The sequence below is a fragment of the Corvus hawaiiensis genome, chromosome 10, assembly GCF_020740725.1.
Source record: "Corvus hawaiiensis isolate bCorHaw1 chromosome 10, bCorHaw1.pri.cur, whole genome shotgun sequence".
Classification (NCBI taxonomy): domain Eukaryota; kingdom Metazoa; phylum Chordata; class Aves; order Passeriformes; family Corvidae; genus Corvus; species Corvus hawaiiensis.
In genome coordinates, this window is record NC_063222.1 from 14,723,389 (window position 1) to 14,867,567 (window position 144,179).

At 39.6% G+C, this 144,179-nt stretch overlaps 2 protein-coding genes across 12 annotated transcripts; both read right to left on the reverse strand.

The window, feature by feature from the left end:
- Positions 1-14,118: 14,118 nt before the first annotated feature.
- On the reverse strand, positions 14,119-39,276 carry PLSCR1 (phospholipid scramblase 1). 7 transcript variants are annotated; one of them, XM_048314531.1, is made up of 10 exons: positions 25,406-25,499; positions 23,550-23,699; positions 22,840-22,871; positions 21,973-22,053; positions 20,289-20,446; positions 19,224-19,266; positions 17,931-18,151; positions 16,972-17,133; positions 15,767-15,928; positions 14,119-14,573 (listed from the first exon to the last, which is right to left on the reverse strand). In XM_048314531.1, the coding sequence occupies exons 3-10, from the start codon at positions 22,844-22,846 to the stop codon at positions 14,544-14,546; spliced, it is 864 nt and encodes a 287-aa protein (XP_048170488.1). In that variant the 5' UTR covers positions 22,847-22,871; positions 23,550-23,699; positions 25,406-25,499; the 3' UTR covers positions 14,119-14,543. The 7 variants fall into 7 exon arrangements, with proteins under 7 accessions (XP_048170488.1, XP_048170492.1, XP_048170490.1 ...); XM_048314535.1 differs by lacking the exon at positions 25,406-25,499 and adding an exon at positions 21,383-21,550 and having other exon boundaries at positions 21,985-22,053; positions 23,550-24,964; XM_048314533.1 differs by lacking the exon at positions 23,550-23,699 and having other exon boundaries at positions 25,406-25,530.
- PLSCR5 (phospholipid scramblase family member 5) lies at positions 36,952-111,272 on the reverse strand. Of its 5 annotated transcripts, none has more exons than XM_048314538.1 (14): positions 111,190-111,267; positions 61,197-61,383; positions 59,916-60,013; positions 56,188-57,913; positions 54,117-54,301; positions 51,294-51,361; positions 49,903-51,074; positions 47,199-47,350; positions 43,119-43,161; positions 42,063-42,283; positions 41,021-41,182; positions 40,218-40,379; positions 39,252-39,330; positions 36,952-39,173 (listed from the first exon to the last, which is right to left on the reverse strand). In XM_048314538.1, exons 7-13 carry the CDS (start codon positions 49,913-49,915, stop codon positions 39,292-39,294), a joined length of 792 nt encoding a protein of 263 aa, XP_048170495.1. In that variant the 5' UTR covers positions 49,916-51,074; positions 51,294-51,361; positions 54,117-54,301; positions 56,188-57,913; positions 59,916-60,013; positions 61,197-61,383; positions 111,190-111,267; the 3' UTR covers positions 36,952-39,173; positions 39,252-39,291. The 5 variants fall into 5 exon arrangements, with proteins under 5 accessions (XP_048170495.1, XP_048170494.1, XP_048170498.1 ...); XM_048314537.1 differs by having other exon boundaries at positions 49,903-50,121; positions 50,884-51,074; positions 54,117-57,913; XM_048314541.1 differs by having other exon boundaries at positions 40,260-40,379; positions 54,117-57,913.
- Positions 111,273-144,179: the final 32,907 nt, after the last annotated feature.

The window sequence follows — 144,179 nt, forward strand, 5'->3', positions numbered from 1 at the left end:
CCCAAAACAGCTTCTGGCAGCATTTCTGGAGCACTGGATTCAAGAGAGAAAAGAAAGGAGATGGTCTGGCCATAATTTTGCTGCTGCAAAGTCCCCTTGCACAGAGCCCTTCAGGTCCCACTTTTCAGCCAGCAGTGTGCAAAAGAGCAGCCCCAGGAAAGGTGAGGGAAAGCTAAGAACCACGGATTTTTCTTAATTTAGAGGTTGGTCAAAATTTTATATGGCTTTTCAATACCCAACTATTTTGCCTCTTAACAAAAAAAACTTTTACAGGGAAAAAAGGTGGCAGCCAATAAAAACAAGGAGAGTAAAAATAGCATATTTAAGTAAGCAGTTAAATACAGTTACCAGGAAAGCTGAGGTTGTGAGCAGTGTCCCTGCCACAAGCAAGGAAGCAAGAAAATCTCATGACTGAATCAGTAGGGGAGTGTGCTTTCAAACACAGAAACATTTAGAGCTTTACACCTTTGAGGGTTTTTTCCTCATCCTCTTCTCCCATCTTACATTGCGTGTGCACATAGTTTTACTTGGTAAAAGGGGATGTGAAGGGATGTTATGTTCAGATCACTTCTAGAAAACTTTCTCTGCAGAGCAGGCATCACAACTGTTAACCCACACTTGTGTACTCAATCACTTCACTCAGTGGCTGGTAGGGCAAGGGTGAGAGCAAAACAGAGTCAGACCTTTAACACTAAAATGGCCACAAGTTACTGGAAGAAAGAAAAAGTTTTAGGTTGCAGGCTGTGTACTGTGAAAGGGAAATACATCTAGTCTGAATGGCTCTTCTCAACTGCATTTTTTAGTCCAGTGAGCAAAAGCACACATCCTTTTTTTTTTAAGGCTGGGAGCTTGACTGTTCTCAGCTTACACAGAAAGGGGCACGGGGGAAGCAAACTTTGAATAGCAAAAAGCATAGTTTTGATGAATGTTATCCACTCTGTGTTCAAGACAACTCACCTGTCTACTGTTCATGGAAAGACTGGGATAAATTGAGAACTTCCAACAGAACCTCAAGAGAAGTCTTTCCAAAAGATTTTGAAATTTAATTTTTTTTAGCACATCACTCAACAGAAGCCAGGAGGATGGCTACAAATTCAGAGGCTGCAATTTGTGCTCATTTAGTTTGGATGCTCAAGAAGATGAAGTCTCTAACTAAAATAATTCTGATGACTTGTCAAGGTTGGCAAAACCTGACATTGGCAGTACATTTGGTCCTGTAGTCTGGGCTTTAGGAGGGTAGCGTCAGAGGTGATTTGGCTGCTTCACATCCAGATAATCCAAAGCCTTTAGTGTTCAAGGCAACATGCAAATTGATTCTGTATTAGGGATGTGATGGAAAGAGATTTCTTCCTATTCAAAGAAAACTAAACAAACTTACTTTGTATATTGGAAGAAGGCAGCAACATCCCCAGGGCAGAGAGAAAATTGTGATGGATAAATAGCAGGAGTCACAGGTAGCCCTGCAGTGCCCCACCACTCTGAATGGCTGTTCATTAAATTCCAGGCAGAATTAAGAAAGTGGCCAAAACGGCACATAAACTAAACATCACATGCTGATGAGCCTGGGTCCCTGTCTTCTCCTACTTTTCCCTCTTCCTCAGTCTTTCTTCACTCCATCAAGAGGATATGTGTAGGATATAATGCTGTAGCCAAAATCTCTTTTGTAGGGTTTAGAAGATTGAAAATTACAGTACTCAACCTAACAGTATCCTCAGGTAAACTGTGCAGGCAGCCTCTGTTCCAGGATACCTAAAGGAGGAGGGACACTTGGTAGGCACAGAGCACACATCCCCAGGAGGCTCCTACTAAATGGCCAGGAAAAAGCCAAACTGTTGTCCTAGCAAAGAAAAGGGGTAGACAAAAGTTCCCTTTCCTTGTATTCCTGTACCAATGTAAGGCTATACTTGCCTTTGAGACACACATTAACAATGTTCTTTGACATAGGTAGAATGAAATAAGGAAAAACCTATAGCTCCTATATCTAGCTCTGGCAGGCCGCTATCTAGCAGATTATCACTTCTGCAAAACCCTTACATAAAGGAAAGTCTTATTACTGTGGCTGTTCTATTGTGCTTACATTTTGCCTGCTACAATTTAGAATGTAGCTGAAAATATGGCTGCAGAACTCACTGTGGCTCAGCTATAATACTCGCCACACGTAGGGGGAATACTGATTATTACCTAAATTCAGGTTCCTAGAGTGGGATTTGTACATGTGATTCAGGGGAAAAAAAGGTCAGTAATACTACTCTTGTTACTCTGCTTGGAAAAGCTATGTAAACATTTGTGTTGAGCTACTAAATTCTTCCTAACCAGAGATATTTGATATAAATTACAAACAAAAAAATTACCTTTACATCAGTTATTGTCATATTATTTCCCTTTCATGTATCCTCGTTTTCAAGATGCTTCTTGACAGAAGTTTTTCCAAGAAAAAAGTATTTAGTAAGCATCTTTCCTCAGCAGGAATATTAAGTAATCCTAATAGATTATTATTAATTAGATTTTATTATTGATATCACTTTGGTAAATATGGTATTGTTTGATTTCAGAGAAGGGTCAGACACATTGTGCACAGTATTGTGGTGACAGCCTGCTAAAGCCTACTGAGTACCACCTGGGCTAGCAGGGGGCTAGCAATCTGAATGATGATGCTGAGACTGTTATTAAATATTTACTGAGCCATCAGGACTCCTCAAATCACTATATAAAGCTATTGTGAGGTATTATTATTGCCACAGGCTATTCATATTACACAGTTTAAAGGATCACCCACCAACCTCCCCAGCTTTCCAGTCTAAAGAATAGAAATCATTTGCTTCCAAAACAAAATATAAACTTTAAATTGGATCCTGCTCAAATTAGCTACCAAAGCCAGAGAGAACACTATGACACAATTTCCAAAGACTAACAAAGACAATATAAAGGCAGAAAACAAATCCTCTCTAAATCACAGATATTTAAGAAAATTCATACACTGCTAAAGTCAGGCTTCTGCAAAATCTCAGTGGCAGCCTCTTTCTGTTCTTGATATCTCATGTGTCTTTTTCCAAATCACTATCAGAGAGAATGAAGATTCTTGTTGTTTTATTAAGAGCAGGCCATTTAATCCTGCTTTTCATATCTTCCTTCTGCTGTTCATGAGCAGCCCATATTGCTGTTTATCAATATACATTTGGTCTGCTGAGTTATAACAAACAATTCTCTAGTCCTCAAACATAATTCTAGCTTTTTATTCCCCCTGTGCTCTAGGACTGTAATTGAGACAGCTGATGATGTTGCTGAATATAAACTTCCATAAACAGACGCTGTGAATTGGAACTCAACTGCACGTAGGCCATCCACACACTTTTTCCACTCTGACTCTTTCTCCCTGCATCTGGTTGGGGAAGATGTTTTGGCTGTGTCTCCACTGTAGCTTATTCCATGTCACACCAATGACCGAGTGGAGTGAGGAGAAAGCTTCTGGTTAAATGTCCATGGTTTTCAGTAAGCACACCAAGAGTCTCAGCTGAGATGCACTCTTTTTCTCTTCTGAAAGGCATCAGCACTCTCCAGTTGACCTTCAAAGCCTTGGAGCTCTGTTTGTGGAGCCTGTCCTCTTCACCTCTTCAAAGACAGGGAACCTACTGCAGCAATCAAAACTTTACTGGTTGTGTTTGCTTTTCATATGGTGCAGACAGAGGATATCAGGCAGGAATTTGCTTTACAATCAGTGTTTATATCATTTACTCTTGTTCTTTTCATCCCAGAGAAAGCCTAACCTTTTTCCCATGGAATTTCTGTTAAGTGAGTCACAGAAGTCAACTGCTGCCCAGGCACTCACAGGAAAGAAGGATTTACATTTTATGTGTGTTTTTAGGAACACTCTCCTGTCACACCATTCATCTCCATGACTAAATTAGGTCATTCTTTTGCTTTTTCCCTCTTTGTATTGTAGAGGAAAACAGACGTGATTTATCAGTCTGTCATTATGGAGGAGGCTTTGTTCTGAATTTGTCCATTCACTTCTAACTCCATGCAAACTTCAGCCTGTGATTCCCATCATTTTGGGGCTCCATAACCAGAGAGCATGACTGGGCAAAGACTTTGATACTTTGGTGATTAAATATTTATAAAACACCTAATTTAGATGGTGGGTGGATGACAGCAAGGAAGCAACACTTCTCTGTGACTTGGTTGCACCATAGCCCACTGGAAAATATTTGGCAGTAAGCAAGGATTCGGAAAGCAGGTACGAACAAATACGCTTTGCTTCTCCATGTGTGCTGTGCCTGATGTGCCTGTTCATGACAGGTTCCTGAGGAACAGTAGATGTCACTGTCCATGGGACCTACAGCCCCTCTGCACAACACCCAGGTCCCCCTGTGCTGCCCCGGTCGTGCCCTATAGCAGTGCTATAGGGGACCCTGTGCCTTTCCAGTGGTGATAGAGGAACAGAGTACTACTCTTAAGGAGATGATTCCTGTGAACACTTTCCAGGCTTCTACAGATTTTAAATTTATAGAATAAATTCTTCATCTTGCACCAAAACTCATTTGGGAGTTACATATATAAACTTTTAAACCAAAGTAATCTTTTGCACCTGTAATCTGCTCTGTTATTAGCATGGAAGTGATAGGAGTTGGAAGAAACTCAATTATTGCTCCATAGTCACAGAAATTTCCAACAAACATGGCACTGTCTAACTAAATCTAATATAATCATTAATTCAAGTATCATTATTTAGAAAATTACATCATCTATAAAAACTTCAAACACAAAATCACTAGATTAACAGGAGCACCTTCATTGTTCTACCTGGCTGCTTTTTTTTTTTTCTTTTGGGAGAAAAAAATTATAGTTCTTATATTTTAATATGAGAAGGGACACTTGATCAGGTGTTCTAACCAGAATGTCACTTGTCGCTGATTTCTCTCACATACACTCATATTACAGCCAAAAAAGAACATGTGTTAGATTAAAACATTTTGGTCCTCAGCAGAGTAAACTGTCGATGCCATGCTGACAGCCTGTTAACAGCCATCAGCTCTTAGTAGAATTGCTGTGGGAGTTTGTAGGAAGGCATTTGCAAATGCTTTATCAATACAGATTTACCTCAGCATCAAAAGGACAGACAGCATCACTTGTTGCAGCCTGGGTGGAAATGCCTTATTCTTCCTCCTAGCTGAAAAAAAAGCACCTGAATCATTATGAATTGCAGGGAGACAGCTCAGGAGCTATCTGGGGTGGAAGGCAGCAGTCTCAGGGAAGGAATGAAGCTTCAGGAATTGCAACAGTTTTCCAATTTTTACCTGTAATGAGGCAGCACACCTCCAAGGAAAGCTTTCATCATGCTCTTTTTCCAGTCACTCCAGACTGCAGCTTGATTATGCTGAGATTTCAAGCTCTGATATTTTTAACATCCTTCTCTTGCTTTTTCCCTTTGTCAGCAGGTATATTTACATTTTTAAAGAGTCAAATTCTAATAATAAATGTAGATTAGTGAAAAATCCCCCAGTCTGTACCTAGATAGAAATACTGCTATGGCTGGATCTGAGCTGGGATGCAGAGATTTGTCAGGGGTGTTAGGTGCCCTCTGGACCAGGTAGCTCATCGCCTTTGACTTTGCCCAGTTTGGCTCAAAGGATTTTGAAGTCAAACATGTTTTGTAGATGTTTCTGAAAAGATAAAAACTTCACTTGTGCATGCTTCTCCCTGCAAATTTGGTTAGAGTTTATCTGATAGTGAGAGCTTTTGCTAAATTTCACCACATAATTACTGAAGTGCAAATCCCCAGGAAACACAATTTGCTGTAAAGATTTCATATTTTCAGCTTAAGAGGCACTGATTAGTTGGTATTTTACTCTGGCATCACATCGCAGTAGCTTCCTTAGAGCATGCATAACCACTGATTTTTTAAATTTATTTTTCTTTCCTTTTCACTAATATGCAATTTTGCACAAATATTTCCTTCAGCTAGGCATATTGCTAAAAAGTTGAACACCATAAATGGAGCACAAACAATGTACAAAAATTCAGTTGATTTATTCAATAGATTTTGCCTTCCTCTGTCTTGCTCTCTTCTCTACCACTACCACATTAACTAATTCTCTGGTCCTTTTTTCCCCCTTCTTTTTTATTTTTTTCCTGTGTTCTGCAACACATAGGTAAGTTCTTGTTCATTTCAATGGCTGGCTTTCATTCTTGGTGCATTTCAATATTAGCTTACCACCTCTAATAGCCCTCCCAAAGTTTGTTCAGTGGAAAGGACAGGGCACAGTGAGCCCTTGTCTGTGTTGAACAACTTTGCTTGTATTTCTTTTCTGTCCCAATCTGGCACCAACCAGAATACAGGCATAAACAGTGTCGGCAAGCTCAGCCTCAATCTGCTGAAAGACCTGTATTTTCCACGAGCCACAAATTCTGCTCTCAGGAAAAGGAGACAATAAAGCAGTGTGCCTCAGTCCCCTTGTACAGCCATATGCAATGGGATCAAAAAAAAAGTTTTATACCAGTTAAAAAGCAAGACTGGCTGCAGGAATACAGGATTTAGGTGCTAATGTGTAGGTCTTTGGCAAACGTACACACCCTTGCAGTATTAGGATTCATTCTGTTCAAATTCCCCAGGGCAAGTATTGCTCCATGTAGTAATGCGTGGCTGGAGAGAGCCACAGTGAGACCAGGAGACTGAACTTGAGCTGAAATATTGTCTGAGCTTGGGAGAGATCATAAAGAACTGAAGGAACAACTTACAGCATGTAAAGACTGCTGAAGGGAGCTCCTCAATGATGTACATGACAGCTCCATTGTACAGCAGGGTATAACTAAACAGAAAGCAGACCAGCACAAAGAAATGTTTGTGCAAGGTCAGATACCTTGGGAGGTTGTGCTGTTCAAATTCTGCCAAAAAAAGTCCCCACATTCAGGGGGAACTGTACACTTACACAAGAGGGTCTAGACTTCAGAGCAGGGATGTGCAGCTAGGACCTCAATTAGAAAATACTATTGTACTGGTGGTCATACATAATACAGCAAAATGCTGCTGTAAACCACAAAGTCAAGGCAGCCCCAAGTCTTCAGTATCTTCAGGGTCAAAACATATGACTGGGTCATTTAAATTAGCAAGTTACCTTTTGTTTATACTTCTCTTCTTATGAATAGCTTTAATTATAGCCTTCAGCAGAAACCTCAGTTAGCCTGGGAGTTTCCACGCAGCTTTTGCTGCCCACAGCCGGCTCCTGGGGCTCCTGCCAGCTCACTGAATCACCATGGTGCCAGCACTGACTCCCAGCTCCACAGGCGGTGCCATGTTAGCACTGCAGTGTTTGAGCACTTACGTTTGAAATACACCTTTGTCCATGCTCCTTGAGGTTGCGATGTGGAGCTGCATGGGAATTTTCCTGTAGCTGAACATCTCCATGTCACTCCCTCTCTGCAGCACATGAATCAAGGAACTGGAGGCTCCTAACCAGTGGTACCTGCGCTGCACTAGCCCACTGCCCCATTTTTTTTGGCATGCATTTGCCCTCAGGGACGGAGGGTGGTTGCGCATCAGGGGCGGGGACAGCAGGAGCTGCGAGGTCCCGGTGCACACAGCTCTGTGCTTGCCGCTCTGCCTCCCACCAGTGTCTGTTTGCTCCTTGGAAAAGGCCAGCGACACAGGAGAGATATCGACCGCCTCAGATGCTACCAGCTGCCCTGGTTCAATAACTAGGTCAGCTAAAGGTTAAACCAGCTGAGGCATACGCAGCAACTTTAAATTCAACAACAACAAAAAAACCACAACAACAAACAAACAACAAACACCCCCCCCCCCCAAAAAAAAAAAAACAACCAAACAAAAAACCAAAAAAAAACCAAAACAAAAACACCAAAAACCCCCAACCAAGCCTGGGGGGAAGCCTGGAGCAGATTCCCAGGCCGGCCTGGCGCAGTTCTCCTGCCCCTCACCCTGTCCTCCACTGCCCTGCAATGCTGGCAGTCCATGTCACAGCCACTCACACTGAAGCCATCTCACGTCTAGGGGGCTAAATGCACCTTAGACATAAATCAGTGACATTAAAACAGCAATTAAATAAACCTGTTTGCTTTGATGTACCTTATTGTGATATATTAATAACTTTTTGCATTATGTAGTAAATTCTGTCAGAAATCATAGTCCAGTTCCAAATTATACCATTTACCAAGCCTAATGGAACTTTAAGGACATTACACAGTATTTTGTCTAAGTATTTTAAATCAATCATGGTTTAACATGCACATGCACATTTTTTAATTTTCCTAGTGGTGTGTAATTGCATTTGAAACTTAGGCTTTTGCCACTTTGGTGGGAAAGACACATCTAGCTTTCCACACTCATGTAGGGAATAATACATACTTTGGAGATAGTGTAATCTGAAATTCCTCCACTGAAAAAATCAGAATGACATCTAAGGAAACTGCCTGTGGATCTTAGAGCCAGGTTTAAGCAGTGAAAAGATAATTTCTGTGCTAATACTGCCACCCATCGAGAAATAGGAGGCACAGCCATTGTATGTCCCTGTTTTCATCTCTTCTTCCTCTTTGGTACGCTGTAATGCTTTCATGTATATTTTCTCCTCACTGTTGTCTTTAATAATATAATGTTACCAGGTAAAAATTGTAAATAAACTAAATGAAAGTGGTAGGTCAAATATAGCTATAAACCAGAACAAAATCAGTAATGTATAGAATTCTCCCTGTGAATGGTGACAGGGAGCTACTAAACCCCCAGCGCATAAACATAGCATGTATAAATACATATCATGAAAGCACATGCAGAGCCCTGATCCAACCCAACAGAATTCTCCACCAGCTGGGCTCTTCCCTCCACCAGCTGGGCTCTTCCCTCCACCCCGGGAGAGCTGCACTTTTCCTTTGTTAGAAAGGGAATCTCCATCTGACCTCTTGCTATTTTCTCTGGGGTTCTTATACCTATTTTATCACCTACCTCACTAATGTTAAGATCAAACCACATGATTGCTTTTTGCTTGTCATGGCTTCTTCATCTTGTGGTGGTGGTTTTCCCCTCCATGCAACCCATAGCTGTTTCCGTGCCCTGGTTGTGAGAGGTTCCCTTATCTTCAAGTTTCTCTGGTTTCACAACTTCTTCCCTGAATGATGCTTTTACCTTTACCATTTCCTCTCACAAATTATCGACATCCATATCATACAATGGCCATTAGCAGTGAAACACTTGAACCACGAAATTTTATAATAAACTCCCTTGAACAAATATTTGATTTTCTTTATTATCCCTCGCATTTCCCAAGAGTTACCCCTGCACCTACAGTAAATGGAGTTAAATTTAGTTCAGGAAAAACGGCTGTTTTCTCCTTTCCTGACCCACCTTTTGCTGTGCAGTCCTGCTCCCACTGCCAGCTTTTGGTCAAAGTTATTCTTTGTTAGTGAAACTAACATGAGGTGCATGAGGGATGTAAGAGCTGTCCTTGGGTCAACAAAAAGACCCAAGGAAACCTTTTTATGAACTTTGTAAATATGAACTAAATGTATTTAAAAGGCCAGTGGTTATACAATGTACTTTAAAGCAATGCTCCATCTCTTTTCCAAATAGCAAGCGCAGTCTCTAATTAGCAAAAAGCCAATCTTGCTTATGACAAAAGGAGTAAACTACTTTTTTTCTTTTTTTTTTTTACACTTATAACTTCGTTTTCTGGAAAGTGGAATTAATTATGCTTTTGTATTAAGAAACATCATATAAATTATGGTTTTGTGTGCTATATAGACCCTAGGGTTATATTAAGTGATTGCATCTCCTGTACAGCTAGAGATGAAAAACTTACCAGGATGGCACAGATGGAAAGGTCATTAACAGAACTCAAGAAATCCATCTGAAAATCTCACTCTGTAAAGGTTTTATGTAACAGCTCAATCTCACTGAGATGCTATTGAATAACAGGCATGCTGGAAATCTTCTAATGCTTTACAAAGCCTGGATTTATGGAGAGGGGGTTACATCATTGTATTGCTTATTGTCTGAAGGATGAAGAGTGGAGAGTTCTAGACTCTGGTGATTCATTAAATATGGATGCTGTTATGGATTCTTTCAAAATGAAAAAAGACAGCTCAAAGAACGATTTTTTTCTGCATTTAACACAGCTTCAGAAATGAGCAAGTCTCCCAAAGTTCTTGAAAAATTTAAGGACTAACCATTTTTCAATTAAATAGCATTAGAAAAAACATGAGATTACAAAGGCAATAAGACATTGTTTGGTTAACTAAAGAGTTACTCCTTGACAGCTTCAGTTAGGACTTCCCATGCAATATTTTTACCTTCATGAGAGAGTGTGAACTGTTTCACAAGACAAAAGTTTATGAGCTGTGTAACCAGTATCAGAGTTATCCGTTACCCAACTGATGGAAAGTTCCTCCAGTCCAATGCTCTCTCTGTTGTTTATGATCTGAGGTTGTAGAACTTCTTTCCAGTTCTTACCACAGTTCTGGCAAATCTAAGATGCTTAGCTGCCACTTCTTACTCCTTAGCTGCATTCACGTATTCTCTTGGGTTATCTAAATTTTCACCTTATTTACTAATTTTGCTAAATATGTGGTAAAGGAATAAACTGCAGCAACTTGACCACTAAACTTGAACAGCACAAAATCAAAAAATCTAAATGGGCAATAGCACAACTTACACAACTTCACTGCTGGGTTTCAGTGTATTTGAGAAACCTGTGTGTAAGCACAGATATCTTTGCTTTGATTAAGCGTCACACAATTGTTACTGCTTGCAACTGAAATACTCCTTGAGATATAAGAGTTGCAACATTGTTTTCCTACGCATCTTGATGTAAAGTTGATCATTCTTAACCATTTACATTCTCCCATTCTTCCCTTACTGCTCTACAGAGATGTACATTAATTTTTCTATGTAATTTTGTATGCAAAGTTATTGGAAGAATGGGGCTTCCAGGACTTAGGGTGAATGCCTAAGAACAATATTTGAACAAAAAAATTTTAATTACTTGGAGGAATGAAAACAAAGTCTCCTGGTGTCAGAAACTGAAATATTGCATTTTATGACAAACATTTTCTTAAAAGACTTTTAAAACTGTATTACAAAAGCTGCAGAGAAGACTACCACACCCTGAATGGGGCCCTGAGGCCTGACACTGCTTGCTAATGAAGATAAGATAAAGTAGCAACTCGGGGCTGGGGACATTCACTGAGCACTTAACACCTCCAAGGTGGAGACCACAGCCCCAGGGCTATCAGCTGCCAGGCTCGAACAGACCCTCGCACCAAGGGGAGGGAGGAGAGGCTTTGGGTATCTTGGAAAAGCCTCTGGTCAGAGGGGCAGTGACTGCCCATCCTCCACTGCGCAGGGGAGCCCAGCTGAGGGGCCCTCACTGGGGGGGGAAGCTTATCCACAGCAGAAGGGGGTGACATGGCCCATCACAGGGGCCGCCCTCAAAGGGGTCCCCAGACCCTGCACCAGAACACCAGAGATGATGCAGCAGACCCTCAGTGTTGCAAGGGACAGTGTCAAGCCAGCCCCTGCAAGGGAGACACGTGGGCATTACCACCTGGCCCGAAGTGTGCATTAATCCACGAGATTCTGCACTCTTTGGCGTGTGCTGTGGTGGCGTGTGGCGGTGCACGGCGTGTGGCAGCATGTGGCAGCGTGGCCACGGTGGCGACGGGGGACCCTCACCACCAGCAGACCAGATGGAGGGGAGCAACGAGACGTCATTGGGACCCTCAGATGGGTGATGTGCTTCCATCTAACCCCTGGCACCTCTCCCTGTTCCCCCACCCCCCACACACACTTCTTTTTTCCATTTCTTTCTCTCTTTCTTTTCTCTTCCCTTCTCTTTGCCTCTCTACTATTAAATAAAATACATCCATTTTTTGGCATCCACATCTAACCTCGTTTGGTTTTAATCTCGTTTCTGGGGATATTTTGAACCTTCTAAGTTCTTTCCGGTTTATGCTCAGAGACTGAGCTTGCTTTGCTTTTCTGGGTTTAAACCGTATCGTAACACCTGGTTATGTCCTTTTAGCCCAACCTCCTAATACCTCACTTACATTTGGGTACACTCCCCAGTTTATCGTCAGCGGATGAATTCATGATACAAGATCCCTTTCACCAAAGGCAAAGGTATCCCTGTTTTGTCTACTTGCAAAATATTATTCCATCCATTCCTCAAACAGCCACAGACCTCACTCTAATGCAAACTGTAAATTTAAATTCTATGCAGCACCTTCCATGGAGGTAAATAGGTATTTTCAAATACCTCCCAAACAATGTTTATGGAATATTTGAGTAACTGTGAAGTGCAGTTATCTAATGTGCTTGAGCCTGGGACTTCAGAGCTAGAGGCAGAACTGAAGCTGTGTGTCATCTCTTGCAGGAAAAATAATGATGATGGACTTAGCCTCATGAATCCCTAGAGGACAGGTCTGGTTTCTAATACATGTAGCTTCTACTCCTAAATCAAGTAATCAGAAACTTTTAGCAGATTTTAGCAAGATTGGATTTCTGATATCTCATTAATAGCTGGTCAATAAAGCACAAAATATTTTCAAAATAATATTAAATTAATTCCCTAAAAGTAGTGTTGATGAATCAAAAATGCACCATATACAGTCCATATACAAGGAACGTTAGCAGCAGAAGCTAATTTAACAAGGAATAATATACAATTAAAAGACTTTCAGAACAGTCTGGACTGTTGTCCCAAGTTTGCACAATTCTTCAAACACCAAAGAGTATCCAGGTACACAGCAGTAATGGCATTTCTCTTTTCTTCTGCTTTTTGACTGGCCAGGAACAACCAACAAATTGAAAATACTGAACTAAAGGACTCTTAAGCAGGACTAGAATGCAACTGAAAATATTGGCAAGGACTTCTTCCCAAACCTGGATCCCAAGAACCATTCTGTGCATGTGCTTGTGTGCTGGGGTAAGCAATTGCAACTTATCCATTACTTAGACATTTAAATAAAATATCTATATAAAGCTATAAATGCTAAAAAATTGACCTGCCATTTCATGTGTCTGCTTTTGAAATGAAACTGTTCCGTTTACTCAGAACACTTGTTCTGTTTACTCTATGCCCTCAAAACAACAGACAGACTCACAATCTGTGAAAACCATGGACTAAATGAGAAGCACAGAGGACTGGAGAAATGGAAAAGTAACTAACCAGTTTTTCCTTGCCTCAGGTCACACTCATGCACAAAGCAATTACCAAAGGATTATTAAATAGAAGCAGGCACAGACAGTTGTATTTCCTGTCACCTCTACACTTCTGTTGGTGAACATACAAGCCTTAAGTTTCAAAATAGCCCAAATAAGGAAATTAGATCACACTTAGGAGGAATCATATTTGACAATATATTCATCACTAGACATGGCAGGTTAACCTTGGCTGGGTGCCAGGTGCCCACCAAGCTGCTCTATCCCTCCCCTTCCCAGATGGACAGAGGAGATACAGTATTATGAGATGGAAAACCACTTGTAGGTTGAGATAATGCAGTTTACTAAAATGAAAGCAAAAGTTTGGGTGTGCACAAAGAGTGAAAAAAAGAAAAATTTTATTCTCTACTTCCCATCACCAGGTGATGTCCAGCCATTTCCCGGGAAGCAGGGCTTCAGCATGGAAGTGATTGCTTGGGAAGCCAAACACCGTAAAAAATGAATGCATCACCTTCCTCCTCCTTTTCTTATCTTTTATATCCGAGCTGATGTCATATGGTATGGAATGTCCCTTTGGTCAATTTGTGTCGGCTCTTTGGTCAATTTGTGTCGGCTGGCTTGGTTGTGTCCCCTCCCAGGACCTTGCCCACCCCCAGCCTACTCAAGGCAGGAGGGAATGCTACAGAGACAGCACTGCTCAGCTGCAGCCAAAACACTGCTGAGTTATCAACACCTTTCCAGCTCCCAGTGCAAAGCACAGCTCTGTGAGGGCTGCTGCGGGGAAATGAACTCCAGCTCAGACAAACCCAATACACCAGAGTAATACAATTTTACAGTGATTTCAGATGGTTCTGCTCAAATGCATTACTTTGCACTGAATGTATATATTTGATGTATTTGATAGGAAGATGGAAACAACAGAATGTGAACACCAAGGCAAAACTACCAAAGAAGAATACCCAGGAAAACATCAGTATCTCTTTATTATGCTTAGGTTATTACTAATATTGAATATAGAAGTAGTCCTCTTTTTTAGGAATCAAAGTATTATTATAGTAGCTACAAATAACTACTACCATTAGTTACTTTAAAATTACAGAGTTCTTGGGGAAAAAAAGGTTGCTATATATTTCTCTAAATCACACTATTGATTTATACAGATAAAGAGTCCTTATTTGAATACTACAAATTATTTCACCAGATTAAAAAAATCTAAAAAAGACCATAAAGCTTTTAGCTTATAGAAATGTAACTATAACATGCACATTTCTCTTATTCTTACTGGAGCTCTGCAATTCATTGGAAAGTTGGGAGATCCATGTTCTTCTTCCTTCTATATAGAACCTCTAGATTTCATGACCAAACTCCTGCTCACTGATGCTTAATTATAATGCTCAAAAAACATGAAGTCCTAAGGAGATAAAAAAAAAGCAAACAAAACAAATAATTCTTAAATGTGGTTCTTAGTTCAGAGATCCCCTGGCTGCACTGCAAGATGTACACCTTCCTCTAAGAAACCTCAGAGGGTGAGAAGAAGGTACAGGCACATTTGCCATGCCCTCACCACCTGGATCTCTCAGAATGGGACACCCACAGAGACAGAAAGATGGTGAAAGACCAACATGGAAACTTTTAATTTATTACTAGCCAAAGCTGTGCTTCCTTTACTGAGGATTTCTGCCCTTTGTTCAATCTGACTCATTCCCTCTCATTTTACCTCAGACTGGAGTCCATCACAATAATGATTATTTTTAGTTTACAGGCGGGAGCTCCATTTCTGTGCCTGAAAGCCTGGGTTGCTCACACTTGCTAATGCTGCACTTGATACACTTGGTAGCACAGGAACACACACGCAGCTAAACAAAACCTTGTCCAGGCACAGGGCTGTCAGAGGCTGGTAAGACCTTTCCAAACTCAAGGTGCTTCACATGCCCCTTTCCTGCCCCTCTGCAGCCCAGCAAGCACAGAAGCAGAGCATGTTTTGAAAAGGTACCTTGATGCAGAATTGCACAGATAGGTGGAAACAGTGTTGCACACTGCTGTTAAAGAGGAAAGTGAGCTGCACTGCACTGCTGACAGCCTGAGTGCCGCTGAGAAGTGCTCTGACAAGTTCTTAGCCTCCACAGTAGTCCCTCCATTTGGAAATTACTGCTCTGAGAGCATTGATCCTGCTCACTCAGTGCTTCTCATGCTTCCAAGGACAGCCGGGAGGCAGTGGCTGCAGCATTCAGCTGTCCACCAGTCCAGCGGGCTGCTTAGGCTTTGGATGGGTCTCTTGACTATTGCTGAGCTGTATTTTTCTGGTTTCACATCCATAAACTTGCTTTCATCTGCTAATGAGTCTGTAAGAGGTCTTCCCTTTTCCCTTTTTCAGTCCCACCAAATATGAAACTTCTTAAATACAATTAGCGCTTTATATAGTCTAGAATAAGCTTACTGTCTAAAATAATTCTGTGTTGCCTTTTGTGGTCATTTTTACACACAGAAGTTCACAAGCTGTCACCCACTTGAAGGAACTCAAAACCGACTCCTTTACCAGCACAATTTAAACACATAGATGAAGAAGTTAGTTTATATTCATGTATTAGTGGATAAGTGACTTACAATAAGGAAGCAAGCACCAATCATGACAGCTTTCATTTTCACATCAAGGTCCATTGGGAATGAGATTCCAAAGTTATCTGTGTCTGTAAACATTTCCTGCACAAGCCCAGTCCACTGCTTAGAAATCTTCCCAACAGTACAAGTCTCATCCACAGACTTCACCTATAGGTTAACATAAAATTTTTAAAAAGCATCATCAAACCTGGCATTCATAATATTCCCAAATCCATTAAAAAGCTTCAGACTGTTATTTGAATTAATACAGTTATTGACTGCAAGGGTTTGTACCAAAAGGCAATCAGACTATCAGAAAGTCAGTCTTAAGTATTAGAGCCATGAACTTGATTCTGAACTGACTGGGAAGTTCAATTCCTTGATGGTGCTGGGATACAGCACCCACATGCACACAGTCTGCTGAAAGTGCTGTCTTTTGGGCAAGAGAGTGAATTAGTTTCTCCTGCCATGTATCAGGAGCTGCTCAAGTGAAAATTAAACAAATTACATTCTTCTGGTCAAAAGCAGAGATTAGCCCTGTGGCAACTTATGTTTTCTAAAGTTAGATCCAGTCTTCCGGGTCATGTGAAAGACTAGTTTCCAAAATAAATGATACAAATTTGCTGTAGTAACTATTTGCAACATCATTTTAAACATTAAATTGTAGCCTAGGATATCTTCTACATAATGTCCACAAAAACACTGTTGCATTAACCAATATTATTTTAAAAGGAAAGTTGTAACTCTTCAGTCATTCAACTCGGTATTTCCGGTCTAAATTATGTTAATTTACTAGTTCATCTAATGATTGTTAAATGATTAAAGAACTGGCTGTAGGAAGTCATTTTAATAAATACCTGATATAGCTGACTATATTTTTCTTAGAGCCTGGCGTAACAGATTCAAAAAGATTTTGCTGCTAAATATTTTAATTGATTTAAATTAACAGGGAATTATTCTCAGTGATCACTGAGGAGTGGCTTTAACACATCATTTCTGGAAGTTTGTCTGGTTTATCTAGAGTAATTTAGGTATCTAGAGAAGTGATTTGATTACACCAGCATTAAAAGATGATGTAGCAATTACCTAATATACTTAACATTACTTAATATATACTATAGTTCAGCTGACAGGTAGTAAGTCAAGAAACAAGCTAATATCAAACTACTATCTGAAAACAGATACATGCAAACAATTTTTACATTGCCTACCTCAAAATTAACATCCTCACAACACCTGCACACAACACATGGGCCAGTAATTTTCAGTATATCCATTCTTTTCTCATCTTGAATGGTAAACTTTGGCAGGCAGACATGCCAGTTCTGGACAACATAACCAATTGTTTTTCCTGGAGGTGCCTGGACTTCCAGCTTCACGGGAAAAAGAAAATCTTCAAGTGAATGTTCATTCTTCCATATGCTTTTGAAACAAAACCCACACCATACAAATGAAACACAGTTTATTTTTCTGCAACAGTTTGGCCTTTCAGTGCATTTTTCTGTGAGTGTTTTCAGAAGACTACACTCAGATTGCAGACCTCTTATTCAACTTTTGCCTTCAAGAAAACAGTAAGAGACTCCTCAGGCTGTGGAGCACACAAACTATGCATCTACAATATAAAGCTCAAAATTCAGTGAAAGAAAGGCAGTGAGCATCCCAAAAGCATTCAGTGAAGGCATTATGGAGTGCTGCTACTGCAAATGCCTCAGCAGGAGCTATGAGCAGTCTCAGAAGTTGCATCATTCCAGAATTAGGTTAATATGAAAAAAACCTCATGATCTCCTGTGTTGAATGTCACTATAGCTTTCAGAGCTGTAAAATGAAAACTCTAGCTGTTATTTTATGAAAACCGTTGCCTTACTCTTCCATACCAAGTCCATCTCCAGTGCAGATTTCAGCACCAGCCACAAGCTCTCTCACAGGCTGTTCAATCAGCTTTTTCATTACTGCAGTCAGAATTGGCCAGTGAGTCCAAGTGTTGCAGCACACTTGCTTCTTCCTAGACCAAGGACCTCATCCACAAATCCCACAGATCTCTCTTCCCACACCTTACTGGAAAAACTTGACTCGCTTCACCTCACCTCCTGATTCAAGACAACCCCACCTTAAAACTGCACAGGAGGTCCCTGTCCCACGAGAAGGAAGGCAGTGAGAGGCAGCAACTCACCTCCTGTAAACAGCAGGGGCAGCAGCACATGGAACAGCGGAGAGGTCTCTGCAGCATTATCACCTCGTGGCCCAGGTTGTCTGTAATCCGGATGGTGAAGGGCCGTGATGGCCCACAGCAATTCCTGGTAAGGCAGTCTGTGTCCTCTGCTGCAAAGTACACCCTTTGCCCCAGTGCATTCTTGAGTTCATATTTGTTGTTTACTTCAAGGCCAGTCACAACTGAAAAACAGGAAAAAACCTTCTAAATTCCTAGGAGTGTTTGATCAGACACTCCCTGCTAACTCTGCAGCTGTCCTTTGGGAAGACAAGCCTTGCTCAAAGTCTGTCAGAGGCAGCTGCTGGCAAGGGGAAATGACAGGAAAGGACTCTCAAGCAGTGAAGACTGATGGAGAAGTTCAGAGAGAAGAATCCATGACGAACAAGGACATGCAGAAAGAGCACAGAGATTCCCATTAGTCCCCAGTGTGCTGCCTGAGCAAGCACCACCATTACCAATAACACAGCAGGGAACATTCTCAGGGAAGAACTGAATGGATGTTAAAGAGAGTTGTGAATTTGGGGGTGAAGACAGAAAAGGGCACAAATACATTCAGAATAAGAAAGCCATGAAAAACCTTCTCAGGCAAGATTTACAGCAGCACACATCAAAAGCAACAACAGCCAGGACAGAAATTTTAATTGGTTTCTATAACAAATGAAAGCGCTCTTTTAAATTTTAGAAAGAACTGAAAAGAAAAATGCAGCAGCAACATTAGGGGTCAGCTGGGATGTATGGTCCATTTTATTTCTTCTATTTGAAAGACACTGATAATATAAACTTGGATATTCTTAAAGCACAGGATGAGGGGAGCAGAAGAAAAGCTATTCAGTGTGCTAAAACAGCAGGATTGCCTGTAAACGGGATCAAAGCCACGTGCCAGTCCATGGAATTAGGTGGGATATGACAGGACAGAAAATAAGAACTTTAATAAGGAAGAGAGGAGAGTAGGAATCATAGTTAACAGGTAACATTGGAAATGTGTGACTTCATCCATAATTAGCTACGTATCAACTATAGCACCTATAACCAAGATTATTCAGTTGCATTGCTGTGTATCTTTTGGGATATAGAACCCATTGAAAATCTTCCCTTCTATTTTCTCCTTCCTCTCTTCCATGACTTCTGCAGGAATTGAGACAGGTAACAGAGGAAAGAAGGACAAAGGTGGTGACCACCTTAAAAACACAGCATCAAAGAAAGTCTAAACTTTATTGTTCTTGGGATTATTAGACTTAAATACTTTGTACTTACTCTCAAGAAGTTCAAGTTGCTGATGAATTAAAACCTGGTCAATCTGCTCATGGTTGAAGAATTAAACAGAATAAACAGTTAACAAGTCGCAAGACAAAATGTACTTTTAAGAACTGCTGCTGTTTCATTTTAGGATAAAAATGTATTGATCAATACACTGTCCAGAGGCAGATTATCTACCAGTTAAGCTATGAAAATAGCTCACTCCCCTCCTGTCCTCTGCCAGTTTAGCAGAAGAGTGTTCCAGAGCACTGGAGCTGATGGGGGGAGCTGAACCCAAACTGGTCTGGTTACAAGTGCACAGGGCTAATGTTCACATGTTCCTTTCAGGACTCAGAGCCTGACAGAGCTCTGACATCATGTCCCAGAGCCTCCATACAGACAAAAGCACGAAATGGAGACATTTTAGAGCAGAAGCTCAGTTACTTCTCAGCTCTGAGGGAAATTCAGGGGGAAATCAGCCTCTCCTCACCAGTACTTCTTTTTTTCTTTTGCCTTTTTTTTTTTTCCAGCAGTTTGAAAAACTGGAAGCAATACATCAGTATTAATCTTTCCAGTGCTGAGATGAACCGTATTTTATGGTACAAAGACATATTCAGTAATATGGAAACAATTCTTATTTTGCTATTAGCATTCTCTATGCTGTAAAAGTCTTACTTGCACCTCTACTAACAATATTGAGGTGTAAAGAAAGCATCATGTGGAAAATTAAGTGCCTCTAATGTACTACAGTTGACAATATTATAGGTATTTATTCTACACACCTTGACAAATGGCATTACATCTCACAAACAGTACTTTCAGAAATGGGAAGGATGTATGATAGCCCTGTGTCCCTCATCCTTTAGCATCCTATTTGGCAGGAAAGTACTCATGAACAAGTGCTACACCTGTAACAGATATCTCTGCATTCAGATGTTACAAAAGGCTTCACTCAGCAGCCCACAAGCAGCAACCCTTGCAGCTGCAACACAGCCAGATGCTTTATTTAGCTATTTCATGGATGCAGGCTGCTTCCCAGAGCAGAATACCTGATCTCTGGGGAAGGAGGAAGGGTGCAGGTACCTGTGTGAGGTATTCCAAGCCAGGAGGGCAGTTGGGAATAGAAGGAGGAATAGGCATCCAAAATGCCCTGTCCATGGTGGGCTGATTCTGGACAGGTGGAACAACAAATCCACCTGGGACTCCCATGGGCTGTGCCTGGAATCCATAGTTCCCTGCACCTGTGACATTTAGTACGGTAAGAGAGATATAGTTATGAAAGTTAGATATTGGAAAAGAATTGTCCCACAAATCTTCAAAAGAGTAATTTATTCACTGTTTGAACTATGGACATCCTTATCCCTTATATATTTCAGTTACGAATACAATAACTTTCAGGAAGGGAGTTACACTGCCATGAGAGGTTCTGATGCCTCAGACAAAACCAAACCAAATAAATAAATAAATGCATCATTCTTGAATACAGAAGAAATTTCATTCACACAAGAGAGTCAATTCAAAAAACAGAAATAAATAAATAAAGTATATTTCTAACTAGAGAAGACAGAATACTTTAAATTACATGAAAAGCATTGGCATTTACACAAGCTGTCAGTTGAGTAAATGAGGAATTTTAAGATAAAGTTTTCCTGGAATTATACCTTCTACTTTTGTGAAAGGAAATGTCCTTTTAGCAAAAGTCATCTATAGTTTTCAAACCAGATGACTTGTGGACCTACAGACCATACCAGCTCAGCACCAAATTTCACATCACATTACAACAAATGGACCACTGCACATGAAAGATCAGGCTGTAACCATAAACAGGCCTGTACCTCAGGTCCTGTAAACAGCTGTGGCTTAAAACTCATAGGTGGCCACATCGCCCACCCCAGAGAAGAATCCACCCTTTGGGAATTCAAAATCACTTTTATGTCTGAGCACGGGCTTTGCACTCAATCTACCTACTGCTATTGTGTGCAAGTGCATGCACATACAATTACTCAAAGTAACAATGCTCCTGCAACCTCCATGGCACAAGCAATGAGTGCTCATTGCCCACTTTACTTACAAGTTTGCAAGTTTACTTTACAAACCTCAGAGTGCCTTGTGCCAAGATGCACAGGCCTTAACTTATGAACAGCGCAGTAACTTAGGCCAAACATTTTGCTTTTTACCTCTGACTTATGCTTTGAGCCTGATTTTTAGATATTTATTGTGATTTGGATCTTCAGAAAGCAGTCACTGCCAGAATGAGAGATGCTGTTCAGGAGTGCTGCACTTTGAAGTGGAGCAGGAAATGAGACAGGACAGAGCAAGTGAGGGAAAATGTAAGGTATGACCACCTGCAAAGTAAAGCAACAGAGCATGAAACAGGAAGAGAATACACACAGAACTGCAAGAGGAAAACAATTCTTTCTTCAGTTCTGGATTTCTAAAGAAAAATAAAGTGAAATACTGAAATAACATGATAATTAAAAAATCTGATCATCCGTAAAAACCTGCCACACATTACTTGCAATCAGTAACACCTCCTAGCAAACTCCCCACAGTGACCACCAAGGAACACCTGATATTTTTAACTCCTACCACTATTGGTACTGCTCAACATGGAGCACCCAAAAGGAAAGAAATTACTTTTCAGCAAAACAGACATTAAAAGGAACTCTATAGAATTAATAGCAGAAAAGTAAATCAGAGATGATCCCCCTTGTACCACATATTCCCTGTGCTTATTTCCTAATGGTGTCACAGATCTGTAACCTACCTTCCCACCTACCTTGGTATGTCCCAGGGACCTGCTGTGGGGAGCCATAGGGCATTCCAGGTGCTGTGGCAGGTTGAGGTCCTGGAAGAATGGGACATACACACTGAGTATGGATCATTTCCTCCTACCCTGCGTGGAAGATCCCCAGCACTGCCTCCTTTTCCAGAGTATACACAGAACGAAACTAGAGAGCTGTTTTCTGTACAGCAAAAATATACATCAAGATCGTATTTATGAACAATGTATGTATTAAACATCAGTAAAACTTAATGGAGTTCTGGTCCTTAAAGCACAGAAAAAAGGCAGGTACTGCACAAGATGTCATGAAGAGGTCACAGAATCATTCAGCTTAGAAAGGACATCCTGAGATCATCTAGTCCAAGCCCTGCTCTAACAGGGTCAGTTCACTCTGCCTGGACCAAAGACGTCTTTGTTCATTGCTATGTAGGAAGAGGCTTGAATTCAAAGCATTGCCAGGAACTGACAGTCTGCCCTCCAGAACATGGCAACGAGCCATTCCCCTCTGTGTAAAACCTTTTCTCCCAACTTCTTTGACTAATGCCACACCAGCAGATGGAGAGGGTTATGGATTTAAAAACATTTACCAGCTTCAGTTTGTAAGCAGAAATAACATGAATTTCAAGGTTACTAATTTAATTTTTTTACTGAACTTCAGAAATCAAGATCTGAAAATGTAAGCTCTATGTTTTGTAAAATATTCAATTTTAAAATGTAAATAATTTCAGCTTAAAACATTCATACATATTTCATATAATTAGAAGGTACGCTAATAGCTAAGCTAATATTGCTTGAATATGCTGTCTTTGATGTTAGCAAAAGTTGACATTTTGGTTATATTTCACTCACCTTGCATTGTCGTAAATCTGCTTGTAGTTTTTCTGCAAAAGAACATTTTTATCTCATGATTTTTTAAATATATAATTTCACACAAGAGCTATTCAGTTCTCTATTATTGATAAAAGATATTTACCTCTCTAAACTGTAGGGGAAAGCTAAATTACAAATACAAGGTAAAATAACCTTAAATATCTCAGCTTCCATCTAGGCTACGTCTCCACCACCACATAAGTCTGAATTTTCTATGCCTGCATTCGTGCTTTAAGTATCCTGAAATCATCCTCAACTCAGAGGAAAGCATTGGGATGTGCAAGATTCCACTGCACAGCCATTCGGAAACATCCTGTAATTCAGATTAACAGTTTACTGCAGTAATTTAAGGGCAGCTGGTTCAATGTATTGATGTTGACCACAAAACCTGCTCGGGTAAACCCTGGAGCAGCCATGTAGCCATGCTACCACCTACTCAGTTCTTTAAGCTATTCCACTTCTCTAGTGCTACTATTAAATATCACATATCCAGTTTTTGCCTTCACAGGATAACAAAGGGTGGTTGCTGAAAGGAATTAAAAAAAAAAAAAAAAAAAGAAAGAAAACAAACCCCAAACAACACAGCCCACAAAAAAAAAATAAAAAAAAAAAAAGGAACCCCCACCCCCCCCAAAAAAAAACCCCAAAAAACAACCACCCACCACAAAACCAAAAAAACCCCAACTTACTGATACCAGCATAAACCTTGAGAGTTATTTCTTTCTCTGGGGTAAGGAGTGAAGCAAGACAACAGCAACAGATCCAAAACAGTCAGGAGATCCAAGAGTGAAAGTGTAAAAAAGAATGGTGTAGGCTCTCCTTTTTAAGAGTATTGAAAGCTTTAAAATAAAAAATAAACCTAGTTGTTCTTTAAAAATAATCCAGTTCAAGTTAAATTACCAATAGATTTTGTCTTTTATGATTCTTCTAACTACTTCAGTTCAGTGAAGATGGTTATTCAAAACTGGGAAGGGAAATGAAACTGAAAGCAATCCCTTCCTGTTTTTCACTCTTTGAGTAAAAGCAGGTCTCACAGGGTGATGTCTATGTTTCTGGGCTGTCATGGAACTAACTCACTCTCCAAATCCTACAGAACATCCTCTTTAAGAGCAGCTGGTTCAGTTGCTCTTAAACATTCCTTTTTTAATATACATTTTCTTCTGCTTTACTAACTCTACTAATAAAATCACCATCCTTTTTCATATACTTTAATTGGATTCTGGCCATAGGGTAGTATGTAGAATGTAGTAGGATAAAATGTAGTCCCTGTATGCAGGAATTACCACAAACTATAGAAGAATAAAAAATGTTAATTGAACTAGCAAAAGATCAGCTTATACTGTGAGATGTTCCAGCTACGTGAACTTCAGCAAAATACTGAGAATTACAACTAAGCCCTTTAATAAAGGGAGAGTAGAGACAGAACGATATGATTTATTTAAAAGAAAGGCTTTGTAGTAGTCCAGAATCTTCCATTGTCCCTAGAACCACACATACAAGCCTGTACAGTCTAGGATTTAGAAAGGGTTGATACGCTCTATAATAAAAAAGCAATAAAGATTTTACAAAGTTCAGCCCTCATTTCATCCCTAGATAGTTCCTTTTTTTATGAATGTCCATGTTTCTTTTCAGTCACTTTCTCATTTTCAGAACTACGTAACACAGCTACATGTCCCTCACCCTGATGCATGTCACTAGATATCCTGCAAGTAAGTCAAACATGTCATAATTATGTTAACTATAGAGCTTCTGCTTTTTATCAGAAAAACAGAATACTAGCGTGACAAGTAAGTTTCATTTTTTATCCATCTCACTAAAGTGCCAAGAGCATATTAATGTAAGCCCCCCAGCACAAACATGCTTAGTGCCATATAAACAACAAGCCAGGCCCTTTCCAAGACATTGTAATATTAAAAAAACAAGAAACCAAATAGCCAGGAGGCATGCATTATTTCCCCTTTGTGGCTTTTTCTTTTTTGACATTGCATTATATTAGACTATTCAGCCACTGGATTTTAACCTTGACTGCTGGAGAAACAGTATGCTTAAAGATCAACTAGTTGATCTAATTAAACAGTTTATTATTGTCTAATGTTAACAAAACATTATTCAGAGAAGGAATTTTTTTTTTTTTTTTTTTTTTTTTTTTTTTTTTTTTTTTTTTTTTTTTTTTTTTTTGTTCTGATGTAGTAGGGTACCCCGTCCCCTTATACTGCCTTTTCTCCTGAGACCTGGGAGCGCCAGCACCTGGCAGCCGCACAGCCAGGTCACACGCAGAGTATCAGCCTCGCTCAGACGAGGGGACATCAGCGCTAATGCCGCTCTGCTCTGCTGGGGACAGGACCGCGGCGGGGCTCTCCCGGGACAGCCCGGCCATCAGCACCTCCCCTTAATCCACTCTCTGCAAGCGAGTTATTTCTCTAAAGAGATATATTCTAACTTAACCCGCACTCCCCACCCGGAAAACGTGGGGCTTCTGCTCGTCAGGCCCCTACCACAGCCCTGCCGGTCATTAGGCACCCCTGTGAGGAAAACGCCGGGATACCTGACAGCACCGCCTGGAAGGAATCCTGGTCGTTAAGGACGCTTAAAGCCCCAGCAGCCGCATGTGCCGTTCCCAAGCCGCGGCTCCGCTGTCCGCCGTGCCCCCACCGTACCCGTGCCCCGCCGTGCCCGTGCCCCCGCCGTACCCGTGCCCCACCGTACCCGTACCCGTGCCCCCGCCGTGCCCGTGCCCGTGCCCGTGCCCCCGCCCCCGCCGTACCCGTGCCCCACCGTACCCGTACCCGTGCCCCGCCGTGCCCGTGCCCCACCGTACCCGTACCCGTGCCCCGCCGTGCCCGTGCCCCGCCGTGCCCGTGCCCCGCCGTGCCCGTGCCCCGCCGTTCCCGTGCCCCCGCCGTGCCCGTGCCCCCGCCCCCGCCGTGCCCGTGCCCCGCCGTGCCCGTGCCCCGCCGTGCCCGTGCCCCCGCCGTGCCCGTGCCCCGCCGTGCCCGTGCCCCCGCCGTGCCCTTCGGGAACACCCAGCGCTGCGGGGCGCGGAGCGAGAGCAGGGCGGGGCTGCGGGCAGGAAAACTGCTGCTGCCAGCCCTGCCGAGAAACACCGGCATTTCCAAAGCTTTGCTCTTCGTGACATTTACCTTTTCCATTTCATCCATGCCCATTCAGTCCTTTTTAAATTAATTAATTAATTAATTAATTTCTGCTTTTTAGTTACAGGCCATCAGGTTACACTCAGGTGATAACGCCAAGTTCTATGTCCACCCTGAAAGGAGAATAAATGTATTTGGAACAATTTTACCTTGCTTGTAAGGCAGGACGTCAGGGGAAATAATATATTTACATGGACTCCGTAGTTACAGGAACAAGAAAATACAATACTGAATTGTTTGGGAAACAAAAGACTTGGAGCCAGTTGGCTCACTCCCTGATTAACAGCTCTCATGAACAGATCTTCTGCACCCTCTTCTGTACATTCACATACATCAGACTCGAGCTGCTGGTGTCCACGTATGCCTCTTCAAAGGAAACTGTATTTCATGTAAATCACACAAATCTGATCACAGTAACTGGGTGCATGCACGAAAACCAAGACTGGGGACTCAATCTGAATCCTTAACAAAAGAGGACAAATTAAGCGCAGGTCACCTTGTAGCTTTACATACTTTGTAGTCTTTGTCTTCTACCTCCCAAAATAAGCTCTCCATTTCAATACTGAATTTTCCATAAACAAAACCAAACCAGAAAAACGCCAAACTATTATTCTAGCCCTGCACTGGATTTCACCTGAACACCAGATAGGACAGGGATTTGGGGATTTTATTTTGCTTGTTTCCTCAGGTACAGAAGAATCTAATCTAAAGCTGACTAGCATTTTCCCAGACATCTGCACTGAATCCACTAAGAGGATTAGTAACAGACACCAAGAAACAGGTTTTAAACATCTCTTAAGAAACAGGTATAGAATTTTTTGACATGGTTGGGAAATTAGAAATACATGGCAGTTTTTGATACCACCCTTCTTTTTTAAAGCAATACAGCATAGTTATATTTAGCTTGGTTCAGACTCATACACTGAAATTCAAATTGTATTGCCCAGAAAACATGACTTTTTGACATAGGGACGCATGTTAGTTCTTAGATGAGAATATCATTGTCCTATCAAAGAGAACAAAGATAGCAGCATATCTCTTCCTTTCAGGCATCTATCAGTAGAAAAAAAAAACCTCAATTCACCTGCAGTGGTAGAAAAAAAAGATGCTGTGATTCACAAAATACTAAGTAATTTATCAGTCTTGCCCATATCAAATAATGTTCCAGTTCTTTTCTTGTCCAGCTAGGATCACTGATGTTGTAACTGACAGTCAGTGCTTTTCTGTTAGATCAGGGGGTTGAAATGGTCAATACCTTTTTATTTTCTCCAGTGAGCAGATTTAACCAGCAGGGGAATGCCTAAAACATTTAGAAAAGAAGTTGGAATTGTTTCAAGAGAAATAAGAAAATGATCATGCTCCTAGAATTTATTCTTTTAAGCCCATTTACCTGAAAAGAAACATTAATTGTAGATTCTTGACCCCATTTTCTAGGTATGTTGCTTATGGTCTGTATATTCAGAACATTACTTTCCACTGCTTTAACTTCTCATGCTCCTGACATTGACTCCTCATCTGATCCTGTGGTGCCCAATACCAGAAGTGGGACCAGTTCCTCCACCAGCTTCTCACACAGAGGTGTCCAGTAACCTGGAGCTGACAAAAGCAGCTCTCATCTTCCTTGCTAACATCACCTAACCAGCTCCTTTTCCCTCAGTGCTCAGGCAGTACATCTGTGTGAGGGGACATGGGAGGAAGTTCACTCAGGGCTGTACATGAGAGCAAACAGCCTTTGTGCACCTCAAACTCTGTTTAACCGCATTTAACCTCAGGAACGGCACTGTTTGCACTACTAAAGGAAATAAAAGTGGTTACTGGGGGGGTTGCTTTCTGTGCCTGTGGACACAATCCCACAAAAGACTCTCTTCTCCAGTGTTTGTGATCTGGAAAGCAAACCTGGAACAGCAAGCAGACATGGGAGATGCAGAGAAAGATAAGCTGAGAGTAGTTGTTGTCTTAATAGAAAAGACATAGGATGTGAGGTTTGAGGCACAAACTTGAGGGGGCTACCAGGAAATAAATTAAAAGAAAGAACAAAAGAAAAAGGAGGAACAGAGAAAGAAAGAAGGAACAAAGGAAAAGAAGACTCCTCCTGTGGCAGGGCAGGAAAAACTCCTCAGCTGCACCAGCTGGAACCCCAGCCATGGGGTACAGGTTTTTATCTGGTGTTTCCCATCCTTCACTTGTGCACATTTTGGGAAAAACTTTAATTGTAACAAATAGTGTTCAAGTCTTGGGAATTCCTTTAGCTGACAGTACTTAGTCCTGTATTGATGTGTGCAAGTGGTTATCCTAGCCTTAAAGACTGTGGGCCTCAGCAATGCTGCTGAGGTGATTTAAATACACAGAAGATTCAGCAGAACATTTAGCATGTATGTATGAGTTTGGGGAAAGGTAACGAGTCTGAAGTAGTTACATAGATTTAAACTCATCTGTTCTCTAGCTGCAGTGCATGCACTAGGCAGAGAGATCCCTCATGCCCTATGCTGCAAATAAAAGTGATTCCACTTTCTAATACTGAAATTACAGCATTTGTTTTACTCCGGACTTTTGATGACAAAGTGATAATTACCTGATACAATTTTAACAATATTTAGAACTTGCTTGGAGAGTTGAGATTCTAAAAGACTGCCCCCAACCTAACTATTCAAATTTAAGGAATCTTATCCAGAATAATTTCCTTTTTTTTGCATTTATACTACGTCATACCCAAACTAGTAGTGGTTTTGAAAGCAGATAGGCAAATAACCTAATGTTCCAATATGCAAAATCTACATTTTAATACAGCATGATGAGTCTAGTATGAGCCCACCACCAGTGTGACAGACATAATGTACATGCAGTAAAAGGCAGTTTAAATCCAAACATTTTAAAAAGTAGATAAATTGCTATTCTTAGTATTAGCATTATTTCTTTGATGTGGAATTAGGGCAAATGGATTCCATCCTGCTAGCATTTGACAGGCACCCTGAGCCTCAGTGTAGCTCTCATTTTGTTGTGGTAGTTAGGCCTTCACTAATTTAATAAAATATGTATTCATGAAGCCAGAAGAAGCAGCTAACACATCATCTCTGTATTAAAGATTTGTAATTTTGTAATTGTAAAATTGTAAATTGTAAACAGTACTGTTCACATATTTGATTTCATTTAACAATATCAAATCAGTCATCAAGCCTGCAGTCTAACAAATGAGGTTTAGGTTCTCCTTTGAGAGGGAAACCAGGTGAACATGGGTTTAGTGTTGTAATGTCCTAGCTAATTCAGCATCCAGATAGCAGCAGTGGACAGTTAAGAGTTCCAAACCACATAAAGTAGCATTCCTTATATTTTTACATATCCTGAGGAGCAACATGTCCCTCTGGGCTGTCACTAACAATCATGATAATCACTTACAGAAGAAAAGCAATTCATGCAGAGAGCTGTCAGCCATCACCATCAGTCTTTCCTCAAGAACACAAGGGGAAAAAACTGAACAACAATGGAAGCCATACCCCACATTTGGTTTTGCTACTAAATGTCTTTGTGCCAAAGGAGTTTCTTTCTCAGACTGAGGAGGCTAAATAAAGTTTTACGGCTGCCAGTCATACAAGGTTTTGAATGTCAGCACTGTAGATGAACTGCCATAAGCCACTTTGCAGTCAGAAAATGGGATATTGGGAGGAAAAGAACAAGTTGACATAAAGAAACAGCCCATTACAGTTTCCAGAATTTAGGATTAACAGTGGTACCAACAGTTTAAAATGCAGCTTGTGCAAATCCTGTTTTCTGCTAAAGGGATATTGCTACTCCAAATAGATACTTACAGGGAATATTTTCCTAGGCATGACTTGTTCCTAAAACGTATAAATAATACCGGCATAATTAATGAAATACACCAAAAAATCAAGTCAGGACAATTCCACCCCAGCCAGATATCCAGCTCTGTATGTCAAGGCTGGCACTCTGAATTCCCAGGCTGCTCAGTTATCTGTGTTTGGGTTTTTTGGGGGGGGAAGGAGGGGTTTGAAGGTTTTTGCAAAGCCAAGTTTTTTCATTTAAGCACTGTTGCAGGTGACACTGAATCATACAGCAGCAGTGATGTGCTAGTGGTCCTTGAACTCTCCCTGCCTCCCTTTCTCCAGTGCCTCTTCTCACAAGCACATTCCGTGTGTGGGTGGGGTTCACTGGCCAAACTTCTCTAGAGCCAATATTGCTGCACCACTGTAGACCTGGAATCATATGAAGCAGTTATATCAGGACACCACGGGCCTCGAGGTGACATTCGCCTTTGAAAACGTACATAAAACAAGGAAGCATGGAAGCAGCAGCCCTTTGCCGTGGTGCACAGGGTACCTCTGACTCCAGGGCAGGAGTCCCCCTCTGCTCCCTTTGCCCACTGTCTGTAGCCCCTCCTCACCAGACACACCTCTCTGAGCACAGCAAAGAATGTAACGCAGCACCCAGGCCCACACCTGCTTTCATTTAGGGTATCGTAATCTTTTGGACACTAGCATTGCATTTGAATTCAGCAGCATGAAAAAATGCCTCTTAAACTTATGTTCTTGATTAGGCACCCTTGGTTTGTCTGGGAGCCGCTGATAAAGGAGAAGCTGGGTTTCATTGTGCTGTGATATACACTGGCACTTCTTTAATCAACATTAGGACAAATAGAGCAATACCGATACACAGAACCAGGCTGAGGAGAGGATGTTATTAAAACCAATGAAGTCCAAGTTAATGCATTTCATAACAGACTCGTCTGATAAAAATGTACTGGGACCTTGAGGCTTCCGTTAATTAAGAAGATAATTAAAAAGTTGTAAATGTAGAAGGACTACTAGATCTGCAAGAGTTTATAAGGTGAATTTATAGCTCAATTAAGAGTGAAAACTGAGGAAGCCCAACACCAGGCACTGCTTCTCACAAAGACAGCTGGGGGATCTGGGGAGGTTTGGAAGTTGGAGAGGAGAAAACATTGGAAAAGGAAAGTATTTTCATCAGATATAAACCCTGTTCTCTATTAAGACCTAGTCACCAATGTCAGGTACTGTAAACTCTTACCTAATACTGATCACCTGGGATGTGGAATAATCACATATGAAGAAATTGCTCATCAAAGCAATGGCCTCACGCTCAGGCCAGGGCCATTTCCCAGAAATCCTTAGCACAGCTTTCAGGAGGTTCACATTTAGTCCTATTATTTCCTAAATCAAGTTTTACAGATTTGTTACTCCCAGCCCAGAAGGTTTTTCTCCCTGGTTGCTGTATCATGTGGTATTATAAATTGTATTTCCCATCTGAGTCAATTTTTTAGCGTAATTGAGCTGCTGGTTGTTACTGATAAGGTTGTTACAGATGCCCTCTCCTCTCTTCCCCTCTCCCCTTAACCATGTCTCTGCTGGCACAGCAGCAGTAGGATGCATCCACGCTGCCTGTGCTGATGGGAACTCCCGGCCAGGCTGCAGTTTCCCTTCCAGCTGTGACAGGTTTGCCATGTGCTGCCAGAGGACACCGTCCCATGGACACACTCCGGGAGCCAGCCCTGCTCAGATACTCCTGCACTGCTGCAGGACCAAGTTTTGTGACCATGGCCCCCTGATCCTGAGAGGTCCAACACCCTGCACTTGCAGCTTCTCCAAGTTGGATGGGATAAGGTGGCTGACAACGTCTATGCAGGGATGCTCCGCAAGTTTCTGGAACCAGTATGTTCCTGAAGCAGGTTTTCAAAATTGAAGTAAAAGTCTTTTTCACACTGGTATTTACAATTATTCTATGTGATTCTCTTTCAGTGATCTTTCCCAGAATTTCAGGGCATGTGATTTCTGCCCAATTAGATCTATATTAGCATTATTCAGTTTTCTATGGCTTCAGAACACATGTTTTACAACATTTCTAGTTATTCTCTGTGAACTAATAATATAAAATACTTGCTGTTAAAGTTGCCTACAATTACACTGGACTCATCTGACAGGAGGCCTTATGACCAGATCCAAAACCTAAGGTTTGTTTTATCAGGCTTTCAATGAAGCCCTGGGGTTTTAGTGCTTCACTGAGGTGCTGGAACTCTAAACCCTACTACATCAGCCAAGACTGCACTTAAGATGACATTGCTTCATAAAAGAGACACTGAACAAAACTATTTACAAAATTTAATATCTGGGGATGGTATGGGAAGAGAGAGGAATCTGACACTTTTAGAATTTTTTTTTTTACTACATCTGCAATGATATATGTGCTTCAGGAAAGACTTCTACATCTTTTTTTTTGTAATTGTTTGAGATTAAAAAGTTCACCAAGAAAGCTAACACATATTTGTAGTAATAAATATATATGGGGCTAAGTACATCAATGCTGCATGAGGCATTTTGCATCTCTGCAGATTTTCTTACACTTTTTTTTCTCTCAATCATCTCTTATCAGTGATATTCCTGAAGTACAAGAAAAAAGAACATTAAAGCTTGAACAGATCAGCAATGCAGTAAAGAATTATGACTTCACCAAGCAGGTGCTTATTTTGTAGCAAAGATCCATTGCTCTTTTCCACTGAGAATATATTTTTAAAGACCATATTAGACTTCACATCTGATTGAAAACATTCATTTACTCTTAGAAATATCTTATTCTCCCCGTGTCCTCCTCCATCCCATGCTAATTTTGTTCCTATACTCTTTCCTTAGCTCATGTTACCCTGACTTTGCAGGGATTTGTTTCCATCAGACTCTTCCCAAGCTCCATAACCATTTATCCCTTCCCTTTTGACAGGGGCAAGGGTCTGACCCAGCATGTGACAGTTCAACTAAAACCTCATGTTCAATGATACCACTCAAACACAGTACTGGCAAGAGAGAACTGCAGAAGACCACAGTAGTTGAAATAAACCATTTTATGGGACTGTTTCAAATGAGCATGTCAGTCAGGTCATGCATGTATCTTTTTTATGCCCCAGCCGTATAACCACACTTCTCTAAGACAACAGCAGGTTGTATGGAAGTCCAAAGCATAAACTTATTGGAGGAGGTAAGTTCATCTGTTGAAAAAACACAAACCATGAACAAAACACCTGGTCCCACTGGTTCCAATCACTGCAGCTAAAAGCAGTTTCACCTTACTGAAGTTTTTGTGACTCACATGCACGTGCTTTATTTAGGTGCTACACCTGCTGGCACAGATGATCTTGGCGTATCAATTGGTGTTTCTGTGTTCTTACTAAGCAAAGTATTTGCCAAAGGCATGCTGCCTGTTTGCACAAGGGCTTCTCTCTACAGTCCTGCCTAGATTTAGTGTCCCATCCTTATTTTATTGCCCTGAAACTTTCACATCATCTCACTCACTGTTTGCAGTTATTGAGCAAAGCACAAAGTAAACGCAACCAACCATTAGCCTGGTCCAAAATTCACCCAAGAGTCCACAAGCAAACCATAAATGACTAAGAGAAGACTTATGAAGCAATACTGGATCTTGACACGTGGACTGTGATATTTCCTTTAGGGCTTTGGGTAACATGTTCTAGTGAAAAGTGTCCCTGTCCATGGTAGGGAGGTGGAACTAAGTGATATTTAAGGTCTCTTCCAATCCAGACCATTCTGTGATCTGAAAAGGTGAAAAGGTGGGGGGGGAGGGGGGGGGGGAGGAGGCAGAAAGAGAAAATGCCCAGGGTCATTTCTAGATAGAAACAGGTATTTCTCAATAGAGCAATGTCTGCAACAGAAGCTTGCAGGACTTTTTGTGATTTTGTTGTTGTTTTGTATGGGTTTTTCTAATACAAAACATCACCAATGGAAATAGAGCACTTACCTAATGCGACTGGAACAGAGAAAAACAAGTCCTTCAAATGAGTACCTTAAAGTGCAAAAGCACATCAAGTTAATCAGTCCTGATGAAATAACTTTCAGGTAATTTTCCCTTCAATACTCACCCAGATGTCAGAATAAAAACATTTTTACACATACTATGAATGGCCTACAGAAACTTAAACATGGAAAATTTGTCACGTGAGCTTCTGTGTTTTCCAGTCTAACATATCTAAAGTGCAACTTCCCTTGTAGGGGACGGAGAAGAGCACTAATCTGTCAGCATTTACTCTGACTTTAGATAAACAAGCAGCAGAATTATTAAGGTTGCTCAAGTAAGTGGGGATTTTCCTCCCAATTACAATTTTATGTGAGAACTTGTATGTCTTATCAACTTCTTTTACTACACAGTTTTTCAAGGATTAAACCTGCAAGGTGCTGGGCTGTTTAGAAATAAGAGCCCACGAAGTGCTCACTTAGCTTTAAGCACTTCTGCAGTCTGCATGCTTATCTGCTTGCCAATATCCAGATTTAAGGATATTCTGGCCAGAGACCACAGAATAAGAAATACACAAAACTGAACCTGCACCCTCAGAAAGCACTGAAGTTAGATCTATGTAAGATTGCTTCACTTATTTATTCCTCATGAAGCATGATACTAAATGAAGGATAGATTTACTCCATGTAACACAGCAAATAAACTTATGCCAAAATCAAGACTGACAAAGCAGCTTTGTGAGTAGCTGTGCTGCAGTTTTGTACCCAGTTGCAGGACTCCACACTGGAAACAGAGCCCACCAACATGGACCTCAGTGTGTGTCTCCATGGTCTATGAGACCTGATGTTGGGTGTATTGTCTACTCCCCTGTACATTAATACAGTAAACTTTCAGGTAGGTCTGCCAGGTATGAGCACAAGAGGTCAGGCCTCTGAGTCCTACTGCAATGCTGTAGTAACTATGTTTACGCTTCCTTTCCAGAAGAAAATTAAAGTGAGAAGAGAGGTGAGAAGTCTCTGTACTGTTTTTGCAAAGAGAGACCGGGATAAGACCTAATTGCGAACTGAGATCAATTTTCAACATTGATCTTTTGTGCTTTTGCAAGAATACTAAGAAATACATAAGAAAGCAGAAAGCTGTAACTGTCCTGGGTTGTCTCATTCGAAAAGTAATTATTATTACCTTCAAGATTATTTTGTTCACTTCACTTCAGAGGACTGAAGTAGTAAAATGCTGACAAATCATGGATAAGATGTTGTCTTGTGGCAAGGACTAAGAGAATTCTTGAATTATGATTTCACGTTAAGTAAGCTATTCCTAAGTGAGATGAAGATTAGAAAAAGATCTAGGATTTTAGAAAAAAAAAAACACATAGCCCACAAAGAAACCCAAATCTCCTTTCAGAGTATATGGGGTAATTTTCCCTAACGAGCTGAAGTGGTTTCTGCCTCCTAAGGGAGACATTTTAAGTCAAGAAAAAAGCACATCAAAACACCTAAAGTTGATCTTTGAATTAAACTAGGATTTATGATTCTAACATAGAACATACCATTCTAATTGAAAAGAAACCAATACAACTAAGATGAGCATCAGGAGGAGGAAATTTCATCTTTTTTTTTCTAAACAGTTTCACTCAGACAACTCTATTAGAAAATGTGCATTTTGGATCATTTCCTAATCCTAAAACAAATAACCAAATTGACACAAAAAGAGTTTTTCAATACACACAGCAAAGTCTACAAAGAGAAATACCCTTTTTCATTCACCAAATTATCAGACAACCAAACAATCTCAGAACTTACAGAGACTGTGTCTTCACTCTTACAGGAAGTGTCTGATCTTCCCACAGACAAACCAGCTCCTCCCCACATGCTGGTGTCACCTGGGTTTGTGGCACTACAGGGGATTTCCATCTCTCTGCCCCAGTACAGCACATAGTGATAGACCATCATTACATGACCTTTTTCCCACAGAAACCTACATTTCTATGGACACCAGTACACAGCAATCTCCTTTACACATGGCACTTTATGTTTCTGCAGAAGGTGAGAAGTGTCCTGGAGCTGGGGCTACTCCTTTGTCCACCTGCAGAAGCTGGAGAGATGCTTCAGGTGCAAAAAGTAGGCTGGGTGACGACCAGAGGAGCTCACTTTGTGGTAGATTGTATTCTGCCCATGCTCTGACCGGATCTCATGAAACAACCAGTAATTCAGCTGTGAATATAGGCAATAAACATAACCCAGTATCATATGGCAGAGGTTTAATATCAGACACAGAAAATAAAGTCCTTCAGTTAAGAGTAGAATTTAATTAGAGGTTAAAGGTATGTTGAACTTTAATCAGCGTCCTGGGTATAGCTTATGATGTGTGCAAAGGTAAATATAATGAGCTGTTGCTGCCATCTACTGAACACAAGGAGTGTGAACTACACAGATTTACAGTTTGGCTACTGATCAAAAATATTTGCTTGGCCGCATTAAGTAAAATTTCTGTTTCATTAGAGCAATCATGTTTCTTTCTAGATGATATCCAGGACATGAATTTGCTTCAGAAAATACCTGTAACCCTTTGGGGGATTCTGAATTCTTCTTTGGAGAGCCACTCCTAGCCCACGGGGGAACCGTGAAAGGTGGGCATATATAGCTCCCATAACATGAAACACATTGCTATTAACAAGAAAGGGTTAAATTAGAGCTGCAGGTTGTTAAGATCTTAGAACACACTGGCTCTTCTATAGCAATATCATCCAGAACTCCATAAACTCTGCTGAGAATGGATACTTGCCCTTGTGTGGCAGCTGTGGTTTAGATGAAGAACCTCCCAGCTGGAAAAGTGCTGGCACTGGTCTTGGGGTGACTTTATGATGTGTATCCCCTATCGCTGCTCCCTGCCCAGAAATTAATTTCCAAATTTGCCCAAACCAGCACAGCACTGAATTTCTACCAGGATGCTGAAGGGTGGAACAGAGGTAAGCACGCTGCCGAGGGAGTTCTAAGCAGCAAGAGTCATCCCAGCTCCACTCCTTGTTTTATCCAAGGGATAACCCTGTTCTTGTATATCCCAGAAGCTGCCTCTCAGTGTAAACAGAGGCATTCAAACATACTCATATACATACACATTTTACAGCAAAAAACCTTGTATTAACACACAAAACAGCAACAAAGACACTAAGTGTGAGGAATCCAGTATTATCATCTGGCTGCAATTCATTAAAAAAATATATGCACATATTGCTTACCTACAAGGTATATACATAGACACTCACAGCCAAATTCAGCCCTGCAGGTAAATAAAACCTTATTTTGTGTTGACTTCAATGAGGTCGGACGCATTTGCTTCAGAAATGTCTTTGGCTTTTAAAGGGCCACAAGAAGACTGGAAATTGCAGAAGAGAAGTGGGAGATAGGTGGGGATCCTGCTGATCTTACAGGCACTGAATACAGTCAAGCATTCAGACACACACAGCTCAGCAACAGTGCACAAGAGCCAAGATAATGGGCTACAATAACAGTGACTGCTGTCTAAGATGGCAAAGGGATTTAAAGAGAAAAAAAAAAAAGTCTGGTTCTTTTACTGAGTCTACAGTCAGGAGTGCAGGAGCTGAGTTTAACAGAACGACACCAGTGTGAGATCAGCGAGAATAGCAAAAAGTATCCTGTATTCCTCTGCAAATTCCTGAATTTCCACACGAGGGAGCTTCTTGCCCACGAAGCTCACAGGGTGCTTCCTCCTGGGAAAGGTGGCAGTAGTGGCTCTCTGTGAGCTCCCAACTCGTGCAGCCTGATTGCACTGCTGCGAGTCACAGCGAGAGCCAGTAGTGAAATGGTTAACAGATAATGATGATTGTCAGAGCTTGTTAACCACAATTATTTTCAAGACATATGTAAATCTGTATAAATACCTAAGTGTGGTATATAATCTAAAACATACTGTTTAAATCTACAAGCATTCCTGAGTTAATTTCACTATGGGAACGTTAGTTGCAACTTCCTGACTTCACTGTGTTTGAATTCATATCCACGAACATTAATTTAAAATTAGTCTAAATATTTGTTGAGAATTAATCACCTGATAAATTTAGCTCTTTTTCATTTTTATGAATTATTCATTATCTCCTCTCTTTCCGTTGATGTGTTGGTTGTTTGCAAGAACTGAATTACTGGTTGAAAGTAAAAAAAAAAAAAAAAAATCTCCAGCATTTTTAGTGATTTGAAAAATGTTCCCCTTAGAAACTTGACTGGCAACTATGAGAGCAATTTGGTTTGCCACCAATATTTTATGGTACTGGTTTGCTTCTTGAAGGACCTGCTGAAGTTTTTGAGAGGCATAAGCAAGTTCATAGAGCAAACACTTTGCAAAAACAGCAAAAAAAACTGGTTTTGTCCTGCATATATACAGTTCCTACGAAGGAAGTTTGTATTAGCGAAAGCCTGTTTGTGGGAATGTTTGGGAACAGTATGATGACGTGTGACTGCAGGAATGAACAGCTGTGTAAAACTGCTGAACTACAAAAAGCTCCTTCTGCGCAGTCATCATAGAAAATACTTGAGCTTGCCAAAGGAAAAGAGTAATTCTGTTCTAGGATGGCCATTAGCAAGTCTGAATGAAAAATTATCAGCCACCAGATATTACAAAGAGTAAAAAACCTTTCAAGGAAAGCCTTGAGTAGATGGCAGCAAAGATCCTTAACACTGCATAGTACAAAGGGAAGTGATTTGTGAGCCCCTAGCATACAGAGGACAATTTCTCAAACTTTATCTATGGCCTGCCTTTAGTGGAAATAGTGGAATACCAGATTTTCTGAATAAAGCTTACCTTCCCAAGTCTAGGGCTGGAAGCTGAATTTCTGGCTGCCACTCATTAAAACAATCTTTGTCACAAAATTAATTTACTAGCAAATGTAACTTCCCTTCTTCCACTCAGTGAAACAGGTAACATCTTGATCTTCCCATTGGGTATGTCTTTATATTTGCTACTTTCAGTATCAGTTTGCTACTGTTAATTAAATAACAAATCAGAAAATTACTTCTAAAATTATAAAAAAGCAAAACCCCCAAAACACACCCTCATGTGGTTAGTAGCTGGTACCAGCACTTGCAAAACATCAAAGGCTTCTCTAAACATAGACTTTCATCAGTGATGCCGCAAGCCTTCATCTAATCTTTCATGATTTCCCATGCAGGAACATCAAAAGAGAAAGAATAGCACTGTTCCAAAGCAATGGTGCTCTGTGTGAAAATTATGTGTTAAGCTACAGCACATATAAAATGTAAGTGGGAAATTATTATTTACATGAGACATATTTTAATAAACATAATCATTAGCTCCCTGTCTTTTCCTATAAGGAACAAGGATTTTTGCAGTTCAAAATCATGTCCAAAGCTCAAGTGATTTCTGGAAGAAAATGAAAAAGAATTAGAAATGTGTAAGTCTTCAAAGCAAGAAGATCAATTTATGTTCATTTTTACCTACTGAAACACATTCTGCATATTTCATTGTTTCTGTCATCTTGTTATAATCCATCCAAAGAGTTTTCAAAGAACATTAAGTCCTACAAATAAACAAACTGTGAATTAGATATGGAAGGCACAAAAATGCAACAATTACTATCAAAAGTCTTACTTGTAGGCTTTTGTTACATTAAGTAATTATATTAGTCAATCACTTTTTATCACTGCCTCTGAGAAACAGGAGTTTTGGAGGGGACAATCCAAAAATCTTAACTGTCATTTCTATTCTACTAAAAGCAAAATTTCTGAATTGTTGATGGAATTTTGAAGCAAACACTTTCCAGTGAATAATTTAAACAGTATTGTAATTTTGGTTTACATTCTCTGATGTAAGTATCACAGATTATTTTGAAACCACTTCATGTTAACACAGTTACATTGGCAAAAGAACTACACAGCAAATATCAATTTCTAATTCTAGAAAACATGCAACTTAACTTAACCCCTAGCACTGACTATTCTCCTTCTCATATAATTCTTACGATTACCTTCATGAGAGAATTTTTGTAGGAATTTTTATATGACCTGAAGGTCTTACATGCAATACTCAACAGAACTATTGAATTGGTTTGAAATTACCATTAGAAACAACATAACTTTTCTTTTGGTTCATACACTTGTTCAAACGTGATAAGGGGTTTGGGGGAGTTTGGAAGGTTTGACAAATATGTTGAGGTTTGATCCTGACATACAAAATACTGAACTGCATGTGTAATATTACCTAAACTGTTTAATAAACAAAAATTTAAACACTTTTTTTAAAATCAAAAACATAAAAATGAGAAGTTTTTCAGTTAATTTATCTTTTAGATATTGGGTTTGGCTTTCCACTGCACTTGCATTTTGTAGCTCTCAGCTGACAGCAAGAGCCCCTTTGGCCCTGGTCTGCAGGTCTCTATGGGTCTGCCTCTCCACCTTGCACACTTACAATGAGGAAACAAGCACCAATCATTACTGCCTTGATCCTCACATCAAGATCTACAGGAACCTGGATCCCAAAGTTGGCAGTGTTGGTAAAGATGTTGTTGACAAATCCAGACCAATACTTGGAAATTTTGCCAATCGTTGTCATCTCATTGAGAGCTTTTACCTGCACAAAGAAAAAACAGGAACAGACATAGATGTAAACAAATCAAGTGCACACTGATGACATCTCCACAGAATTAATGACTCTGTCCTGACACGCAGAGTATGCTATAGTTGTCAGGTTCTCCTTTTATTCTTATTGCTGCAATGTTCTATTAGTGTCAAAACCCTTTACGAGTGGCACACAAGAAAGGGTCTCAAGTTTGGAAACATCAGCATCTTTAGAGCTGACAAAAAGTGGGAGAAAGCAATTGTGAAAGTTTATGCCAGTTTTGTCTTTCTTTCACAGTGCTGTGGGTTTTTTCCTGTCTCATGTTTTTTATACTCTCCTAGCCACACTGCTGTGGACCACTGTCCCCTCAGGGGACAGATATCCTCTCCATTATGCAGAGAGAGGATAGCCACTTGCACTGTTTTTCAGAGTATACTGAAATTTCAGACAGTATGCACTGGAGTCTTCTGATTTGGATAATGAGTTGATAAACCCAAAAATTCCTTTATGATTCTTGACTAAGGCAAAGCACTTTGTTCACATCAGAAACTCTGTTCAGGGTTTCTTCAAGTATCTCCCACTCTCCCTCTCATCTGAGAAATTTATTCCAAGTAGTAAAACCTTTAAATTGTTAACACTTGTACAAAACATACCTCAAAGTCAACATCATCAAAACAGCCACAGGTTGCACATGGGCCAATTACTTTTAGTACATCTTCTTTACTTTGATTCTGTATAGTAAACTTTGGCAGAAAAGGGTCCCAGTTCTGTACAACGTACCCAGCTATTGTACCTGGTGGGGACTGAACTTCTAACTAGCAAACAAAAGAAAACAACAACAAAAAATGTGTTTAGCTGACTTTATATTAACTTATTTTTCCATGATAGAGTATTGTTTATATAATGACAAAATATTTCTTTACCAAATACAGTAACATACCATGTTACCAAACATGGAACTGGATATTGCAAAACTGTCTAATGGTGTTTTTAAATATAGTGGACAATATGAAGCTCAAAAGCCGCACCAGAAGCCAAAATCTTACATACGATATAAGACTATAAAATCTCTAAACTGGGAAAAAAACTGTTACTGTATTCAGAGAGTATCCTATAAGCTTTTTTAAGTAGCTGTACTACCAAAGGACCTTCTCTTTAAAAATCCTGATGCAGTGCTAGGAAGGTAAGTGGATGAGCTAACCTGTAAAACGTTTTTGTAACACAAGAAAGATATCTGAGTGAAGGAGAGTCAAAAAACACGGAGGGTAAGACCTGATGCTATATGGGATCTGCATTTTTCACTCCAAGCAGCTTACATCCGTGTTCTGCAATTTCCCAGAGATACATGGCCCTGAAGAGGCAGATCCACAGAGTGAAGCCTCAGCTTCCTTAGAGAGCGGCTTCCCAGCCACACCCACTCACCCCAGTGGCCTCCAGGGAGTTTCCATCCTTCACCCTCCTGGAGCCCAGTGCATGATCTCTCTCTGTGTCAGGGCAGGCAGTGTTTTGGGTGTTAGACTGGAGAGACATCATCAGACACCAAAGCTTTGTGTGGGATGTCAGCAAAGCCAGGTCCCATGGAAGGGAGGAGGTACACTGGGAACAGAACTAATTTATGAACTGAACTCCTTCCTGCCACCCTCGAGGAGCTGCACAGCGAGATGCTGGGACAAAAGGCATTTGGGATTTCCTCACCTCCTGCAGGAAGCAGGGGAACCAGCAGCTGTTGCACCTCAAGGGTCTGATGACTCGGATCACCTCCCGTCCCGTGTTATCCGCAATCCTTATGGTGAAAGACCTTATAGGCGAGCACAGCTGGCGGTCAAAGCAGCCGTTCTCTTCTACTGCAAAGTAAACTCTTTGTCCCAAATGGTTTTTTATCTCATATTTGCTGGAGGTCTCTGTGCCGAGTATGGCTAATAAAGCAAAACAAGTAGAACATTAACTTATATAATGTTTTTTACTACCTTAGTATAATGTTAGTGGATATATACACATATGAGCATTTATTCTAAATGTCTATGAGAAAGATTGTTTAAAAAATTGTTTTGAAGTAGCAACACAAAGAAAATATACAAGTATAAGGAAATAATAGTGCAAGGTCTTTATCTTGAAGGAATTAATTCACACTTTGATTTGCTGTACACTAAAGTACATATCACAAAAGAGAATTCAGCTCCTGAGTTTTTGTTTGGGGCTTTTCTTACTTCATCATCTGTGAAAAGTAACATCCTGAGACTGACCCACTTCAATGAGAAAGCTTTCACCCAGCAGATCATTTGAGAATCAGGCCAAAACCATTTTGAATGGGAGAAATACATTTGACAATGTTTAACTGGCAGAACTTAATAACTGTTCAGTACTTTGCAATTCTGAGAAACTAAGTAATTAGAAAACCTTTTGCTTCATTTTCTGTTTTCTGACCTTCCTCTCTCTATTTGCTTTGTTTCTCATAGTATGTTAGTTATTGTTAAAGGCAAAAAATTTTTCCATGGATTGTAAAGATGAGAGGGAGTTGTCTGAGGGAGAGAATTTAAGACTGTTGTAGAGATTACTCACCCCGCAGTGGTTTGCTGTAGAACTGGCAAACAATAAAGTGAGTCTTCCCCACACTATCACTACAGAACAGCCTGACACAAGGGCAGCAGGAGGGTTCACAGTGACTTCAGTGAGCTGGGGGCAAGACTTGGATGCCTTTTGGAGACACCCATGTACCAGCACTGTTAAAGGGTGACAAGGATTGCATCATACCTTCCAGAAGCTCCACTTGCTGATGAATAATTATCTGGTCCAGCTGTTTAAAAAAAAAAATAAACAAGATGGTGGGTCTTGGATAGGTCTGGGGCTGCCAGGGGTCATCTGTCTATTTTTATTGCTCACCTTCCTGTTATTAAGATTTCTTTCCTTCCAGAGGTGCACAGGCTGGGTGCCTGAAGGCTTGCTCAAGTCACACTTCAAACTTCTCTCTGAAATTATGGCTGAGGAATGTGACATTACTGTGCTGTGGCCATGTAATTCACCCACATGTTTAATGAAAAATAATCTTCACTGGGGGAATAAGAAGACAACAGCAACAGAAAGCTGTGTGCAAGCAGCAGAATTCACTTCTTGCTCCTGTTGCTCCTCTTTGGCAGAGGGGAAGCCCCTTACCCCAGATACAAGGTTGGTGCTGGGCACCATGGCAGTGCAGGAGTGAGTGAGCCTTGGCTCAAGCTCAAAATGTACAGTGGCCACATCCCAAAGGGCCCTGCTGGAGCAGCCCAGCAAGGCAGTAAGGGGATGCCAACGACAGCACACACCAGCTTTAACACTCTGATCTCAGGAACAAGACCCCTTCACCCTAAATCTGGCAAATGGTCATGCCAGGGTACCAGAATGAGCAAAGCAAGAGCAAAACCTTCAGGTGGCTGAAACTATCTTCTCCCATGAGCTGGTTAAAAATGCAGGAGAAAAACTGCTTGCCATGATACCCAGCTTTGCTGTGCTTATCATCCCTCTGACATTATTCTTTCTTGGAGAACAGTTGTTAGCATTATAAAACCAGCAAGACTTAATTTCAGACTACCTTTCAGTTTTATGTGACTTTTTATGCTTGTTTTATGTGACAGTTTTAGGCTTTACCAATCTCTTTTCCTGATGGGCAAATGCCTGGCACAGGGTGTGGCCATTACTCACAGCTGCAGACACAAAGCACACAGCGACCTTCTGAGACCAGCATGTCACAGCTCTCCAGTGCCTAGATATTTTAAAATTGATAAATCTCGCCTGGTATGTATTCAAACTGTTGCAGCCATTTGTCACTTCTAGTCAGCTCCTGCAGCTAGTTCAGGCTGCAAAGAAAAGCTGGTAAAAAGAGGAACTTCTTCATCCCTTTCATTAATCTCTGAAATGTGTATGCCAGTAATTGAAATAATAATAAATATTTAGATGTAAAAATATTCTCCCAAAACTCTTTGCTGTTTGTTGTTGGGGTCTCGTGAGAGAGCTCTTGGAGCTCATGGGGAGGGCTCTGCTGATGGAAAGAGAATAAAAGTTAAAGATGGTAGGGCTATTTTAATATTTTAGTATTGATTTTAATATGGATTTCTTTGCCTCATGTAGACTTTCACAGAGGAAAGAAAATTAATGGGCCCGAATTGTTAAAAGCTTTGAGTGATTTTGGTCTGTGTCTTGGTTTGCTGTGCACAATATGTAAACAATGTAGAGACAACACAGCAGTACCACTTGTTATCCTTGTTTTGCCTTTCACTGGTTTCTGCAAGGCAGTTATTCTGATGCATTTTTACTGGGGCATTTGTGGATTGAGGGAATTCTGCACTTGGATTTGAAAGCACCCAAAGCCCTTTGGTTTAACAAGGGTCTGGTCCTCTTGAGCTCAGATATGTTAAAATTCCTTATACACAGCTAATTCTCAGTATTCAGTTCTGTTGGCATCAAATTTATATCTGATCAGTCTAACCAATTCTAAATGCAGAAGTTTTTTACAAAAGTGGTTAAACCTGAATGGTGGCACAACATGCAGCTGAGCTACTCAGACAATTCTTCTCCAAGGTTTCACCTGTCTATTCTTGCTGTGGGAAAAGGTTCCTTCAATTTTTGTTATGGATGTTGAACAATTCTTTGAGTTATGGCTGTCATCTAGAAGATAATAATGAGGTTTAGGTAACTTTTTTCATAGAAAGTTATTTAAAGAGTGATAGACAGAAAACATGGCTTGTTTTCTGCCCTTCTCTGGTGCACCTCAAGCAGCTGACTGGAATCATTCCTTCACCTGAACTGACTCTGGGTGTGGGTCTGCAGAGTGAAATATTTCTACCTAGCCTTTACCTACAGCAAACATATTTTCCTTTCCTCTTATCCAATCCCTGGGTTTCTATTTAGAGTAAAATTGTAGGGATGTCTCTGAGACTGACTAAACTTGGATCCTTATTTCAAACATATCATGGTCTTATTGAGAAATATAATCAGCTTTCTCAAATCTATCCAGTTATCTTGCCCACTCCTGCTGGAGAACGTAATTTCTATTTGTTATTCTGTATTTATTCACAACCATTCTCTATATAATCTTTCTTCCAGTAATGTCATTCTATAAATTAAATATATCTCTTTCCCACAGTTTACTCTCCTAGGCACTCAGCCATGGTTTCCTCTCCAATTGTATTGTTTTTAGTCTACAGATGAAACAGATGGAGTCCTGTTTTAAAGGAGGTTCTCTATTCCCCATACCCTTCCAGTAGCACCTCTCTGTGCCTGTTCCAGTTTGGACCCACCTTCCTCCATTACACACAGCACTAGAATGACGCACAATCTTCCAGAAGTCTTCCCAGTGGCATAAATAATTCCAAGCTCTGCTAGAAACATCTTCACTTGAGCATTTAATTACATGAAAATCTCTTAGTCCATGAGGATAAATCCCAAGGGATTACCCCAGCAGCTGTGAATCCCACATACATTCTGCAGGCAGCCCTCTCCCTGCTGGTGGGATCTCCTTTATGTTCCCACCTATCCTGTAGGGGCCTGTTTCATTAGTCACACAGCCAGTGTGGCTTCAGCATCACACACCAAAACGTTCTGCAATGCACAGAAACTCGAGCTGTGGGTACACGCCAACAATCAGCACTGCACACATGCCTCCCGCTTTTCAGAGCAGAGAAAATTGAGAATAATTAGCAAGGCTGCAGCACAGGCCAAGAACAAGCATGAATGAGGTCTTCAGTTCCACTTACAGCTCTGAGAGTGACCTGCTCTTTTGTCTTAATGTCAGATGCAAAGCTTCCATAAAATGCAGTGATAGTATTTGCTTGCCCACATAGTCTGCGTAAATCTGAGGTGTAATTCACGTTCATACAGGAGCCTGAATACGTAACCTGCCAAGTACTTACTATCACAATCACTTTTAGACTAAAAAATGTAGCTTCCACAGTCTGTAAGCGAACGCTCATGTAATTGACAACACCTATAATTTTGTGTTTGAGCATCTTGAAATGAAAATCATCACTCCACATGAAAGACTGTTTCTGAACAGTCTCCCCATTTCATTAGGTATCTAGGTAACTTAGCTCCAAATATAAAATACGCTCCATTTCTGCTTCTGTACAAAACTACCAGAAATAGTTTATGCCTAAAATACCCATCTTGAGTGAAGTAAACATTGCCCAGCATCACCAAAATGCAAACACAGCAGAGATGTATCAGAACCATGATCTGACTACGCTGGGGGCCTGATTCTGTCCCCACCCATACCAGGCAGAATGTGCGACACCTTACTCAGCATGCAAGAGTGGCACAATCCAGCCACATGTGAAATGCAAACCTCAGTCAGTGTCAAAGCAACAGCAGCGAGTGACCCCCTGCTAAAAATGTTCAGGGAAAGATGAAACTTCTGGAGCAGAGTTGCAGACAATCAGTGCTCTGAGCTCCAGGAGCTGAGAGGTTTCACAGAGCAAAAGGAACAGCCACATCTTTAGCAGTAGGCTGGAGATGACTTAAGAGTTCATTTTTCTTCCCCACCTATGACCTACTTCTCTGCTTCCATTTCCAAGCACCTTCCTCTCTCAGGCATTAGCACTTTCTTCCCCACACAGAGTTAACTCAAGTTTGTAGCCACTTGGACTTAGGTTAATCTAATTTCTATAAAGTGAATGGTAGCAATGAAGAAAAAGCTTGTTTCTCTTATGTTCCTTATTTCATAGTAATATCAAACAACAAAAAAGCCTCCCCACCTCAAACTACCCCTCCCCCAAGGAGAAAAACCCAAACCTCATCCTCCAGGGTATCAAAGCAATGTAAAAGGAAAACATAACAATTCTAACATTCAGAAAAGTTCAGGACCTGGTTCAGGTACTCCAGACCAGGTGGCAAGTTATGAGTGTGTGACGTTTGCTTCCAGAGACTTGTTGGTTCAACAGGCATATTCTGTTGAGGAATGTCAGAAGAACCAGGCAGGTAATCCTTCAAGATTGGCTTGGCTTGTCCCTGAGATTCTGCAGAAGAAAAAAACAGAAAAAACACCAGAAATATCAGGACAAAAGAGCAGCAAGCTTCTTGGATCAAAGCTGGAATAACATCATTCTTCATGTGACTGTATCAGTACTTCGGTTCAGGTCAGGAGTGAGGACCCAAAAGGAATCTCCTGATGGTCCCACACGTGGAGCACGCTGATTATAAAGCTGCCTTAGAATACGCAAAGAGGAATCACCGCAGATGAAGCTAAATGAGGAGATGTGGTCTTGGAGGGCACCTGATCTGCTCTGACAGCTGGTGAGCACAGAGCCTGTGTGACAAGGCTGGAGCTGGCCTGGACTCACACACAGGGTGGCCAGAAGCCCCTCAGCACAGGTTGCCCAGCCCTGCTCCCTGTGACCTGCCCTGTGTGCCCTGAGCTGCTGAGGGCTGGCTCACAGCAAGATGCTTTCCAGCATCCTGAGGGCACCCATAATTTCTCTAATTAGAGATAACTTTTCCAGGGAGCTCAGATTCCCCAAGATGGATGTTACAACCCTGATATCAAAGTCTACACAGCCTCTTATAGTGGCTTATTATTATCTTAGTGAATAGACCAGATATCATTGCGCTGTGTTTTCTGGTTTGCTGTCACAAACAAGTCCTTTAGCATACAGTGATGGTAATCAGCACCCTGGCCGGTGCTGTGAAGGTAACAAGAGCATTTACTACCACAGGCACCTGTACATCCACACCCCTCCACAGGCACAGGCACTGTCTCCCAGAGCACAGTGACCACCTTAACCATCGGTTTTCCAAAAAACTCCTACTGGTTTTTCCAGGCACATTGTTCCTCAGCCTTCAGCAACACTGGTTCTGCAGGAACAAGGAGGAGCAAACTGAAGCTCTCCCCATATAAATGGCAAATCCTTGTACTGAGCTGAGCCCCTGTGATTCAGCAGGAAAGCAGTCCCCAAACTGATTGTTTTTATCTCATGTGTGACAATACTTAGGCACAATGGGGTTTGAGGTCCAGAAGGAATTTTGGCTCTAAGTCTGACTCTCTCTTTTACTGTTGTGGGTTTAAATGAGATCTTTTAGTATTATTTGAACTCACTGTGAAAGATTCATCACTCAATCACATTTTCATCTTAATTTGTCTTTGCAGCCACTGCTTTCTTTCAAAGTCTGAGACCACAGGAAGAAGCAACCCCTTTGAATTTGTTGCTGGCTTTTAAAAATGTATAACTGGGTAATAAATATTTTATCTGCTCTTCTGCATCATTTTACCTCACAGGGTTCTGTTCCTGCCGTAACTCTTGTTGTTACATGAAATGCCACGAAGTAGCCAAGTGTTAGCATTATTCTTGAATAATAAAGAGAAAAAAAGACAACAAATTGCAGTTCTACCTGTCAAATTTTAAGCTATACAAAAATCAAACAGTAAATACATTAAATATTAATGACAATTTGAGCTAGTCTGACACTTTGTCTATTTTTGTGGATGATTCCCATTTCATTACTAGTATGGAAAATCTTAAAAGTTACCATATGATACAGTGAGTATTCTGTACAAACATAATTTGTAGAGTTACATGTTCCTAAAAGAGGTGTACTGTCTCGTTTCTTCACACTAAAACCCATATTCCATACCATTACTATTTAACTGTTTCTCCTAACTGATATACATCAAAAATAGGCAAAACTAGATTTCTTTTATATGGCTAAAGCTAAGCAAAATTTTTTTTAAAACCCCTATATTGTCAGAGTACAAAAATGCTCTAACACCTGCTTGCTCCTGTGTACCTTTTAGTGCTCTAAATGCAGAATTCCTTGAGTATTTTGAGGGCAAAAAAGAGGGATAAACATTTGGCAAACCTAGACAGACATTGCTGAAACTGCCTGGGCCAACACCTGCCTCTGCACATGCCAACAGAATGACCTCTGTGGAGTTGCACTCATGTCAAAAAGCTAGTTGTATCCTTCTGCTCAGTTTAAGTATTTGAAAACCTGGACAAAATTAACTGGCTGATTAGATTACATGTTGCATGCTTGCCTATAGCTCTGAGTACTCAACTGGCTACTGCTAAAGTCAGTACATGACAAAGATGCACCCAGACAGGACTAATCTGATTGAATTCAGTTATTCTTCAAGTATTATTTTTCATATGCGGTTATCAGGTCTCTGGCCAGTTTCGAATGTGAAAAGCATTTGCTGATGTAGTATTTTCAAAGTGGAATAGGGAAGAAGTGTCCAAAAATAGTGGTACCCTTGGCTCAGTATCCACCCTTCCCAGGCATTCTGTAGAGACAGGTTTAAACACAAAGATACAAGCATTAAATTTTCTGACTGAATGCAGAGGCTAACATTTTATAACATATTTTCTTCAAATATTCATCCTAGTATAGATTTTAGTCTCCTTAGGAGCCTCTTGGATGCTGAAAAATTAAAGGGAGACAAAACTACTGTGCTTTGACTGATGTGGTTTTAGCCTGAAACACTCATTCCAGCCAACTGCTGATTGCTGGAAATGCACAAGACTCTAGTTTTCTGTAAACATGATCTAAAAACACAGACTAGAGATGCACTTACCTTGAGAGGCCATGAAGCTTCCTGAGTTACTTCTTCAAAGGAAGCCAGGTTAAAAGAAAAGGCTTTTCTTGTTGCAGCAAATAAAAAAAGCGCACAGCATGCACAGAACTTCAGAAGGTGTCTGTCTACTCGCGATCAGCTCCCAGAGCACGGGAGGTGCGGCGCGGTCCTCACGGCGCGGAGCGCTGCACTGGCTGAGCCGGGCCACAGGGGGAGAGGCTGCCGCAGACCCGGGCAACGCCGATCCAGGGCCAGAGTGTGCACCAATGGAAAGAGGGAAAAGAGTTTTGCCAGCGCGGAGAGACAAAGCTGAAATGTACCCACTGGCTAAATGAACTCATTAAACCTAAAATCCTGCTTTATAAGGTATGTATTTATTCTGGGAGTACAAAGGTTCTGTCTTTTCAGTTCAGTGTTTGAGTTGCCACTTCTTCAGGGTATCCAGTAAAGACAGAGGAGCTAATGGAGATGTGGATGGCCCGTCCCTAGAAGTGTTTAAAGCCAGGGTGGATGGAGCACCTGGTCTAGGAAAAGGTGTCCCTGTCCAAGTCAGGGGGGTTGGAAATAGATCATCTTTAAGGCCCCTTCCAACCCAGGCCGCTCTATGACTCTATGATTTCCCTACTGCTGACCCCAAACAACATTTTCTGTGCACAAAGCAGAAAAAGCTGCCTTGGATTTCTCACTGTATTCCATCCATGTAACATCAGGCAAGGGATGTCCTCCAAGGGATGTCATGCCTATACCTAACCCCAGAAAATCATCCTGTACATTCCCCCACCACTATGCCCCCCCAACACTCACATCCACGCAGGGTTCTGCTGAACCACGAGAGGTGTTTGAACTGGATTTGGAGAATTAAAACAGTCTGGCAGTGCTTTGCTCTAGACAAGCACTGTCCAAAACCATGACACATATAATTATCCCCATTGCACTGGGAAGAAAAGACAAGGAGAAGGAGGGAGAGTAACCTTGACTTACCAGCTCATATTCCCGCCTTGAGTGCCCAAGTTGCTGCGGAGATCATCAGGCAGATGTGATCTGCAGGCAGCTGTGATGCATGGCTGCAAGAATGGCAAAGCCTATGCACAGAGCCCAGCAGAGCAGAAGGAGGTGCTGGGCACCATTTTCTGTCCTCTCTGCTACTGCAAGTTCCACTGGTTTGAATCTGTCTGCAGAAGCATGGTGGAGCAGATTAAATTCCAGAATTTACAGCTCAGGAAGATGCTGATGAGGATTCTCAGAAGGAAGAATACAGAAAACCCATCCCAAAAAACCGCCCAAATTATATGGAAACTGATTTTCAGAGACTATAGTAGCAAATGCAAGAGCTTCAGCTCTACTTATGGATTTGGCTATGTGAAATTTCCCAGGACTTTATCATTGCCTACCTGAGAACTCCTTGGGTGCAGTGGCAAGCACAGGCCAACCTAGGAGCCAGACCCTGCTGTGCTCACACCTGGAAACAACCAGAGAAGTGAGAGAGGCAAAAATTTTGGTAACTGAACAATGGGTACTGAACAAACCCCTCTGGATTAGGAGGAAGTTTGACATAACTGGAAATAACAATTAAGAATGACCACAAGTTTTTGCTTCCTTTCTCCCTGTCAAGGATGGGCTTCTTTGGAGCACAGGTTATAACCCCAAGAGCAGGCACAAAGCCTAAAAAAAGAAGAAAAAATACAGGGAAAGCTCTGGATAAATATAATAAACCTATCTTTAAAAATTACAGATGAAAGTTCAGATGAGATGGCACTCGTTTACCTCTGAAAATGAATAAAGGCTTATTTTACCTCCCAGAAAATTAAAGGGGAAAAAAAAGTCCCAATAATTCTGTCAATGAATAAAACAATCATAATACATTAAGAAAAGTGCCTCAAACAGACAAAACACACTAAAAAATTAAATGCTGAAAGAAGACATTTCAAACATTTAAAAAGCATTTTTTGAGAAGTCCAAGTGGTTCATTTGCTGACTCAGAGGAGGACTCAGGCAGAGCCTGTGCTGCACTTGTGCCTCTAGCAGGGGCCAGTCCCTCCTGCAGCCGTGGCTGTGCTGGGAGCTGCTGCTGCTGCCCTGGCACAGGCTCCAGCCAAGAGCTGTCCTGGCAGCATGGGAAGGTTCCCCTCTCTGCAGGAGCCAGGTTTCATTTTCCTGCCACTCATGAAATAAACATTTCCCTGAAATAGTTCTGCCCCAAAGAAGTAATTTTTCTGACATTATTTGCACAATTGCAGTAAATAAGTAACAGAAAGATATACAACTTGGCTTTAAGTACATTTTATGTTCTTTTCTTTTTTTTCCACAAATTTCCACATCTTTTACAATGTCTCCTTTTACCCCATTCCTATTGTTTTATTCCAAAGCAATAATTTGAGTAGATTATATCAGTAGATTTCTGAAGGATTTGCAAGCAATAGTCTTGCACTGGCACAAGTCCTTACAAGTAAAATCACGTATTTAATAATTTCTTTAATCTGAATTTTTGGTGTGCTGCTTTTTTTTTTTTAAATAAATACTCATATATTGGTCAAAATTGGCTCCTGCCATGATTAAAAGCATTCTCACTAGGACATCAGGTACAGAAGACTTAATAATATTTATTCAGGCACAAAGACGGCCATTCTTTGGTGCCCTTTAAATAAGCACAGGAAGAATACTCAAGAAAGGAGGACAAACATTTAAAGAAGTGTGTGCTGCTACTTCTAACCCTATTTTAGGGCCTCCAAGAAGCAGAGCAGCAGCACCCAAAGGAGAATTTCACCAAGACACTGAATTCGCTGCCTCTGCCCCTTGAAGAAGGCTCAGGGGAGGGATATCACTGCCTACACTGACTCTACCAGTCAGAGTCTGAGCACTAAAATAGAGCACACTGCCTTCCTCAGCATGAATATGCTGGGCATCTGAAACATATTCACAGCTATTAAAAAGAAAAGCAAAACAAAAAAAAGGGGGAAAAAAGGGAAAAAGAAATTGAGTCTACATACATATATTCCTGCTACCTCTAAAATATTCTTGCTCCATCCTATGCTGTAAAGCTGATAAAAATTGATGGGCAAATCCTTAGAAGGCACAAGTTAGCATGGATCCATCAAAATCAATGAGCCTATTCAGATCAGGGCAAGCAGCACTTGGCTGGAGGAGCTTATACATCTAACACCTTCCTTTTATCCTCAAAGAAAAATTGCATCTTTTCTATAACTACCGTTTCCACAAAAGCCCAGAGATCCATCCCTGCTGAGCTGATGTACAAACACCACTGCAGTTAATGGTTATTACATAAATTACTGCAGCCTGTAGGAAACTTATCCATGGACTAAGACACCCTTGTCCCCAGCACAGAAACAGAACACAGATTTTCCTCCAGAAAGCATGTAGTAATAGTCAACCAGGTGGATCAAGAGAGTAAAAATGTCATATGGCTCAGAATAGATGCTGTTTCTCTGGAGCCTAATCACTCTTCCATTTTCTACAGGCAGCACAGCAGGAATATGGCAATGGTTTCACAAAAAACAGCTTCAGAGAAAAACAGGAGACAGTAACAAATTTCAAAGTATTAGGAAAAGCTGTTTGATTTCTCGTCCTGCTCCCTGCTGCTCAGAAAACTGCTCCACAAACCCGGTGTGAGGTATTTGTCCTTGTACTCAGCAGGGAGAAGATGACACTCCCCTTTCCCCACTGTATCACTACGGACTCCTCTAGGTAAGAAGAAACTGCCCCTCCCCTTGTCCCCACAATCTCCACAAGTTCAGGCAAGAGAGCTCAGCTCCTCCCCACCGGCCCTTCATGAGCTACAGGCAGCCAGGGGCACCCTGTGCCATCCAGCAGCAGCCTAAGAGCAGTACACAAGCATCAGGAAATGCACCTGAACATCACTAGGCAAAGCCTGAGCTTCCCTGCTGCTGAGAGGGGTCATCACCAATCAATTTCCATTCTAAATTTCCTTCCCTCAAAATATCAATTGTGACCAGCATTAAAACGCATTGTTATTGCAAATTTTTTTTAAAAAAATAGGAAATATTATAGCCTTCTTTCTTCCCTTATCTTCCCTTTAGCACAGGGAGAAATGCTGAGCATGATCATAACTATCAGAGTGTGACCCCGTGCAATTACAAGCCCCAAGTTACATTATTTTACCCAGTACTGCTTTCTGCACTGGAGAGAAAAAAAAATAACCAATTTCTTAAATCAGCCGCATCTAGTAGGGTTCTCACCTTGAACTTTTGTTTGTGAGGCGTCTTGCTTCAGCTGGTGCCTCCAGGAACTCCTCCCCTCCAAGGACATCTGCAATCACGCTGGAATTCCGCAGGCAGGTCCCGGTGCCGGCAGCGAACGGAGCTCACACGCTGCGGATCTGCCTCCTGAGGTAGCACTGTCAGGTAGCTGTTACACAAGGCGTCTGTCGTGCACCAATTAACAGCAAAACGCAATCTTTAACAGAACAACTCTCCAGCAACCTGATCTTTATTTTGCATTTAACTCAACTGGGAGAAATGGGATCAAAATAGCAATCTTAAAGTGATTGTGTGAGGGAAGAAACCTTTCAAGCATTTGTGTTTAGAGGTGGCACATGGTACTGAATATGTATCAAAAGTTTTAGTGCTACCCCCAGCAAGTATTGATGTGGATCAGAAACTAAATATAGATGTCAGCAAAATACAACCATCCACTGGAAAATTCATAAAGCAGGTTCCATACCAAATCGTGACACAGGGAAAAAAAGAAAGTCTTAGCATGGGGTTTGTCTGTTTGGGAGGTTTTGGGGGAACAGATGTGTTTGGTTTTTGGTTTTGTCAGGGGTTTTTTTTGGAGGTGGGTTTCTGTTGCATTGAGATTTTGGTTTTTTTAATACTCTCTAAAATCTTGTTCTTATGAAAACACAACCTTCAAGGGGCTGTGGCACTGTCACTAAGCTCATGCATGTTCTGGTTTCCTACCAGTTCTGAAACAGCTGCACAAAGCAATCAGTCCAAAATCTGAATTCAACACCAGAACCAAATATTTAGACTTTAATCACATTAAGCGGTTTTAGAATGCAAGTAGAGGAAGTGTGGCCATCAAGAGACTGATTTATGTAAGCAGACCATGCGATTTAAGCAAAAAATAAGGCCAGGAAGGAGCAGCATAGAAGACCTGAGTATGTCTTGCGCCAAAACCTGTACCAAAACTCGTCACTGGTCATGGCGAAATTTTCAAACTGGTCTCTCACTTCCGAGTGATTTTGTTGTAAATAATGAACACTCTCAGGGAATCTTTTTACATTTATCCTGAAGGTGAATCTATCCTGAAGATCTATTCTGGTCCAGATAAATATCCTTTAATATTAATTGAGTTTGAGTGTGACAAAGAATAACTTTATAGCTCTGTAGCAAGAGCACACTAGAGGCACAGAGTTTACTTGATTTAAGTGTGTATTGGAAACAAAGATATTTTAGGATACTTTTCTGCTTAGTTTAGTAAACTGCCATTAATCTATTTTGAGAGGTTGAAATTAATTTCACCTGTTGTTATTTTTACTTGAAACCATCTGCTGAGTTCAACTGAAATTCACAAAACACCTCAAATTCTGTTTGCTGATTAAACACAGACTGAACAGTAACAGAACTGCATCCTGCCTGTCCTTACATGTAACCAATGCCTCTGAACACTTCACAGGCTGAAAGCAAACAGCAGACATTCTTCCTGGGAAGTCAGAAGCTTTTACAGGACTAACCAAACTGCAAGTGCTCAGCAGTCCCTAAAAATTAGATTTAGTGCTTGTCTCTAACTAAATTTCACACATTTAAGCCTATAATAAAATAATAAAGTAGACAGTATACACTGGTATATTAGTAAGATTATTTTTGTCCTCTAGTACATTGAATGACAGAAGTCTTGTATACAAATTGCAATTAACACTCTTGGTGATTACGGAGAATTTCTTTGATGGCCTTGAAAATTCATCAAGCAAAATTAGAAGAATTGTGCTTTGCTGTAGAAGAAAAACTAGTACTTCTCTGACATTTACCCCTCCTTCTCCCTTTCTCTCCTCTGAAACTAAATTGGAAGCAAGAGTACTGAAAAGTCAGAGTATCAGAAAACACTAAGGATATTCCAGGTGCTTTTCCTTCTGGAAAAATGACTAACTTTGAAATCAAGGTTGGCATCAACTCTCAGGCCAGCAGTATGAGCTCCTGCCAAGGCAGGTCCAGGTGAGATCTGGTCAACCCAAACTCTACCCTTGTTAACCAAGAGCACAGCACAGCAGCAGCAACCCTGCACAAAGAGGAGACACCCAGGGCTCACCGTGCTTGGTGCCTCTGGGCTTTGCTTCGGCTCTTGGGTGGCTCTTCAGCTGAACACACCTTTTGGTGTGCTCCTGGAGCTTATCTTCCAATTTGGTCCCACTAGCAGGAATCAGTCTGCACACTGCAGGACTGAGCCAAAACTACTCTCAAGCACTGCAGGTAGGGATGACCAGGAGATTCCCCTAAAATACTCTGTATGAACTAAATCACCAACATGGACATACCCAGTGCACCACAGGATCTGCTGTCAGATACCACCTTCCATCTGTGGAAGACATTCCATTTAAGGTGCAATATATCTTTAGCAATCATTACAATGCCTGCCCAGCAGCTGAGTTTTGCTAGTTCTAGCTCTGGAGAATATAAGCCAACACTACCAGGTTATTCTAGCAGGCTGCTAAAGTGACTGTTAACAAGTTACACAGAGCAGCTCAGACCTGGTGATCCAAAGGTGAACAGTTTTGTGCTCATTCAGAGCACATGAGGTGATCAGTCCTGACACACATGAAGGCTGCATTCTAGCATTTTTGGAAAACCAAGCTATTCCAAGATTATTGGTTGATCTTCTCCACGTTTTTCAGAAAGTCACCATTCAATATTCTGATTCTAAATTCAAACTAAATAAAACATTTTTTTACTTGTTGAGAAAAGGAAAAGAAGAGAAATGGGTAAGACATCCATAAGATTTAATGGCGTAATGGTAACTCTATTAGGACAGCAAAATTAATTTCAGTTTCCCTGAGGTATCTTATTTTAATTAACAAATCCATGATCCTGCTCTATTAATTAGCATACTGAAAGAATAATAAGTTTTAGATGAGCTTAGTTCTGATAAAGCTTTTCATCCCCTAAAAAAATAATAAAAGGAATTAAGAATCTCAATCCAATTTGTTTTCTACATTTAGTATCAATGGTTTGAAATTCTACCCAATAGTACAGCACAACTATTAGTGTTTTCTTTTAATTTGAAAATGTTTTGGTTTTTCATTTACTGCATTTAGGACATTCTACCTACTGAAGGGGTGGTAGTGGCCCACTAAAAAAAGTGGTTCTTGCAGAATTCCAGGTAATTTTATTTTTCCTATTATTTTCTACTGATAACCAATAGGGGTAACTCATGGAATTTATTACAATCCTTACCCTCTGTGGTTTTCCAGAAAAACCATATAATAAGAGTTATCCATTAGCATCCCAACTGGGTCAAATAAAATCCTAGGAACTCATCCAGGACACTAAGCTGCACAGCAAGCATTTTGTGCCTCAGTTTGCCTGGACCATTCAGTGGTCACTGAGTGGCCACTTTCCTACTGGTCCTACTGGTCCCATCACTCATTTTTATAGACATGTTCATGCATTAGTCTGCTTAAAGCAGATGTGGAAACCTAATTCTTTTTTCCAAGTTTATTTTATATTCCTCTCTTCCTGTATCACAGGTCAGCTACTGGCAAAGAACAAAAAGAAAAAAAAAAAAACCCACAAGTTTTTCCATTTGTTCTTGATTCCAAAAGCAACAAATTTGTACTTTTGATTCCAGCAAAGCACTTTGCATGTTTCCTGTTATACGAAGTAAAAGAGGAGAGGAAACCGTAAGCAAATCACCAATGGCTTAGGTAAGCAAAAAAGGCTAAGGAGAAAACTTCTGCATAGATGAAAATGTAGAGATGCTCGGAACTTCAGAACTGCTTGTCCTGCAAAGACAGGCTGCTTCTTTGACCTAGCACCATCTGTAAAACAAATGAGAGCAAAAGTGAACACTAGGAGGTTGTGTGTGCACAATTTTTCTAATTAGTATGTCTTGACAGCATTTTGCTTACGTATTTCAAACTCCCAGGCTGAGTATTTTCAATGCTTTACTGAAGCATAGAAGCCAAAACAGTTATTACGTAACAGAAAAACAATTACCAAGAATAGAGTTTTTAGAAAGAGTTGAACAACTTAAAAATATGCATTGACGTGGAAAAGCCATGTGAACTTCCCTAACACGTCTGCCAGCTGATGGCTGCACAGTTCCTCTCTCCTCCAGCCAGCACAAGAGAGGGGAATGGCAGGAGCTGCTCTATTTCCATAGTAAGACAGTCTGGTGGGAAGTTGGTCCAGCTGTCTCCCTGTCCCAGCTCCCTTAGGATTGATCAGTACTGTTGGATATCCCATGAGACCCCAAAGTGAAACCCTGGTGCTACCCTGCCTCTGATGTATGCAGGAAAATGATGGATATCGTCTCTAAAGACTTTAAGATCATGGAGAGTTCATTGGCACAGACAACAATTTCTTGCAATGCTGTCTAAATACTTCAGCTTTGTCTGCTTTTATTTTCATCTCCTTTTCATCTCCATGTGGTCCATCAAGGAAGCCTAATTAGCATGTCCCTCTCATACCTTTGTTTTTTCTTCGTGCACCTAATAGCAATTATTCTCTGTGTTTATTTCCTACTGTTTATGTCCCAGGCATGTTAAAGAAGGATGAATGTCAGCAAAATTATTAACAAGCCTTATCATCGCTTTATCATGTGTCTTTTCTAAAGGCTTTGTAATGTCTTTGGTAGTTTACTCAGAAGAAATACAGAAGTTCAGAGAAACTTTCCCCCCCACAAAAGAAAACAGGGCAGTCCCTTCAGAGATTCATTGCTCTAATAATCTATCCTCTCAGAAGAACCTTCATCATGGAAGACTGAGACCACAGAAGCAGGCAACATCCTTATTTCATATTTTATGTTTTTTAATTAGGGTTTCAACATCTCAGGATTGATATTTTTGCTGTAGTGGGGATTGGCACAGATAGAATTTTTTAAGTGATTTTTCATTAATGGGAGTACTAAATTAATGCTTAATAATAGAATAAATAACATCTTAATTAACCTATGCTTGCCAGCTCTCATTGTGTATCAGGTAAAGATACAGAACTCCAAGTTCTAGATTTTTTCAAAAGAATGGGAAGTTAAAAGAAGAATCTCCCTCCTGCTAAACACACACACACCATTTTTATGTGGTAATTATACTATTTTACTCTAATACTTACAGCTTGAATACAGTAGAAAGACAGAGAGAGACCTAGCATGCCAAAACCAGAAAATGTAATTAATTACAGCAGCAAGAAATGAGAATAATGAAATATTAGAGGAAATTCTACTCTTGTTTATTCCAGCATAATAGTTTGCTCTGGTTATGTTCTGGTGACTGGTATGTGAATGTGGCCTCTCTCTCTCTATACATATATATACACACAGAACTATACATTACATTTTATAGACTCCAACATTTGGTTAATGGTTACTAAATCTGGCATTTACAGAGACATCAAGAAAGATGGTATTTATTTGCAATTTTATTTCCCTCAGAGTGAAACATGGAATCCATACAGCTGTACAATGAAGATGATTAGAACTGCCAGAAATTAAGGCCTCCTGGGAAAAAAAAATATCAATAGCATACTTTAACTACATGAACCATAATTGCATTATTAGTTCTGCTGTGCTCTGCCCCAGGAAAGCTAATGACATGATTCTGAAGAAGCTTTATAGATTATGGAAAAGTATATAACCTCTTGCTCTCCCATTGACAACTCAACTCATTTGAGATCCCCATAATTAAGAGAAGGAAAACTGCCTCATTTTTCACAAACCTTGTGATTATGTCTTTTCATGGATTTTAAATTTTAACTGTATATATGCCCATGGACCAGTAGCTGAAATACCAACCATTTGTCCAACCTTAGCTGTGGCAATTTTACCTGTGACATGTATTTTCAGTCCCAGCCCCAACACATAAATGACTGTTGCAGAAGTGAGGAAGAGGCATTCCCTGCTCCAGGTATGCACTTGGCAGCACCTGAAAGGTAGCAAGAGGCTTATTATAATAATAATCATTATATTATTATATATTACTATCATCATATTATCCTAAAATGTCAGTGAAATGAAATGTCTGGGGTTTTCCAGAGTTCTAATTGTACTTACTCTTTAATCAGTCTGCCTACACTTTACTAGCAGGAGTCCATCTTAAAAGCAGAAGACCAAAGTAATTTTCATTATGTTCTGACAACATGCAACAGTTATTGCCGGTGACTCTCACTTTGCCTCTGTATTTTCCCCTCCCACCCAGCACCCAGATTGCAAAGACATAAATATATGATAACCATGACTTTTTCAGTAATTACTGAAATAGAAATGCGTAATTGAGGTTATTAAGGCTTGAAACACAAAACGATCCAAGACACGATCTTCAAACATTGGGCCTGGGAGATATCTCCTCCACCATGTGACACAAAGCCAACTTGTTTGAATATCTAGCTTGTACACATTTTCTTCAGGGCTCCTTGGAGACGTGCAACAACCCTCACGGATTTTCTTCTCACTTTACATGTGCACTGCTAGGCACCTGTGGGTCTCCCCTGAGCCCACCACCATACAAGGATCAGCCGTTTCTTTTCTCACTGGGAAGGCTTAAAAGGGAATTTGTGAGCTCTGTGGGAACTGAAAGAGAACCAGTCCTAGGGTGTTTCCCAATCCACAGCTCAGAGGTGGGCATAATTAATTTAATCCAGTTTCGGTCTTGGATCACTTCCCTGCATGGAGCTCCCTGGGCATCCCTGGCAGGTGCAGGGCAGGGCTGCCTGGCCGGGCACTGCTCTCCCTCCACAGTGCTTGAACGGGCAGGTTTGCTTCTCTCCCAGGTCTGAGATGCTGCTTCTGCCCTCACTGGCACCATGAGACCATAAAGGGAAGGAGGGAACAAGAGGGAAGGCTTGCCTTTAAATGGGACATGGGGTAGCAGGACAAAAAACAAGCACTAATTTATCAGCAAAATGTCCTATCATTATTTAAACGTTACCTCCTGCACAACTTACTGCTGAGGTGACTCCCCACTCTGCAAACATGTTCTGCCCACCCTGTTGGAAAGGGCCGGCTTCCTGAAGGACCCCCAACATGCTAAACGAAACCGTCCAACAAGGGAATTCGTGAGCGGACATTCCGTCCAGACACACACAGCACCCGGCGGATGAGAGCCTTACGTGCAGCCGTTCTGGAGAAGCCATGCCGCGTCCTGTGACCGTGCGTGTCCCCGGCTCCGCGGTCCCCCTGGCACCGGTCCCCATGTGCGGTAGGATGTTGCCATCAAGCGGCCGTTCCCTCAATTACAGAGAGCTTCACTCCGGGCCGGTCCTGCCTTCCCCCGGGATGCTTTCCCACCCTGGCTGGCTGCCGAATGAGTGCAGTAAGTTCAGCTGCTTCTACATCACTCAAAACCACTTTTGATCCAATTGCTTTGAATCTCCAAAAAGAAGGAGGAGATTTAAAGCGTCTGAATTAACAGTATCTGACCTATTTATTAATAAAATCCAATCAGGTATTTTTTCCTCTCTAGCTGAGGAGCACAACATATAATTCTGATTCTAAGAGAAGGTATGTAGGGAAGCATTGCCCTTAAAGCTGTTGTACATACTGCCTTACAAACCATAGGGGGCATTATGTTACCATGGTTTGTTCTTCTCATTTATCAATTTAAAATTATGCTCTGCTATTGTCATATTCATCCAGCTCTCAAAATCCCTGTCTTTTTACACCAATGCAAGAAATAAATGCAGAAAAATATGTTCTACATAGTCTGATGTTTCTAAAGTCCTTTCCAGGACATTCAAAGCATGGGATATGCATGTTATTATCTGCAACTTAATTTAGATCCATTTACATGCTCTGAAATATGCAGATTAATCTGCAAAGGGCCAAAAATCTGTTGCTGAGTGATGTACAAAGAAAGCAAGGGACTAACCTTCGGGAAGAGATGTGAAAGGCCATTTAAGAGTCCTGGGCTCTGCACAGCAGGAGATATTCCCTCATTGTTAACTTGAAAAGAAATACAACTGCAGGTTGCACAAACTAACAGGTATCTAAAGCAGTGGCTTCCACAAACCCTTCCTTCCCCGTCTAGGCCCCAGTACAGCTCCCACAGCCACTGCCAGGTGACTGTGGAGGGAGGGTTAAGTGCTCATGGCTACAGGTGCTCCCAAAGCACAGTTTTATAACCTTTGCATGCTTTCTGAAGTAAAGAAGGTTTGAGGATCCCGTAAACAGCAGAAGTAAAGGTAATTTCAAAATTGGCTCACAATTTTTGTTTACAGGAATGATCTTTCAGGCACAAAGAAGGAAGCCTTTAAAGCATAAAAGTCACCTTGATTTAGTCCAAATTTAGGTAAAAAAAGCAAGCATTAATTAGCAGCCTTGTTGTTGAATCTAAACTTATTTTAAACTTTGACAGGAAAAGGTTAACTGAAGAACAGATCCTCAATCTTGTTTCCTTTATTAAGAAATATAGAAAAAAAAAAAAAAAAAGGCAGATTTTGTAGATTTTTTTAACGAACAATATTTAGACCACTTCAGAATAAACACCAGCTTCTCAGGGTGAGATTTGATACCCTCTATGTCATCAAGAGACCTCCCCAGTTTCTTGTTTGAATAAAGGCTTGCCAAAACAAAACCAGGAGAAATGGAGAAAATCTAAAGTATTAGATTGTAAAATGGCACAGAGGCTTGGTTTTTGCAAAGGGAAAAAAAAAAATCAGCCATTTTTATTAAGAATCTTTAGGAAATTTCAAGTTTTTAGTATTCATAAATTCACTGCTTATTATAGACTGTGATCCTGAGAAGAAGGAGAGTACAATGAGAAAGGCAGAAACATTTTCTGGTAAAATGTATTTTTCTGAACCACATCTAGGAACAAACTAACAATTTGCTACTACGGTGGTTCTCCCACCTGATAACTGTGCTCTCCGTTTAATTTTGAAAGAGTTGGCATTGCATCATACCACCCAGCTGCTCTCCTTTTCAGTACAGAGATCCCTCAGATGCAGAAAGGATGCATTGATACTTGGTCTCACATCACACCTCAGCTACACTAAATGCTAGCAAAAAAGCTTCTGTTGAAGAGAACAAAGCCAGCTGCACCTTTCTAACAGCAGTGCCTGAAATCTCTAACAGAAGGAAGGTATAGATGCTTACTGACAGCAATCACCATGAGTTTGGATAGCTCACAACACAAAACATTATTACAGCACTGAAGAAGCAGCAGAAGACAACCTCTAGTATGAGAAGAGTGCCAGCTCCAGGAGCATCGGGAAGTGATGGCTGTACTGCACGAAGGCACAACTGATTGAACACGGTCGGAGAGTTCAGTGCTCCCGACACCTACAGAAACATTATCCAGAGAAAGAAAGGGACATGATGGAGCCATCTGATCGTGTAATGTTAGAGGAACACCTGTGTAATTACAGAGCACCCGTGAGAGCTGCTTACGGTGTCCGTAGCACGCACTGCAGGTGGTGATTTATCCATAGGTTTCCCATTCCTCTGAACGGAAAGCAGCAGGGGGTGGCCTTTTGGCATCCCACGTAACAGCAGAGAGTTCAAGCAACTGCCGTGCCCTAGGCCCTCAATTCTGGGGACTCACCTACTGCTAAATGTCAGGTTTAGAGCTGTATTCTTTATTTTCAGAGATGTCATGGGACAAATAGGAGATGAGCAAGGAACTCAAAGCTCCTAGGACTGTTTCTGGAACAGTCCTGGAACAGATCTGGTTTCTAGAATTTTCCCTTAAGATGTATTCCCTATTGAGTGTTTTTTACAGGAGGTGGTAAAGGAGAGCTGTGCCATTTAAAATTCAGGACTCTAAAATACCAGCTAGTGCAAAGACAACTGTTGGTAGTTTGAAATAATAATATATGTCTACAAAAGCCTTCTTTGTTATTTTATTTATGCCTCAATTATATCTCTTCTGAAAACACAGTTTGGAAAGAAGGGCATAGCTCAGTGCACATCCTTTCACCTCCTTCATGCATATGAGTACACAAAATTCACCTCAGGGTCAGAAATCAAATGGTTATTATGGCTTCAGAAGGAACATCACACATGCCGTGCTCTGTGGTATCTCACAATACAGTCTCTTCATCTCCTCAGTTACCATCCACTATTAATAAGCAGTGAGCTCAAAACAGAACAAAGCTTTAATCCTATACTTTTTTTGAGCAGGATGGTGTGCTATCCTCACTCGCTTACAGCCTTCTCTTAGTGGTATCCACATACCATATACTTACAATGATATTTACTTAATTTTCATTTCCATTTAAGAGTATATTTTTCCACGTTTTTAATCACTTGTTGAGCAATGCTATCGCAGTCTGACTGCCTTGGTCTTACCATGCTTGGTGAGCTTCCACAGCTTCCAGCAGTAACAAAAGCCAGTTGCAGCCATTCTTATTATTCTTGCTGCCCCTAGGAAAAGCTGGCAGGCTCACTTTGTCACTTTTGCAGCTGGGTGGCATTTATGAGGTGTGTTTCATGTTCTCACAGCACTAACTTGCATCACAGAAAAGCACAAAACTATAATTTTAATTGGAGTAATCATAGGTATCATTCTTGCCACTGTATATTACATTAAATTAATGAACTCTGGGAGATACACTTGAACACATCATCGCCATCAGCCCAATTCATTACAAACCTTATGCTTCATTTACATGGGTTCCTAGGTTATTTTACGGGGGATGGGGAACATGCATCCTGTTAGCAGCTCAACTTTTTTTTCTTCCACACACAAATTATTACTTCTGAGAGACAGTCTGAAGTGACAGGGGAACCAAAGAAGCAGAAAAAGAACATACACGTACTCTAAAGCAGTACTGTACTCAGGATTGGATGCTAAATATGAAGGCGGCATAAAATAAGGTTTTGAAAAGCTGTTCATTGGGGGGGAGGGGGGGGGGAAGATCTGTTTGTTCTGGGGTTTTTTAATCCTTTTACTTGTATATTTGTCACAGGAGAGCAAGGCAGCTTTTCCCACCATTCACCAGGATTCTGGAATTGTGCTTTCCAGCAGACCCCATGCAGGAGAGAGGGCTCCTACTTTGCAGCTTTTGGTTCTTGTTTCCCTGCCCCCCTTCTCCTTAAGGCTCAACTTGATTTAGAAAGAAAATAATCACAGCTGGTTTAGAGTTAAAATTAGCTTGAAGGAAAATGGAACATCTCAAAAGAAAAAAAGAAAAACCACAGAAATGTCATGCTCCCTACAGCTTTATCTGAACAATCCCTTCCACGAGTTGACTAAGGAACTCTTCCATCTCGTTTTACTGCTGTGCAATATATATGAAGCTATTTCTGAATGACAACACACCTGTGCATTTTTATTTACTGTAGCTGGAACTGCTATTGCTTTAGAGCTCAGTGTAAGTCCATTCCAGGGACAGGAGCAATGCTCTTTCTCTACCTGCTGCTTGGAGCTGTCAACCAGTCCACCTAGAAACTCTTGTCTCTTGCATAACTAACTTCTTTACTTCATGCATTTTTTTTTATGAATCCAGAAAACAGCGAAGATTTTGTAGCTTTCATATTTTTTACATATGCTTGTTAAAAGTAAGCATTTAGAAAATACAACTGTGTAGTAACTCACAGCTCCAAGGGCAAATTTTTTGAAAGAGCAGTTCCAGGGAAGCATGCATGCACAAAGTACAAAAATCTCAAATTTCAAGGTCTCTTTCATCAGAAAGCCTGACTCAAGCCCATGGTGCGACAGAACTAGCAGGAAGCCCATGCAGTACTCCTTCATAAGTCTGTCTGTGAAGATGATGAGTAGAACATACATATTTGGATGACAACATGCATCTACTAACTAGCTCACATTTTAACTAAAGCTGGCAACCGGAAATCAGCCAAAGAATATTTTGTTCCCAAAACCAAGAATTTTCCTTCAATTTTTGTCAGCTTGGGTGATGTCTTCTGATTTGCACATCCCCACGTTCTATCACTTTCTCCTCATTAGCCATTGATACATTTAAAAACGGACAATTATAATTAAAATCACTAAAATTCCCATTATGGTATGGGTATCATCTCTCTGTTCTAAGGATGACCAAACTGCAAAACCCAGAAGCATTAAATGACCTCAAGCTCTTATCACAACTCCCAAGCTATACAAAAGCTGAAAAATTTGTCATGGGAGAAAAATATATTCTCTGGTGGAAAGAAGTGCAGCCTGTAACACTGCAGTGTTGAGAGCACATATCTGTGCCCATGCAGGAGGTATTCCAGGGATCCAAGGGCTGATGCAGGAGATGAGATATGTGAATGAACACCAGAGACACTGTGGCAATACCCAAATCTCAGCTGCTGTCAAGTGCTCTGTCATCCTGAAGGTGACTCAGGGAATCTCATAGGGCAGAGATTTCAGCATATTTTGACTTCTGCTAATCTTACCAGTGAGGCAGCACCAACGTTTAATTGTCAAAAACTTCTTATCCATTTGCCCACTCTTGCCCCCTTTGCAAGCTTTCTACAGTGAGAAGACAAGAATATTACTTGGTTGTAAGAGAGTGGGTAGATAACAGTAAAAAAAATATTAAAATGGATGATGTGAATAATTAAAACCACTTTTCTATCTACTGGAGGAACAGAAAGCACAAAGATGAAAGTGAGGTCGCTTGTTTTATGAGTCGCCTGGCCAATCAATACCATCCGTCAGCAGCAACTGTATAAACACATCCCCTCAGCAAAGCCTTTGTAGAGCCACCTGCACCCTGATCCGGACTGAACCTCAGTGACATTTTAAACATTCTCACGAGAAGTTTTCTTCATTCAGTGAATACAGCATAGTGCATGGCTGAGCAAATTACTGGAACATATGCAGTGGTAGTTTAGGATTTTCAAGCAGGGGTTTAAGTTGGGAGGTTTTTTTTTAACCAGTACTGCTTTTTAACATCTGAAACCCCATATTCATTTCTATCCCTGTTCCAAACAGATTTGACAACACTTTTGCATACTTTTCAGCTTGACTCACAACTGCCAAATTCCCCAACCACTGTAAATCAGTTTAGCAGCACTGAACTCAATGGAGAGAGGTGAATTCAATCTGGCTGAGGATTTAGCTATTGCATTTTAAAGCTAAAAAAAGGCAGCTTGAGCAGTTATTTATTATTGGGATATCAGGTTTATTTGGTTTTTGCAATGTTTGACAGAATCATAGGAGTGAATTGTCACTGCAGTAAGCAGGGGGTTATACATACAATTCTCATTAACAGTAGTATTTTTCTGGGGATTTTGCAATGCCAGTGTCACCTAATCAGTCCTAGCTTTCATGCTTCTGCATGCACAAAGCAGAAGGAATAGGACTTAAGGAAGGTGAAGTGAAATTACTATGCAAAAAAAAATCCCAACCTGATTTCATCACTGAAATCCACAATCCCCAAGCAACGTGAACCATGATACTTAACAACATTTCACACTGAATTCAAGACAGTCATTACCTTAAAAAGTCTGCTCTCTGTCTCCAGGCTTGCTCTGTGGAGTGTTTCCTTAATATAGGCTTTAATATAAAAGGTCTATTTTGAAATTCTATTAAAAAGTCCATCTTTATATTAAACTTCTGCCAAAAGACAATTTATTTATTAAAGATGCTATTTACTCTTCTGTTTAGGCCTGAAATCAGCAGGTGTTTTTCCATTTCCTCAATGAACAAAAAACAATAACCCACAACTGCTTTAATGCATGTAAATAAAAGGGAAAAAACACCTCGCTTCAGTCTCCTCCTCATATTTTTTTCCAGGCTGCTATTTAATTTTATTTGATTTTGTTGCTCTATTCTCAAATTGTGTAGTGGTTGTCTAGAATCAGGGTAATTCAGTGTAAAAAGGAAGAACAGAAATGAGAGATGTGGCAGGAGCGATATAAGAAGTATTTCCTGTTAGCATTTTTACTTTCCTCTCTGCTCAGCCATACACATGGATAGCGGTGCTGCAGATTCACTATCATTTAACTTTCTCTTCTTACACAATATTGGCAAATTCCTCACCAAAACTTTACCATCAACTGATTCTCAGGTACTAAATGTCATTGTCATTGATAGATCTTTAAAGTAGGTCACTTTACAATACCAACAGTGACACTGGGACAAAGAGGGGGCAGAAACCCAAGGAGAGAACACTGGCAGATCTACCAAGCTTTCATGTGAAACATCCAACTTCTTTATCTCAGTCATGAGACAGTATTCATTAGTCAGTTCTCTCTTTGCCATCAAGACCAGGAGAAGGAAAAAACCAAGCACAACCAAACTGTGAAAACAGTAATTAAGAATCAATTCTGGCAAAGGAAAAGGGCAAATATCTTCACCTGCCCTGAAAATGAAATAAGCACCAAAGTATGACATCAAAGTTCTGTAAATAAGATCTGTTAGTATGATAGAAACTGCTGTAGCTGCACAAAGCAGACAAAATATTTGATAACGTATCTTCTGCTTCCTAAAAAAGTATCATTTTACTGAAATTTAAATATTTCAAACAAAAGCTTGCACAAAGCACTATGCAGTACATCCCATATATTTCCATGGGAAATATTAAAGGAGTAAAGGGGCTTGAAGCATAAAGAGCATGTCAGAAAATTTGTTTTTCCAGTAAAAACCAAAGGAATTCATTGTCAACACAGTGATATTATGAAGCTCCACACTGACTTGTTAGGCAACCCTATGTGCCTTGCCTACACAAAACTTGCAGTGCAGTAACCACCTAATAATTCATTGGTAGATGTGTCAAAAAACAAACAAACTCAAAACAAAACACCCCTATAGGCAGAATATGTAAAATCTCCTCATAAATCAGTAATTATCTTTTTCAGTGCACTTCCCAGCACAGAAAAGCATTACTGGAAGCAGTAGCTAAGCAAATACCTCACATTCCAGCCTCTTTCTGACCTTACCATGAGTATAATACAGTGTAACAATATTTTTTTTTTTTTTTTTTTTAGATTTTTTGCTTACAAAAATGTGAAAATAGCTTATTGAAGTTTAGAAAAGCTTGTATTTTAGCTTGGGAGTCTTTGTGCAGTGGTCATCTCTTGATCTGGGGCTCAGCGTTCACCTGTGCTGAGTGCACAGTGGCACGCATGGAGAGCCTGGATTGTTCTGGTGTTGGGTTAGACAGCAGAAACTGCACTGGCTCCAGCGGAGTATTCTCCTGCAAAATCTATTCTTAAGTTTCCACTGCACAGCTGAGGAGTGCTCAAAATCTTATGTTCTTCTAATGAAATAAAATAAGCATCAGGAAAAAGCATTAAAATATATTTTTAAACCAGAATGAATTCAAAGGTGCTGCTGTCAAGATCATGCACTACACAATACAGAAATGTGTCTTAACTGATCACATCCCACTGCAGCATAAAATAATTTTGAAAAGGCACCTTTTTCTGTCACCTTGTCTGACAAGCTTTATGTATTTTACTTGTATGCAAGTGAATGGCAGTTTATTGTGTCCCAGGGGATGAAGTATTAATGATCATTTGCTCCCTGCTGTGTGGCCTGTCATAATTTTGAAGAAAGACTGACAGAAGTAACAACCAGTCAGTCTGGTAATACTCACCTGACAGTGGCCACTCAGTCCATTTTAACCACGGTCCTTTGCCAAATTCTTAGGTAATTTTCATTTTAAAAATGCAATTTTTGATAGCATCTGCCAATTGCTAGATAGGAGCAGACTAAACAAACTGCATATTTCTTTTGTGCAGCTGTCAGACTTCTATCTCAGCAGGTGTTTTCTGGAAAAAAAGACTTCCAATCTGAAAGCCCATTTTGGTCAGCAAGAATCAATCCCTAAAACATTTGGCAATTTGTTATATCAATATCTTAACATGGTGAATTCCTTGCAGCATATAAGAATTAAATCCAGTTCTGACAAGTAAATAGAAGGCAGAATTTTTTAAAATGATAGTACAAAGTCAAGTGTCAAAAAATCCCACAGATTTGTACAATGTGTTGTCATTCATTTCTCTCTTCTCTGCAATGCTGCCTGCTTTATTTTACCTTGAGGCTTGTGGAAAAACCCAGATAAAGACAGTTGTTACCAATTCTGACATGGAAATAACCCTACACTTTATTAGTCATTTTATAACCTACAGCCTCACAGTAGATGCACTCTGAGCTATTAAAAAAAGTTTCAAGGAAATGATTCCTGAGTGTTTGCTGAGCATAAGGTACAGATGATTATGGAGAAGATTATCAGATGTTGGTATTGAAAGTCAGTTGCCACGTCCCCCACAAAAAGAGCTGTGCTTCTTTACAAGCAACTGCATTTTATTCTTATTCACACTGAAACAATATGGAGTCCTAATATCCCTGCAATTTGTCTGAATGCTAAATACTGGCATGACTGATCCTGGTGAAAAACTGATACTGGGGGGGGAGAAATTTAAAAAAAAAAAAAAAAAAATATATATATATATATATATATATCTATCTATCTCAGTGACAGGTGCATATCAGCTTGAGGCAAACCCTGCCTCCTGGGCGACAGATAGGTTGTGACAAGGTGTGACACAGCTGATGGACCCTACCTGGAGGAAGCAGCATCACCCACTCCCTTCCCAGGGCATGCTTCTGAGACCTAACAACAGCCAATATCACTCAGGTGTTGGGGCAATAACATTTTGATGGAAATTAAATAGATACATTGCATTAAAGGCATTTGTATAAATGGCATAAGAAAGGGAAAGAGACTTGTTTGCTGCCTGCTGTTCTTTATATGCAAATCTTAATATATTACATGGCAACATACTTGCCTTCCATAGCCACATAAATGTTTTACTGTTTTATGAGATGTTTGCAATAAATGTGATTGATGATAATTTTTTTTTTCATAATTGCCTATTAGAAATACACTATTTTGGTGACAAATCCTTAAGGGATATCTCAGTTTCAAAACTGAAGAGAATGAGAAGTACCTGTGCTAGGAATGGGGTGGTGCTGCTAACAAATGTCAAAAGGCACATTCAATCTGCTGGTTAATTTTACTCATACATTTCTTTAAGCTTGTTAGCATCCTTCCCAGGTTTACTGAGTTTTGCATTTCAATCAGATACAAAGATGTATAAAAATACTGCTACCGTACCTTAGGGCAGGCAAATAGCTTTAAGCTACACACACAAATAGTCACAAGGGTGAATAGCTATAATTATATTGGAGTGCATCCAAGAAACCAGCTATTCTGTTTATACTTCTTGCCTCTTTGAATTTATGTGCACTTCAAGCAAACATACTGTAAACTGATTTTAATACTAAAAATGTCGACCTTAGTATTACAGCTTATTGACTATTTTTCATAAGATTGCTGTTGTGCTGGAAAAGATGTAAATGTCTGCATAAAAATTTATAGCAGGAAAACTCCTGGACCATTTGTAAAATAATCTTGGATATCACTAATAGTCACTTTAAATGCAGGAATGTTAAAGATCTTTGCCCTACAGATTTAAAGCCAAATCCTGTCCTGAGCAATTCTGAAATTGGTCGAGGCACACAAACAGAAAGCAACCAACTCTATTATGCTGACATACACAGGCATTTTGAAATCCTAGATATTCGTAGGTTTCTTCCAGCACAAGCCACATCAGAGCATGGAGACAGCTGCACGAATGCTCTAAAGGTCATACATGGATTTGCACTCATTAGTGGCCCTTGTAATTTATTTGTCAGAGGTTTGGCTCCATTGTTTACATAAGACCTCTCCACATATATTAAGGAAGTAGCAGGAAAGCAGGACTATAGCTGTTGGCATGAAGAATATGAATTACCTTCCCGGAGCACATGCAACTATATCCCTCTCATCCATATCCTGTCCATATAAAATCAAAATAGCAGCATAGACGAGCTTATGTTTGTGTGGTGCTGCTGAACCTGCTCCCAGCCACAGCTTTGCTTTGGCTTTTGTGGGGACTTAGAGCTTTGGTTTTCCCAGCATTAAGACGTGAACAATGAGAACTCTTTTTTTACCACTTTGAGTTCTAGCAAAATTGCCAGGGAAATATTATTGCTGAGGAAAATGCATCATCCACTCATTAGCAGTGCCCACAAAATATCAGTAACATATCAAGGAAACCAAGTGGCGAATATAATACTCAATAAGTATGCAAATAATCACTTAGGACAGAAAAATCTTCTGCAACATTAACTGACAAGAAATTAATTTGGTATCATTTATCAAGCTTTTCAAATACATACATGGCACAATGGACTTTTTTGAGTTAAATTATAGGAAACAAAAATAGCAATTGTAAGCTAGTAAATGAATGGAACCAAACCCACGACTTTCACATCTTTGAATTATTAGTCCCAGCTTTCCATAACAATACATTTTTTTCTCCTAGGTTAATTGAATTAAGAGGAAATTTGTCCAATTTTTTTGCCAAATAAATTAGATTTAATATATTAACTTGGGAAGACATCAGAGGAAATTTACTGGGTTCATTAGGCTTAGGAAATTAAGTTACAGAAAATTGTGCTTCCTTGTAATGGATTTAAGCAGTAATATTTAGCAGTCTGCCAAAGATACACATTTCTCATACAAAATAGATCTCTTATAATCTGAAAGAGCCACTACTTCACAGCACCTGCAGTCGTAATTTGTAAAGGAAAGACTACTCCTACTTCTAAAACTCAGAGAACTCAACGGAATGTTAATTACATCCACAAAAACGAATCACTTGCCCATTATTTAGGGTGATGGCAAAGGGAGGTTACTCTGAATAACCAAAAATCTTGGTTAACCTCCTGAAGACATCCCAGCCAGACACTCCAGACTGGGCAGTGGCTGCACTAACCCCTGCTCAGCTGTGCTGGCCCTCAGCACCACTCAGGGGGGCAGTGAACTGCCAGTCCAGTGCCCAGCCCAGGCTCTGTGTGGCTTCTCTGAATTCACAGGAAGATTAATCCACAGCCCAGACAAAACTCCCATGGTAACAGTATGCACTGAGGTACAGAGGTGCAAATTCACAGCCTCGGAAGCTTGGGATGTGTTCTGGTGGGCTGCAGGTGTGCCCAGGAAATGTAGGATAACACACACAACACTTTACAGAAGCGCTCCTACAACACTATCTTGATGCATTTTCCAGTAACAACTTAAACAAGGTGTTCACTCTGTAACTCCACACAGAGAGAAGCAGCCCAGGCAGAACGATTTTGTACAAATTCCTTTGTGAATATATTATCTCCTATTGAAAAATAACCATGTCAAAGAAATGAGAACAGGTAGGAAATAATCCTCTTGTCTTGTAAGGAGGTAAGGACCAAACCCTTTTCCAAATGAGCTCTCGTGGTCGTATCCATGGCTGTGACAGCCCAGAGCTATTCCTAATCTGGATCAGGACAAGGAGTTCAGTGTCCTACATGGTTACAGCCCTTTATGACAGCTCAGAGGGTACAACAGGAGAGACATTAAAAACTCTCAATCTAATCCCCAACCTGAACAGGAACAGAAGAATTTAAGATGGTGAGTTCTCCTCCTCTGCAGGATGACACAACCACCTGTTGTGACCTTTTAGGAGAGCACTGTCAAGTCTCATTAAATTCCATCCTAGAGGTACGAAGATGTTCCAAAAAGGTACCTAGAGGTACCTTTTAATATATATATTATATAATAATAATCATAATATATATTATAATTTATACCTTTCCAACTATACCATGTTCCTATGAATGCTCAGTGTTTGAAAAGTTACCCATGGCATGAAATTTTTAAAAGGATCAAAAATTCTGAAATAGAACTGCCTTCCACATGAAACAGAAACTAAAAAAGTTTGTCATGGTCACCCTTAATTCTAACAGGAAGGATACTGCTCAATATGAGGTCCTTCCTACCAAAGCAATTTATTCTGTCCACATAAAGGTTGACCTGAGTCAGAGAATAAAGTGGCAGCTTTCTCATGACATCACATGCGTAGTTAAAACTCATATAAAACATACTCTAGTTTGTAGCTAAATTTGACCAAAATACCACAAATTAAAAACTTCTATTGGCAAAAAAGCACCAAGGGTTACAACAGTTGTTTCCTAATCTAAACACTTCAATAAATTGGGATCATAAAGTTACTAAAAATCTATCCAGAAAGAGCACTGCAGACTACAGAACATCCTCAGTTGTTACTGCCTAAATTCACCCACCCTACTTCAGTACCCGGTCTTGGTTCCAAAGTAGAGACAGACACACCTTTTTTGGAGGAAAAATAAAATCACCTTTCCGTAACTGAGGGACCTTATAGCAGACCTTCTCTATGGCCCTTGAATAACTGATACCAAGGCTGCTCTGGAGCACTATTGCAGAGAAAGACTTTCAGCAAACGGGAATGGAGCAAGACAGACAACAGACCTGTACCACTGCACTTGGGTCGGTGTTTGTGGGCAGACTCAAGATTTGCATCCCTTTCTTCCAGGGATATATCAAGTGAAGTAACTGGAGTTGTTACTGCTTCCCTTCTCTTTGCCTTGCTTTCTTCATACAAACTGTCTTTTGCATCTTACTGCTCTCCCAGTTACCCAACAGATAATTTGATTTGCAGAAGAACGCACAGAGGACTCCTTAAGTGGCTAATTCCAAGCTACTGGCAGTAACAAAATAACACTTCAATGGGCAACCTCAGCTCCCAGAAGGGTTTGTGTGATCCTGCAAGGATCAAGCAAATAGCACTTCACCTGAGGTGCGTTAAGATGGAATTTGAAGAAGTTAATCAAGCCATGGGTTCAAAATTCTTTATTTGGTAATAAAAAATAACAATAATTTGATGTTTGAAACATTCTGGTATGTCACACTGGTGTAACTGCTAAACAACAGAGCAGCAGCAATTTGGTATGTGAAGACTCCTTTTCCATCTCCTTCAGCAATATTTCTAAATATTACGTATTTTCAGTCCTATTTTCATCACTGCCTTAAGCATAGGCTGCTAGATGAAACCGCTGAAATACGTGATGATATCTAGGAGTGTGCACTTAAGGAGATGAACAAAAATGGGTGGGAATTTCTGGTTTTCTTTCAAATTCTGGAATTAAGAACTAATGTTTGAGAAGAATAAAGTGAGAGGCAACAAAGGCTGTATCAAAGCAGTAGATTAGCCCTTGTATTTGTAGGCTCAACTCAGTCATATTCCACAGATGTACTTCCTATGTTTTAAATTATTATAGATTTACTGTATGGCCAGAAAGCACACGGCTGGAAATATTTTTATATTTAAAACTACTTCACTCTGCAAATAAAAACATATTTTAGATCAGTAAGGATTAAAAAGCAAGTGTAACAAGGGAATGGGATTTTCTAGGAAGACAGCCAACTGACAGTAGAAGTGAAGACCAAATTCTGGTGTGAAGCTCTGCAATCCTTTTATTCTGTTATACTGATCTAAAAAGGTTCAAAAGAGTCAAGATACTACAAGCTGCTTAGCAACCAGGACTATCCTACAGGAAATCCTAGGATATTTGACCATCCTAGGGTAAGGATGCTACTTGTAATTTCCTCCACTTCTTGTCTTGTGCCTAATGATTCACTTCCCTGCTTAAAAAGGACACAGGGCTAAAACAAGTATCTGGACCACAAATAAGCACCATGAGGGTTTGTATGATTCCTTAGCGTCTTGTTTTCAGATGAGAAATAACTGGCAAAGAACAGCACAAAAAGGAAGAGAAGGGAAACCAACACAGGGTGGCATTTTATAGTGGGGCTGTATTTTGGAACCAGGCAGGCAGAAACTGTTAAATTGGAAGACTGCTCAGGAAAATTATGATGGGCATTGAATTGGCTCTTTGAAGGATTTTTCTCTTCCCATCTACCACAGAGGGGACAGGTCCCTTCCTGCTTCTCTGAAACCAGCTGAGAGACAGTTTTGTACCTTGCTTAAGACACCAAGTAAAGAAGTCTGTTATTTTTTCAGCTAAAAACTCAAAAGAAGGTGCATGCTTACAAGTGCCAGTTGCACCAGTGAACTTTGTGAAAGGCTCGCTTAAAACTACTTAAAATATCAACTTCAGCCCATATAAAATATCAGCTCTTCAGCACTTCTCCTAAGCTTGTACAGCTGGGACTTTGACCTTAGTGGAGCAGATGGTGTAGATGGCTTAGCATGTATTTCCAGGATCCATGAAAATGAAAAGCAGACTATCATATGAACTTCTTTATTATTACTCCTTGTGGCATCAGTGGCTGGTTAGGGAGAAAAACAAGACCTAAAGATTCAACTTTTCCAGACATTTTAGGGGTGTCCTAAAATATATACTGGAAACTATAAAACCATTCTTCACATTTGATGCATACTCTTAAAAGTGACCATCTGGAAATTATCAAAATTCACAGGACTAGAAATATATACACAGTGTGGTTTCATTATTCCCCACACTCCCACATCAACTACCACATCCCATATTTAGAAAGACAGAACTGCTAATTTATTTGTTTTTAAAATTCTTGAGCAGATTAAACTCTTAGAGAAGATGACCAGAAGAAGAATACCATGAACCAAACCAGACAATAGGGCTTTTCTACTCTTGGCTATCTCCTCCCCCTTCAAGTACCATGTCCCAATTACACAAAAAAATGCCACCATCCTTATGCACTGGGTACAGGCTCTCTCCCAAATGCCACTGTCCCCATGCACTGAGGTCCAGGCACTCTCACAAGACACCATCATCCCTGGTGAGCTCAGTCTTGACACTTTGCCCATGTTACTCAAGCAATCTGTGGCCTAATGAAGGCCCTGCTTTTTCTCCTTCTAATTATCACATCTTCATTGACATGCATTGGGAGGAATGATTGAACCTCCCCGCTCCAGCATTCTCCTAAACATTTTTTCTTTCTTGTGATGTTCACAAAATGCCTGGTACTATTGCAAAACATCAGCTATGCCAGTGAAAAGTATAATTTCAGTTTGGGGCTGCCTTTTACTGGAATAAAAAAAAAGACCAACAGTTTTCACACAATTACTTTAGGCCTGTGGGGATTGATTCATTAAAAAATAACTTTGTGGCTTCCATGGTTTGATGCCAGTAGAATCATTAAAATAATGTCTCTTATATTTCTTAATATGAGAATTCTCATTAACATGATACATCCACTATTACCATATTCATCTCAAATTCAGTGCCAACAATTTCCAGAGTGACTTTCCATATAAAAAGGGTGATTGGAGAACTAATAATTGAAACAGACATTAACAAAGACAGTTTGATTATTAATAAGCAGCCCAGGCACCTTCCTATGGTAGTTTAAGCATGAATTGATTTTCTACCTGTAACCTCTATTTTTCTGTGAAACTTTGAAAATAAATCAAGAAAAGCCAAAATAGTCACTGTAAGTCAAAGTGTATGAAAAAAAGTTCTTTTATACTTTTATTTTACTCTTTAAAGGAAGACTGAGTATTTCAGGTAGTGTACACAGAGTAGCTTTGCTTAAGACGCTGTCTCAATGTTCTGTAAATTTTTAACAGTGCCCTTTATAAATGTTTCAGGGCTATAGAAATGAGACAGGCCTATAAGAAGTTTAATGGGTCCCTGTTTAGCCATTTGTAATGGGGATTTAACTGCTTTGTTTGTGAGCTTCAGCCAAGAAAACAGATTACCTTCATCAAGTACTAATACTCCAGAGTCACTCTAAACTCTGCTCAGCTACAGAAAGGTATCATGGGATGTCAATAAGTATTATAAACACTAATCCAGCAAACCTGTCAGCTGCTTTATAAAAAATTATATCTAAATTCAAGCTCCAAGTTCAATACTGCTCTTCCATGTCCAAAGCCTTTAAAAAAATTGTGATGGATCATCAGGGGCACATTTCAAAACATTCCAGTCATAATTGAAACCCTTGCAGAGAAAGTGATGTTCTCTGAGCACTAGCAAGATAAAGGCATGTATTAAAGATTAACTAAAACAACAATTTTAAGGCCTCAGAAATGACATCATATCCACCATTTCTATCAGAACAACTTCCTCCCCATATTTGTTGAGTCCAGCTCACAGGAACGAAGCTGTTGCCAGCAGAGTGTAGAACCACTGCTCAGCCCAGCCAGAGTATCCACGCCCAGCCAGGATTTATTGAAATCAGCCCCTGGGAGTCCTCTTGACTTTGCTACAGTCACATCTTAAACACACATAGGAGTCAAGAACAAAAGTCTGCCTCAGCCTCCTCTCCAGATTTACTTGCACGAGGACAAAGAGACTGTGCTTGTCTCCTCCACACCCTGGCAGAACCAGAGCTGGCTGCAAGGAGAGGTGGTGCAGGATGCACTCAGAGCCTGGGCTCCAGAGGGGAAAGCAGGACAGAAACCCAGGAGCAGCAGAAGTGAAGTCAGTGCTGTTTACAGGACTCTTCCAGCAGCAAATCATGTCACCCCTGCTTTTATCTTGTGGACTATGAATTTCCATTTCTCCTTCAAAAGTTGTCTTTCCTTAAACCAAGCAGAGGAATGATTCATAGCCATCAATCTTATCTTTCACTAGCACAGCTAATCCATTTGGGATGAGAGAGGAGCTCTGGGCTGGGTAGCAAGCTGCTGCACAACCTCTGCCTGCCAGGACTGCTCCTGGCAGAAGGCAGCATGGGCACCCTTTGCTGATGTGCTGCTGGGGCACAGGCTCAGCCTGTCAAGGAGCTGAGCAACGTGATCCAGCAAAACACTTGAGGGTCTGCTCAGCTAACCTTGTTTTCTTGTTGACTTCAGACAGACAGCAGACATGTCTCAGCAGTCTTTTAGATGAAGGACAACACCACAGTGCTTTGGAAGATGGAGCCCAGCCAAAGAAATTCTGCAGTGCTGCTGCCTGACACATAAGCAGAAATTTCCTTTCTTCGGAGTTTTCAATCTGGTACCTTTTATGACCATTAAAAAAAAAAAAAATAGAGAAAGAAAAATGAGGGAAGTAATATCTTACGGGCTTTATCCATCAGTTCCATCTCTTTGCCAAAAGCAATTATTTACTGAATATTTGTAATGGCAACGTCATTTTCATGAAACAAACTGTTCTCAAAAAGTTTGGGAAGGTGTAGCAGGCTGCTGTAATATAAATGTCGTACTTACTACATATTGTGTGCTTGATAGTAAATATTCCTGTGAGAAGGAATGTTTAGTGAAGGAAAATCATAAGAGTTATATATGATTGGCATATGGAAAATATAAACAGAACACTATTTGCATAAGAGTATATTAGGAGAATTTCTTTTATGTTTATTCAACAAATGTTTCCTAAAAGGTTTTCCTCCAAACCAAGCAATTTAATTTTCTTTTTAATGTTATTCTCAGTGGTTATAAACTTAATTAGCTTCTTAAGCTTCACATTTATTTGCATTTGAGATAAATGTAATCTCTTCTTGGTATAACTTTTTGAAATCAAAATATGGACTAAAAAGGTGCAAGTTTGATTAGTGGAACAGATACTGTAGCAAGTAATCATAGCAATGAGATGTTAATTGGTGTCTGGGTGGTTCTATTCATAGCAACAATAGGCCATAATAACACCCGGTGTCCTCTACTGTTCAACAGTATTTTGCCTTCTCGTTTATCATACTGACAATTATATTGTTCTCGAATTTCCTGCCTGTCTTAACAACAGAAAGGTATATAAAATGAGTCAGGCATCTGTGATTTTTTTGAGGCAGATGAAATCAGAAGGAATGTTCTGTAGTTCAACTCCTGTTTCTTTCTGGAAGTTAGCAGCCTGGAACAAGTCTAACTTCTTTTTTTCCACAAATATATTTTAAAATAATTCTTTTAAAAAGTGAATTTGGGTGGGTTTTTATCCTCTCTTGAAAAATTCTGCTCCATGTGTATCCCCTAACAGACCTAGGGCTTGTAGTTGTACTTCACCAAAGAGCAAAGGGATCAGGATATGTCCCCACAAAACTCACCTTCAAAATACACAGTAAAGGACAACACTTGGGGCCTGACACAAAATCTTCATCCACCAGCCTAATTGCTACTACTTTTGCTTCTCTCTGGCTGTAAGCCCCCCGCCATCATATTTTATTTGAGCAAAAGGTTTTCACTGTTGAGTTTCTCTGGTTAGAAACTCAACTAGTATGACTCCTAAATTTAGTTAATTTTCAATTAGATGTAAAATCATCATCCTTGCCTTAAAGCTTAAGCACATAGGCAGAACAGGTATCCATGCTTGATTTCTGCCCAGTTTTGTGGGTCCAACAGCAACATCATTCATTCCCAGTGGAGCATAGGAGGAAACATTTGTCCATGGGTTCATGTGAGCAGACAGGTCAAATGCTAAACAGGGCTCTGAGAGAGACAGAAAGGGCAGGATGAAGAAATCCAAGAGCCCAGGAAAAAGCACCCATGCTGCAGTTGCTCCTTCATCGATAATGTATACTTTAAATTTTCACTCATTATTTTAAAGTGAATGTTACTTCTTTCTTTCTCTTCCTCCACTTCCATCTGCAGAGTTTCCAATTATGTGGTAAAATTTATGCTCAATTGCCTTTAATTCCTAGTTCCTCTTGCTTGATCTTTGTACTATTTATCCCAAAAATACAGATTTCCTCATTTAGGTAATTTCATTTCATTGATAGTTCTGTTTTTCTCTTCCTAGCAGAAATCTGGGATTCACATTAAGTTACCTTCCTTGCCATTTTCTGCTAATAGCATTTCCCTCAGTAAGCCACCCATACTTCTTGGTCAGGAGCCTTTTCCATTTCCTCTCAGAATTCTGCTATTTGATTCATCTGAACATCTGCTAATTTTGAGTGTTACTTCATAGATAGCAAGAGTCATAGGAAAATCCACCAAGTTCCTGAAATCCAGAAAAATACACATTTGGGAGAGAAAAAGGACAGCATTACAGCTTATTTGAAGTTTATGAGACAAAGGTCAGCTTCACATTTAAGGAAAGAATAGCCCACTTGATGCTCTAATGTGCACAGTGCTTGCTTAAGACATGTAGACCATGAAATTATATTATGGGTTGTGTTAGGAACTCAGTGATTAAACCATAAGGTCCTTCTTCTTTTTAATGGGACATGCCATTTTGCTGGATTTAAATACTTACTTGTCAAAGATCCCTAAAACCCACATTATGTTCCAATTATAATGAAGTTCTGCTTTCATTCCATACACACTAAGATACATCCAATGCATTAACTGGCCAGTTCTCAGACAATGCAACTTATTTGACTGCCAGACAGAGAAAACGAAATTGCAATGGAAAAGAAGTAGGAGAGGACAGACTTTATCCCAAAAATTTTTGAGTAGATGAAGTCCGCTTATCAAGAACTCCCTAAGTTGCCCTTCCAGTTTACTACATGGCATACTTCACAAACTCTTCCCACAAACACTTTGAAGTACTGTCCTAAAAAAAATAAACAACCCTATGTAGATAAATGAGAGCTCCTGCACAGAAATCCAGTGGCAAGACACTGATGCCTTTATCAAAAAGCAGCTTTCAATGCTGCTGGAAGTATCAAGCCCAGAGACAGTTCCTCTCCTTTACACTTTTATTTCTCTTCAATTAAAAAAAAATGGCGGGGGATATGCAGGGTTTAGATACTTTTCTCCAACTTTTACATGAAGGAGCTATACTCTCCTCATAGCTCAGCTCTAACATATTCCAAATGCAGTGTCACCCAGGGCATATAAACCCCTTAATCTCCTAAAATAAAGGAACAATTGACCTAAGGTAGTTATCATCACTTCTGTGAACTGCCTGGAAGCAAACAACTCCAGCATATAAATAGGTTCCTGATCCTCTGAAACTGATTAACTAAAACAATTACAATCAATTAACACTCTTCAAAGTGTTGCTGCAATCCAAAGAATAAAATCAGCCAGGTGACCTTTAGCATTAAGAGATGCCAGAACATTTACATATTAAGTTCATATTTAAAAAAAGAAAACAACCCTCTATTACTCCAAGCTCTGATCCTAAGCTGATGTGAATAAATAAACCTGAATACATTGAAACAACAGGGAGTTCAGAAGCTTCAACCAGCCGAGAATGGAGCACTCCAAATGCTTCAAGAGAAAAGTGCCTCAAAGGAATAACTAAGTATTTAATATAATAAAAGTTAAAAATGAGACACTGAACTACAATTGCACTACGCAAAAATGTGGAACAAGTAGTACGTAAATATTGTAAGACCATGAAAAGATACACAACAGATTCAGCTTCTATACACACAACATTAACACCAGAAACATCTCCCCATCAGAAAACCTTAAGAGCAGGCAGATTTTCTTCATTTTAAGGAATGTCAATTAAATCTTAACTTCTTCCATATAAGCAATTTCTGAATATTTTCCCACTCACATTCAGACTGAAGTGATCAGATTGATTACAGTTGCTCCCAAGAACTGTCTTACTGCTCTTCCCTGATGACCTCTATTGATAAATGTGCTGACTAAATTTAATTAATCTAAGTTTTTTCAGTTTACTTAAATCTTCTTAATAGTTTAGCATAGACTTTTCTCAATACCAAAAAGTTAATTTTTAAAGCTTGTTTCAAAAATACCTCCTTTCAGAATAGTATAGCCAGTTTCTTTAGAAATTTAAGATACACTGTGTTCTCTTAAATTCTATCCAACAAATACTATTTTCACTTGCTTCTACATTTTGTATACATTTCACAAGAGATTATAAAGGAGCCAGTGAACTATTTCACAGTTGCCAAGGCTCTCATGTCCGTCCCATCGCTGCAGAGTACAAATTCCCTCATAATTTATATTTATGTGACTGATTATACAAGACATCAGGATCTAAAAGTTATTCAGTTATTAACAATTTAGAAATCTGGCCTAACTCACTGGTGAGAGGCCAAAGCAAAGACACCTACCAGAACAGAAAGTGTTTTACATACAAATTTCTGTGACATTTTCAGCATTAAGGAGAAAGAACAAAACATGGAGCTGTTTTCGTTCATGTACTGAAAGGTATTGTTTGACAATGTCTAAATCTTGCAGAGCCACACCAGGGAATTTTACCTCAGATGCTGCATTGCTTGTCATTTACAGCAGTGAATATTGCAAATTAATTAGAAAGAGGGTTAAAGAAAAAAATTGAAAATAATCACGTCCCACTAGTTGAATCACAATGACCAATTTTACTGTCTCTTGCATGTCTGCAAACCTCCAAGATACAAGTGTCAGAATTCATTAGTTGTTTATGAAAAATGAATGTTTCTCCAGGACTATAACAATATAGAACACATTTCATTGCTTCCTTGGAGAAAAGGGCATTCATCGTCCTGGAATGTGAACAGTAGGAAAGACTTGCCTAGCTCAATCTCATTTTATTTAAAAGGGTGTTGGAATTGAAAGGTATAGTGTAACTATAGCTGTAGGAGTGATTCTGATTGCACTGTCTCCAAAAATTAAGCATTTCATTCTGGCTAAGATATATAATCTCTTCCAAGACTTATGAGAGGGTCTCTGATTGTGAAGAGGCAGGGCTGAATCAACACTGTTTCACTGGAGGCTTCTGTATCTGTAGATTAGACAATGCTTGCTCACAGTATAGTGGCAAAAGTACCATTATTGCTCAGAGGATTAATATGTCAGTGCTGGCTGAAAAGATGCTCATTTCCATTCCCTTCCTACATTTAAAACTGAGAGCCTCAAAAATAGTATCTGCTGCTTTCCAGTTGTTTTCTGTCTCTCTTTGGGCATATGACAAGGTGTGTGTCATATTTCGTACCTACATAAGCATATTACCTACCTACAGGCCAGTAATGCCTTACGCCAGCAGCATTTATCTGTGTAATCAGCAGGAACCAGTGCATCCCCATAAATGCTTCTCCTGTTCTAGAAAGATGATTGCTGGTGCCTTCTCTCACCCCAGAGCTGACAGTTCCAGCCTGGTAAGGACACAATGCACAATGCTAATCTTGGCGTTCTTGATGCAGCCAAGAAGTGGGATCCCTTTCCCAAGAGCACAAAGGGAAGAATCTGTCCCTGCTCACAGGATGGAGGAGGAGGTGGAGGGCACTGGGTTCTGCACGCAGAGTGGCTCGAGGCGGGCAGCATGGGTCCCAGCCACAGAAAGGCACTCAAAGTTCAGGAGTCAACTGAGGGTCAACGCAGAGAGTCTAAAATATATTACACTCTGCAAGAATCAGTTTCTATGCTGGGGCCAAAGAGGAGAACAAAGCTACAGTAACCAAGATCAATTTACTCTGAGTGGGGCATTCACAAGGGAGAAGGGATTGCAGTAATGTGCATTAATAAGCCACAAGTATCTTATTAAACTAAGCCTCCCCCAATTGTCCCTTTGTAGTCAAGCCATCCAGCTCTTGCACTTAATACCAACTGAGTTGCCTTAATATGACCTTTTACTAGTTTAAAATCTCTTTCAAAGTATCACAAATACACTACGAGAGAAACACACTGGCTGCCAAGCAGGGCTGAACAAGGAGAATGGTGGATCTGCCACTTCCCCAAAGTATGTGATGTATTTAATAAATCCACTGTTTACAGACCCAAGCTGCAAAATGCCAGCTCTCGCCTCCTCCTTAAGGGATAGGAGCATAATCCGCTAAAAACCAACTGATCTAGTATTTTGATGTGATCAATGTAGTTATACTGCAAAGGCAAAAGGAATACGTGTGCATGAAGTTCATGGAGGGAAAAGCTTATGAACCAACCTTCAAGTGCTACAAAAGCTTCTGGCCATGTAAAGAAAACTGAGTACCTGCAGTGTAGTATTTGTCTACATCTCAGCAGAGATATAGTAAAGGCTCCATGTGGAGTATTTCACACTTGCAAAATAAGCTCTTAAAAACATTTCTTGTAAGATTTAAAATGTACAAATATTACTTATTCCACAGAAAAAAAAATTGGGTTTATGCCATTGCCTGCATATTTGGTCTTGTTCCAAACACTTAGACAATTTTATAGATTTTAGTGACATACGATTTAGTAACCCTTACTCTATAAGGAGATAAAAAGTAAATTAATAATGATCTAGAAAACTGTCACTGAAGATTCATCTGAGAGCTTTTAAAATTAGTGATCAAATTCTGTATAGAAAGTATATCCCTATTACAGAAGGACGTCTATTAAAGAAAATATAAGCCCTTGTGTTTCCAGTATTTGCTTAAATTTGTGATCAAACATGTAAATATTCCTGATCTCTCCTCAGAGTTAAAATTACTTGTGTTGAAGTTCAAACCTCACTCAATTAGAAGAAATATTTCAATTAGCGTACAAAGAAATGTCAGCGAGATTAATGGCAAGCAAGTACTAAAGATTTGTCATCAGCTTATCACTGCTCATAGTGCCTGTGTCACTCATGTCACTGACTGTCCAGTTTGCATCTTAAACTGTCCCTGCCTTTTTCAGTAAGTTAAAAAAGACACTTGCATGGTAAAAATTTTTCTGTCATTATCTTCTTTCGTAATTACTGAAGCTAACCTTACTCTACATACATGTGCACACGTTTTGCACTCATGTTAACCTGAAAAGGATAAGGTGCAAGACTCTGTATTTGCCTTGTTGTTTGCATAGCATCACTTAAAATAAGGCCGAAAAATTATTTCCAGAGGGAAAATTCTACTACATATGATACAGCTGTTGTAAGCTAACTTTTATATGTAAGCTGCAACTATGACAGTGAAGTTCCTTGAATTGTAATAAAATTTCCTGTCATTACTGACACTTCATGTGATGCAATTCAACGCAGTGGGCGCTTCTTTTGTCCTAAACATGTTCATGCCTAAGTTGCACTAAACACAGAGGAAAGATACAGTGAACCTTACAGGCTCACTGTAGTAATAAATAGATAAATTCTGCCACTTCAGCACTGAGCTGGAAATTACCCACAGGACTGCTGCGCCAACCTCAGGTCCTGGAGGCTGCATTATATTTCCATATGCCTTCAGCACTTGCCCTCACTACCGCCTCATTTCAAAATGAACGATGCCATCTAGAAAGACAGTAGACCCAAACTGGCTTCTCATACTGGTAATTCTTAGGACCAGTTCCTGCGGAAAGGAAACCTTCAGTGGAGTAAAAGCCCTTTGTCATCTTTGGGATGAGGAATGTGCAGAGAAGTTGCAGAGCAGTACTCCCTTCCTCTCTCTCTGGGCAGTTCATGTTCTAGGCCACTCCTCTACCTCCTCCAAAGTCACGACAACAGTTCATAACAGATGACAGACTAAAATATTTATTTATAGTTTTAACTAATTTATAGTCTGCAGTTGCAAATGTCATATTGTATTTTATGCAGTAAGGCACTTTGAACTAAAAATCAACATTTGACAGAGCCAGAGCTGCTGAAGTGACATGAGGAAATGCAGAGTTTCCTCAGCAAATCTAATTCAAACTTCCACAACTTTTAGACAAAGATTTCTCAAACTGCTGGTATATTCCAGTAACCTAAAACTCAAGAGTGCCTCAAGAAAAATTATTCATTACAAAAGATATTTACATGGTATAAAAACACATTACTTTTGCCGATAAGAGCACAATGAGCTGCTTCACCTCCAAGCATTCCACTAACGAAGACATCTTACAGTGTTTGAAGCTCTTACAACAAAACACTCTGCCAACACAGAATGCCCCAATTTTCATCTCCTGGAGAGAAAATCAGGTCATCAAATCATCCTCTGAAGAGGATCTCAGCTGAGGGAAAGCCAATCCTCGTACCATATAGAGAGGAAAAGGTGAGGATCTGGAGTCGAGACACTTTAGGGAAGCTCCAGCCTGGAGGATGCAGCAGCACTGCCCCACTCCGACCCTCTGCCCTGGCAGCAGGGACAGAGCCAGCAGAAAAGGTCCCACTTGGTCTCCGCTGAAGTTGTTCCACTAGAAAAGCTGCTGCACAGGAGTTTTGTATCCTTAAAGGATGAGGATAGAGCAGAGTGTGGAGTACCTTGTCCGAGGTCTGTGTTTGCCCACATAATTCAGCTGTTTAGCACACTATTGAATCCACCCAAAGCAGTCACGCTTATGAAAAGTAGATGAAATCTGTAGCATGTTACATCTCCTGCCTCATGCAACTGAGATCAGTCCTACCAAGTGAACTACAAAAACAAAACCTGAATGGTTGCTCTGCATCTATAAAAAACTTTTTTATTGCATAATAGATAAACTAAATGCCTCTTGAATAAAGAAAAATATGAAAAAACAATCTTTTGCTAGTTAAACCCAATATATAAAATTATATTGGAATAAAGGCTATCACTTATTTAATAAACCAAGAGTAGCTGTAATAAGCACAAATATTTCTGATAATCTGAATGAATAAAATGCAATAAAAATTTTAAAGAACTTGTTTTTCTACAGAAAGCTCTACACTATTTGCCATCAACTACACAGTTAATTTAGATAAGTCAAAGAAGTTTTCATTATATGAATAGATTGACAATTTTTTCAGCACCTGTATAATAATGCCATGTAAATTACAGGCACTAAATAGAAAACACTACAAGCAACAGTGATGGTATCATATACCATAATTCCAACAGCTCCTAAATTGGGAAACAAAGGATAATCTATATTTTCTGGATTCCAATCTACTAAGATCATAATGTTATAAAGGTTTTGCAACTATTGCCTAAGATACAATTTTAAATTCTAAACTGCTCACATTTTTACTTCAGAATTCACCTCATTCATTGAAATGTTACCTCAGCATCTATTAAGGTTTTGCCTTGAGCAAGGAATTATTGGGCTTTTTGTTTTATTTTGTTTTTCATTTTTATATTTAAAAGCTGCCTGCTTCTAAAATGAAGCTATTTAATCCCTTGTCATCACATGGTCATAAAAATTGCAGGCAGACATAAGTTAGCAGTGGCTGCTTCACAGGCCCCACAGCAATGCATGCTAACAGATTTTCAAAGCAGTTCAAAGAGTCCAGTTTCCATCTGTGTTTGGTGAAGGGTGCAAAAACCTTGGGGCCATCTGAAAACTCTGCTTCATCTCTAACACTTGGAATAACAAAGGTGTTATTTTTCAAAGCCACAGTCTCCCCTCCTGGGGTGGCTCTGCAGATACAGTTCAGGGAAGGTGGGAAACTTCAGAGTCGATATTCTCCTTCTAGACTTTGCCTCCTTCAGGGAGTTCTTTTGAGGATGGCACAATGGTGGCCTATATAACATGGGTTACTGCCAGCAGAGGCCAACAGTTAATGAACCCTATAGACAAATTCTTTCTTCTGATTTCAGTACAAAAATCTACAGGAAAACAGCCTCAATGTTCCTCCTACACACCCTTCTCTTCAAGCCCAGGAGTGTTATTTGATCAAAAGAAAGTAGAGGGTGCTCTACACCCATTGTACAACCCAAAATCGTGCAGTGCAACTCAGTTATCCATTACATGCAGCTACGCCAGCTCACAAAACAAAACCATGTGAAAGCAACAAGAAAGAGGATGATCAGTTTGCTTTCCTCTTGATAAATAGCCAGTTGCTAATCTGCACTTCATTGTCATATACAGGGCAAGTGTTTCTCTGATGTTTATTTCCACTATGCAGCTGTACAAAGTCTAAAAAAAAAAAAAAACAAAACCACCAAAAAGGAAAAGGAAAAAAAAAAAACAACCCAACAACTTGCTAGTTATTTGCTAGGCATTAACCATTTGCTATTGCATTTCTTGTGACCTGGTATCACACAAACACATACCAGAACAGGGAGAACAAGCTGACCAGAGAACACCAGTATAACCATGGCAAAAGGCTCTATCAGGCAAAAGAGCCTGATAATCTCTTGAATTCTCTCTAAAGGAAGGTTCTGGACAATAAAGGCTTTTGAACCAAAAAATTCTGTCTAGATGTTCACTTACATTCAAATCAAAGTCTCAGTATATTCACATTAATGGGCATTGATCCAGCTCACTTCCAGCCTAGCCAGTGTGTTTGTGGCCAGGATAATTTCACGACACTGACAGGAGCGTACACCTATTTAATTGATATTTTATATGGAGGAGCTGGGTGAATGGTTTTGACTTCTGTAGTCTTCTGGTATGCATGCCTTAAAACATACATCCTCAAGAGAAATTGCTTGATTTTCAAATATGTATTTCCCCCTAGGTTAACTTATTTGGTGATATCTACTACAGCAAGACTTCCTGACAGTTTCGAAGTTAACCTTCTTGACTAGCTCAGCTTCTGAAACTGGGTACATCTTCAATGTGCCCTCCCATACTTCCCCCAAGACTCTTTCTTCCCTCTCCTAAAGACAACATCATCATTTTCTAGCCCTTTTGCATTAGTGTTATGCAAATCATTTCAGTGGAAACAAACCAAGACAAAATCAGCATGAAGGAGCTCTGCTCTCAGGTCCCTGCCTCTTCTGCAGTGCTGGGATTGGTGAGTGGGAGAGCAGAGGATGGCTCATTTTGGGGAGGAGGTGTAATGCACCATCTGTTCCCACTGCTGGTAGGAATCAAAAGTGGAAGAGAGCACAACCACTGTACACTCACACCACCTTTCCAAGAGCTCACTGCTTATTTTCCACATTTTAATGAAATTCCATGCCTACCACTGCCCACAGGGTTCCACATTTATTCACAGGCATTTCTTTCTTTGTTGCAAGGCTCCAGGCCTCCTCTCTTTGTTCAAAGCTTCTCTCTCAGGGCAATCTCTACCCTAGCTCCCATCATGTTGCTTCCTCTTTGACGTCATTGTAGGCAAGAGTCAGGAAAAAGGTTAGTCTTAAATCTTATAGTAAAGATATATTCCTTTAAGATCAAGTATTATTTCTTCACAATTTTATCATTACCTCTATCCCTTGATAAGTGTTTAAATCAGAGTCACAAGGATCAAGTTCCAAACCAAAAAATAGTTCCTTGCCGTTTGTGCTTTGTTGTCTTTATATTAATTATTCTATTGTTCTGATTAATTTAAAATTGAAATGCAGAGAGCAGTGGGTTACATTAATTCTGATCTCTGAATAAAGATGGTTGGTTTTGGCAGAAGACTTTCCAAGGCTCTGGTAGGTTTAGAAGGCACATGGAGGATTGCAAGGCTTATCTTATCAGAAGGTAGGGCTATTCTTCCTGCTTTTCTGGAACTCCTTGGTGTTATGGAGCATACTGTTTGATGTATAGGAATTGCTGGGGAATGGGGAGCAATGACATTTTTGGTGGAGAGGAGAGCACTTTGAAGTCATGCATTGTTCTGTCTCTTCCAGCTCTTGCACACTTCCCATCACCATGGTAACTGCCTGCTTTAGTGAAAGAAGAAACCTGCTTGGAATTTGTTTTTGAGAGTCATGCAGGTACTGTTACAACGATGGTTTCTGACTAAATTATTAATCTCATGTCATCATCAAGTTTAGGTAAACTACACAAACTTGCAGCAGCTGACGAGTGAACCCCTGAAAAATATTTTTGCACTAGGTACAGGTTGAAAGCAAGCCATTGTTTCAAACATCACAATAAAATAGTATGTATTAATCTAGAGAAACTTTCCACGGATTTTGTATCTTGTGCTGTTATCTACCAACTAGATAGACCTGAAAATTGCTATTTAAAGTTAAAATCTACAGCTTGTCAAAAAATATTATTATGGCTTTGCAATCATTGCTTTCTTTGCTTCCAATATATTCTCCAAATATGTTATGTATTATAATATATTATATACCTGAACACAGACTCCAGATTTGCTTTGTAGCTGTAAATAAACAGTTAGATCATATATAAGTGCTAAGTGAAGACAAAACATACAGCATTTCCTTGTAAGTCTGTAAAGTATAAGGTGACCAAGAGCCGTTATTTTCAAAGGGAAAGATGATAAAAGTCAAATTATCAGGGCTACATTGGCATGGGAACTCTTTAAACTCATCATCAAAATACTAATCTCGGCCCAGTGGCTCTGCATGGTCTTAGAACTGATGCTTTAAACTCATTTTTCACCAGATGCTACACCTAAAATTCAACTCAATCAAAAAATATTTCTGTCCCTATCACAGTGCTTCAGGTAACACAGAAAACTCTGTCCAGCATTTACCAAATCCGGACAAGCACATACATAAAAATCCAACTAACACCACAAATTTTAGAAAATTGTAGTGCAGTGAGATGCCCCTGCTGTATTTTTATGATACAGCTACTCTATCACACTGAGTTGGCAGAGGGGAAAAAAAAAAAAAAAGGTAACAGTTTATGCTCTCTTTCACATTGTGTTAATAGGTATCATCATAAAAGTATGGAAACAACTTTTTTTCATGTAAGGTGTGCCATCTACTAGGCAAAGAATTTTCTGTATGGGGCAACAGCTGTACATATGACAGTAAATTGTCTCCACACGTTAAGCCTCTAGACATTTCTGTTAAACAGAACCAAATCACCATACTCCACATTCCTCTTGATGCCTCTTACACCACGAAAGGTGAAAGTTCTGAAGTGAATAGGCTTTAGCATAATTCACCCCTGTGCATATGCAACATAACATACACCCAAGCAAAAAGGAGCATCTGTATCTTGCATTGAGCCATTATCACATTGGCAACACCAAGACAACAGACACCACAGAGCAAACTGGAAATGCAGATATTAAGTGAGAAGTCAGGCCTTCATCTTTTACACAAAATCACTGCGGCTTTTTCACGTTACACATGATTTAGCTTAATTCAGATGTCTGCTCAGCAACTGGCTTGGGGCTGAAGCCCACACAGGCAAATGCTTTCATAAAATCCAGCAAGTGTTTTCCAGGTCCTCTGGCTATCATATAGCTGCAGCTCACAGAGGCAGGGCCGAGCTGTTCGTAGCTGTGCAGCTGACACTACCTGGATGGTGACAGCCATCAGCAAACTCAGCCTGTGATGTCAAATCCCTAAACTGTTGATCCATATTGAGCTTAACACCAAAGATACTCAGCTAGTAACACCAAGGAATGTATCTATTAGTACCTCAGTCATGTATATAAAATTACTTCATTGCAGGCATGATTTTAACTTAATTAGCAGTGTTAAATTAAGGCAAGAAGGCCAAGATAGCTCTACTGAAAACTTTTCTCTCCTCTACACCCAACTCCCAATTACTAGGGAGCAAACTAAAGATTTTTAATTAGTAAGAAAGACAGCTACACATTAATAACTACTTAAATAGTCTCTTGAAGGAGATAGGTTTCCCCACAATGCAGAAAAACACTAAAATTAGTATTTAGCCAGTATTCACATTTCCTCCTTAGTGCATTTCCTCACAATTTGCAATGTACAAAGCAGGAAAATGAAGCATAGTAAAATTTGGCCTTAATAACTAAGCATAGGGAAAACATCCAGAACACTTTAAAGTTGGACTACTGGTTGTAACACAAACCCAGGCCCATTCATTCATTACAGAATATTAATACAAAAGTATAAGTAGATAATTTATAATCAAGTGAATTACAAAAAAAAAAAAGATTTTCTCAGATTTTTACTTGAATAATCTCCTTGCATAGCCATGTGTGACATAATTTGATCAGAATGGATTGAAGTGCATAGTGGGTTTATTTATTACTGTTTCTTTTCTCCATGGATTACAACTTCATCACTCAATAAAGGGCAATCCCTTCAAAACAGACTGCTTATATATCTTAAGCATATTTCCATTAGATACATAAATTAGGATCTAGGTATAGCTTAGTCTTTGTGACAAGGCACACAGACTCAGACCTAGAGATTCAGATGGACCTATTATACTTAAATTTTGATCTCCAGACATCCTCAAATCTGTGGTTTGGTGCATTTTCTCGATTTTCACATCCACTGTGCAGGGCACACAGGAACACAGAGGAGGCAAGGACTGCCTCCCCTACTCACAGGCGAGTGGTGGTTTCCTGTGTCCTACCTGGAGCAGTCACTCAGCTGCAGCAGCGAACCCGAGCCCAGCTGTGCCTGCTGGAGAGGCTGAGCCGTGCTGCAGCTCATCCCACCCCACACAGCCAAGGTCAGCCGTGCACAGGCTCGTGTCCAGGCAGGGTGCAGGGCACGGGCAGGGCAGTGCCTGCAGGTGACTGCAGAGAACAAGAAGCCTTCACCAGTCGTCAGCCAGAACCACCTGCACATTTAGACATTTTCATCAAGGGAGCTACCCTGCCCATCACACATGATTTTGGCTGCAAGGACGATTATTGCAGCCTTTCAGCAAAGATTAATCAGTTTTCCTGGAAGCCATCACTATCAGAGATTAACAAACAAACCTGTTTACACCAGACACTTTAATTGGCTATCGCTAGCCTAGATATGAATGAAAACAATCCTCACAAAAAGATGCACCTACATTAAATGCATCCCTTTGCCTTGATTTGGGAAATTAATTTATCTGTATTTCCTGTTTCAGCAGTATAGTCTAAAAGGAAGTCTTTGTACTTGGCTGCTAGATATTCCCATCCCGCTCAAATGAACTCAAAAATCTAGTTTCCATCCATGCCATGAGAAGATCAGCTAAAGCAGATTTAACTGATTATCAAAACACCCCATCTGGTAGGAGGGCTCCATGCATGTCCTTCATGCACCAACATCTGATGCTCCCAAGCGGGAGCCTTATGGCTCAAACTCTGCAGTGCTGCCAGAGGGCTGCAGAGGGACTCGCCCCCTGACCGAAGGCAGGGGCTGCACTAAGCTTGTCTCAACCTGAACTTTTCTGTGCCTGCTTTAGGACCTGTAAGCAGACTGCTGAAGTTATGCCTCTGTCTGTCCCAGCAAGAGAGAGACAACACTGATTTGACCAGTTTGCCTTTATCAAGGGGAGTGAAAGGGAATGCCACAGACCCTCGTTTAAAGCATCAGCACAGACCTCTTACAGTCACAGGATTCTCGACTGGATGGACCTGTGGTGTTTCCCAGTACATTTAATTCCACTAAAATAATAATCCCCTGTAATAGGCTCATGGCTTGAGCTAGAGCCATTAATCTGACTCCCCTCTCCCTACCCTAATTCTGACCAGCAGTCAGGGAATCTCCATCCTTCCCCATCCCTGAGCTACAGACTGTGTCAACAGGAATTAAGCAGGCACCTGTGATACCACCTGCTGCAATCTATTTAATTTTTTGTCACAAAACCATTTTGGTCTTTTTATAGTTCATTCAGTGAAAGAGGAGGAAGAGGGGAGGATTGGCATTTACTATAAATGTAACAGATTTTCAATTCCTGGGACACAGTATGGGAAATTAGTAACAGAATTAGTAATAGATCTAGTTACAGTGGATGGATTTTGTGCAAGTTCTTCTAAAGGCACATCATAAAATTGTGAAAATGTAAGGGTATTAGAATATGCAAAGACAGATAGGAGTCAAAAAACAGGAGAAAGTATTTTTAATAGAATTTTATCTCTGCATTATCCAGCCTAAATTGTAGGCAAAGGGAATGGTATGTTTCTCTTAAGGAGGAAAATTGGCTGAAAAAAATGCTTTGCTTACAAAAAAAAAGGAGAAGTTTTCCATTTTCATATGTAATATAAGTTTACATTTATTCTGGACCAACACAAGGTCAGTAGCCAAAAGGTAGCTTACAGACATTATAGTGCTTCATATTCTTTCTAGGGTTTGACTCTCCCATCAGACCATGTTCAGCAGACATTTTAAGACACTAAAATGCTTTATGTAAGCGTAAGAAAGATTCCTGTGAAAGAATGGCATGTAAAATTAAGAATGAGTGAGGGTTTGAAGAGTGAAAATTCCCTTTGATTTTACTAATCCATTCCAATTCTGAGTAATTTTGTAAAAAAAAAAAAAAATAAAGTATTACCAGTATTACAATTACCTGTCAGAATACAGAAGTTACTAAACCTTTTCATCATAGCTAAGGAGATAGAATATTATACTTCCTTGTGTCTACCTCTTGCACTAAGCCCATCTCCACAAAGCCTGCACCCTGTCAGCAGCCACCTACTTATCTCTTAGAGCTCTTGTTACAGCAAAAGCGAGACTGTCTCCTGAGAAAAACTAAAAGAAAGTAAGATAAAGCTCTGCTTTAGGGTTGCCTCCATAGCTGATGCCTTTACATTAATTCCATGAACTCAGATTTTTCCATTTACATAACTATGATCAGATGGTTCCTACTTGGCTCCCTTCCAAGGCAGCAGAGCTTTGGGTGTCCCCTCTCTGGGACTTCAGAATCAGTTTGCATCCATTTATAGTTTGAGCAAGTTTTCGGTCATCTCACCCCTCAATGTCTTCAGTGCAGGCTCACACTGCTTTCCATGTTTCTTGTTAAAGAATGTGCAGAAGGGCACTGGAAGGCACACATCAAGTGTGCCCAGGTGATTCTGGGAGTGGTACTGCTCTGCTGAGTGACAGACCAACACTGATTCAGCTCAGCACCTTTCCAATGAATAGAGATGTTCTGGTGAAGAGAAAGGTGTATTACTCAAGAATACGCCCCTGTTAAACACTGTTGCTCTAAGCATGCATCCCTTTGGGGATTACAAGGCCTGTTCACATGGTCAGCCTGAGATGGATAAGCTGTAAATTCCAAACAGAAATGCTGATTTTTGCTTTTTTGTGCCTGAGAAGGCTGATTTTTGAGGGCAGCTATGCTGTTCCACTCTGGTTTGTTCCATCTTTGTCTTCAGCAAGTTCTGTTGCCAGGGGGAACACTAAGGCAGTGAAACATCATTTTTGCTGTGTACAATGTGCTTTTTAATGGTTTTATTCCATTTTGCTTATGAAACTCAGAAGCCAACTATTGATTCTACCAAGACCTTGTGAGTGAAGATTAAAGCATTCCAACATGCTTGTCTACAAGTGTGCCATGGTGAATTATGATCTTCGCATAATTCATAGAATGAAAAAGTTGCACCAAACAACCAACTGTTAATCAGTGTATAGGTACAGGAGATCAATCTTTGATTCGTGTATTCACAAATCCTGTTTACTTGGCCACATTAGAGAACAGACGGGTGTTCTGGAATGGATTCTTAGAAATGATGGATGCAATTGTCAAAACTGCCAAGGTCAATGTATAATGTTCAAAAAAGAACCAACTCATTTCAAGCACCTTCCATTTATCATTCATGCAATTTGACCCCCAGTTCTCTTTGTAATAACATACTATGAGGGAACAACTGCTGTGTTCATTCCTATATACTCCTGTGGACTTTCAAATATCATGCAGGTCACAGCCTTTCCAAAAGACTGAGGACATTTGTATATAACTTTTTTCCACCCTGAAATATGTGGAAGCTATTACATTAAACCTGACTTTAATCAGAGTAAGTTTGTTTCCCATAGAATTTTTATGCTGCAGTACTATACATATTTGAAAGAAACTTGTTCCAGAATTTCATGGTTTTTCCATTTAAGAAATGCAGATTGATTTACACTAAGTTTTGAAAAACATACCTAAATAACTTGCTTTTCAGAACTGAGATGTCCCCTCCATTGATGATGTATCTTAGTTGCTTAACGTCATGCTGTGGAATAAAAGCCAAATCTAAATAACGAGGACTAGAGAAAAATTGTCCCTGTGGACAGTTAACTCCATAACTCAGCCATTTCTTTTAAATACCAGCCTTGATTACAGCCAGGATACTGAGTCAAGGGGAATGGTATGATACTTTGCATTTGTATGTAGGTCTAAGTGTCTGGAAGTAATTCAAAGTAGTTCAATTTTCATATTTCAAGAAAAATAGAAATGCAAATTTTAGCTTTTTTAGGGTTTAAATGTGGTATTTTAGAATGCCAGAATCTCTGTTTTCTGGTATCACTTTTCACAAAGACAAGGGGAAGACCCATGCTTCTGTTGATTTTTGATTACCAACGCATACACTTTTTTTACTTTTGGAGTTTGCAGCTTTTACCACTCTATTCTCACAAACAGTGGTACAGGTTAGTGGAGTAAACCTGAAAACAGATACCCAGCAGGCCATTTTCTCTCAGCTTAAATAGGCTAGGACTGTGTTTCACCATTGCAGAGGTTCACAATTATTTTTTTAATTGAATAGATTCATAACATACATGAATAGACACAACCTTTTTTTTTCCCATGGAGCATGATGATAACCAGATTGAGTTTGCTTTTCAAAAATCTAACACATAACACTGGGTCATATTCCACTGAACAATTTAGAAACCATTATAAATCTGAGGATCTGGCTCAAGAGTTATGCAAGCCACTAGGCATAATTGAATAGCAAATCAAGAGTTGGCACCAAACAGCTCTATGACGAAGGTGAAGAGGCCTGGGACCACCAGACACACAAACAGCTTAAATCACATGCTTTAATCTTATTGGTTTTTACAGATTCAATAAGAAAGCTTGTGGATGTGAGAAAATGCCATTCTGCACTAAGACAGCATTCCTGAAACAGAAGCTTAACGAAAAAGATACTTACTAAATTTTCCCTTCTCTTCTTACACCATTATCTTTTCATGGAAAAGTAACAGGCAGCCATGCACTTCTGTTGGGATAGCATATTTCTCCCAAATAAACAAGTTCACTTCTCCTCAAGTGCATGACATTTTAATCGAGTGGGGAGGTAATTTGCATAATTTCTTCATTTCTAATATAACACTGAAATAAGGCAGTTACTTGTAGGTGAAAAAACTGCGACATCACCCTGAAGGGCATCAGAAACGTACACAGAGAAGCAATCACGTCTGAAAAAGCCAAATAATTTTTGTCTAACTTTTGCACCTTACAGCTAAGCTATAATCTTAGTAACAAAGCTTTCTACTTAAGGAGCACTTTCTCCAAAAATACTCTATAAAATATGGGTGGAAAAAGTCTGTGACCCCTAGACCAGAAAATGTCCAGAAAAATTAAGTGATGACTTCAGCTTACATGATCAAAAAATTCTTTGCTGCAAGAGAGAAAAAAAAAAAAAAAAAGAGTAAAAGATTCAGTGCAGAAGAGCTCCACATTCCCTCACAGAAATGTGTCTGCTGAAGGCTGTAAATCTACCGACTGGTTGAAAGGCAGGCTGCCATGGGATGTCAAAGTGGTCTCCCTGTCAGACATCAGGCATTTATCAGACTTAACTGAACATGAACTATTTCATCCCTTGGCTGAAGAGCCAGCGCAGAGCCAGCCGTGGCCCAGGAGGGCAGCGCAGGAGCCAGTGTTTATCTGGAAGCCATAGTGACCCACTGGCACAAGGGGACGTCCGGCAGGCGGCTCCAGCACACGTTCTGGAGCTGGCTGACACCCAGCCATGGGGACACGCATGCTGCTAGCGTTCAGTGGTCTGCACTCAACTGAGCTCACACGTCCACCCTTTTTTGTTTTTTAATTAATTTACACACAATAGGGCAAACCCTTTCTGATCACTTCAAAATAAAAAATCACCACTTGGAGAATATACTTCGTTTGTGGTCACTACAAAGGGAGATGAATTAACCTGATTCATTTTAAAATCCTTCTCACACCATTGCTTTTTTCAGCCAACTTGACACTCAGGTATAAATCCACTGTGGAGACAAAAGAATGCTTTGCAAGCAGCATCAGCTTTGAAGTATAAACCATGCTGCAGGTGGAGTTTGGGTAATGCTGCTTTTGTACATAAATCTCGGTCAACAAGTCAGACGCAGATCCTTAAAAAGCATCTATAAAAAAATATAAATTAGTGCTCCTGAAGAAGCTACTCATTACACGCTTTCAGAGCATCACAACATCAGGCTACTGCAAGTCTTCGCCTCCACATGTGGAATTTATCAAGAAGAGCCAGTGGCAGCAACTAATCAGTAACCACAAGTATAAGGGACACCCAGAGGCAAGATTGCACCCCTGCAGATACGCTACACAACACTGGATAACAGGCACACTAATGATGAGGGCTCATGCTTAGGTACTAGATATGACCCACTTACTTGCCTTCAAATTAGATCACGTAAGCTTGGAGTGCAAACCCACAGAGGTATTTCATTAGAAGGGCTGCACTGGTTTCAAGTCCCAGCCTTACACTACAAGGACAGGAACTATGCATTACTCTGGCCATCAGTACCCTTCACGCACAGGCAGTGGTGTCAAAAGTTATCACTTGCAGAGGAGAACTGTGAAAGATGTGAACACAAGTGTCAAGTTGTCTCTCTGGAGCACACTGCTCATCCACTGAACGTGCATACATTGCTTTACCTCAGAGACCCAATATTTGCAAACAGAAGCTGCTTTCACATCTCACCTTCTCGATGTCTGCTGAGGCTTCCATTGAGCAATTGCTATGCAGTATTTATAGAAGCAGGGAGTTTTACTGCTTGGTGAACCCTGCCTCAACCAACACAGCACTCAATCCTAAGAAAAGAGCAGGTGAATTTACGATTTGGACACTAAGCTGGGACGTGAGGGCCCTGCCCTAAGACACCTGTTGTACTGTGCAGCTGTGAGATGTTGGGTAAGACTCTGCTCAAAGACTCTGTGTGTGAAATTTCTGTATTTTACAGGACTACGGAGCTTTAACAACTCTTAAGAGCTTGGACACTTCCTTTAAGATGAGAGGTTTTACTTCCTAACATAACATATCCCTCAAAATTATTATTATAGGGCATCCCTGTATGCTTTGACTGTACAGATTTTTACAAGACAATGATTACAGCCCAGAGTGCGAGTTTAATTCATACATTGCCACAGAAAGGTATTGGAGAAGAATCACTGAAAGAAATAATGAGATGACTGCCATTAATGACCTGAGCTCAACGTGCAGAGTGCACACTCTCTGTCTCACTACCAACACACAGCTGACTGCAGCTGTACACCTGCGTTATTGATGCAATGCAGAAAGGCAAGATCATTTTGTTTATCAGAAGGCAAGCTTCTGTCAGATGTCAAATTTGTCCTTTTCACAGTTTAAGTCATCCAACCCTTGAAACATAAAGATGCTCTAATAATCTGCATGTACAATTCCTTTTGAGTCTCCTACCACTCCCAGCACTTCTGATTTGCAGTAAGAACAGTTTTCAAAAGGTAGAAATTACTATTCCATAACAATCTGGTTATATCACAATAGTGCACGCTTTTACATTTTTGTAATATAATACAGTTGATAATATGCCTCTTGTACATGCCAGGAGTGAATCCATCTTCACTGTTCTTTCACATCTCAGTTAATAAAGAGAGTAATTATATTTCTACTTCCATTTTTTGCTAAGACTGTCAAATAATGAAGTATGTATTACTTTAGGCTTCTGCAAAACAAACCAAAGGAACACTAATGTCAGAACGGAAAATGGAAGAAGAAAGTCAGCTTTGAAGTCTACCTGTACATCTCTGCACTGCCAGATCTGAGCTCATTTTGAAATCAAAGAACGATCACAAAAACTTGAAGCAATCAGACATATATTGCTACATGGAGACTTCACATCAAGTTCTTTCTTTTTAGCATGGAAAAGTAAAAACCCTGATGTTCTGAGATGAAGACTACAAGCAAATTAGTTACATCTAGCATATAAATAATGTTTTCAGCGTAACAGTGAAGAAAAACACTTTGAAAACTTATTAAAGTGTAGGTTTATTCTCCTGAACATTTAGTAGGAAAAATCTGTCATTTTTGGGCAGCGATGGTAATCAATTTTGAAATCTTCACAAATGTGCTCTTAAAGTTATTAATTTCACCAGGATGATTATGAATGCTTTACTCAGCTGTTCCACAAACATTAGAACAATACAAACCAAACCAAGTCCTAAATTACAGTACTACTTGTCCTTCGTGCAGGGATTTTGGTTTTGCTTAGCATGCTCTGAAACTTACTTTGTTAAATGTGACTGAAGCTGAAGAGTTAAAAGCTCTATAGATGATTGACCAAATGACTGGAACAACAAACACCACGGTTATATTTAGTAAGCCGCGATATCTCGGGAAAGGGGAGACCTTCAGCTGCTTGTAAGCTTCCTGTGAGAAGGCCTAGACATTAACACCTGGGAGAGCTGACTCCAGTGGAAAGGAAAATAACCTGAATGGGTCACATCTGACAACGTGACGGTGTGAACAGAGACAGTGAAATAGAAGACCATACAAGTGTCAGACATGTTTGGTTCAATACCTGTTTCCTGGAACACTGTGGATGTTAAAATTTGGCAATCTGTTAGTTAAGACAAAACCTCACTAAATGTTATGTAACCCAATAAAATACTTGGCTAACCACATCCCATTCAGGGCAAGACAAACAAAGCTGCTGTCAATATTCCTTTTAATTAACCCAATAGTATTAGCTGCTTATGACTTTATTCCCCTCGGTCCCAGTGGGCAACCTGAAAGGCAATTCTCACTATTACTTAGCTCCCGTGGCGTAATCCACAAGCGGCTGTCAGCTTGCCATGGCTGGTGACCTCTGACCCAATCACTTGCTTCCTTTTAACATTACTACCTTTGCACATTTAATGAACTTTGTACATGGCTAAAAAGATGTCAGCACAGCAAAACGATGGTTCCTGCTGTGAAGGCTCCATTGTTTCTATAAGTCTAACTGACCTTTCACATCACAGAAAACGAGAAAAAAAATCAATACAGTTACTTAGTCACCAGTCCAATGCTATCTTTTATAATTAATATGCTAACCACATTGCTTTTGGAACACTGACACCCAAACACCCCTCGATATACAGAAATGAATTCTCATTAATAACCATTATATTAATCACTGTTGCCCAGAACTGGAACCTGGCTGCGAAATCCCCCAGTGGAAATTGCTATAATCGTTCAAACTACAGGAACAAATTTTTTTCGGCATAATTACTGCTGTCTTCTATTGAAAAATATCCATTAGATGGCAGCTTTTAGTTACGTAAATCAAGCTGATTAATTTTTAATTTTTCCCATTTATATGACTTTGCACAAGTAAAGACAATTTAAACGATTAGCTGAACAATTATTAAAGCAACTTGCAGTGGTTCAAATATTCATTTAGTTACTAGAAAAGCCATACATCATTAACTTCCAATTAAAAATTTGGGAAATGGTAAATGCTGATACAATAAAAAATATGCTAATCTCCTTGTCAATAAAGCAGTATACTGCTGTAAAAATATTGCTTTCATTTCAGCTGAAAGCAGGATGTTCATCCTGTACCAGGTTTCTCCAGCTATTTCATGAGCAAGGAAGAAGAGATCCTCTTAACATGTCTGAAAGTCATTGGGAAGAGGCATCCAATGGCAGCACAGCACTTCTGTGCCATTCACTCCAATGCCTCTCATCCCACATTCCAGACCAGGCTGGCACAGATTGCTGAGCACAGAATATGCCAGAACAATTACCTTTCCAATAAAAGCGTCCTGCAAAAAGCCAGCCACTTTTTTATCCTATAGCCCAGTGGCTAGATTGACTTATTCCAAAATACAAGGGGATTAATCTCAAATCTTTCTCTACCTCCCTTCAGTGGCAATGGCTGAGTTGGATACCAGCTGAGTTGCCTAAAAACCTTCATCTGAATAACACCATGAATAGTCAGGATCTGCTTCACTGAAATCAGAGCTAGCAAACAGTGGAAGGAAAAGAATTGTGATGCTAATGCTAAGCTATGAGCCTCATCTCCAACATCAAGTCCATAGCTGTACTGTATATGGACTTAGAGATATTGCACTGAAATTCAGTACAGTATTCTGTCAGTGCGGCAATCAAAATCTTCAAGTACATACACAGCATTGGCACTACTGCAGTTGCATATGTAATTTTGTACCTTTCTGGACGCAGCTGTTTCAAATATTACAATGAGGCATGATTAAAATGTCTTTTTCTGAGGCAATAACAGGTCAGTTGTATGTGGTACGGCACCGGATGATCTGTTTGGGGATCTGGAGGCAGCATCACTGCACAAGAGATGCACTTACCAGGATATCCTGCATGTCTGACACAGCTGGTTCATGTACATCATCACTGAACTGCACTGTGCCACTCAGGGCTCCTCTGAGAGACAACGATACAGAAAGAAGAGGTGGTTGGAGATCTTTTTATTTAAATTGAAGACTATTTGGTTTCTTTTGGAGACAAGTTCTTAAAATTAAATAGTCAAACTCACTGATCTTCATTTGCCAAAACACAAATACAATCATCACAAAAATTAAGGTTTGGGGGTTCTTTTAGTGTCCTAAGGTTGAGTTTTCTTTTGTTTGTTTGGTGTTTTTACATAAATTATTCTATTGACACATGGGAAGACCATGATCAATACAACTTACAGGAGTTCTATACAGAAGACCCACATGCTGTGCATAAATTGGTTTTATCTACATGGTTGTGAACTTTCTGATTTTTTGCCTTTTACCTCCAATTGTTAAAAAACAACTTAACCTCTGCGCTAACCAGGTAAATTACCTTACCACTGAGGTATGAGCAATTCTGTACCATACGTCTTCCCCTGTCCTGTGTTCCTTCCCTCCCATCTCCAACAGAAACCACAAGATAAAAGCTTCAGTTTAGACTGAAACTTAAACCTATACTGCTGTGATATATATGCTTGTCAGGTAAATATAAAAACACAAGGAGGGTGAAATGGAAATAGTCAAAATAAGTGGTGTTTATGGATAAAATCACAGTGGATTCAGGTCTTAGAGATGATTAAGTGTCCATGGAAAATCTCTCTAGATCAGTACTAGACCTCACAATTTCCTTAAAAAAAAATCCACATGCATCATGGAGCCACCTCGTTTAAGGGAACTTCTAAAAAATTGCCACAATGCTTCCCATGCTCAGCAAAAGAGTTCTGATCCAATCTAATGTTTTTCTTACACTCTACCCAAATTTATTAAGAATTCTGCTTTAAAAAGCAGTTTTCCCCTAGTCTAAGTGTAATCAGAAATTGTAATTGATATTGAGCTCATGTGAGAGCTTGCAGTGTAATACTTCAAATCTTCTCTAATTTTGTTATTACTGATATTAGTTCATTTGGACTGGTCATAAGACCTCCCTGTGTCAACATTTCCTTCCACTGAAGAGAAAACAGAAATAATGAAATTTAGAATTGGCGGCTTCCAGCCTATTATATCTTCCTATATATATAGCAGGCTGCACCGATATTCAACTACATCTTCCTTCCATACACTCTTAAAACAACACAAAGGAGCAATTTATAAATTGTAACACACACTCATATTTGCATTTTTACACAGGTATCTTGACACCTGTTTGCAAACTGAGCCTGAAGCTGGGGGTGAAAAAAATCAGACTTACGTGAATTTTAAAAAGTCTTTCAGAGAAGTCTGCCAGGAAAATTGGAAGAGATAGAATGAAACACAAGTCTTTAGTGTCCCAGTTTTCAGTTTTAAACCTACCTATCCCTTCCCGTAGGCTGTTGGTGCCTCTACAGCAATGATCATTTTAAGGCTATTTTTAACGGTTAACTGTCTCTCCTTGATATCAAAACTTATTCTAAACACTCTGCTTAGCAGTTTTAATATTCAGGATATTTGGCTTTTGGGGAAAAGAATATGATTTAAAGAAGGTACCATTTTTTCCTTTTAATAATAATTGGAGGGGTTACAAGTCCATTGAATAGGGTTCTTTGGAAGATTATTGTTATCAACATCCAAAGGGTAACATCTCCACAAAGAGAACAGACAGTAAGAGCCACTACTGTGTCAATTAAATCTTGGCATTCATTTATTATGCCTATGTCCTTTTCCTGCCTCTTACTTCCTTGGTGGTCTTCTGGTATTTTTCTTAATACCAGCAGCCAAAAAGAAAAAAGAAAAGATACTAAAGGCAATTTCTTTAGTACAGTCACGGACAGACTTTTTTGTAGTTTAATATTTGAAACTGCAGCCCTTGTAACTTAGAGGGGCCACCACCCCAGTATTTACACAGATGTTAGAGAAGGCAGCCTGTAACCATCCACCTCCGCCCCTGCGGTCACCTCTGCCTCTGAGCAGTCTTTGGGCGGTACATTAATAACATTTGTATTAGATACACATTTCTCAGTTACAATATTTTTATTTCTCATTGTCTGTGTGGAATGTAACTTAATATATATCCTTGATGCAGAGAGATGTTTACATAGTATTTTATGATTAGTTCAGTTGGAGACCACTGGGTTTCACAGGTTAGTAACAAAGGCAGAAAGCAGGCAAAATATAATTACGGAGTTCCAAAAGAACTACACACAAAAAGTCAAGAATACATTTTAAAGGGATAATAAACAGCCAGCTACAAAGAAGAGATAAAATTGATTCAATCTCTTTCTTATTGAAATTAAAGTAAAATATCTTCAGGAAAGCCTGAGTAAAGATAAAGTGGCTGAAATTGCAGAGGCATTTTATTTTTTAAAAGTAGTAATTGCTTAGTAATGCAATTGAACAATAAATTTTGTCTCTCCCTGCCCATCTTGCTTTGGCCTTTTGAAGCGCTCCAAAGAAGCAATAGTACAGTTAATAAAAAGTATGAGAGGGACTTACCTAACATTTCCTTTGATTCTACCTTTTAATTTGCTCCTCTCCTTCTATGGAATACAGAATGAAATTGGTAGAGGGCTTATTCCACAGAACCTTCCTGCCTCTTTAATCTGCAGCTTTGCTTTCCGAGCGCCTGCAGGTGCCTGTGCCCTGCTGGCAGGGCGAGTGCAGGTTTCCCACTGGGAATTTTACTCAGCCAGGTGTCCTGCTGCCCCACTGAGCCACAAACACTGAGCAGAACCTGCCAGGGGAATGTTTGCATTGTGGCTTTGCCTTTTGAATCAAAAGGTGTTAAGGATGTCATTGAAGAGCTTAGAATAGTGACTAAGCAATTTCTATACTTCAGTCTCTCAAGGCCTAACTTAGTCATATGGCCTCCTGCAGGTATGCCTAATAACTCCAGCCCCAGTGCCTATATCTTTTCACACCTTTTTACCAAGAAGGAAGCATTGTCTTTGATTGTCCATCATCCCTAATCCTTTCTCAGCATGAAACTTGTTAGCATAATTGGAGAGAAGAAACCAAAAAGGTACATTATGTGCATCTATGTGTTTCTGTTTCAGTGGGGGAGGCTGTTTGGATGAAAGACCACTGTATTTATTGCACTAATTCAGCACCTACAGGTTCCCTTGACAGACGAAAGTCTCTACCTTTTCAAGTTTTGATTTAATGCAAGTGGTGAAAATCACACACATAGTTTTGTGAGCGACAGTCACCATCCTCATGAAAGACTGGCACAAGTGCCTGTCTCTAATATTAGGGTCCCTATCCAAAAGTAACTATGGGAAGTGACTGGAATCCCTGAACTCAGTCTCAGCTTCCTGGTCAGTTAAACTATAAAACTGATTGCAAAGAAATTAGTGAAGATTGTTTTTAGCCTTTTTTTCCAAGAACAACAAAGATTTTTAATATCTTGCCCAGGACACTGGAGGCTAAGAGAATAAATAGGAAGGTAATGAGCCATAAAAACTTCCAAGGCAGTTTCCCTCTTCTACCATCTTAGTCTTTAATGACAAGCAGTTAAAGGACTATAAGCAACAATAAGAGAAAGCCAACCATCCATCACAGGCGCTCTGTATTGGGATTTACCTCATATTTCAGTCTTCATCTCTCATGAATAACAAGACACAAATGCCAAAATAAGTACAATTTATCATTGATTACACACTTTGTCAAGCTAGGAGAAGAATCTTTGGTATTTCTATTTGCATGACCCAGGATTTCCACACAGCAAGATTAGGATGACCAGCAACAGTGAGGTATTTGGCTCCTCTCTAATACATCCAGTATGACATGACTCACACCAGTTCAGTCATCATCTGACTTCCCAAGTTTCCTTCTACTTATCACGATAAGCTCAAATTGCCTTATACCTGCAATACTTTTACTACTCAGACTGCATGCAACTTGCAGTACAAGTACAGTCTACCAGGGAATCATGTTTATCATTGCTGCTAAGTCAGTAAAACACTTTGCCATCAAGCACATCACCTTGGACTTTTCTGTAACACACAGCTGCCCAGTCTTGTCACAGACAGGAATATGACTTCGGTTAACTGGGTTTTTAATCATTTCTGACCTCATAAACTCAGTATTCTTCCTCCACTCCAAAGCCATAACACTTACAACATGCTAACAAGAGACCACTTTCTTAATGAAGATGAAAGAGAGGAAACAACCTATCCAGATTTTTAGTTATTCCTTTTATCCGAAGACATTGGTAGCCCCAGATTTTAAGAGCAAGGGGAGTGAAAGGCAAAGCAGGCAGAACTCGAGACAAAAAAAAAGGAAAAAAATAAAGAAAGTAAACCACAATAGAGTCCACACATCACAAAACAATGCAAAATAAACATTTTATCAACTCTAAATTTAAAAGGGAGAAGACAGTGAAATGAAAAACAGGATTCCTTCCATAGATTAAATAATCTCTTTGTTATTTTTGATACCAGAAACACAGGATTTAACGGATTTTGAAGCATAGACACAGAATGCTCAGTTTTCAGCCACATTATCAGTCAGCTAGTTTTCCATAGCCGTAGATACATACAAATACAGAAAATTAAACCTTGGTCTTATCCTGGCAAATGAGCCTAGCACAACTACCCAGGTAAACTGGCCATCTAAAGTGGTAGCAGCACTCCACTCCTAGATCCTTCATAAATCATTGCCGAAGTCTGCTTGGGGATTAAACATTTGCTGAAATAACTGATGTGATTACAAACCACCTCGAGCAGTGTCCTCATGTGAACGCGCTTTTCCCACAAAGGATTACCTTAGACTCCAGGAGAATAGCACGCTACATACTTTTGCAGAGCCAGAAGATGCATTTCCTTAATGGTTTTCCAGGACACTACCAATATTAAATAAATATCAGTCATTACATGTAAATACATATAACAGTTTTAACATAACAGTTTCTTCCCTCTGCAGGAAAGAAAAGGAAAATCCATCAAAGAATGGTGCATGGGGAAATCAAATATCAAATGCTTCCTGCTTCCAAGAAGAGATGTAATATTCTGTGAATGACTGACCTGGCTCTGACCTTGATCATGGTAAGAGATTTGTTTTGGTAGTCTGCTGTAGCCAGCAACCTGCAGAGCAGTTTGGGAATCCTACCAGAGGGAGTTCTCAATGCTGTAGTTAAGAAGCACATTTGTTTATGTGGAGATACTACCGCAGATACGGTACTGGAATAATATATTTCAGATTGCTTGGCAAATACATTAAAATAATGCCAGATAATTAAATACATAAGCATGAAAGGATTTTCTTGAAGATCACAAAAGGTGAGATGTAGCACTCACCATGGTGATTTCTGTAACAAAGGCAGCATTAGAACAGTATTAGTGGATTTAATTATGGCCAGACAACAAACTCAAATAAATTTTCTCACTCGATTTATGCACTACTGACCCCAGGTATCACAAAAGATTGGAGAAAAGTTCAGATCTCTGTATAAAGCAGCAAGTACATCTATTACCTCTATATAAAGCACATGAAAATACAGAGGAACTGAACAAAGAACCAACATTTTCAGGTTTAACACTGACACATGCCAATTTTGATTTTTTCCACATTTAACTTGGTTTTGCTTTCCATAAAAAAAAAAAAAAAAAAAAAAAAAAAGGTAAAGAATGTTCAAACTTCCAGGACTTTTTAGTTAAATATATAGTAAGTTAATATATAGTAAGTTAAATATGAAGTTACTAATTAAACACTGAAAACTGTTGGGCCTAAGCAGCTTTTAGACCATTTAAATGTGATTACTTCATGCCTGAAGTTTTGTGTCATTTGTTTCCTTCTCAAAATCAGGGTTTTGTTAGGTGGCCTAACAAAAATAAAAGCTGAAAAAAAGATAAAAGTGCAGTTCTGCAATAATTGTCCACCCAAGATTTATTTCTTATTATTCTATATTGCTGCAGCCTTCCAGTACTTAAAGGGGACTTACAAAAATGAGGGAGAACTACTTTTTCCACAAGTAGATAGTGATAGGACAAGGGGGGATGGTTTTAAATTAAATAAAGTAGATTTAGATTAGATATCAAGAAGACATTCTTTACTGTGAGGGTGGTGAGGCACTGGCACAGGTTGCCCAGAGAAGCTGTGGATGCCCCATCCTTGGAAGTGTTCAAGGCCAGGGTGGACAGGGATTTGAGCAACCTGGTCTAGTGGAAGGTTCCCTGACATGGTAACGTGTTGATTTTTAAGGTCCCATTCAACCCAGACCATTCTAGAATTCTGTAATTCTATAATTATATTATATATATGTTTTACACAGACTTACACATCATTTAGGTTGGAAAAGACCTCTAAGACTGAGTCCAACAACTGAGCCAGCATTGCCAAATCCACCACTAAACCCTGTCCCTAAGCACCACATGCACACAAATGTATATTTATTTATTTATTACAGGGAGGCAAAACTCAAGATAGCTGGGTAACACACGGTGACTTCAACAGACTAGAGAACCAAGAACAAAAAAACCCCAAAAAGTATGCTTCTTGGAAAACTACAGAAGAGGCAGGTAACCAACAGCTAATACCTGTGCGAACCTGTGACTCTGAATAGGTAAGCAGCCAGCAGCTCCAAAGACTTTCATGTAAATTTCAGTAATTAAACAGAACATCCAAACTACAAGGTCAGCTGGATTCCATGGTGCCATGGGATGTTCAGGGCTCTAGCAGAACCCCTCTGCCCTGCAAGCAAAAGCACAGTGCCAGTCCAGCACAGTGTCCTGCTGTACAGAGCACAATAGCAAAGAGTCATCACTAAAAATACTCTGCCAAGTCTATAATGGTATCTTTTCTCACTTCTGAAATCACCAAATTGTCCAGGGAGCCAATGAAGACAGGGACAGCCAGGTGGGATGAGCAGTGGGCACGAACTGCTGGCTCAGGCAAACGATGTTCCCTGTGGAACATGAGGAGCCTCCAGCAGCGCTTTTGCATGGGAAACACAGAGGACACACCCTAAATGCTTCCAGCAGTCAAAGGCAGCACATCCCTAATTGGTAAACTCCACTTTCACACGTGGCAGAGAACAGCTAAGATGCCGAAAAAGAAACGAAAAAAAAATTTCCCTGCATGGAAAGGAGAGGACCCAGGAGAAAAAGAACATTTTGCATTTTTTGTACAGGTATGAAAAGGCTCTGCTAACCAGAAAAGCTTTGGTGGTATCACAAAATAAAGGTGTGAACCTTACCTCAGCATGAGAGTAATTATGGATAAGCCATAATGTGTTCTCAACTCCAGTGTGATGGTGTTTATATCTCAGGTGTAGTGTGAGTTTAACTTTTGTGGTTTGGTGATTAAATTTAAGGTATATATGAATAATACATAGGGAATAAAATGGGGCATTATTATAGACAAAAGAAGTGAAATAACCAGTTGGAGATGTTGTTACAGAACTCTGAAAGTGCAAGCTTCCAGATGTTTATGTTCCCCAGCTTAAAAGATTAATGAGAACACTAAGGATTTATACACAGCCCCTGGAGCAGAATACAAGTGGGGTTTTCTAGGCATGAATCTCACCACTTCCTGAACAAGGCAATGTTCCAGGTTCAGTGTGGTTGAAGCTAATTTGCCTGGAATTACCTGGACTCAAAGCCATTTAAATTCAGTCTTGACAGAACCTCAAGGGGAACTTGCTGTGCTGGCACATATGACACTTGAACCTTTGGAGCAATTTCATGGCATAAGTAACAGTTTTCTGTGTTTTGAATTCTTGGACTAACAATGATTAAGTAGACTGCACTGCCTTTTGAGCTCTAAAGCTGCTTCCAGAGCAGCGAGAAAACACACAGAAGACAGTATCTAAACACACGACCTACTACTGCTTGCATTTCACAAACTTTGTTGTCTTGATGTTATTTTGTCATCCGTCACAACTTGGTTTTGAATGAAAGCATGAAGAAAATCAACCCAGCTCCATCATCCAACACCAGAAAACTAGCCTCCCATCATGGTAACTCCGCTTGATTTGAAACACTGTGCAGCATTTATCCAAAGCTCTGTCAAAATGCAGGAACTGATGTATTCACCACTCCTATCCTTGCCAAACTGTAAGCCTACATTTCCACATCTCCACTACATCTACACTGTCCACATAAAACATTTTATAGCAATTAGTTTTTTCTTGACTGGCTGAGTGTTTGTCTTTAAAAACATAAGACTGCTTTCTTTTGGAAAACTGGTTTTCAGGGAATCAGCCAGCAAGCTTTTGAAGGTCCACACTTGCCTGTTCTTATTCATGATGACTGCGAATGAATACCCTCCACTCTGCCAAACAGCCCTTCTCACCAAACCCGCTCAAAACTCCTCAGAATTCCTGAGGTGAGAGAAGTTGGGAGCCACAGGGATAACTACTTCCAACAGGTTAACCTGATAATGGGAACTCTCCTCTTCACAAACATCTCTTCCTTATTTCCAACCCTCTTTAAAACAGCACCATTTTCCTTTACCCAGCATGAGTTTGTAATCATAACATCCGTGTAAACCACTTACCTCTTCCAGCCAACATCTCCAGTTTCCAAGCCAAAGGAATGCAAAGAAAACCTCCAAACCAGCCGTTTTCTGGCCAATACCTAGAATTACCTCCTTCAACTAGTCAGGCAAGCCCAGCCTGCACAGTTTGGTAGCCCCACCCAGGGTGGGGTTGGCACCTCAGCTGCAAAGGGTCAGTGCTGCTGTTAACCCTTCGTGGATGGCACAGTTACAGCCCAAAACCTTCTCCACCCAGGCTCAGAAGTAAATAGGTTTCATTCTGGACATTAAATGTGGTGTGGGGCATCCCAGAATTTTTCAGGCACTGCCATAGCTAACTGTCATTAGTCTATTAACTTAAAGTTTATTGGAAAGAACCCTATTGTAAATTCAATGCCCTGCATTTATTTTTGTCAGCAAAAGGATACCTTGCTGAGAAGTAGCCGCAAGTTTTCATAGCCCAATGACTTGTTACTTCATCAGAACATTATGGTCAAAACTTTGTGTGAATGATTTTTGTATGTGGACTGATGTGCAGAGATGCTGAGCAGAAGTGGTCTCTCAGAAAATTCTTACAACATTGCATGAATTAGCAGAACTTGCATAAGTGTAGGGAAATTCATGGATCAGAATCAGAGTTTAGCATGGCAAGACATTTTTGAAAGCTCTCTTTGCCCCAGATGCATGTTTTAAACATTCCTGTTCTCCAAGGAGTAAAAGTTTTGGATGGTGCTTTTGGTAAGAAGCAGTAGATCAGTATTTGTATGGAACATGGTGCTTGCAAAATCTACTCCAGACCCTCTGCTTTTACTCATCTTGGAGGCACTGCTGCCACAGTGTTGGTTAGAGCAGTTCAGCAGCAGCCCCCAGTGGGTTGCATGTCATGTGTGTGCGTGCCAGCAACTCTCCACAGTCCACTCCTCACTAAGAATGTGGTCTTATTGATGCAAATTTTCATTTGATGCAAATGCTCAGAGAAGCAGAGGAGTGTTACAGAATTCAAACCCAGCACAGTACACATGTATCTCACAGCACCTCTGTGAGAAATCAGGCTTGGCTCACTGAGACTCACCAATTAGCTCCAAAACAGGATGAGTTTTGCTGTGTCAAAGCTGTCTCCTGCAGAGCTACTTGGTATACTTGCATTATGCTCTAAACACCTGGTTTCATGGACTTTATTATATTAAGGTCCAAAATAGCCCTTTGGAAATCTGACTGCTACCAAAAAAGTATTTCCACCTGTTCAGTTCAATGGGCACAACCTGAGTGGACTTAGAAAACCCCAGCTGGATCTGACTGGCTTTGAGATAACTTATCTCTCCTTTACCTCCTTCCATGGAAACACAGCCAGACAAGCCAGGAGGTGAGCACACACACAGCCGTCATAGATCTGGATGGTTTATTGGCTCAGGCCCTGTGTGACAGGAGACCAGCTGTACTTGCCTGCTCCTGAGAGCAGTGTCAGTGTCGCTGCACCTGAGCAGTTGGTCCAGAGCTGGCCCTACACCCATGGCACAAATAACTCAAATTTGGCTGACTGAAAGCTGACCACATCAGCGTCCAAAAGCCCCTTTCTCCTTATGTGAACAGAAAAAAGGCAGCAGCTAAAAGATAAAGGAATAATTTCCTGAAGGTCTCCTTTCCACTTATTAACAGGCATCTATTGGTTGGCAATGCAAATAGAATAATAGTATTTCTTACTTTTAAGTTAATGTTTAACTTAATAACTTCTTTTGAAAGTGTTTGCTGCCGAGCATCAGGATATCAGATGAAGCCCATCATATAAAATGAGTCTGACATGACTGCTTTTAAAAAAGCAGGCTTACTAAAGATATGCTATGGAATCAGTGGATGAATGTGTAGATGCACATGTGTGCACAAAGACAAGCTAGGATTATCATCAAAGTGGTTCATCTGGTTTTACAAAGTACACATGAATTCACTAGTTATTTTTTCTTGGAATACAGTCCTACCTTACAACCCCCCAACTGCAGTTTAGAGACTTCTTTTACAAACTTCTTTACAAATCCTGAATTAATTATTGATCTGACTGAAGACAATGGTCGTGGCAGCAGTGAGGAGTCCCAGGGCACAGCCCGTGCTGGCACAGCTCTGGGTGCCAGCTGCCATGGGGTCCCGGATCAGGTGCCACCCGTGTCCACATGCGGCTGCGCTCCAGCAAGCGCCCTGCCAGAGCCTGCCCAGAGCAGCAGCAAATCCTGCTGGGGCAGCAAAGGTGAACCCTCCTTGGACAAGCCCCACAGCCTTGTGAGCTCCCATCTTCACCAGCTCATTCAGACTGTCACTGCACCCACTTCCACAGCAGACTTTTTCTGTGGGTCAAAACCTGCCCTGACAGATGTCAGTCATTTGTTTTGTATCAATTAAACTCAGGGACTAATCTAGGAAATAGAACTCCCTGAGAAAATGTTTGATGAGATTTTAGCTATATTAAACCATTAGTCCAATGCTTAAGAAGGGATAGGGCAATTTTAGAAACCACTCAAACCCTTGGCACAGGCTGAGTCTTTCTGAGTTCCTTCATATTTCTCATGCAATGTATATAGTAACTCCCTGATTTTAAAACGCTATTTATGTGGTCAATATAATATCAACTTTAAAGACATTCCACTGTAAGCTTGCTATCTGCCTTCATATGGTGCATTTGTGTTCTCATTCACAAACTATTAGCAACAGTTTTATCCGATAGGTCGGATTACATTTGGAAAATCACCCTGGTGATTAAGTTGCTCTTACTTATGTAGTCAGAACCAAAACATTCTTATTATCATCATGGTAATTTTTTTTCTCTGTGCTGCTAATTTGTGACAGGATGGTGCTGATATTTGTTAACATTTATTAAAAATAATAATTATGTGAAAAAATCTGGTTTGTCTGGAAAAATGAGAAAAATATAAGGCTTTTCTTTTTGCTGATTTTTAATTTTTTTTTTAATAGTAGATTTTAATATTTGAATTTCTCACTTCTGTGTAGTCTGGGTCTACTTGGTAAAGCATACTTGAGATTGTTATGGGACTTTAGATTATAAGCAGGACATCTATGATTAAAATATATTCTTTAAAAGGTTTTTTCTTTTAGTTATCTTTCACTTTCATCTGATGAAGGATAAGAGATAAAACAGGCTTTTGTTGTTTACTGTACATCTGGAGTATAAAAAAAGCATTATATGAGGAAAGGATATTCCATGAAACACTATGTCAGACACATTTGCAGTCAAAATTCCAGAAATAGCAAGATGTTAGATAATTAAAATGTCTTCCAGGTCTAAACCATAGGGAGCTGGAGTTTTAATCACGTACAGTATATTCATGAGAAGTTTCCTCTTTTATCTACATGATCAGATTTTGATGCTTTCTTTCAGGAAGAAATAAGATCCTGCTCTGGAGCACAAACATTGTTATATTCCCTTAGTATTGGCAGTGCTCATGGAATCAAACACTTTTGTAGAAATCCGGTTTTCTGTTTACCTTTGATTCAAGAAGGATGTGCAAAAAAGTTCAAGCTCAGTTTGTCCTCAAAGTACACCCATCCCTTTGGGTTCAACCCACCTGGGAAGCAGCCAAGCAGGGAAACCGTTTTGCAAATGGCTGCTGCCCCTGCCAGGACAGCACTGGAGAGCAGCAGCCAAGGACCAGAGCCTTGTTTTACTGGGAACCCCAGAGCCATCCTTAAAAGGCTTAATAAAGTGCCTGTTATGATGACAAGGAAAATGTGAAGGGGACATGTCTGCTCTGAGGCCTTCATTGGGCTATGGAAAAACTGGAATGAGCTTAGAGGGGGAAAAATAAGATTAGCCATTTTTTCATAGCTAGAAGATGGTTTCACAGCTAAAGCACTTCACTAATCTTATTTTCTAATTCCACCACATCTTTTATTAACTTATTTTTCATCTTGTAGCCCCCCACACAACCATAATGTTTAAATAATGATACAGCGGTATCCGTACCATCTTAGTCTACACCTAGTCAGATCTAGTTATTGAGCAGTATTTTAACAGCTACAGTAATTTTAAGGAACAATTTAGATCTAGGCTACGTTAAGAGAAAGGAAAACACATCAGTGCCAAATTAGGTTCTGATGAGGCTCTTGATCACTTTCCTTTCTCCTGACAAAAACAGAAGGTGCTAGTAATGCTGAGAAGGTCTGTGTCCCTGATGAACAGATGTTAATAACAAAGAGCATCTTTCCCATGTTAAATAGCCAAAAGAAGAGATATTGCAGCCATTGATAATGATACCCATATATCATGCATGCTAAATCATGACTAAATAATTAAAATCTGTGCATGATACTTGTTTCAGGCAAGTAAAGCAGATCACAGTTTTAGTGGTCAGAGGAAATGAAACACAGCTTTGCAGAAATGATTGTCACTGAGCACACAGAGCATTAAAGTACACAAAGAAAATTAAACTAGGAAAAAGGCAATTGACTATGAGCAGCTTATTCAGGACTGAGGGCTGGCCATTCAGTGGTGGTTTGCCTTCTGGTTATTTTGATGAATTGTTTGAGTATGCATTAACATGTGGAGAGAGCAAAAGGAGGGAGGTGATGAGCAGAAAGTTCTCCCAGGGTAAGGTTAGTGGCTGGGTGCTCCCTCTTGTCGGTGGCAGGGCCTCCTCTTGTCGCTGCACAGGCTCTCCACTCTTCTAGGCAACGAGAAATCATGGATGGATAGACTGATGATATTTCCTGCAGTGGGGGAAATAGCTGAGTAGAGGAAACTCTAGCCTGTTAACAAATGCTACATGCTGTATTCTCTATGGTCTCCACTTTACCAGCTCTGCTAGCATTGGCAGGAGCACTGGAATGATGGTATTGCCGCAAATTCACCCCAGAACGTGTCACCCAGCTCCCACACTCCCTTTTTGTGCTGTGCCTGTGGCCTGCAGGGCCCTCCCCAGCAGATATCTCCCCCTGCACACATCTGTGAGCAGAGGCGGGGGAAGGCTCCATTTCCTGAGGCCTGCCCATGTGCTGTGGCCAGCTGAACTCGAGACCCATGCAGAGCAGCTTATCTCACGTCTCATAAAATGAGGGCTACAAAGCCAGTGCAGCTTTGTTAGCTGTCACACAGACCTTTCGTTCAAAGCACAGAAAAGAAAAAAAAAAACCAAAACAACCTATTATTCAAAACATGAAAGAAGAATTGGTTGAAATTAAATTTTTCCTCCTACCTATTTATAGAAACGGATTAAGTGACTTTTGAGGAATAAGAGAAAGTATCTGCTTCATGAAAGGTATATTTACTTGGAGTATTAAAATTGAAGTTAAAGTGTGGCTTTTTGCACAAATTCATTTAGAACAGATTTCACTTGATAAATTTGCATAAGCATATACACAAAACTTTGTGTGTCATGATGTCATGGCAATCAATCCCTGTTTTCTACCAGTTATAAATTTTATGAACATCTACATAACATGAAACTTTATTTTCAAATTTAAAAGTGTAGAGAAGTGTTTCCCTTGTTTTTCAATCTACTGCTAATATAGCAATACTGAGAAGAGTAAGCTGTCTTTTCCAGGTGCAGTTGTGGTGTCCTGATATTAATTACAGAATAAACACAATGATACAAACAACTTACTTCCCATTATCCTAATTTTCGTATTGTATTTTTCTATTATACCCATTATTTTAGTATTAAAAAACTACCGTAGCAAACAACATACGCATACCTACTTTAATTTTGATACCTTTAAGCATGGTACTCTTTTTCTTGCACATGCACCCCAAAGACTTTGTGCTGATTAATGTCAATGTACTTCAGCTAGAGAAGGAAAGTTTTAATTTTCCAATTGTTTTAATAAGTGTAGAATTTGTCTGAGGCCCAGACACGGAACTTGTTGGAGTCTTTTGGGACTGTGCTCTTTATTCTGTTTCTTGCTCCATCTCCTGTAATCTTACATGGTTTGGGGTGCTGCAGGTTAATGATGTAATTTAATCAAAGATTATTCTTTCTACACAGCGATGGTAATAGGCAAAGATTATGGCAATGGAGTTGCTAAAAAAACTTGAAATAATGGCAAGAGATCAACATCATATCTTTGAAAGTGCTCCTATGTGTTCTGACTCTGAAAGTGGAGATCCACTGTTTGCATCTTTGTGAGAAGCCAAAAATGTTTTAAAAAAATTTGAATTGAAATACACCTGTGGCACACCAGGCAGCCCTCTGTGTGAGGAGGTACAAATGGGACACGGTTTAGGTCTCTTTTATGTCACTGGAAGTGTATCCTTTGACTTGGAGAGCAATCCTAACCAAGTGACAGTACATGAGGAGTCTTTCAGCTAAAATGAAACAACAGAAATAACAGTCTGTTCTTTCTCTCTGATATATTTTTTTAATCTTTTGTTCTAGACTTGTATTTTCCTTCATCCTGCTAGGTCTTCTTTTTTTCTTTTAACAGCCACTAATTATTGTAAGTTTTAGTTAGGAGTACAAGATGGAGGGTCAGCTTTGTATTCTGGCCAAGAGCTGAAGTTATTTCCTTTAGGTGTATCTATATAGTTTCCTCTGTAAAATAAACACTTGAAAAATTAAGTGTGTTAACTTTAGATTTCTCCTTAGGAGCCTAAAGAATGACTGACAGTTGAAGGTGAATCTGGAAAGCACAGAGGATAACAGTAAACCAAAATCCATGTATTTCATATTATAGTTTTAAGTGGTTATCTTTCTGTCCTAGAGGTTTCTGTATGTGAGCTAAAAGGGGAAAAAAATGCACAAAAAACCCCTATAACACATTTGAGCATCATAAAGCAGTTCTTTAGGGTACAATAACATCTGTGAAATCTCCAAACACAGGAAGTAAAGTGTAGAAGAACATTTTAGCAAAAGGACATTTTAACAACTAGGAAAATGCTCTTAATTGTAGTGAAAGGAATCTTTTAAACTAACATGACAAGGTACAGGCAAAAATTAATATTATACGCTAATGTTCTTTTTAGTGAGTAGCTTAGGTTGATTTATTCATTTAGGTAATTATGTACCACAATATTAGTAATTCAGAGTAAAATTGAATTAGGAAACAGAATAAATTGAAACTGTAGTCGTATTTCTTTCTCACTGTGTAAGGAACAGAGATGTATTGATGTAAGTTCTAAGTGTACTACATAAGTTAAATTCCCTAGACTGCAATTTGATCAAAAAGCATTAGACATTTACTTAGGCTATAATAGGTCCTTACCATTGGATGGCAGTAAAATTCTACATCAATCACCAGAAGCAAAGTGAACCTAGGAAAACAATGGGATTTTCCCTTTTTTATTTAAGAGTAGAAAGATTGAGGGGGGATGGTGATGCCTTAAATGCTGTGATAAGCACTAATATTAAAATATGTTTCCTTTTGCTATGTTATGAGCATTTTAAAAATAGTAAACTCAAACATCTATTATGTGGAAAATCATTTATTTATTCTTGAAAAGAAAAGAAAATCTGAGCATATTGCAAAGACAATGCAAATGTATTCTGTTTATTGTTACTTAGCTATCAGAGGTTTATATATATATGTATTGTTTACTTTTTTACCCAACAAGATTTGTTATATTTCACACAATATGGAAATTATTTTATAAATAATCAGCCTTCTGTGGTAGCATTGTGGAAGATTAATTCTTTTCTTTTGCACCCATTATTACTGCAAATACTATGACCAAGAGAGTTCCCTTTTTAATAAGGAAAAAAACCATCCTTTCTGTATGCACATGGTCACAGTACCTGTAATGAAAACACCCTTTTTGTACAGCAGTTTCATATCACAGGCCATGTTTTACCACCTTTGTTCAGACCCATACCAGGATCAACAACCATTCAGGTTTCTGGAAATCTGGTCTATGAAGCAATTAAGTTTCTACAAGGTGATCAGCACTGGAGATTCTGCAGTCATTAAAACAAAAGGACTCAGTTTAGCTCTGTGCCTTGTCCTTGACTAGTAATGTCAAGATTTAGACCAACAATAAGTACATCTTTTTTTTTCTTAATTTATATTATAACCAAGAAAGAATAAGGTGCAACTAACCCTGTTCTTAAAATACTCTTGATATAAACTGCACATTAAGTAAAGAGAAAAAAAATATTATCAGACAAATTATCCTGCAACATTCATTTCCCACTTCCTATTTTGGGAAGCTTCACATGCAAATTAATTTCACTTTAAAATGTGCAAGTCCTGATCAATGAAAATCAATAGCAATATTATGAATACAATTACTATCCCAGTAATTACACTACTTTTTATTGGACCCCTTTAATACCAAAAATAGATTTTATGTGTTTAGCAAGTATAGAGAATTATATTTTTGCAGGACTGAACTAAATAGAGCAAGAAATGTGTTCAGCATATGGTCTCACATGAAAGATACAAATGCTCGTGTCCTCATTTAATGTTTTTTTAAAAATTGTTATAAACTTAGTAGCTTGAATTACAGTCTAAATGCAATAAAATAAGTCAACTGTTTATCACAATGTAGTCAGGGTGGTCTAAAAAAAACCTAAAGGCTATTAATCAGGATTTCATGGGATCAAACCACAGACTCCCTAGCAATTTATTCACTCACTTTATATCTAGAGTCTGTTAAAACCTTATAACTTTTCAAAGATCATATTAGGCACTAAAATTTGGAAATCATTTAACAAAAACTGATATGGAAAAAAAAAAGGAGAGAAAATAGCTTATCACAAACTTATTCTTAGGAAAGAATGTGTAAAATATACCCAATGGAACCATACTAATCTGGGGTTTATGACAGTGACTGTGAAGTGAAGCAATGCCATAAACCTGGTGATACAGTCTTAGTTTCGCTCATGAGGACTTATAATTACAATGCTCCTGAACTGAAATAAGAAATCCCCCACAGAAATATTTCTCCCCCATGTTAAGGCCATGATTCTACAACTATACTATCAACTTTGGGGGTTTGAGCAGTACCAGCTAAGTCAACTGAATTACTCAAGTATTTAAGATAATCATGTACTGGCAGGATCAAAAGTGTAAGATTTTGTTGTTGAAATCCCCCGAGACTTAGTGCTTGGGACTAAATCTTCTGAGGTCCAGACACTATAAATTCAGTTATATTTAGTGAGCCTGAAGAGCCAGCAATTGGTTGTTCATATTCTTCTCACATTTGTACTTAGTCCGAGAAGCGTCATTAAGACTCATAAGCAGAATTTCTTGAGGTGTTCAGAATTCTTAATCTATCAGAATTTGAGATTTTTGGCATCTCCCAGTGGGATTTGGTGCAATATAGGATCAGATGGCAGCTGAAATAAAATTTACAGTGCTGTGATACGTAAAATAAATCTATCAAAAGATTGTATTCTTCTAGAGGCATGTATTAAGCCTGCAATTCCTTATTAGCAAGAAACTAAACAAACTACTGCACTATAACCACTCTTGGGGAGACAAATGAAGTCCATGTAATATCGACAAGCCTTTCTACTGCCACGCAGACACTGCTACCCACAATCTGACCTTACTTCGGTCATACACCAAACTAATTCTACTTTTCTTTTTAGCTCCTAACTTGCTGTCATGTAAAAAAACCTATGGTGTTAGTGTGAACATTCCAGGAAGCTATAACCTAATCTTTGAAAGTGTGCTTTAGGTTTTGCAATAGGAAATTACTCAATTTGTGCCTTTATAAACTTCAAACAAAAATGGGATCACCAGATATGCACAAGTGTATTTTTAAAAAATATATCAGCACAAATTAAGAAAAAACAACTTCTAAGGTCATTTTTTGTACACAGTGAGCAACTGTGCATAGTCGTGCTGAACTTGAGAGCTATGCTAACTTTTTGGTGGAAAACTATACCATATATACTTCAATTTCAAAAATATAAGCATCTTTATTAAAAATAAAGACTTGAGTAACTCAAGAAACACTGATTAGACTCATGCTCAGACAGCAACAGACTTAAGCTGGCTCTTGTTAATGACCAGGTGTGACAGCTTGTTGGTTAGTTATTATTCTGTTTTACAAGTATAAGAACTTGGGGTAATGTCCAGATATTCAAGCCACTCTGTGTGTTTTGTGGACAGGGGTGGGGGGGAAGAAAAAAGGTGTTGGGAGAGCAGTAGAAAAGCAATAGTAAGACATCCTATAAAGCAAATGAAAGTTTCAGAGCCAGATGAGCTGTGGATATCTGTCTAATATAAGGTCGGTAGAATGGGACTGGGGAAAATGGGCAGAGAATAAAGCAGTAAGGCAGGAAGTTGGAGAGTCAATAAGGTGGACGAAGCAGTGTTGAAATGTCAATGAGTCATCGCGGTGGGGAGGCAGCTGGAATGCAGGTGCTGAGCAGAAAACACCAGCAAAAAAGTTTTCTGAATGCCAGAATTTAGTGCCATCATCAGAGGGCAGGGCTGGCGTTAGGTAGGTGCTGAGTGCTTCTGTTAGCACTCCAGCTTCTCCCTGGTGCTGCCAGACCTTCCTTCCAGAGAAAGGAGAATAATAATCAGAATGTTCACAAATTCTCAAAAATTCCTTTCCTACCATAGAAACAGCCTATTTATTACTCAAAATCCTTCTTATTCTAAATAATTTCTGATTAAATTATGGCCTAACATAACTGTACCAACAGCAAACTTCAACTAAGGACGTTAGATCTAAAGGAAGGACTTCAGTTATCCTTCTTAAGATTTAGATCTTTAAAAAGGTAACAAGTTTACTGTGCAATGCGTAATTCCCTACAAAAATCTCAGCCCAAGACCCATAGCTGGATCCAATAGATACTTATTCACTTTTCATGGAGACCCAGTTCTAGAGAACTGAAACCTACACTTTATGATTTACTAAATTGCTATATTGATTGGTAACATACCACTTTTATTCCCTGAAGAGTAACCTGTAATGTCAGCAGCTCAAACTTCCGGCACATCAAAATAGAAAGATCTTGTAGGTGACAAATGCCTGAAGAGGGAATTGAGTAAGCAATGTCCAGCTGAAAAAGCCTGTTTCTTGCTCCTAATTTTTCCTTATGTGGGAGTCTGTCATTAATATATTTTTAATGCCCAGAGCTGGTCTTAGTCTTACAGATCTCTGCTGTCTATGTAAGATGCAAATTGGGAATGCACAGAAATGTACAGAAGGAGAAGGACTGAAGTGCTGACCTAACTCTGTGACACTGCAATCAGCTGCTCTTCCAACATAACAAGATATTGGTCAGACTGAAGCAGTTTGCAAAATTTTACACGAATTGAAATAATTTTCTAGTCTCTTTTATACTTGCTCGTACCCTAAACTTTCACCCAAAGGAATCAAGAGGCTGAAACCTTAAGCTTATATTATTAAGTTGGGTTGTACAGATGATCTGACTTGATAAATGTTAATTATTAGTATCTCATTTCATCAGTTGCAACATTTGTTCCCACAGAAGACTTCCAAAATGCAGACAATTTTTGTTGACTTTTAGAGAGGAAGTATGAAGGATCTGTACTTCCAAATGGGTCGCTCAGTGCTCATACAGGATGTACATTCCTTCAGTCAAGTAACAGGCACAAAATTATGCCAAGAAGTCATTAGCTGTAAAACAAGTAGCAGGAACCAGGTGCTAAAAATAGATTTTGATGACAATCAAGTAATTTAGAAACTATGATACTTTTACTTGAAATACAACTAATTACAAATAGTAAAAAAACTTGTCAAGGATCCAGTAGCTCAAGAATCAACAACTCTGCCCAGAAAGAGCAAAATGCAAATTGTCTATAAGAGCACTCACTGGAAGCATTTCTCCCAGCTATTTACTAGAATCAGCTACAGGTTGTCTCCAAAAGATGTCTCCAGTGGAGCAGGTCTCGTGGGGAGGACACACAGCTCAGCTCTTTGCCCTGCCAGGTTGCCCTTTGGCTCAGTGTGCCCCAAACCACCAGGTGTGTGACTGCAGATACTTGCAGCCACCACACAGCCCTCTTAGTGGGAATTAAACACATCTATTAGACCTCTGGTTGCCAATGGATGTTTTAGTTTCCTGAGCACAGACTTTCATACCTAGACAAGCCCCAAGTTAATTTCAAGTCATGATTAGTTTTTGACAACAGTTAAGATCTCTGAATTGGTATTTATTTTGAGGCTCTTGATATGTAAATCACTTATGCTAAATTCTGCAGCTTTGGCTCAGTTTAGATTATCAGCGTTTACCTGCAAACATTTGAATAAACACAAGTGAGACCATCCTTTTACAACCCTTTTAAGATCAAAGAGTCAGTATTCTGCCTTTGAGGCTTGTCAGTTTAAAACCTGCACTAACAATTAAAGGATTCCTCCCCCTCCTCTCTGCTGTCTTCTTCCCTCCCAAAACCGGGAATTAAAAAATTCCACCCTGCAAGAAATGTCCAGTTTTATATGAGAACTTCTCATTAATGAGTAAACATGCACTGTTCTGCAATATTGTTTCACTGCTCTTCTGCTTAATGGGCTCCGTCCTGCATGGCTAAAACCTCAGGATTAAAAAAAGGGCTCTGGTGAGATCTAAGCTTCCATTAAAAATTTGATTTATTTTGTGCTATTTCACTAGGAATACTCTAAGATTTTTTCTTAGTTAATCTTATCTTTTTGATAGTTAATGTCAGAATGCAATAGGAAAAACACTCTGAATAAGTATTAATATGCTTACTGCTGACGTCCCTCAATCAATAAAATGGAGTTTTGTGCTTCTTGGCTAGGTAGAATAGAGCATTGTATTTTACATAGGCATACAAAACATTTGAAAGTCTGTGGAATAATAATTTTTTCAAAATTCCACATGTTCAAACACATTTTTATTGCTCAACGGTGGCATTTCTGAGCTAACATCACTGTCCTCTCTAAGATGTAGAGACTGTAAAGAGGAAAAGAGTAGCCTTCTGCTCTGTAGGAGAAACTATCTTTTGGTTATTTTCAGAAGCAAGATTACACTCAGCATCAGTTTTGAAGAATTTATGTTTTCTATTAAAAAAAAAAATTACTTTTTCTATCTGAAAATATTCCAGAGCAGAATAGGGTATTGGCTGTTCCATGGTCTGACAGTGTCTTGACTGACAGGCATCTTTAGCCACATTTAGGAGTTGGAATAGCTGCAGAACACTTCAGAGTATTCAGTCTGTCTTACAAAAACTGCGATGCTGTTTCTCTCTTCAAAAAGTAGCCACCCCAACATATGGGGTGGATGGAGCTTTAAATGCTCCTGGTCCTGAGCAGCAGCCTGTGGCCCCCTGCACAACCAACCTCCTCTCATTCTGAAAGTGTAACTCTGAAGGATCAGGACCATACAATGTTGTATTTTTGTAACCACTAAGACAGAAAATAGCATTTTCTGTGTTATTTCCATGACTCTGGATAGGTGGGGTTAAGTATAAAAAGCAGGCCATCCTCTAGCTGACCTAAAGCGTAAAATATAAGTTTGCATGTAGAGAAGGATCTTAGAAGTATAAAAATGAGAAATAAGACGTATGAATGAATACAACTTGAACCCATAATGCATTCTGATTCACACTGGGTTTGAGTTATGGTTCACTGCTTCACACAGAGTCCCATCACAGAACTTTTTGTAAATTTTTCCAATGTCCTGAGAATAGACAAGGCCAAAAATCTGTTTATAAATACTTTTATTTATATATCTAAGTTTTCTGACCATTTTTAATGAGAACTTCAGTACTTTGACTAGTCACCATTATTTCCTGTACAGATGCAAAATAATTTTCATTAGAGGATGTGTTCTATAGCGATTCGTCATAAGTCAGACAACAGTTAATGTCTTTGTTGTAATGGACAGCTAAGATAAAAGCCTGATAATTCATTTGGAAAAACCAGTGCATAAGTAGTTGCAAACTAAATAAAAATTTTAAAAAGAAACATAGAAGGTATGTCTCCTGATTGAGTAAACATATCTTGTTGTTGTCTGTCTGCTTCTCTTCCCCCCTTGCTGTAAGGTCTTTACACAGACTCTCTAGTGTACTCAGTTTTACTCTGTGTGCTACTTCTATGACTGTACTGGATTTCTTAAATATTGTGAGCTCAATTAGTGGGTAATACCAGATACTCAAGTGTCATGAAGTAAATTAAAGCCAATATTTAATGAATACCACCTTAGTTGCCAAAAGGTACCTTGATATCTTAAGACCTCTGTGACATTGAATGTTTGCAAGTAAAACAGTTCTGCCTGTCTTTGAAAGAGAAGTTGTTACATAGTCCAGTTGCTTCCAGAGTTTGTATTAGAGGAACTAATTTTAATTAGAGAGACTAATTCTGGGAGGAGAAAGTGGAAGATAATCAACCTAGTGACAAGGGACAGAGGAATCAGGTGTTTGCTGTTGCTGAGAGAGTTTAGTCACAGTCTGGAAAAGTTCTCTGAGAAGGCAGGGTGTAGGCTCAGGAAATCAAAAACTCCTGAATGGTTGGTAAAACAAGAGTACTGAAGCTGTTGTGGAAACTTGAGGTTTGGAGAGATCAAGAAAAACGCGTGGGGATTTTTCTTGGAAGACCTTCTGCGGAGATGGAGAAGCAAGAGGTAACATAATTTCTCAGGATGAAACTGTGGAGGTCTCAAACCTCACAACAGCCAGAAGGAGTCATATTCTAGTCATTCCATATACCCATGCATCTGCAGCCCCATGCAGGGTATCTACAGAGTTCTTAGAGATAGTCAAGAGAAACACTGTTTTATAAGCCATAGCCGTTTCTTTGTTGGGCAGACCTAGAAATGATGCTGCAGTTGTAGGATATAAATGGGACAGAATGGGATCAAACGAAGTTGTTATGACTCGTGCATTCTATTGTAATTTTTTTTTGCAGCAAAAAAAATTATTTTTAATATATATATGTTTATATATGTCTGTAATAAAAACACTATTTTATAGTAAAATAAAATAGCTACTTCAAAAATTAAAATTAAAATATTATAAGAATTAATAAAATTATACGGAAATTAATTCACAGAATAATCTGCACAGTAAGAAATCCAAAATTTTATTTATAGAACTGGTATCTGACAACACCACTGTCTTTAACCACAACTATTTTATGAAGTAAATCCCAGCATTTCTTAATGTGAAGAAGGGATTTAATATTAATCATTTTTAGACATCTAGGGCTAATCACAGAAGTCTTTGATATAGAACCACATTACTGAGAAAGCTGCTACAGCTCTGGAGGAGCTTATTTTCTGCACAAGCAGCCCAGCTAAATGGGTTAGAAATTCACTGGTTAAATCAGCTGCATAAACTCATAGGTAAGTACTCTGGCGAACCCTCAACTCAGTCAGCTGTCATGCCTCCTTTGCTAGGTTTGGTGACAGTCAGTGACATCCCTGCCGCTCTTTGTGTAGCATCTGCCCTCCCTCAGGGACACCCAGATGAGTGAGCCAGGCAGGACCCAGGGCACTCCCCGCCTCTGGGGCCACAGCCTGCAAGGAGGCAGAGGCGTTCCCACCCTGATGTGCCAGATTTGGCAGGGACATGAGGGTCTCTGCAGGCAATACCCCCAACCACCAGCACCCCGAGGCTCTGCCAAACTGGAAAAAAACCCAGAAGGGAACCAAGGACAAAAAGGGTAACACATACCAAATACTGCTTAAAATCTGTTGAAATCTCTGCCCTGCTGGCTTTGTCACTGGTTCTACTGACAAATGTTTACCATGATTAAGGAAAAAGTAATGAACTTACTTCTTCAGTAAGATATTTTTGGTAACACTGTAACAATACATATATCACAAATATAAAAATCATAATATTAGCACTGCCTAAGCATACAAAATATGCTAATACTGCCTGGAAGTCCCTTTTAGAGCCTTCAGTGGAGAAAAATTAAGTAGATATGAATGTGGATTGCCTGAGATATTCTTTTGAAAACAAAAGACTTAATTAATAGGGTTGTGACATAGAAAAGTACTGTATTTGTTCTTGTTTGTGTGTTCCTACTTGGAAAGCTGTTGGGAAAATCTTGCCATTATCCTGAAGGGAATACAAATGTGTCTGTTTTAATGTTTATAACTATGCCTGCTTTATGAAACAAAGATGTCTATATAACAGCAAAGTGAGTTCCAAACAGAAAAGACAAACTTCTACTGAGAGCTGACATTAAAAAATAATGGACAGAAATATTTCCACGAAGCTTGGCAGGAATATGTACACTGTAGATGAACAACTGTTTTAACAAATGTTCAATGGAAGTATCCAGAATCCAAGGAGGAAATAGCATAACTACTGATGTCTGATTCCATTAGGATCAGAATCAATGCACTGCTAAATTATCACAGGATATTTTATGAACTGTTATTGATGATTTAGTGGCAGGCTAGGTTATGTAGCTTACAAGCTGTCACCTTTAAGGTGAGGCCAAAAGCAAGCCCAAGGATATATTCTAAAAGAAAATGTAACAATTATTATAGCATGTGTGTCAGCAAAGTTCATATGATTCATTGTCCTTCTGGTAATAGGAAAGCTGTCAGTGGGTGCTCTTGGGCATGGTTCAGCTAACTATATAAAGAATGTTCTCTTAAACATTCACCTGCGGCTTGGGATTCAGAGGTTGCTTGTCTGATTAAATGGAAAGGAGGTAATTTAAAAGCATCTTCCTTTCCAAATATGTTACTGTCAATTGGCTTTGGTTCAGAGGTTTCCAATCTGAAGTACATGAGGCAGCTGCAGAAGAACTCTATTAGTATTCCTGTGTAAAATGCTTTCTTAGCCCAGGTCAGCTCCCCTATGAACTTTTGATGTATTAGAACTTTAATGTTCAACTGAATTGACAAGTGATGGGTTTTACAATCAATGTGCACAAAGGACATGCCATTCCCAAGCAAACTCAAGATTTATTAAATATAATGATAAAGAGGAGCATATCAGGTGGAGGCTACTGTGCAATGTTTTGTTCCTCTATAGTTCATATATTGTGCAAGTCACACCTGTGATATCATCTGGTTTAAAACTTGGCTACAGCTCAGCTCTGTTTCAGTATTAAGTAAATGAAAGCTTTGAATCTAGTTAAAATGGAGAGTGTCAACCTGAATGCTTAAGAAAAGGGAAAAAATAAATCTGTGGCGCATTTTCCTTAATGTTTTGCCACAGGTTGATTTCTGAACTCACAGCACAGATGTTTTAATTATGATACAACCTATTTGTTCTGATGTTCCATGCTAATTCTTAGGGAAATATGTACTAAATTAGGGAAGGTTATGTTTTCTTGTGATGAAGTAGCTCAGCTCCCACCAGTGTTTGCAGGAACTTTCTCACTACTTTGTGCTGGGTTTTTTTTCTTTAATGGGTAATGTTGGAATAAAGTGGCAAGGTCTTTCAGAGAAAGGCTAACTTACAGTAGTTTTTGTATAATGCTCTGCAGATGTAGATGTTCCCCAGATGTGAACAGACTAGAAACTTAGTTTTGTCTCTGGGTATTCATTCACCGTATAAATCTCCCAACACATTCTTATCTGCTATGTAAATAAGATGTGGAATTCCAATAGTGTCTCAGCCTTCTACAGCAGATGGTATAGTGAGATTTACCACACCATTACATTTAATGGGATTGAATTCATTTGGATTTCTTGATGTTCACTCTGTCCTTCTCTGAGCAGCAGTGTTGCCAATGTTCCTGATTACATATGATTTGAGAGAGTGCTTAAAGAAGAAAAAACCCTTTATCTTAGAAATACGAGTATTTTCTGTCAAATTTGAAAGTGTGTGTGTATTGCATTCCAGAGGATTTATAAGCCCTATGAGAAAAGGATATTTAATGAATATTCAACAAAGAACTTGAAGTCATTACATTTGAAGATTTTTGTAAATATCAGCTATCCAGTTAACTGTTTTAGTACTAGCATCATTATATATTCATTTGGAAAGAAATGAGCTTTTTACCTCATCACATCAGTGAAGACAGAGTGAAAACAACAAGAAAAAATCTATGTTAAGGAATCTTTTAAGAACATATTTGAAATAGAAGTTTTTGATTTTCATTTCAAAGTAAAAATGGCTTGCTGTATGCAGTAATTACACTAAATTAATAAATAATATTTTCAAAATTCAAGTGCAAACTGACACTGCTAAAACATAATTAAAAATGCCAGTATAAAACACTGTCAAATTCTTCTAGCGAATTTTCTTTTCAAAAAATGCTATTGCAAATGCCTTGATCTGCTTGTTCCACAATCCACTGTGTACCCAAGATGACATTTAAATGTATACAGATATCATGTGTAGTCAGCCATTAGATGATACTTTAATTTATTTTGTCTGCTTAACATTCTATCATTTCTGCAATATCTTACGTGGCCTAAAATTTTACTCAAACCAGTCTTATGAATTTTGTCATGCTATTGCTATCATTCCTCACAATAGTCATAGACCAACAAAATACTCTCATAGGGCAGCTGAATAACTGTTTGTTTTTATAATGAAACTTAATGAGGATTTCAGAGCTTTTCTACCTCAAAAGCACCCAGTTTTTCTAGTTAAGTTAAAGTTGTTTCTAACGCCAGGCTTCAGGCTCAAGAGATCTGAACTGTTTCATAAATTATTTTATGAATTGTAAACCAGTCATCTGATCAGCAATAGCACACTCTGTACTACAGTGCCAAGCAAGGATAGCAATCATGCTGAATCTACATGCATGAATGAAAAGCTTTAATTAGCACAGTGAATGGAAAACATCTCACTTTTCTCAATAGCATGTAGAGGCAATACCAGCTCTACAGCTGATCTGATTTACACCCAGAATTCCTGTTCCATTGGGCACTTCAGCTTTGACTTTTATTTAGAAGATAGATGAATGTCAAACTTCTGAAACTATTGGACCACTGTGGAAAACTCTGAAATACTGATTTTTTTATCTAAATAGTATAGAATCATGGGAGAAAGAGGTGTTTCCACCAAGTCACCAAGCTAAAAGTGAACAGATCTATAACCACACTAGGAGCTCTGGGCTGGACTTCCCAGGAAGGGGCTGGAGGGAACTAGAGGTTCCTTTGCCCAGCTCCTGTTATCCTGCACACTCACAGACAAAGCCAAAGTGCAAAATCCAAACTGTCCTGTTAAAAACGCTGGGTTATGAGAGACAGAGTTTGGAGAAATATTGGAGAAATAATGGAGAAATATTCTGCTGGAAAGTTAAGCAAGCTGCTGTTTATGGCAGGTCACCCTCGCCCAACATCACCACACAGGTGAGCAGGGTTTGCCAACATGTGGGTTTTGCTGGCAGTCATGGGGAAGGCACAGCAAGAGAAGTTCCAACTGTTGCACAGGGATCACACATTGCTTGTTGACTCTGAACACTAACAAAACCTAATAATTAGGAAATAATTTTGCTTTACCGTGATTTCCTGTACAAAAAAAAAAAAAGAATCATCGAAAAGAAACTTGCGGAAGAGGCAGTATGGCAGCCCTGATTCATCTCTGCCATAGTTTATAATTGGAGTAAGAGCTCTATAGATCTTTCACTTCAGTGAGACTTCACTGACAAACCTTTCCCCCTTCAAAGACAATACCTTCTGATACAGCAGCCCTACCTTTCCACACAGTCTGTGAATTGCTTCTTCACTGCCTGGCTTTGATGGTAATTAGATCAGACTGTCAGTATACCTCATTTTTCTATTGCTTACCCATAGCTCTTTTTGCTTCTATCAAGGCTATTAATGTTAGACAATATATTAATGATAGATCTATATTGGTGTTAGGGAAATGAGCTACAGGAGGTTGCTGTAGGCCCCGAGGAGTTTTCCTGCTTTCTTTGATTTGTTAATGGTAAAGAGTGGCTTTAAGGCTGGTTCTGTTTGTGAGAAAAACAAACAAACAAACAAAAAGTCTTGTGGTTGGTTTCTCATGGTTTAAAAATCAAAGTCCTGAAAATGCTTGAGCACCTGTTATTTTTCAAATATTTATGTTGTCAAGGTGAAAAAGTTAAGGGGAGAAGCAATTGCCATGCAAAACCCCCAAACTCATCCATACACTAATCCTGTTATTTGCATGTATATGAACTCCAAAGCCTTCTGAAGCATTTTTAAGACTTTTTAGACAGAAAAGTCCCCAAAAAGAAAAATAAACTGCCCCATGTTAATTCAATTTTGCTTTAATATTGAACTTCTAATGACTCAAGCTGGTTTTAAACTGAGACTCCCCATGGAATGGACCAAGGAAGCATTGTTTCATCCTGATTAAATACTCATTATTTAAACATGTATTTAGATCAGGCTATTTGAAAGCCTGTAAGAGTGTTGCGGCCCTTCCCCCCTGCCATGGAGCCCTGGGAGAGGGGCCCTGGGGGGGAGGCACGGTGTTTCCCTGCCCCTGGTCAGCCTCATTCCCCATTGGTTGTTTTGTGTTTCCCTGCGCGGGCAGAAGGACCCTCGGGTCCTGTGATTGAGCAGTTCCTGGGCAGAACCCGGCCATGCGGCTGGAGAAATAAACATCTCTGAAACATCTATCAAGAATTGGTCCATATATATTTCTTTTCCATGGGCCTTGTTGTCTGATACATGTGTTACAGTAACATAAGAATAGATTTTCTGTGAGATACTGGTGGTGCTTTTGGACTATCAGAGGAGCTCCATTATTTAATATGTCCTTTCCAGTCCGAGTAACATGAAAAGCACAGGAGAGAAAAGTTCATTATGTGCTCACACATCAAAGTATTTGGGTTCTGACTTTTAGTAAGAGTAGCAAATTCATCTGAGTCAAAGGTCTACTCTGCTTCTTACTTTCTTATTTTCTTTTTTTTAATATATGGTTTGGAACCTCCCAAGCAGGGATGAGGCAATGACTGCAGCAGACAATTAAAGAGTAAATTTAGGTAAAGTGATAAATCAGAATTCTGTTTCTGTCTCGTCAATGCATCATTTACCCACTTAGATGCATCAAATAGAGGAATGTATCCACTGTTTTTTGTAAAGCACTACAGGATATATTAATGAGCCATTGCAGGACAATGCTCACTACATGAAAAATACTAATTTAATATATAAAAAATAATAATAATAAATAATTTATATATATATAATACTCAGGTGAATTATGAAATAGTAAATTAAATGGCTTTAATTTATTTGCTTGGGGGCTGTTCCTAGAGAAGTAAACAAAAAAAGACATCTGTCTACACAGCCAGCAAAACCAGCCCAAAGAGTAGAAGGAAATTCACCAGTGAGATACACCAGATATAGTACCAGAGTTATTGTCCCTCCTCTGTGCAATCCCAGGATAAAATAAACATATCTGGGCTTCCTAAAGTGGCTTGCTGACTCCCCACCACTGGTTATTCATACTAGCCAAACTACCTGTGTGACTTGGAGCTGTCTAGACAATTTTTATTGAAAAGAATCCATCCCAAATGAAAATTTAATCTCCTCTTTCTGTGTTCTCTATTTCCTTTAAAGATTGGCATGCCTTTTCACTGAAATTATTCTGAAAAAAAGAACACAGTATTTAATCTAGCATTTAATTTAAAAGTGGGTATTGTCTCTGTCTTTTAAGTTTCTCATTTAAGTTATTCTAGAAATTTATAGGTTTTGGGTGTAATAAGATGATGCCATTGACTTAAGTCAATGTTTTACGCACTGGGCATTATCTTCAACAGCCATCACAGAACTGCTGCCCTGGTCCAGCTTCACTATTATACAAAACTTGAAGACTCCCCACTTTGGATAGGAAAAACAACCAGAGTCTTCCACTAGGGTACTTATGATAGCGACTCCAGATGGGAAAACATTTTGAAATTATGGAGAGCTTGTTTCTACATCTTTGATCACACTTAGAAACTTCTTGCTCTACAGACAGTGCCACTGACATCAGCACTTCCTGCTGAAGAGTCAGGTGCTAGACAATATAAAATTGAGATCTAAACCTGGTCCTAAATACAGTTCTAGCATCTGAGGAAGACTATTCTTTTATTAAACAGAAGGAAACACATTTATTATTCCTTTTTTGTTTGATAGTCACCATCTTTATATTTGTTTTAACGTTGTCACTAAAGGGAAAATTTCAGCTACTTCTTCTATAATACATTTGTGATAGCAACTCTAAATTCCACACTGCTCATGGGGTTATGAACAAGATAAATTTGAGTCATGGACCAAACCTAGAAGGTTGTAAATCAAAAGGCACCACAGGTACTCTGTGTTCTTGTTAGTCAGTCCCTAGGATTTAGATAGGAAAAAATTTTTAAAACATGAAAATAATATATTGTTAAAGTTGATTAGCTGGCTGTAGTCTCCTAGATACAGAAGATTTCCTCCTTTTGCACAGCAGGTGTATGCATGACTTATGCAGGCAAAGCTCAATTTTGTAAAGGTTAAATTTGATCAAATTGATTAAATACAGATCTTTCTCATACTACGTTTATGCTTACTGGTTAGAAACCTCTTTCCCAAAAGCCACAGTCATTTCCTTACCTTACCAGTTCTGATTGTTAAGTATCTAAAATTTCAAATAGCAAAACAATCCTAGTAACCCCTTGCAAAAATATTCCTGTTCACCTGTGACGAAGAAAATAAGTAAACATTTCTTCCAGCCCTCTGTGTTTGGCACATTGGTGCTCAGGCCAGATGAAATGATTACTTCAAGTAAAAGTACTTTTTCTTTTATCAAGTCAGAAGAACAAAGTCTCTAAAATCATCAGACGCTGGGAGGAATAAATTACTTTATTCCTTTTGGCTGAAACTGAAAACACAAGTCTGGATTTGGCAAAAGTTTAAAAATCAAGCTAGGAACTACGTATATGATTAGAAATGTTGATTTTGACAGGGATTCTTATAAAGCTGGCAAATGTTTACAAATCCTGCTAAGCACACATTCATGAGCATTGCATAGGACTGGGGAAAAACTAGCCCTGTTTCTGGTAGAATGAATGCATTAAATTCCCATTTCAAGTATCTGGTAGTGGATAATGTTCAACACCTTGTGGCAGTTACTTGGTCTAGGGGCAGGACTTCTCATTTACACCTGGGCTGATGGCTGGTGGTGGGCAGGGTTTCAGTTCCTCACCATGAAAAACCTTTGCATCATCCAGGAATTATAATGGAATTTATTCAGGGTCATTAACTACACAGAGACAGCTGTGAGCACTAGTAAGATTTACTTAGCATGAGGATATAAAAATTAACCAATCTCCTAGATTATAGATACAAATCTGTGCTGTGAATCTGTACAGATCAATGCTAAATGAATCATTAATATTCTGTATGAGGCAGAAAAAAGAAGTCGATGAAAACTGATCCTGCTACCTTGTCATTACACTCTCTATTACCACAAGTTCATCCAAAATTGCAAATCGTTACAGCTTCTCCAGCATCTGCCACACTCCACTACTGTCCCTGGAGCACTCAGAGAGTCAAATATGTTTACTAAAGCATAAAACTACTAACACCACTCATCCATGGTTACACAGACACATCTGAACATTACTTTAAAAGTGTCATAGACCTTATATTTATTGTTCTGAATAAACATTAGTCTCATGAGCAGAGAAGCACCAAAGACTGGAGCCTGGTAATTACTCGCAGGATAGGTACACTGCCATTAGCTGCAATGAAAGCCTCTCTGTCTTTCCATGTCAGTGGATTTCAGTGCTAGGAAACACTTTCTTACATGAGACAGGAGAATTTAACTCCCTGCTTCTTCAGTCTTATGTACTTAGGCAATAAGACCATAATGTTGCTGGATGTTTGACTGGCTTTTGACACAAATTGCACCAGACACAGTACATGGATAATTAGCAGTGCACACAGGCTCTGTTTTTAATCCAAACCTTTTAATATACGTCTCAAAACCCAGTATTTGGACTACTTGAAATATTTCATGATATTTTCCATTTTGCAAAAACTGTAACCTCTCCTACAATGCTGGTAAAATCTTGATTTTTTTCTAATGAAATTTTGGGGTTTTAACCTGTTTTAATTGTTATTTTGATTTTAAAAGCTAGTTTAACAGTTTAAAAATAAATATTGTTTTATGAACCAATTTTGTGAAAATTGACCACATTTTTAAAGTCAACAACCAAAAAAAAAATAGACTCTAAGCTCTAGAAGTGCAATTTTCTGTGAAGAAACATTCAACTGTGTATTTGATATCAACACACTATAAACATCAAGGCAATATAAAATTGTTATTTATACTATCATATTTCTAATTAGAAGGGACAGAAATCTTTTCAAAGGGACTTTTATACGGTATAAGCTAAATATGGCACCAGAAGCAGCACAAGGTCAAGCAAATCAGAATCAAGTCTGACACCAAGATGTTTCTGTAAAATGCTATTTGAAGGACTGTGACCCAGGGAGAAGGGCACACATTCACCCAAGACACTAAAATGTGCTTATGCTCTCTGTACTCACTAGACAACAGAGGTGTTAGTTCTGTAACACAGACCCTACAACTTCTCGACCCACAGCATTTATGACTACCAAAAATTGGAGCTACTTCTACTGCTATTCAAAATTTAAGTGTTGAACTCATTCCAATCTTTCATTGATGTGCTACAATAAATTGAGAGAGAGATGAAGAAAAGCAAAACTAACAATACCAGAATTTTCCACTATTTTTCTGGCAACCCCAGAACCAAAAGCCATTGTGTGTTTTGGCAGAGTAAAACTTTCCGGCTGACGGGAATTGGGATTATTCTGGTTTACATCAGCTACTGGCTTGACCCAGAGCCTTTGGCACTGTCCTCCAAGGGATGGGTTTGACAGGCTAAGGGGCTGGAGAACAGCCCTCATCCCACTGCACTGTGCTGCAAAGTGCTCTGGGATGGAAAGTGGGGCTGGAGGCTCCACACGCTGACAGAAATCAAGGCAATGTGCCATAAGGCTTTTTATAACTCGTCTCTCAGCCTCACAGAAGGCAATAGGCAGCCTTTTTTTCTTCAGTTAAAATCTGCCTTTATGCATTGCTCATATTCAGCTCACAATCAGATGCTATGCAGATCAGTGCCCAAAATATCAATCCAGCCAAATGTTTGCCAGAGCTTTAGGGAAACCTTACGGTCTCAGAACTATTTGCATTCTGAGTTGAATGTGCTTTAATTTCTATCCACTAGCATCTGCTATTGTTTTCACAATCTTTTAGATGGGTTACTTGGATTATTAGCAAGTAACAACTGTGATTCGACTTTTTTTTTTCCACTTTTCCCTCCCCCAATATGGAAAGGCAGCAGACTATGTATGAAACTCTGCTACAAATCGGTCCATCCTGTTCATTTCATTTGACATTTCTAGTTTGAGGTTTACTTTCCAGTGTGCCCCCATGCCTCAGGACAATATAATCTAAGTGCCACAGAGGTAATACCTCTTAAGTTATATTCCATTTGTATTTGATCTTAGCCTGCATTGACACCTTTCCTTCCTAGTCTGTGTTCATGTCCTTAGCCACGTATTGCCTTTTCTCCCCATCCCACAAGCACATTATTCTGTAAAAGACTTTTCACTGATATATCCTCCCTGCTCTACAACTTTTATTCCCCGAGCCTTTCATTAGCAGATGTCAACCTCTCCTATTTATCAACTGGCACCAGAGAAATTTTCTCTTTTTCTTTCCAAACCTGTGCTTCAGATCTTCCTGGGCAGACCAAGCTGGGAAAAGAGGTGATGGCGAAAACAGTCATGGGGAATTGCATTCAACTGTGAAAGCAGCAGGCAACAGCTGTGGTCCTTGAGCAACAAAAAGCTTAGAACATTCACCTTTTTAATTTATCTAATAAAAATGGATGCTACTGGTGTGGGATGGATTCTAGCTGCTTTAGGCTGGTGTTTGGATGAGCAACAACTCAAAGATCCTCAGGAGTCCTCGCTTAAGAGAGTGCTGATTCTCCCTCTGGTTTGCTTTCCAATACTTGGGAAACACTAATGAGTGTTTTAAATCAAAGAGCATCTCAAATATTAATGATGTTTCAGTGTGCCTCCTATTTAACATAAAGCAGCACATAGCGCTTTTCAGCTGATTCTATTTTTTAAAATAGATTTTGCTCTCTAACTGGCATTAGCAGGAGACCTCCGAGTGGCATTAACATATTAAGGGCACTTAGTTCCCTGCCTGTCTGCATCCCAGCCACCCAAAGAGTAACAGTTACGGCTAAGCTTGTGGAAATACCTTTCAGGAACAGATTCATATGAAAACACCTTTTATGCCCTTTGGTTTAGCAGACCTTTGTATTTTATATTTTTATAGGGATTGGCTGTCAGAAGAGACATATCACATCACATTGTTTATATATAACACCATTACAAAGACTACATGTTTAGCTTCAGCTCACTAGGCCTGTTTTCCTTTTGGGGGGTAGTTTGTGCCAAAATGAGAGGAAATAGCATTTCCTCTGAGAGTAATGAGCAGCTGGTGCTTTTGCCCCGGTGTTTATGGGACGTAATAGGCACAGTGGCACATTTGGAACTGGTTGGAGAGAAGACTAAATGCTGCTTTCTTTTATCTTTATCACCCCCTCTCCCAAGAAGGCTTTTCAGTGTCTATGGTTTATACCAATTTTAGAAAATGCAATAAAAATAAAACCGCAGCACTTTGCCACAACATAGTTAGATATTACAATGTACTCTTTGTAAAGATGGACTGTTTTTATCTACTGGAACCAGAAAAACTAAGACAATAAAATATTTTTAAAACTTCTCCAAATAGCTCTTGGAAGAATTAAAGCAAAGGGAGTACATCTGGAAATCATATTTGCAGAAGAACCAGTGAAATTGCCAAAAACTGTACATCTGCTCTTCTGGCCATTGTCTGACCTTAACTTGCATATTCATGGCTGACGTTCTCATACCAAGAGACTTTAAGCCAGTGTCAGGACAACAGTAGAAGAACTTTAAAAGTACTGATTTCTTCTACGTTACATTTACCAGTTCTTCAACCAGTGTAAATTGGTATAGCTCCATTAACTGTGATAGTGCTATGCAACTCTCTGAAAACAATACAAACCCATTGAAACAGAACCAGGATCTGCTTCTTTATTCACAGCACTTCAGACTGACTGATTAGACCATTATGGATTGTGAATAGGGGTGGCAAACACTGTTCCACAGATAATGTCCTCTTCATCAGCCGTACTAATTGGTATTTGTGGTGATCTCATAAACACTGCATAAACTAATGATCCGCACTTGATAGCATTTCAGTAGCCAAAAAGTATTTGTTTGTGTTGATAAAATGCAATGAAACACATAATTATCTTCCCTTCTGCTAACAGTGTTTTTTATGTGGATCACCATTAATCCAGACTTATATCATTCTCAAGTAGTGGTGTCACATTAGTGATTTTAGCAATGAGGTTATGGGCAAGCAAGGAGCAGTACCCTTCCAAGGTGGTTACATAAAGACACTTTAGAAGGGTGCTACTTTGGCTAATAAGTCTAAACACATGCTTATGGAGCTATCTTTTTAAATACTTCAAGAATTCAAGTTTTAGTTTAGTTAGTAATAGTTCAAGTTTTGAAAGTGCTTATTTACTCAGCGTGCCTAAAATTTGCCACCTAAATACAGATTTAGGCATTTTATTTGCTTAACTTTAGCTTTTCTCAAATTAAAAACTTCCACAAAAGCAAGTTAGAACTAAGATATGTATCTAGGGCACACAGATGTGAATTTAAAGTCCTATTGTAAGAACCTAGTTTGAAAAAAACAAGTTTTAGTATTTCTCAGGGGAAATACGTCATGGTCAGATCCGTGGTCATGGAAACCTCCAAATGGGTTACAGTTCCTCTGACTGTTCACAGCATCCATGAGACAAGAAAACGCTACACAATTCAGAAGGTTATTTACTTGGGTCATATTAAACTCTGACAGGCGTTAAACTTGGTTTCAGGCTGTGCTGCCAAGTGAAGATTCAGAGTGGGGATACTGGATTCAAGACATATGAAACATTTTGGGCACAGTCCAACACAGTATTTCTGACATGCTTCTAAAATGAAAGAGATTATATGAGGGGGTACCTTGGACATGCCACGGAACATCAAACTGCTTTCTCAGTGACACACAAGAGAAGAACTCCTCACTGTAGCTTGGATCCCTGTCAGCATTACCGCAGGCCAGCTCAGCTCACAAGGCAGTACTGGTATTTTCCTCACATTTCCTTACCTCTCCCACACATTCCTCTTTTGGACACAGCCTTCAGGATAAAAGACTACGTGACCATGAAATAGTACTACCCTTTTTCCTTTTTTTTCATGCTGCTCTGACACCAAACTTCCCGTATTATCCAGAAGTTATGACTTGCCTCGCCTCGCTGTCACCAACATCCTTCTTGGACATCTGCTTAACCTCATACTCCGTTTACCTTGGCTCTTTCATGGCAGGATGTGGAAGTCTGCCTTCAAAAAGTTCAGCAGCTGGACAGCTGTGGGGAAAACCTCATTCAGTGCATGAAGATTATACAGAACCATATTTACAGCCAGATAGCTCAACTATATTCTGATGGTGCATTAATATATTGCACTCAGTTTGCTGAAAAGGGAATTTATGTTGCTTTTCAGCATGAGACTGAGTACATTACAACCTTTCTTTTCCTTTTTTCTTTCCTTTGCATTTGAATGTTTTAAGTAAACTAAAATAAAATTCAAATTAAGCCTGGATCACCAAACGCAGTCCTGAAAAGCTCTGCAAAACTGGGCCCATTTTGAAATCGTCTGCTATCTTACCGTCCACTTTAGCAGCAATCTGGATTGTACTTACTCTTCAAAAAGTCCCTTACATGACTCCTCCAGAGAAAAAGGGGCTACAGGATTATTTTCATTTTTTTATCTGAGTTATGACCATTACACAAATTTCCAGAAGAGACCAGGTGTGCTCCAGCCTGATCTCCTCTACTTCACCCTGTTCTAGGAGTAAAGCAGCTCCAGAGATTTTCTTCCTTGCCACAAGAAATGTATCTTTGGAAAAGCATCCCAGAGAAGAAATGCAACACATAAGGCTTCCAGTCCCCAGACTGCGTGGTTAAATAGCATTTAGGAATCAAAACAGACAAGCAGCTACTACAAACATTTGTACAATCCCTCTGAGACTGCAGAGAGGTTTTCTAACATTAGCAACCTCCTTAGGAGAGTTTCTGCTTCATAAATGCTTTTCACACAGTTCTGCCCCTTCCCTTAAGCTCTTTCCATTTAGTGAGTCCTTGTTCTCTTGTTCAAAAGTTCTAAGATGGTCACAAGGTTTGCATTACCTGACACAGGACTAAGAGGTTGTGACAGCAGATTTGAAAGTGTTGGTAATTCATACTAAGTATTATTCAGTTGAGCTGAAACTGTCGAATTCCCACTTCTCGTCACTAAAATCTACGTCTTATAGCATAATTAGTGGTTTGGGGTTTCTTGTTCCACCCCATCATTAGTCCATGTTTGACATAGCTTCAGTGGGGTAAGATGGGAAAGGGGCTTATTAAGCTACTGAAAAAAACTACTGAGTAAATCTTGCCAGCAGTAATCTGTGCAAATTTTCCCTGGTCAGGAATAGATTACTGACACCTTACAGCGAAGACACAGGAATTCATCTTCTTGTTGGAGTGAGAATATGGTACACCTCACAACCTCTGCCACTTTGCTCCATTTAAGGTAGATTTCTTTTTTTTTTTTAATAGTAATAAGTCTGGAGCTTTATTTTACGTGTAATAAATCATTTTGACCTGCTGCATCAACCACCCAGCAGGTGGTAGACCCAGCAGGTTCTCCTGGTACAACTTAGCACACACCTCAGTGTTCTCATGAATACAGCACAGTCAGTCTGAGCTCTGGGCCCAGGATTAAAATGTGCAGCCATATTTCAAGCTCCACCTTTGGGCCGCCCTGGCCTGTGTGCCTGCCCTGCTGCCGTCCCCTTTCTGGTTCAGACCAGCTGCTGAGTCTTTCCCTGCCTTCTTAGCAGAGACTCTCTTATGTCTTATAGCAAGCATTGAGAAAACTCATTTTCAGCCTGGTAGGGTGTTGATCCTGATTATCTTTTGTGTGTCTTCTCCAGCCAGTAAATGTTTCACACTTCTGGGTTGTGCTTATCCTGCTAGTGGAGTTTCCATGCTCATGGTAAAGTGTGTTCAAAGCAACCACCAGAGGAGGCTTACACAGCCACCAGATTGCTGTGAAGTGCACATCAGATTTGTCCCAAAATCCTAGAGGCCATTTCAGCTACCTGGGACTAGTGGAGTACAGGAGCATCTCACCAGCCTGGCCACAGCCTTGCTGAAACAGCTGAAGAGGAAGGCACATAAGCTAAAGTTGTTCAAAAGTTGATCTTTTACTTCATGTGTGGAGAGACCTATGAAAAGACCTGCCACTGTGGTGTATATGGAAAGGCTACCCCAATAGAAGTTGTGTTTATTATGCAAAGTTCTCCAAATGGCTGGCAGTGATTTGGCTGCAGTCCCACAGCACAGGTCTCTGTCCTCAGCAACACTTGGGTAACAATCTGTGCTGGTTGTACATAAGGTTTCACATACAATGACAAGCCAAGCCCCAGTAACTCCCAAGAAGACTCCCAAAAGGCACATGCTTATCAGCTCATTTCTGTTTCATTTCTACTCTTTTAAAAACCAAAAATAACTTTTCCCCTGATTCACCAGCCATAAACCCACTGGAATGTTCTACAGTGCGTCAATCAGTTTGTCATGCCAAGATCAGTAAGAAGTGATATTTTATAATTGCACATAAAAGGACTGGAATGATCTTTTGCATCTTTATTTACTTCTATTAGAAAATGTCTTGGCAGACTTAGCCATTAACATTTTCTGCTTTCTCAAGGAAAAGATAATTTATCCTCTTAAGGATATTAGACTCCTGTGTATTGTTTTTCCCCATTTGGTATCCTTGATTCCCCCTTCTGAACACTTGAGTGCTTGCAATCAACACACAATGACACTTACTAATAACAACTGAACTACAGCACCCCACCATAATGTTGTTCTAATACCATATATAACACCATATAACATGAGCAATGTGGAGCAGCTTCTCTCTGCAGAGATTTGAGTCTCTCCATACCTACATCTGTTTTCTTTTCCCTCTGGTACATCTGCTATGGAGCGTGACCCCTGCTGAACACAATGAGACCCAAAATCATGTCTTTTGCAATAGTCCTGAGCCCCAATTCAAGTTCTGGTGCTTGGCTTTAATTTCTCAGAAACTGACAGATGCTGGATCAACACAACGGCATGCTGAAAGCTGTGTGTCATGTTCTATTGTCTTTGTTATGCTTATTATATTCTACTGGAGGTGGCCAACAAACAAATTCTGTAGCACACCTTCTTGTTACATTATGTGCCACATTACCAGCAAGAAGAAAAATATATGAGTCACATATGGGGAAAAGGAGAAGAAATGTTATACGGCCAATCTGTATAACAGACCTCTAAATTTCAGTGCTGCTTTATTTGCTTCAGACAGCAACAGATAGAAAAATATTCACTGATGAAATTATCCTTTCTTTTCCTGCTATATTTTGTCCTTATTAGTAACAGACATACATAAATATGGTCATAGACTGGAGCAGCTGCTTTATCAGTTACAAGACTGCAAGTCTTGGGCATTCCTGGGGTCCCTGAGCTCTGCAATTCCTTCCTCACCTTCCCAGAGCACAAGAAATTCCACGCAAATTTAACTTGTAGCCTTCTCTTTCCCCTGGAGGAAGTAGAGAAATATATAAATCCTTATCCCTCAGAGAGAGGATATCTTGCATTCATGCCAGGGGTTTTTTTTCCCTATTTTATTCTACAGGTCTACTTAATAAGGCTTAAAGTCCTCTGTTGGCATCTTTCTTTTAAAGCTCTGTAGGCTGTTCCATAGGAGGCTGCTGATGCAATCCTTAGAGTGCTTCTTTCTCCTCACATTATTTATGAGTAGCCTATACAACAGCTGATCAACAACTCCATAACCAAAAGTGAAAGAAATCTATTCCTATTGCTGGGAAAAATAAGGATTATACGCATAGGCATGCATGTTTCTTCACATAGGCACTGTCCACCAGTGTAAGACATACATTATTAAGCTAAACTAAATTTAATACCCAGAATGACTGTGCCATATATCTCCAGAGAGATGCAACAGATGTTTTACAAGTATTGGACCTTCCCAGCCATGTACATGAAGAGTAAATCCTCAGTGACGTGGTTTACTGGTCCTTCCCCATGCATGGAGGTGGCTGAGCACTTTACCAGGCTAAGCACTCAAGGCACCTCAGACCTTCACTCTTTCATTAGGGGACTTCAGATTCCTGAGGCAGGGAAGCAGAGCAATTGATGGGCGTGAGGAAAACCCTCCCCTGAGCCCCGTTCTGCACTCCATTCACCAGATCTCAAGCCCTCCTTGCTTAATAGGAAACTATTTGCTTTTTGGGCAGGTTGTTCCTAAAGGGCAGGCTCAGAAAAAGACCTGGGGAAAGCCTTAAAGGTCTTTGATATATTTAGATAAAGCCCCTCATTAAAAAAACTTAATATTGTTAAAAGTATAACTAACAGTAACCACCTTATGTGCAATGTGCAATCACATTATATGCAATGAAAAACTATGCTAAGGTAATGTGTAAGAGGTTTATTCAGCTTCTTTAGAAAAACAGGAAAATTCCATGAATAATAGTAAGAAAGCTTCTGCTCTCTTTATTTTCTAAAGAGTTTGAATAGCTGACTTTTTCCTAATCCTTTTAAATGAGAATTTTTGCTTTTCTTGTGTGGTAACTTTCCCCACTTTTTCTCCACTCCACCCTCTCCTCCCAATATTCTTTGCTTCTGAAGAAGTTTAGAAAGGAAATAAATCCTGAACAGTAACTGTTTTTCTTTGTTTGGGGAAAGAAAAATTTGAAAAAAAAATTGTATTAAGGTTATTTTTGATTATAAATGTTCAAAATGCTTTGACAGCTCTATTTTTATTTATGTAGCATGGGATAGATTTATGATCTTTTCAATGCTATTTTACAGTATAAGCATTTGGGGGAAAATGCCCAAACGCTTGTGTTTCAACCATTGCTATATCCACAGGGGACAGAGCAGCCCAACACATAGCTCTGCAGTGGTAAACAAATGAAAGCCCAACTGTGTTTCCCTGTAACATTTCATCCATCAGAAAATC

Bases quoted from the DNA above. Each gene is read 5' to 3' on its own strand.
- PLSCR1 (XM_048314533.1), bottom strand. The intron at 19,267-20,288 runs GTACCTGCACCC...AACCATGAGCAG, and splicing joins GCTTGGAATACCTCACACAG to ATTGACCAGGTTTTAATTCA. The intron at 15,929-16,971 runs GTAGGCAATGTA...GTTAACCTATAG, and splicing joins GTGAGGATGTTAATTTTGAG to GTGAAGTCTGTGGATGAGAC.
- PLSCR5 (XM_048314539.1), bottom strand. The intron at 42,284-43,118 runs GTATGATGCAAT...TTGCTTTATTAG, and splicing joins GCAAGTGGAGCTTCTGGAAG to CCATACTCGGCACAGAGACC. The intron at 39,331-40,217 runs GTAAGTGTGCAA...GTTTATTTGTAG, and splicing joins TTGGTGCTTGTTTCCTCATT to GACTTAATGTTCTTTGAAAA.